This window comes from Aotus nancymaae, unplaced genomic scaffold (genome assembly GCF_030222135.1).
Source record: "Aotus nancymaae isolate 86718 unplaced genomic scaffold, 86718_ANA_hifiasm-v0.15.2.pri h1tg000029l, whole genome shotgun sequence".
NCBI lineage: Eukaryota > Metazoa > Chordata > Mammalia > Primates > Aotidae > Aotus > Aotus nancymaae.
The window spans coordinates 84,728,631-84,872,809 of NW_026988442.1; the positions used below are offsets into that span (position 1 = coordinate 84,728,631).

At 42.3% G+C, this 144,179-nt stretch overlaps 2 protein-coding genes across 7 annotated transcripts; one reads left to right on the forward strand and one right to left on the reverse strand.

Moving 5' to 3' along the window:
* Positions 1 to 11,111: 11,111 nt before the first annotated feature.
* On the reverse strand, positions 11,112 to 95,247 carry CUNH2orf76 (chromosome unknown C2orf76 homolog). Of its 5 annotated transcripts, XR_002478063.2 has the most exons (9): positions 94,904 to 94,947; positions 69,952 to 70,096; positions 50,603 to 50,653; positions 47,185 to 47,222; positions 40,934 to 41,015; positions 21,213 to 21,400; positions 12,362 to 12,504; positions 11,729 to 11,848; positions 11,112 to 11,509 (listed from the first exon to the last, which is right to left on the reverse strand). XR_002478063.2 is itself a non-coding variant. In XM_021667919.2 (6 exons), the coding sequence occupies exons 2-6, from the start codon at positions 70,082 to 70,084 to the stop codon at positions 21,366 to 21,368; spliced, it is 339 nt and encodes a 112-aa protein (XP_021523594.2). In that variant the 5' UTR covers positions 70,085 to 70,096; positions 94,904 to 94,947; the 3' UTR covers positions 17,870 to 21,365. The 5 variants fall into 5 exon arrangements, 4 of the variants coding, with proteins under 4 accessions (XP_021523594.2, XP_064238904.1, XP_012323813.2 ...); XM_021667919.2 differs by lacking the exons at positions 11,112 to 11,509; positions 11,729 to 11,848; positions 12,362 to 12,504 and having other exon boundaries at positions 17,870 to 21,400; XM_064382834.1 differs by lacking the exons at positions 11,112 to 11,509; positions 11,729 to 11,848; positions 12,362 to 12,504; positions 21,213 to 21,400; positions 94,904 to 94,947 and adding exons at positions 31,532 to 31,852; positions 95,228 to 95,247.
* Positions 95,042 to 100,616, forward strand: DBI (diazepam binding inhibitor, acyl-CoA binding protein). Of its 2 annotated transcripts, none has more exons than XM_012468392.2 (4): positions 95,042 to 95,174; positions 96,281 to 96,398; positions 98,820 to 98,882; positions 100,316 to 100,616. In XM_012468392.2, the coding sequence occupies exons 1-4, from the start codon at positions 95,166 to 95,168 to the stop codon at positions 100,387 to 100,389; spliced, it is 264 nt and encodes an 87-aa protein (XP_012323815.1). In that variant the 5' UTR covers positions 95,042 to 95,165; the 3' UTR covers positions 100,390 to 100,616. The 2 variants fall into 2 exon arrangements, with proteins under 2 accessions (XP_012323815.1, XP_012323814.1); XM_012468391.2 differs by having other exon boundaries at positions 95,162 to 95,566.
* Positions 100,617 to 144,179: the final 43,563 nt, after the last annotated feature.

The following is a 144,179-nucleotide window of genomic DNA, read 5'->3' on the forward strand; positions in this document are numbered from 1 at the left end:
AAAGCAATGATGGAAGATGAGAGATAGAGAGAATGATAGAGAATCACAAAGTCCTGGAGGACATGGGGAGAGATGGAGTACAGAGTACAGGAGCTTTTAGAGGAGGAGGAGGAGGAGCTTGTCCTTTACAACTAGGAGAGAAGGGGAAAAGAAGCAGCATAGTATTGAGGGGAGGGGCTTGTTGTGATGATGCAGCCTGTGACAGTTCCCTTCTGATGGTGTCTGTTCGTGAAAAAGCGATCAATGCCTTCTGCTGAGAATAACAGGGGAGGAGGAAGGTTTGGCTCTGAGGATTGAAGAGGGACAAAACGGTTAAAAATAATTGTTGGAGAAAATGAAAAGGGACTGGACCAGAAAAACTGATGGGGTTTAAAAAGCAAAAGCAAAATTTGATTATAACCATTTTTTGTCCAGGGTGAACTATACCAAATTGTGTTTCCTGGGAAGTGTGTGAAGTAGATTTTTGTTTAGTTAAATTCTGTTTTCTCCCACCAGTTTGTTTAATAATTCTAGATATTTTGTCTTAGTTCGGTGTCATCTCTAATAGTTACTCAGAAATGCCTTGGCTTCATTTTGTTTTCTCTGTTCAGAAATGAACAGTCACAAATGGAACTGCACTAGTCAACCAAAAACCTCCACTGCCAATCCTCCCATCGAGTGAATAATCACCACTCTTGCTTACTGAGTGCTGATTTCATTTATTGGACCAGAAACCTAGCTTATTTCTATAATTTTCATATATGTAAAGTTTAGTCTTGAAAATCTAATTTTAGCCAACATTTAAAACTTTCTCAACTAGAGAATTCCTTTGGGCTTTTAACTTCCTCAAGGATCTTCCTGCTTAAAGCACAATTAGTTTCTAAACAAAAGACATATTTTTTAAGGCAATACTAAATTTGCAGGAAGTAAGGGAAACCACCAGGACAGAAAATAAACGGGAACACACACACAAATAAAAAATAAAATAAAATAAAATAAAAAGTTCTCCTGGGCTCCTGGCAGAAGCAAATTCAAGTCCTTTCCGAAGAAAAACAACCTCAGTTCAGACCAACCAAATAAGAAGCTTAATATTTACGATTAATAAACCATAGGTCAGAATCAGTGGAAACAAAACCTGGAGACTCTGAAGAACAGAATTGTCAAATATAGGATACTGATATATTAAATGTCTAAAGAATTAAAAAATAGATTTGCAAAAAGTAAATTACGCAGTAAGATACTATAAAGACACAGGCATGGTGAAAAATAGAACTTTCAGAAATTAAAAAATTGTCAGAAACAAACCTAATTTGGTGAGTTTAACAGCAGATTGGAGAAAATTATTGAATTCTAAAAGAAGCTATGAAAATTACCTAGAATGCAAAAAAAGAGACAAATGGATAGAAAACATAAAAGAATGGTTAACAGAGCTAAAGGTTAAAATGAACAACTCTAACATACAAATAATTGAAGTTCCAAAAGGAAAGAACAGTGAAGAGGCGAATTTTAAAGAGATCAAGGATTTTCTAAAACTAGTGAAATACTGGAATCCCAAAACACTGAAAGTGCAATGTATACCATCAGGCAGGAAAGCAAATTTGAAGGTAAAACTACAGTTAGCAACACTAAGCAGCTCCTAAAAGCAGTCAGAGAAAAATTATAGATGATCTACAATTGTGGAATTATAACAGACTTCTTAATATCTATGGAGATTAGAAAATAGTAGTCTAATATCTAGAAAGTGCAGGGGGGAAATAATTGCCAACTTAAAATTTCAAATCCAGCAAAACTGATTTTCAAGACTGAATGCAAAATAGTAATGTTTCAGATTACAGAAATTGAAAGCTTACCAACAGTTCTTTTCTGAAGAACTTCTAAAAAGTGTATGTCAGATAGAAAGAGAATGATCCCAAACGGGAATCTGAAAACAAGAACAAGCAGTGAGTAAGTGGTGACTATCAAGATAAATCTAGGCCGGGCGCAGTGGCTCACGCCTGTAATCCCAGCACTTTGGGAGGCCGAGGGGGGTGGATCACGAGGTCAAGAGATTGAGACCATCCTGGTCAACATGATGAAACCCCATCTCTACTAAAAATACAAAAAATCAGCTGGACACAGTGGCACGTGCCTGTAATCCCAGCTACTCAGGAGGCTGAGGCAGGAGAATTGCCTGAACCCAGGAGGTGGAGGTTGTGGTGAGCCGAGATTGCACCATTGCACTCCAGCCTGGGTAACAAGAGTGAAACTCCGTCTCAAAAAAAAAAAGATAAATCTAAACAAACCTTTTCTCTATAAAAGAATAATATCTATTTACGTGTTTGTTTTAAAAGAACATACTAACTGGCTAAAAATGATGATATGTAAATAAAGGACTCAGTTAAAATGTTCTGAGGCTCATATTTGTTTAGGGGTTGGGAAACTTAAGGGCTAATTTATATCTTGTTAAGTACGTCTAGAAAAATGTCAAGGGTAACCACTAAAAAGCTAAAAATATAATGCCAAAATCCCTAGGAAGGAAAAAAAATTTAATTGGATTTTTGAGAAACAAGAAAAATAGCATAGATAAAGCAAGACACAGAAAACAAAACATAGATATTAGAAAAATCCACATATATTCATAACTGTGAAGCAGAACACCATGCACTGTTATCAGTCCTTATGAGGGGGACACCATACACTGGTTACCAGGGAAGAACTCTAAACACCTTGCCAATTTTTGTGAAGATTCTTGTATCTGGTGGGTGCTAGGTCTGGCAGGAGTCTTTACACAAACCCAGCTTCTAAAGGTTTTGCACAAACCCAGCTGCCAGAGTCTGAGTCTGGTATGACAGAACACCTGCACAAGTCAGGCAAAGCTGACTTATTACTTACAGATAGGTAGCAAAGATAGACAGAAGCCTAGAATCCTTAGTGAGCTGGTCCCTCAGAACTCAAGAAAGCTGCCCAGGGCAGATGGAATCTCACCTGCATATCCCCAACTTCACACCACTGCTGAGGGACCCTGAAAGCAGTCCACTCTGGGTTTTATACCCTACAGGTACTTAAATCACTGAGCTTAAGCACTGCAGAGCATCTTGCTCTGGGAAGAACAAGGACCAAGCCCAGGCTGTTCTGGATGGTTCTTCCTTATCTCAGGATTTCCCATTCTCAGTACATGCTGCCCAAGAATTGTAAGAAAGAGCAGGGAGAGCTGAGTCAGCCAAGGCCATTCAAGGACTTGTCTTCCCGCAATAATCACAATAAATACAAATGGATTAAACACTTCAGTTGAAAGATAGAGATTGTCAGACTGGATTTCAGTTATATTTGTAAGTGGCATACCTAAAGACTAAAGGTAAAGATATGGAAAAAAGTATGCTAGGCTAAAATAAACTAAGTTAAATTTGGAGTGGCTAGATTATTATTATGTAAAGCATATTTTATGACAAAAGACATTAGAAATAGAGAGATTACATAATAATAAAATAAAGATTTAACTTTTCTTTTAATAATATAGCCTCAAAACATGTAAAGCAAAAAAAAAAAGAAATGTGAACAAATCCATCATTATACTAGGAGATTATAACAAACAGAAAATTAGATACATGTGTGCACATGCGTGTGTGTGTATAACAACACAAGTTGGACATAATAGGAAATAGAAAAATTATATTTTTCTCAAGAAAACAAATTGAAAACATATTATACCATAAAGCAAATTTCAATAAATTTCAAATAATAAGTATCGGCATTCTCTCAAGTGAATGCAAGAAAGTTACAAATCAAGAACAAAATGCTATATGTATGTGTATATATATATATTTATATTTTAGAGACAGGGTCTCACTTTGTCACCCTGGCTGGAGTACAGTGACATGACGATCACAGCTCATTGCAGCCTCAAACTCCTGGGCTTAAGCAATCCTCCCGCCTCAGCCTCCTGAGTAGCTAGGACTACAGGCATGCACCACTGTGCTCAGCTGATGTTTAATATTTATTTATTTAGAGATAAGATCTTGCTATGTTGCCCAGGCTAGGCTCAAACTCCTGGCCTCAAGCAGTCCCTCTGCCTTGGCCTTCCAAAGTGGTGGGATTACAAGCATGAGCCACTACATGCCTGGCCTAAAATGCTATATTTTAAATGTCTATACATTTTAAAACTTTGAATATACAGTTCTAAACATCATTAATCAAAGAAAAAATTATAATGAAAATTCTTCAGAATTTTTTAACTGAATGATGATGATGATTATTAAATTTGCTGCATCTCTAAATCAACTATTTAGAGATGCAGCAAAAATATTACTTAGGAGGAAATCAAAAACCTTGATGAAAATTAATACAAAAAGAATCCAACCCACAGAAACTAAAAGATAGATATACACAGAAAGATATACTGAATGTAAGAGAAGAAACTGGTGAACTAGGAAACAAAAATATAATAGAGAGGTTTGACAATGCCAAAGGTTGGTTTTTGGATAAAACTAATCAAACAGATGAATCTCTGATAAGGCTGATCCTGAAAACAATAAAATGCTCAAATAATTTTAGGCATAACAAGGAGATAAAACTATAAATGAGACAGAAATTTTAAAAATAATGAGAATATTATACATGAGATTATGCAAATATATTTGAAACTTAGAATGAAAAATATAGCTTACCAAAACTGATTCAAGAAAACAAAATGTGAGCATATAGACCAGGTGCAGTGGCTGATACCTGTAATCCCCAGCACTCTGAGAGTCCAAGGCAGGAGGATCACTTGAGCCAGGAATTCAAGACCAGCCTGGGCAACATAGCAAGACCCCATCTTCACAAAAAAAATAGAAATTTTAAAAAATTAGTCACGTGCAGTGGCACATGCCTGTAGTTTCAGTTACCCAGGAGGCTGGAGTGGGAGCATCACCTGAGCCCAGATGGTGGAGGCTGCAGTTAGCCATGGCTGTACCACTGCACTCAGCCTGGGTGACAGAGCGAGACCCTGTCACTTGAAAGAAAAGAGAGAGAGAACAAATGAATGAACTATATATCTGTGGTGATGGGCATACAGTGTATAATGATATAATAAATTCTGACTTATCAGTAATTACATTAAATGTGAAAGAATTTAACACTCCAAGAAAAGGCAAAGATTGGCAGAACAAATAAGTTTTTTTAATGACCTATCCAGGCACAAGGGCATGTGTTTGTAGTTTCAGTTACTCAGGAGGCTGAGGTAGGAGGATTACTAGAGCCTATGAGTATAAGTCCAGCTTGGGCAACATAGTAAAACCTCATCTCTAGACGAAACAAAACAAAAGCAAAAAAAAACCCCAAAGATTAGAAAGTAAAAGGATGGAAAAAAGATAGGCAAACAATAATCAAAAGAGAACTGGATGAGTATATAATAAAGAACATTTTATAATAATAAAAGTGTCAATCAATTAAGACTATATAAATTATAAATATATATGCAACTAATAACAGTCTCAAAATATATGAAGTAGCTGTCAGAATTGAAGGGAAAATAAACTACTGAACAATGATAGTTGGAGACTTCCATACCTTATTTTCAGTAATGGGTAGAACAACCAGACAGAAGATTACCAAGGAAAGAGAAGATTTGAACAACCCTGTACACAGCTATACTTAACACACACCCATAGAACGCTCTACTCAACAACAGCAGAGTATGCATTCTTTTATTTTTTATTTATTTATTTTGAGATAGAGTCTTGCCCTGTTGCCCAGGCTGGCATACAGTGGCACGATCACAGCTCACTGCAGCTTCTACCTCTTGGGCTCAAGTGATCCTCCCACCTCAGCTTCCCAAGTAGCTGAGATCACAGGTGTGCACCACCACACTCAGCTAATTTTTTAATTTTTGTAGAGACAGGTTCTTGCTATGTTGTCCAGGCTGGTTTTGAACTCCTGACTTCAAGTGATCCTCCTGCCTCAGCCTCCCAAAGTGCTAGGATTACAGGCATGAGCCACCATACCCAGCAAATAATACACATTCTTTTTTTTTTTGAGATGGAGTCTTGAACTGTCACCCAGGCTGGAGTACAATGGTGCAATCTCAGCTCACTGCAACCTCCACCTCCTGGGTTGAAGCGATTCTCCTGCCTCAGCCTCCTGAGTAGCTGGGATTACAGGTACACACCACCACACCTGGCTAATTTTTTGTATTATTTAGTAGAGACAGGGTTTCACTATGTTGGCCAGACTGGTCTCGAACACCTGACCTTGTGATCCACCCTCTTCAGCCTCCCAAAGTGCTGGGATTACAGGTGTAAACCACTGCGCCCAGACAGAATATACATTCTTAAGTACATCTGGAATATTCTCCAGACTAGATCATCCATTAGACCACAAAATAAGTCCCAATAAATTTTAAAATATTGGAATTATAAAAAGTATATTCTCTATAGAATAAAATAAGAAAAATAATAATAATTAATTTGGGAAATTAAAAAATATGTGGAAATTAAAAGACACTCTTCTTAACTAATAAGTCAAAGAATAAAGAAGAGAAATTAGAAAAAAAAAATTGAGATGAAGGAAAAAAAATAGCATACCAAAGTTTCTGGGGCACAGCTAAAGTGGTAGGTACTTGGAGGGAAATTTACAGCTGTAAATACCTGTATTCAAAGAGAAGAAAAATCTCAAGTTAACTACCTAAACCTTCATCTTAAGAAACTAGAAAAGCAAGAGAAACCAGAAGGAAGGTAGCAACACAAATTGATACAGAAACTTGAGAAAACAATTTAGCATTATAACATTGAAACTTTACATACCCTAACGCCTGCAATTTCTCCCCAAATTATATTTAGAAAAATTATTGTAGGTGGGCAACAGCGAAGGTATATAAAAATATTCAGTGTAGGCTGGGTGCAGCGGCTCACGCCTGTAATCCCAGCACTTTGGGAGGCCGAGGCTGGATCACCTGAGGTCAGGAGTTTGACATTGTGAAACCCCATCTCTACGAAAAATACAAAAATTTGCCAGGCATGGTGGCACACACCAGTGATCCCAGCTACTTGGGAGGCTGAGGTGGGAGAATTGCTTGAATCCGGGAGGCAGAGGTTGCAGTGAGCCGAGATCGTGCCATTGCACTCCAGCCTGGTGACAGAGCAAGACTCCATCTCAAAAAAAAAAAAAAAAAATCAGTGTATATGAAAATAATATGAAGATTCTGAGGAGGTGTCGGCCTTGATGGTATAATTATTTAATCTCTCCAAATCCCCCATCCATAAAGATACTCAAAGCAGCCAGGCTTGCAAAACTAAAAACCCATGGACAATCCCTATAACAAACCAGATGACACGGAATCCCTGCCAACCCTAAAACACAAATGGGTAGAGACGTACCTACAAGATCTGCATGGTATCAGCGGCTGTGTCGGAGGAAGCAGAAGGAAGCAACAGAACATCTGGCAGGCCTTAGGACTGTGGGGTCTTAACAGGGGAAAAGAAGTCAGGCTGGCAGGAGCAGGGAAAGCAAAAAGCAGATAAGCTCTAAGGGTTTTTAGAAGGCCCAAAACACATAACCCTCCTGCACAAATAACTCGCAGTCTTCCTGTGCCCAACTGTCACCAACCCTCAACGAATAAAATAATGCAAGTTAGCTCACTGCCAACTTGGCATTACTAGTACTGCAAAAAGCCTCTTCAACACACAGCACGGGCGCCATCCTATAAAATCCACGGCGAGCCTTCGTTTCCTTGCAGTCAGTTCCTCTGTTGCTCACCTGCCTATTGCATCTTTGCAACATATTTGCCTACTTTCTCTAATAAATCTGCCTTTTTTTTTAAACCTTGGTAAATTCTTCTTACCGCCCATGCTACGGGCCCAGATACTCACCGATCACCTGCAACAAGAACTTCAAAGTTATCAAGAAACAACCATTGTAAAGCCAGCAGGCAGCTGGAGGACAGCACCTGACCCGGGGACGTATTTGTATCCTTTAGTGAAAACACGTGAGTTCCAAAGGTAATGTCAGAAGAGGCCAGGGAACACTGGGCCTAATAAACATCCCAGACTAACCAGCCCAAGACCTATCCAGAACAGAACCCCAGCTGGGAAAAGACTCCAAATGGAGCAAGTCAGAAAAATAGAGAAAAGCAAAAAAAGAGAACTCAGACCACGGTAGGGGAGAACAAAATGGAAGCTCTCAGGAAGTGAGATGCCCTATTTTTAAAATCCTGAATAAAAACAACAGAAGTGAGTGCTCTACCATTATGAAAGGAGAAAAACCCTTAAATGTATGCTTCCTTTCAAAAAATTCAGGAAATATAATATTATGTAAACATAAGTAGCAGAGAAGGATTGAAGTCAAATCCCACACGGTTATTCAAAGAGAAAAAAAGTAGAATAACATCCCTGCAGACGATACAAGCATGCCAGAAAAACACACAGGTGAAAACCACAGCCTAGTATTTGACATAAAAGAGAAGGGAAGGGAGGGGAGCGGAAGGGAGAGGAAGGGAGAAAGACGTAGCTCCTCTGTAGCATTCGGGAATGGGTAGCACAACTGCAAAGAGAAGAGGTGATTAGCACAAAAGCCAGACTGGTGTTTACTCTTGGAGGACGGGCGGGGCACTGCGTTTGGGAAAGAGAGCCTGGCAGACTAATGGGGTCAGAGTCAGTTCCCTTTACTTGGGGATGTTGAAATGTGTTTATCTTTGAATTTGGTTAACCTCTCATTTTGTCTTAAGCTATATAAACACGAATGTGTATAATGGATTTTTTTTTTTGGCAGGGGGGTTGGTTTTTGGTTTGCTTTGACACCGACTCTCACTCTATTGCCCAGGCTGGAGTGCAGTGGCACAATCTCGGCTCACTGCAACCTCCACCTCCTGGGTTCAAGCAATTCTCCTTGCCTCAGCCTTCTGAGTAGCTGGGACTACAGGCGCCTGCCACCACACTGGGCTAATTTTTGTATTTTTAGTAGAGACAGGGTTTTACCAAGTCAGCAAGACTGGTCTCGAACTCCTGACCTCAAGTGATCCGCCTGCCTCAGCCTCCCAAAGTGCTAGGATTACAGGCGTGAGCCACTGGTTTTGTTTAGCAACTAAATTTGTTTAAAAGAGTGTTCATCTCAGTATTGTTCATAAATGCCCCATTGACAGGAGTGCATGAATAAATTGTGCTCTTCAGACGATGGCCTGTTATTCAGCAATGAAAATAAATGACCTATTCCTCCAGTGAAACTTAGAGACATGATTATGGAGTGGGGGAAAAAAAAACAAGCATGAAAAACCTACATGTTATATGATATCATTTTTATAAACCTTAGAAACCGAGCAAAAATGAAACAGCACATTATTTAGGAATACACACACCTGTGATTTTTAAAACCATGTTTTAAGGAAGCAAAGCTGGCAAACACAAAATTTAGGATAGATTGTATACCATATGATGATAACATTTTCATAATGCTCAGAAATCAGCAAAAACTAAACAATATTGTTAGGAAAAAATACACAAGTGGTTTTTAAAACTATACTTTAAAAAAGCAGGGGAATGATAAACCCAAAATTCAAGCCAGTTTTTATTTCTAGGGAAGCAAAGAGGATGGGATAGGGGAGCTAGGTGCAAATTTTCTCCCTAGGCCGTGTGGTGGGTTCACAGCATACTTTTTATTATCATGTTTCACAAATGTGTTTTATATGAAGAGTTCATCAGATCTGCACACCAAGAATAAAAATTAAATATCAAATTCTCTCCTTCATCAGCCATTCATTCATTCAGTCATTCAGTCATGCAACAAATAGGCATTGTGTGCCCACCCTATGCCAGGCCCTGTGCTGGGTCCTAGGACAGGGCAGTGAGCAGACACCATGGCTGTCCTCTCAAAGTTCACAGCCTCCCAGGACTTTCTACACTGCTAGTGATGGGGCCGAGTGGGAAGTGGCTTTTTAAAAATCTGCAGAGAGCACTATTTACAATAGCAAAGACTTGGAACCACCCCAAATGCCCATCAATGATAGATTGGATAAAGAAAATGTAGCACACGTACACCATGGAATACTATGCAGCCATAAAAAAGAATGAGTTCATGTCCTTTGCAGGAACATGGATGAAGCTGGAAGCCATCATTCTCAGCAAACTAACATAGGAACAGAAAACCAAACATTGCATGTTCTCACTCATAAGTGGGAGTTGAATAATGAGAACACATGGACACAGGGAGGGGAACATCACACACTGGGGTCTGTCAGGGGGTGGGTTGCAAGGGGAGGGAGAGTATTAGGATGAATACCTAATGCATGCGGGGCTTAAAACCTAGGTGACGGCTTGATGGGTGCAGCAAACCACCGTGGCACACGTATACCTATATAACAAACCTGCACGTTTTGCACATGTATCCCAGAACTTAAGTAAAAAAGAAAAAAAAATCTGCAGAGAGTAAGAGCCAGGATAATCCATAATCACGACCTTCCATTTCAGGATAACTACGAAATACCTTCTTGGTATGACTTGAAGGAGGTAATTTTTAAATTAAGATACTCAAGGCAGCCAACAGGAGACAGCAGACAGCAGACAGGCACTCCACGTCGGTGGTTACCAACACTGCCAGTGTCGTTCCCCAAAGAATGTCCCATCTGTCTTAAGCAATGTGACACCCACATTCATGCAAACATGCACACAGGCACGAGTTGTTCAGAGTTTATTTCCTCCCTATGTTTCTGTGTTAGGATCTCATTTCATTTATGTATTGATAGGAGGTCAAGGCTGCAGTGAGCCATGATTGCACCACAGCACTCCAGCCTGGCAGAGCAACACAGTATCTCTAAAACAAAAAAACAGTAAAAAAAAGAACAAAAAATCTGGAGCCACACTGCCAGGGTTTCAGCACCACTTCTAATACTTCATAACCTGATTTAACCTCCTCCTGCCTCAGTTTCCCCATCTATAAAATGAGGGTGATTATAGTTCTTACCACATAGGTTTGTTATTAGGTTATGAGAAAAGTTAAGAGTTTCTCTCTTTTTTTTAAATTTCATTTTTAACTTTTATTTTAGGTTTGGAGGTACATGAGAAAGTTTGTTGCACAGGAAAACTAATGTCACAGGGGTTTGTTGTACAGATTATTTGATCATCCAGTTTATATATATATACACAGACACACACATATATATACACATATATATACACACATATGTACATATATACACACATATATACATATATACACATCTATACATATATATACATATATACACATATATACATTTTTTTTATTGTACTTTAGGTTCTGGGATACACGCGCAGATCATCATCCAGGTTTTAAGCCTAGTACCCAATAGTTATTTTTTCTGCTCCTCTCCCTCCTCCCAACTTCCACCCTCAAGTAGGCCTCAGCGTGTGTTGTTCCCCTCGTTGTGTCCATGTGTTCTCATCATTTAGCTCCCACTTGTAAGTGAGAATATGCGGTATTTGGTTGTCTGTTCCAGGAGTTTCTCTTAGGCTGAGGTGGGAGGATCGCCTGAGCCAGGGTGGTCGCGGCCACAGTGAGCCACAATCATGCCACTGCACTCAGTCTGGGGTGATAGAGTGAGACCCTACTACAAGGAAAAAAAGAGAGAGAGAGAAAAAAAAAGCAGTTTCTCTTTTTAAAGAATTTAAAACAGATCTTCCACAGAGTAAGTGCTATATAAGCATTTGCTAAATAAACATCTCTAACATAACAGAAAACTGTTATTACTTGCTATAAGACCTTAAAGTAATTAGAACTTCAAAATAAATAAAAAGAATATGATTAAATTCTAGCTGGATTTTTTTACCTGCTAAAATGCTTGGTGGAGACTCACTCTCCCTTTAAAAAAACAGAGAGAGGGAGGCAAGTGAAGTCTTAAGGACATGCCATCACCAGCTGAAACCTCCTCTTCACTCAACCAGAAGACCTGAAAGAAAACTGAAATAATAGTAACTGCCTTACTGCGTTACCCACCCTCAATCATCCCCAAGCCCACTAGGAGTATGTTGTACATGTTCTGGAAAGTTCTGGAAAGACCATTAAGATATAAAAAGTTGGTAGCCGGGCGTGGTGGCAGGCACCTGTTATCCCAGCTACTGGGGAGGCCGAGGCAGGAGAATAGCTTGAACCTGGAAGGCAGAGGTTGCAGTGAGCCAAGATGGTGCCATTGCACTCCAGCCTGAGTGATAGAGCCAGACTCCATCTCAAAGAAAAAAAGAGATATAAAAGCTGGGAAAGTGAGAGGTGGGTGTCCCGAGTAGCCCATACACATGAAAAACGAAACCAGGCCATCCTATGTGGATCTATTTATCACAAACACCCCTGGGCTTCGAGTGAAATATTTTGCACTGATAGGTCAGCTCTGATGCAGGGAGTCTGTTTTCACTTTGAATTGAAGCTCTGCTGTCCATGGCACTGCCAGGGTGGGACGGTTACTCACCAAGCCTCCTTCCTGTCCTTGGTCTCCGGTGATTGGCGCTTCCCAGTAGGTGACTCCAGGTGACAGCCAACAGTCAGCTTGCTCCTGTTCTCTTTCGCAGACAGAATTGGCTCTTAATTTTCATGCAGTTATTCTTTAGCCACCTGAGGTGCCAAGATGAGTAAGAGATTTGGCATCTTGGTGCCTCCATGCCTCCCGTCCGGCATGGTCCAGGTTACAAACACCTGTAAAGCGTCAGTCTCCGCCGGCCCTGACTGAGAGAGTGAGCACCCCGGTGCATCCTCCCTCCTAAGAGGATTAAGGGGGGTATTTGGAAAACAGAGCTGCATCCCTGGAAGGAAGGTGCCACAGAGATATCAACACACGGTTCTGCATAATCAGCTCAACAGCAGAACAACAAAAGGGGGAAGAGACGATTAAAAAATCATCCAAATTTCATAGTACTGAGGAGTGTGATGAAATGGGCAATCAGCTGGAAGCATTAAACCCAGAAGCACTAACCACCCCCGCTTCGCTCTTCGAAACTCAAGGCTGCAGTGGGAAACAACATGCTGGTCCTTGGGAGAGCTCCTCTAAGTCCCTCCTGAAAGACTGAGGTTCTGCCTTTAAGGATGGGCGCAGGGGAAGCTGTGGCAGTCCAGCCACCTGCAGGGGTGTCATGAATAATTAGCTGGGCCTTTCACAGTGGAGGGCAGCCCTAGTTAGTCCCTCTCCCTCTTCCTTGGTGGAAAGGAAGTCCAGGTCCTTGAGAGACGCTGGTGGCCATCTCCCTGGAGGCTGTACAGCTCAGGGCAGGGCTGTAGGCACTTAGCACTCGGCAAGCTCTGTGGGCCCCCTCCCTGCCTCCTATGCTTTGTCATGAGCTTGGCAGCGGAAGCTTCCAGCCCACCTCTCAGTGCTACACCCCCTCTGCCCACACTCCTGGGCGTCCGGCCCAGGGCCTGCCTTGGTGCCAGCTCTGCCCTTCCTGCCTCCTCCTTCCTGCTCTGCCTTCTCCCCCTCTCTCTTCCCCACATCCATTTCTATTTTACAATTTTTTTTTTGAAAGGGAGTCTGGCTCTGTTGCATAGGCTGGAGTGCAGTGGCACCATCTTGGCTCACTCACACCTGTGCCTCCTGAGTTCAAGCAATTCTCCTGCCTCGGCCTCCCAGGTAGCTGGGATTACAGGCATCCGCCAACATACTTGGCTAATTTTTGTATTTTTAATAGAGACAGAGTTTCACCATGTTGGCCAGGCTGGTCTTGATCTCCTGACCTTAAATGATCCAACTGCCTCAGCCTCCCAAAGTGCTGGGATTACAGGTGTGAGCCACCATTCCCGGCCCTATTTTACAATGTTTAATGACCCAAACTTGAAGATTTTTCCACTTCTTTATACCATATAATCAAATCAAAAATCAGATCTTGGGGTTTGACAATGGGACTGAATCTTGAAAACTGCAAAGTCCAGTCTCAGGATGTCCTGGAAAGTCCAGCACACAAGCAAACCCCATGCAACTGCATGACGAAACGGCCCCACACATCCAAGAACACAGCTAAGGTGTCCCATGTCACATTCCTGGTAGAATCTGGCTTTTCAATTTGCTCACTCATGAGAGGAAAGCAGTTTCAGACACCAGGCTCACTCCTCTCCTAAGCCACCTCGTTTCCCCTAAGGTTCCCAGCTGAGGAACTAAGCCTGAGACACGGAGGTTTCCAGCTGCCTCCATGATTTGCCAGCACCCAGCTTCAGTTTCACGTCCTCCCAGTCGTCATAGCCAGGAAAGCATGCCTCACTGACCATGAGGGAATGTCACGTCCCGCCCGGCTAAGCCATGCCGTGGACAGCCTCCGAGCCAAGCACTTGCCTGACACCCCAGTATTCAATGCTGACACCCCAAGAAAGCATAAGTAGCCTAATTTTGCGGATGATGAAAGTGAACTCAAACTAAATTGCTTGAAGTTGTAGGGCTTATTAAGGGCAGAAAACTTCTCCATAGCAGGTCTCTGGCAACCCAGAGCCCCTCCCTGCACTCCTACATCTCTGTCACTGCGCCCGTAGAACCCCCAAGAGGCTTCAGTGGATCACTGGGGCTTGTATAATTTTTATCTGGGTATATATCACCAAATTACCTCCACCCCAAAAACACTGTTCCAGTTTTCCTGTTACTATGTGGGAACACTGATGTACATCAGCCTGTTTATTTCGTATACTATCCATGTAGGGGGTGGGTTGTTTTGGCGATTTTTTTTTTTTTTTTTGCAATCTAAAAGCTAAAATATTTTTCATGTTTATTTAACACTGAAAGACATGTGCATGGACAGAACATTTTTTAAAATAAATATATCATCGATATTTGCCAACAGAATCTTATAGTTGATAATTCTGTAAACGATTTAACCCATCATTTCATGTGAATGCATTTAGATTTGAGTATCTACAGGTAGCAGAAGGTGAAAAACCTCTAAAATTTGAACCCATATTCTGGGATGGGAGACCGCAGGCAAATTAACCTGTCTGAGCTTCGGTTTTTCTCATTTGTGAGAAGGGGAGGTAGTATCTGTGTACCAGGATCGTGGAGGAGATCAGAGGAGGTCATCTACAGAAAGCCCCCACCATCCTCACAAAATGCCATCACTCTCATCATTTCATTCTTAGGTTGACTTAAATAGGGGATGCAAGTGTATTTACATATTCTTATTAAATTCTTAAAAAACAGATAATTGTGTCAAATCCAAATCACATATAAATAATAAAATTATCTACTGTGCATAAAACCATTAGAAAAGAATGACTCAATAACTATCACCTGACATTTTATTTAACATGATATAGTGCTACAGTCTCGGCACAAAGTGACCTTAACTGCTTCCAAATTCCTCCCTTATTTTTCCTGTAACAAATCATGCGGTGAAGGAAGACCTTCATCAGGGTCACGCAACTTGGAGGAGCTTCTTGGGGAAGCACACGGGCATCTCTGCAGGCTATGGAGGGAAGGCTCCAGAATTGGCTTTAATGGGGCTTTTTCCCAATTAAAGGATCTGTCCCGTCTCCCTTTTCATGTGTCAGGTCCTCAGTAGCTGGGACCACATTTTCTCTGTCTGTCCTATCCCACCCCCAACACCTGCCACCTCAAATCAGCACATACATTTGAAACAGGTCATGTATATCCAACAGTGAGTCAGGGCATGGGGAGAATGAAAAAGAAACAGAAATTGTGGTCCTAGCGCTGAGACAAACATAATCTCACCAAGCAATTTGGGCAGAGGCTGCGCTACCTGGATATTACTGCTGGTATCCGAATTTCTTAATATGAGTTCCAGAAAGCCTGGTAACTTTTAGACGAGTATATGACACAGCAAGGAAAGGGAATCCTTTCATTCATACATAAATAACAGACCCATGCATTTATTAACTCCCACTGTGTGCAGGCCATGGAGATGCAACAGTAAGACCTGATCTTCAACCTCAGGGAGAGCCGCATTTTTTGAGAAGGTCAGTATATAAAAAGGCAAGACCACAGTGTGTGATCAGTGCTGCAGGGGACTGTCTAGGACATGGCAGGACAAGAAGGAGAGCAGGGTTGAGTCTCCTGGCTGTGAAGTGCTGGGAAGGTGGGACGGAAGGAACCTTAGGGGCGAGATGGTCCTTGACTGTGCCGCCCAAGATGAATGCTAGGCTGGTGGAGCATCCAGGGACCAGAGAGGGAAGTCTGAGGAAGTGGCAGCATGGTGTACCCAGAGAGAACGAGGGGAAGGGAAAGGGGAGAGCCGGGGAGATGGGGTGGGGGTGCTAAATTCCATAAGCTGGAGGAGAGGCTGGAGATGTAGCCAGAGAGCAAACCAAGGAAGCCCCACTACGCCATGCCAGAGTGTGCACGCGATGTGGAAGGAAGCAAGGACCCGTTCCATGGTTCTGAAGAGGGAGGGATGCAGCACTCAGACTTGCATTTTTGAAAGATCACTCTGGCAGCGGCATGAAAGATGGACTCGGTGGATGAAAGTCTGCAGGGAAGGACACTAGACGGGAGAGTGTCTCCTCGGTCAGGATGAGAAATGATGAGGCCCAAAGCAGGGCAGTGGCAGTGGGAAGGGAAGGGGAGGGCGTTCTCATGAGATGTTCATTCCAGCAATTCTGAGCTGACTCCTGTTGAGGAGGTATCACCAAGTAGTGAAAGGCAATGAAGGGTATCACTTGCTCCAGCTACAACTAGGAATTTCTTCCTAGTACCCCCAGTGAGCGTAAGAACCTCCCTTCACCCGGGAAGTCCCTTCTGATGGTTGGTTCTGGCAGCTCCACCACTTATTAGCTGGGAAACCTTGGGCAGGTCACTTTACCTTCAAGCGCCCCTTCCCCATCAGTGAGATGCAGATAACTGGTACCTACCTCTCAGGGGTCGCAGGCAGTAGTGAGTAAATACCTGCAAAGTGCTTTACTGAGGCCTGGCAGGGCAAGCACGTGATAAATACTGGCTGTTCCACGCCTGGCTCAGTCTCACTTTTGATGGCTCGTCCTGCAGAGCTTGCTGGACCTTGCTGGAAAAACACTTGAAATTTTGAAATATGGCTTCTGTCACTCATGCAACATCTAAATAATGGAAGTGACCACCAGCCAGAAACCAGGCAACTATCACACTTCAGGCCTCACAAGTCACCACCACAGGTTCCCAGGCACATACATGCGCACAGCCCAAGCCCTACTCCCACAGCCCCACCGCAAGGGCCTCTGCCCACAACTACATGACTTCGGAGGGTTATTTGAAAGGAGCGCTAATGATACGTTTTGTGGTAAGATACCACACATACATTTTTAAGATGGGAAGCCTCCGTTTTTGCTGAGAACAAAGGGGAGTATGACAGTGAAGATCTGTGAAGAGACATGATGTTTGCTCAAAAGCACTGAGGATCTTTCTTGATTACTTGAGTTTTTTTTTTTTCATGGAAGAAGTTTTTAACTGACATGAAGTTCTTCTGGTTATGAAGGAAATTCTAGAAGACAACACAACTTCTGTCCTTACTCCTGAAGGAAGAGGTTAGATTTGGACACAACTGTGTGTGTTTTAAATAAAATGGCATTGTTCTTACTTAAATTCCAATCTCTTATAATATTAGAGTTGGTCTGCATTTAGTTAGTTGTGTTGGGAGACTGATTCGGACCATATACATTACCCTCAAAAATTCAAAAATGAAAGCCCGAATTCACCTGTGGTGACAGAAATCACAGCAGTGGTGGCTGATGACAGAGGGGCAGAGAGGGAACTGCAATGACACAGAGGAGGTTCCGGGGGTGGGTGTGTTCTCCATTTGACTTAGATGTGGGTCGTGCATTTGTCAAAACCCAAAGAGCTGCATGTCCAAGATCTTTGCATTTCACCATCTGTAAACGATACTTCAATTTTAAAAAAGAAAGGGAGAGAGCACGCAAGCAGATTTCCAAACTTAAACATGATAGGGGGCCGGGCGCAGTGGCTCACACCTGTAATCCCAGCACTTTGGGAGGCCAAGGAGGGTGGATCACGAGGTCAAGAGATCGAGACCATCCTGGTCAACATGGTGAAACCCCGTCTCTACTAAAAGTACAAAAAATTAGCTGGGCATGGTAGCGCGTGCATGTAATCCCAGCTACTCAGGAGGCGGAGGCAGGAGAATTGCCTGAACCCAGGAGGCGGAGGTTGCGGTGAGCCGAGATTGCGCCATTGCACTCCAGCCTGGGTAACAAGAGCGAAACTCCGTCTCAAAAGAAAAAAAAAAAAGATAGGCTGATCTATTCATTTACATCATCTCCTCTGAAAACCCTGCTAAGACAGGAGTAAGGGGATAATACAAACATAAACCCATGAAGACAAAGAGACGCAAAGAGAAGACGCTGGGGACAAGAGAGTTGATCCAAGTTTTAAAGGTGAGAAGTGGATGGAGGGGTGGAATTGTCAGAGCAGAGAAAGCTCCAACTCTGACACCAGCAGAAAGAACCATCCTCCAGAAGCTGGGTGCTCACCCTCAGAACCTGGGAGCTGCTGGCCTTGCTCGGGCCAGAGACTGGAGAGGAAGCACTCACCTGCTGAAGGTCAGCTATTCCTCTCTAAGGACAAGTCATCTCCCCACAACCAGACACCTGGCAATGGCAGAACCCGCAAGCTCTGTCCCCCCAGCCTTAGTGAGTCACTCCAGCCCCAGCCTCCTCTCCCTTCCCTATACCTCAAGCCTAGTTCTAGCAAAATTTCCCTGACTCCCGAAGGCTTTCAGAGAAGACCGAAGTAATCTGTCTTCAAGTTGCTCTGCTTTCAACTGTACAAGCAACCCTGGGCCAAGACACTGAAAAACCCAACGCTTGGAAAGAAAGGAAGAGAGAATGCAGAGAGAATTGCTGGCTCCAGAAACTACTCTGTCCCTTTGATTTGGAGCCCGAGGAAGGCCAGTTATCAGGACCTTTGCAGGGCCCGACGCATTTCTAGCAAACACGGGGGCCTTAAGGCTGCAGAATGAGCGCCAGGTCAGGCAGTCTCACACAGCCAAGAGGTGTGGACATACTGTACTCTGCCTCAAATCAGCCTTCTTACGATTCTCCTCTTCTGTGTTCAGCTCCTGCATTCCATCTCACAATTAACCAAGTCTCCTTGGCATCTTAGTCTGGAAGCATCTACCAGCTACGGTGTCTGCATTAAAGTGTAGGGTGACTTTGACAGGACTGGGGACTGGAATTAGACACCAAGGAGATCCACAGCGCTACAAAAAGACCCCGCCACTTCAGACCTTGTCTCAGGCCCCACTTGTTAGCCCCGACTCAGCCCTCTGCCAGTAAGAGTTCTCTGCTGTCAGCCACACCCAGCTAAGCAGGAAGAGAGCCCACGAGGCACAGCTCTGCAGCGGGACAGATTGGCCTTTATTCTGTCTGCTGCCTTAAAGTGAGATATCTTCATTTTTAAACTAACCTCGAAACAAACGTAGGGTTTTGTACACTATCCAAAGAGTTACTGGCATTGCCTAATCATGTGTGAGAACATTCAGTTTTCAGAAGGGAAGAGGGACAACCCCCTCTATAAAGTAATTCCTGCGTCCGTGCCCCTGCACGGGAGTCACCCTTTGACCCCAAAGCTCTGGGCACTGCTTACAGGCTCACATTTGCACAAGCTAAAGGACAGCACCCACGCCCCTCCACCAAGCAGAAGAGGGTCTCCCTGCAATCGGTTTGGGAAGGAACTTTTTAAGCACCTCACCTGGGCCAAATGGAGGAGGCTGCCTATAAATTGTTGCCCTAGGAAGCCTTTATTAAAGGAGCTACAGAAACCTGCTCACCACCTTTCAACCCTCAGCTTTAAGGAATCCTCGACAAATAAACAGGGACATTTTCCAAAGCGTTGACATAGTATTGGTATTCTTTTTAGAAATGGCCCGTGATCAAACAGACTGGTATAAAAGAAAAAGAGGGAATTAAGACTATAGAGGTAAAACAGACTAAAGTTAGGTATTGGCTTTGAAATAATTAAGCTTTGACTTTTAAAAGAAAAATAACATTTTAGGCTGGGCATGGTGGCTCACACTTGTAATCCCAGCACTTTGGGAGGCCGAGGCGGGCAGATCACCTGAGGTCAGGAGTTCAAGACCAACCCGGCCAACATGGCAAAACCCCATCTAAAAACCCCATACTAAAAACACAAAAATTAGCCTGATGTGGTGGGGCGTGTCTGTAATCCTAGCTACTCTGGAGGCTGAGACAAGAGAATTGCTTGAACCTGGGAGACAGAGGTTGTGGTGAGCTGAGATCCCGCCACTGCACTTCAGCCTGGGCATCAGAGTGCGACTCCGCTCAAAAAAAAGAATAACAATAAAGAAAATAAAATTTTAGGCAGTAGCAATTGCATGGTCGCTTTGGGGCACTAGTACCACATGCCACCCCATCTATAAGCTGATGGCTTTGACTTTCAGCTACCAGAAGCCAAGGCTGACTTACAGGGGGACAAACCTACTGAACACGGTCCTTAACAAATGACTGGCAGCGGCTCGGCCTCATCAGTTCCCAGGCCCAGACAGACTCTGCTGCCACCTGGTGGCTGAGGGAAGGCAAAGGCAGACAAGTGTAGAGCCAATTTTAGCAGATTCTCATTACACAGAGAAGTCCAGGACAAGGCAGCCTGACTCTGTGTAATGAGAATCTGCTAAAACAGCAGGAAAGGTGTCCTACCAGAGGAGGAGCTGCTCGGCAAGATATAAAGATGAACGGCTAGGTGTTAACCGGCTGGTTCCTTTCAGGTATCTAGAAAATTCAAACTACAAAACTTGCCTTTGCAAGATTTTTCTTCCCTGAGATACTTCCTTGGACAACCTCTGTATCCATTCATTCTACCATCCCACTCCATCCCATCCCACTTTAAGCAAGTTACAGCCAGAGAATAGGGAAAGGGACGGCTTTATTCTTACAGAAAGGAAATTTAAATTGCTGGCTATTGTTAATGAGCCCATTAGTCCTAACTGGGGGACATTCCAATGAGAAGGGGACACGTAAAGGAAACGTGACAGGTAATGTGCTCAGGGCTAGCTGAATCCAAGGGAAAGGCTCCTTGGGAAAGGAAATGGGAAGAGAAGGGTTCCTGGAAAATGAAAAACGAGTCCTTCCCTGGGTCCAAGAACACCACTGGGCGAGTGTGGTCGCAGCTGACAGGTGGGGGAGAACTGGTGGCAGCTGGACACCCCTGCCTTGTAGGAAGAGGCCTGGCTCCGCTGCCCAGCGCTCATGGGGACAACCTCCTATTCAGTGTCTAAATGTTCTCTCTTCGAGATGGGATTAATAGTCTTTCTCTGTAAAATAGCAGTGTGGCATAAATTATTCCCCAAAACAGAATATGTTTATGCAGGCACTGAGCTAGGTCACCTTACCAAAGCCACAGAGAAATTCTGGAAGGTCAGTGTTATCATCCCCATTTAACAGAGCCAGAAACTGAGACCTGGAAGGGTCGAGCAGCTGGCCCAAGGTCACACCTCCAAGCAAGCAACAATGCCTGTGTTCTTCCGGCTCAGGGCTGCCTGACATCAAAGCTGAGCTCTCTTCTCCGCCTCACGCTTGCCTAGAGCAAACACAGAAAGACAAATAATTCCAATACATGCAAAAGTGCACCATTTGCCTTTTCCAATTTGTATAATTTTAGATGTCACCACAAGTTCACTTCTAGGTGACTTTTAAAACAAGCAACTTTGCTTTAAGGCAAGTGAGGAAAAACATTCTGCCTTAATTTGCACAGTTGTACAATCCACTGTTCAGTCTTCTCAGTCTTCCAGGGAACAGTTCAAACGAAACAAGTGACAGTCTAGAGCACTTACCTTGCTTATTATGACTAACCACCACAGCGTCTGGGTTTTGTGTTTTTTTTCCCCTCTAGCTGGTAAAAAAGCCCTCACAGGAGGCTCAGGACCGCCTGCGGGCATACGCGGCAGCCGCGTGGCAGAAAAGAACTGTCAGCAGCATGAAAATGCAAGTGTAGCAGTGACCGGAATCAGACCTACAAAAACGAACTAACTTTCAACACAGGCTTTCCTCTCATTTCCTCAACTCCATTTGAAACACACATGCACTCGGGACTGCCGACCAATTATTCCGGAGCATTTGCTGTTTTATATAGGATAAGCAGAGAAGGCTGCTTTGATGGCATTTGAGCAGACATCTACACCACTTTACACATCTGGATGACTAATTTCGACCAAAGAAACACCTAGAGAGTGTACTCAATCTACACAGAACTATTACTACATTGCTATGAGCTGAGCTTCAACAATCTGTAAAGTTTTGCTTTAAAATTCAAATACAATCTTAGGCCAGGCGTGGTGGCTCATGTCTGTAATTCCAGCACTTTGGGAGGCCAAGGTAGGCAGATCACCTGAAGTCAGGAGTTCAAGACCAGCCTGGCCCACATGGTGAAACTCCGCCTCTACTAAAAAATACAAAACTTAGCCAGGTGTGGTGGCACGTGCTTGTAGTCCCAGCTACTTGGGAGGCTAAGGCAGGAGAATTGCTTGAACCCAGGAGGTAGAGGTTGCAGTGGGCTGAGATTGTGCTACTTAACTCCAGCCTGGGTGACAGAGTGAGACTCTGGCTCAAAACAAAGCAAAACAAACAAACAAAAAACAAATACAATCTTCAAGTCATTCACTCATCCCAGAAACATCCATGCTGGCCTATGAACTACCAGCCACTGTTCTATATATACACTGGGGACATCCTAATAACAGAAGACAGAACAGAAAAGGATTTTTTTTTTTTTTAAGTAAAACAGAATCAGACAAATGAGTTTTGCAAGGGCAAGCATTTGCTATTTTACATAGGATAAGCAGAGAAGGTCTCTTTCATGGTATTTGGGCAGACATCTGACAGAAAGGAAGAGAACCATGCAAATAAATGTAGAAAAGTCATTGCAAGCAGAGGAAAGAGCATGTGCAAAGGCCCTGGGGCATGCAGATGTTTACCAGCTGGCCCTGGGGTGTGCATATGTTTAGTGTGCACCGAGAAGAGGCCCAGGGCCAAGGCTCTTTCTCTGAGTAAGGGTTCCAAGCTAAGGCATGACAAGATCTGTCCCATGTTCTAGAAGAATCACTGTGATGGCTGGGTAGAGAATTGCAGTGGGGCTGGAATCAGAGCAGGAAGAACCGCAGTGGGGTAGGAGTGAGAGCAAGAAGCTCGGTTAGAAAGGTGACGGCAGTAACCCAGGTCAGTGGCGGTGCCTTGGACCCAGTGGTAGAAGTGAAAAAGGTGACAGGAGCCTGGCCCCTTCATCTACTCTGAAGGTGGAGCAAACGGAGCTGGCTGATGGCCTGGGTGTGGTGGTAAAATAAAGAAGAGATATGTCTCCAAGTTTTCTGGCCTGAACATATGGAGGACTGGAGTTCATGTCCCTCAGTGGAGAAGACTGAAATGGCCCAAGCTCAGGAAGAAAGCTCAGAGGCTCAGCTGGGGTGTGTTAGCGTCTGAGGCCTCTATCAGAGGACGCCTATCAGCCACCTCACCAGCGATGGGGAGCATGCAGCGGGGACTCCAGTGGGGAGCTGGGCTGTGGACTGAGATCTGGAGTCTGCAGCATTTGGTTGTTATTTAAAGCTGGAAGCACGCACGAGGTCAGCTAGGGAGAAGATATAATTAGAGAAGTCAGAGGACTGAGCCCTGGGGCCTTCCACATTGAAAAGGTTAAGGGATGAGGAAGAACCAGCAAATAAGATGGGGAGGAGTGGCCAGCAAAGCCAAGAGAAGCAACTGTTGGCAAGAAGGGTGTCCATTGATTCTGTGTGTCCAAAGCTGCTGAGAGGCGAAGCAATTCCAAGACAGAATCCTATTCCTGTGGCAATGGGGACCTTGGGTGTCCTTGGCAAGAGCTGTCTCAGCAGAGTGCTGGACGGAAGCCCTAACGGAGGAAAAAGGGTGTGCTGCAGGAATTTGGCTGTGAAGGGAAGATGGGTGGTTCTTGTGGGAGGGTGGATGGGAGAGCTGCCCCATGCTGGTGGGTATGGAACTTGATGGCGTGGAAGAGAGAGGACAATGCTGAAGTGTGCTCATCTGTGTGCCACAGGTGGGGGCCGGGGCTTACGGGAGGACAGACTTAGAATCGAGCACTACTCACTCGCCCACCCACACAGGAAGGCAGGTGGGGAGCATGGCCAGGAGCAGGACCATGTTGTCTAGGACGGCCTGAAGTGAGGACAACTGCTGGGAGTGAGAAGAGGGGTCTCAGGGTCGAGGGCCTAAAGGAACCTGGAGAGCGAGGGGAACTGCAGGGCAGCGTGAGGACCTGACTGCAGCTTGGCAGCCATGACCGACAGTGTGGCCAGTCAGCACGTGCTCTCTACCCCACCATCCGCAGTGCAGCTGCTCAGGTGCAGGTGGAGAAGGTGGAGCACAGCAGGGTTGGGCCTGGGCCAGAGGGGTCAGGGAAGCAAGGGTCTAGGCGGAGGAATGATGAGAAGGCACAGAGGATCTCAAGCCAGGGGGTGGGACAGTGAGAAGACAGCAGGATTGATGAAGTGTAGTTCAGGTGGGGGCTGAAGAACCTTGGAGCGGGCACCAGAGGCAGAGAAATGGAAAGACAGGAGACAGGGGTCAGAGAACAGGAGGTATATATTGAGATGGCGTTGTGGACTCGGGTGCAGTTTTAATGACTACGGCTAAGGTGTGCCACTACGAGTAGGTGGCTGAGACAGAGAAGACAAGAAGGTTGCAGTGAGTTCATCAATGACCTAAGAGGCCCCTGGGGTACCGGAAGGCTTGTCTATGTCTATCCTGAATTATGAGAGACAGCAGCAGTGAGCCAGGAGCTAAACCATCAAATAATAAGGGAGAATGGCACAGGGCCTGCAGGTGTCTGCAACAGGGCTGGGGGACAGCGATCACGTATAGTCCGATGGCATAAGCCTCAAAGTCACAGGACGGAGGGAGGAGGAAGGGGCAGTGATCAGGAAATTAAATGAGGTTGTTGTGCTTTGCTAAACAGAATTAACACTGAGTGGATTGAAGATGACAGCTCCCGATCCTACCGCTCTCATTCCCCACCAAGTCAGAGATGAGGAGGGGAAGCCCTCGCCACCCTCCCTCCCTACCACTTGCCTTAGCCCAGTGAAGGAGCCACAGACTTAAGAGTGCTCTGGTCACTGCTTTGATTGACCAGATTTGATTGATCACAAGAATATCATTATGAATGGCAGTTTTTTTCTCATGTATTGGACATAATAGAAATGAAGTTAAAACCTAAAGCTTGAGTCTCTAAGGCAGCATTCCCAAAACAGTCTGCCCTGACTTATTTCCAAAGAGTCACATGACTTCATCTGGGACCTGAAATGGATTTTCTCCATCTTAAATCTCGCTGCCTGCAAATGACATTATTTACTGAACACTCATCCGAAGTGGCAGCAGCACGAAAGAGAGGAGGGTCACTGCTCCCTAACAAACCACATCGCCGAGCAGGGTGACACACATCCTGCGTGTTTCCTTTAAGTCATTACAACTACATGACCCTCTCGCTGGCTAATGACCAAAAAATGAGTCTCCGAAGACCATTATCAAAATTCTTATGTTCATGTTCTAGCTCAAAATGCACATTTAGGGATGGGGAAAGTAGTCTCAGGTCTGATTCACTGAATAAATGTATCTTCTTTGATGGAAAAAAATGACAAATGCCATGCCTTCCTCTTCCACTGGTATAAATGCTGGAGGTGCAGTGAAAGGAACAGAGTGGCCATGGGATGCACGCTGTGGCTCCACGTGAGATGGGTTCTTTCCAGGCCTGCAGACAGCAAGGCCCGCTGTCTTGATGGTGGAGTTCAAAATATTAACCTCAGACCAATTAAGTCAATATTCCACTTCAATTGCCTTTGCTACTCTGAGCAATCATGAGAGCTTCTGAAAGTAAAATGCGGTGAAACTGCCCAGAAACAATACTCAGAGCCCTCCTCCCAACACACAAGCCTTTGTACACGTACACACATATACAGGTACAGTGAGAAAAGGATGGTAAGATTGCCGGGCCACTTCTCTAGTGGGCAGAGGGGTCCAAGTACGGATCCTTGGACACTCGGGCCCACGATGCCCCCTTCTGCATCAGCAGAAATGGGGAAGCCCCGCTCTTCCCTCTTGTTCGTAGCAGTCAGCAGCAGGTTTCCAAAGGGGCCCAGGTCAGGCCAGTTCTCTGGGTATCCAAATAGGCAGGAACATCACCATCTCTCCTGCCTGTGTCTGGAGCAGGTAGAAGAAGAAGGAAAAGAAAACCCGTTCGCTGTGGCAAAGAAGTTCCTCAAAGTCACATGAAACCTGGCCCAACTCGTGGGGCCACGGCCTATGTGTTCCTTTGGCACCGGCACATTCTCTTCAACTTGAGAAACAGAAAAATCCATGTAAAGGGGCGTCAACAACGCAGATGGGGAACTGTCCCTTGGCCGTGGTGACCACCTTTCTACCACGTTTCTCCAATGCCTGACTCCCTCTGTTTTCAAAGAGTGGCAGAAGGTAGGATTTGAAGCCAGAAGAGACTTGCTCTTTGACTTATCAGATTTTAGGCCTTGGGCAAGTGGCTTACTCCCCGAGGGTGAGGATTTCTTGCTCAAATGAAGCTGCTGCTGCTGCTGCACTCACTGTAAGCACCCCAAGACATGTAATGAGCGCTCACTTCCTGCCAGGCTCTGTCCGTAAGTGCCTCGTAGGCAATGTCCCACTTGATCACAAAAGTCTGCAAAGTGGCCCTTATTTTCTCCTCCATCTCACAGATGGAGAAACCAGGACTCATCAGAGCTCTATCACAGTCGACTGTGCGGATTAAATGAGATACTATAAAATACATACAGTGTCTGACACATGGTGACTGAAAAAAAAAAAAGATTTCTCAACCTTGAGAGTGATCATGCTTTGAAATGCATACGATGACAATGCCTTTAAAATACATCCTATATGTTTAAATAACATATGCGAAAAATAAATATCTGGAAGTATGCTCACCAAGCTGTGCAAAGGAGTGACCTTGCAAGAAGGGGATTTTTACTTTGTTTAACCTTCAGGACTTTTTGTTGGTGGTGTTGTTTTGAGACAAGGTCTGGCTCTATCGCCCAGGCTGGAGTGCAGTTGTGTGAACTCAGCTCACTGCAACCTCTGCCTCGGCTCAAACCATCCTCCCACCTCATCCTCCTAAGTAGCTGGGACTACAGGAATGCAATACCATGCCCAGCTAAGTTGTGTAGAGATGGGGTTTCACCACGTTGCCCAGGCTGGACTCAAACTTGTGAGCTCAAGTGATCCACTGGCCTTGGCCTCCTAAAGTGCTGGGATTACAGGCGTGAGCCACCATACCTGGACTAGAATTGGTTGTTTAAACAAGCAAATGTGACTTAAATCACATAAAAAAGATCAGAAATACTAAAAAAATACGTAGAAAAAATAACCTAGATAGAATATGTCAAAATGTTCATGGCAATTGCCTGATGGGTTTTTTTTCTGCTTTTGATTTCTATACATGTTTTGGCTTTGTTTTTACTAATTCGTTTTTTTAAAGAGACAGGGTCTCACCATGTTGCCCAGGCTGGTGTCAAACTCCAAGGCTCAAACAATCCCCCCGCCTCAGCCTCCCGAGTAGCTGGGACTACAGGCATGCATCACCACACCCGGCTTGCTTTCAGTCATTCTTAACGCACTTACATTCTCCTTAGAAAATTATGGCATATGCCTTTTGTGTTTTAAGAAGGCCTTCTCTACCCCAAGGTCACAAATATAATCCATTTTTTCTTCTAATAAACTCATTATCTTGTTTTTCATGTTTAGTTATTTAATCCATCTGAAATTTTAGTGAATGGTATGAAGTAGGACCCTTAACCGTTTTTTTTAAAATACCTGGCCACATGCTAAATAATCTTTCTTTTCCTCATAATTACAAATACGACCTTCATTAGATATTGTTTCCATGTAAATTTTATCAGTTTCTATATTCTATTCCATTGATCATTTTGTCTATTTCTGTATCATTACCAGCTTGTTTTGATCACTAAATGTATTTTGACATCTGGTAAGCAACCACCCTTCCCTCTACCCTGTCTTTGGTTTTTCCAAATTGATCTTGGCTATTCTTGAACATTTATTCTTCCAAATGAATTTAAAAATCAATTTGTCAAGTTCCATGATAAATCCTTTGGGATTTTGATTGAGATTGCATTTCCTTATAGATTAGGTAGGTATCTTCCAGCTATAAACATGTAATTTATCTCTGTTTAGGTCTTTTATACTTATCTAATAACAGTATTTTACAGCTTTTGTGAACAAGACATTATAGGTTCAGCACTCAAGTCTCTTAGTTCAAAAAACTTAATTCTCCTGCAATCATATAGTCTACAAATGAATGTTTTGTCTATTTCTTTCCAATATCTGAGACTCATTACTTCTCCTACTGTGTTGGCTACAATAAGACTTGTAGAAATATACTGAACAATAATGGCAATAGTGTTCATTCTTGCCTAATTCATTTTTGTGCTGGAGTGCAGTGGTGCGATCACAGCTCACTGCAGCCTTGACCTCCTAGATCCCAGGGATCCTCCCACCTCTGCCTCTGAGTAACTGGAACTCCAGGTACAAGTTACCACTCCCGGCTAATTTTTTGTATTTTTTTGTAGAGACAGGGTTTCGTCCTATTGCCCAGGCTGGTCTTGAACTCCTGAGCTCAAGCAGTCTGCCTGCCTCTGCCTCCCAAAGTGCTGAGATTACAGGCCTGAGCCACCACACCCAGCCGCAGCCTCTTATTCATTTAGATTTGCTGAAACACTTCTCCATTAAGTAGGTTTTCTATGAGCAACCTTCATCAAATTAAGGGTATTTCTTTCCCTTGCTAATTTTTATATATGCATGGACAAGAATATCATCAAATGCCTTTTGGCATCTATTAAGCATAATTTTTTTTCTCCTTTATAGATTTTGAAAATTATATTGATAGGTTTTCTAATTTTGAATCAATCTTGCATTCCTGCTAATAGTCCTTTTTAGTCACACAATATATTTGTATTTATTGTAAAAACAACAGAAATGTATTTTCTCATATTCTGGAGGCAACAAGTCTGAAATCCAGGTGTCAGCAGGGCCCTGCTCCCTCTGCAGACTTTAGGGAACAATCCTTCTTTGCCTCTTCTAGTTTCTGGTGGTTGCTGTCTATAGGTTTATTTTTGATTTTTACAACTGTGTGTGTAAGTGAAAATAGCCTATATGTACCTTTTATAATAAGGAAAATACACACCAAAAAAGGGAGTACACATACGTATTTCTGCATTATCTACTTAAAAATGCACAAGTAAAGACATGCTTAATTTTATATTTTGAAAAAGCCTGGTATGCAAACTGAATGTGTGCAAAGTAAACAAATGGAATAGTTTTAACCTCTACTCATCGAGTTCCCTGTTTGAGTTACTGCTGCCATCGTCAATCCCGCCACTCAACCCCAGTAAGAATCACTGAAGGCTCCATTCCTCCCTCCCCACACTGTCCCCGTCCAGGCATTCACCAGGTCCCAAACATTCTAAGGTCATTCTACTCAGGTCTCTGCTGGGAGGCTGCAGGATGGAATGGGGGAAGTCAGGATTTTAAGACAGACTTGGTTCCAATCCCATTGCACATTACTGAATTCTCCCGAGCAAATAACTTTACCTCTCTGGGCCCCAATTCCCTCATCTGTAAACATACATGCTCCCATTGAAGAACTGTGGTAAAAGTGAAATGAGATAACATACGCAAATTAACTACCATACCATATTTGTCACAGAATGCATGAGCAAATGGTAACACCAAGAACCTTTCCACTCCTTCTTCCCCTCTGCCCCTGCCCTGGGCCAGGCCTCTTCCAAACTTCACCTGCTCAATGATGTCTACTAGTCTTTCTGCCATCTGGACATTGATGACAAAGCTCACTTTCTAAAATGCAAATGGAATCAAATACCTGTTTAAATCATGCTACTGGCTCCCATCTACCTACTAGATACAGCTCCACCTCCTTAGCATGACTTGTAAGGGCTACATCAACCTACCTTTCTGGCCTTATCTTCCTCTGCTCTGTTCCGTGTACTTCACAGTCCTGTACAGATGCTCCTCAACTTACAGTGGGGTCAGTCCCAATAAACTCATTGTGGGTTGAAAATATTGTAAGTCAAAAATGCATTTAATACACCTAACTTACCAAACATCGCAGCTTAATCTACCTTACATATGCTCAGAACATTTACATAGGCTAGAGTTAGTTGGGCAAAATCATCTATGACAAAGCCTATTATAAAGTATTAAGCATTTCATGTGATTTATTGAATACTGCACTCAAAGTGGAAAGCATAATGGCTGTATGAGTACTCAATGTACAGTTTCTACTGAATGCATATTGCTTTGTACCACTGTAAGGTCGAAAAATCATTAAGTTGCACCAGCTATGAAAGTCTTGTGCTTTCTCCTGAAACCTCAAGCTCATACACAGTGCTTTGCCTTTGTGTATGCTATTCCCTCTTCCAGAAAGCCTTTCCCCTCTTTTCTTCTAAGCAAAAATTCCTATTCAATCTTCTAAGACACAGCTTAACTGGTACTTCATAAAAAACAAAAACAAAACAAAAAACAACAACAACAACAAAAACAGAACTAATTTGTGTCAACAATGCTCCCACGGCAGCTTTTTCTGCTATTCTTAAAATCACCTGCTTATACTTGTGTCTCTCCCCATTCACAAAAGCAAAAACTGGGTCTTACCTTCTTCTTTATTGACTCCCCAAAGAGCTACGTCACCTGTGTATTAACACTTTGTTCATCAATGAAACAATCATTAAAACAGAATTTCTGTTTTAAAGACTCTATTAACGTTTTCAACAAAGCAAAGCGGCTTCTAATCATGTTAATCAGACTTTCAAAGTTGATTTTTTAATAAATAATAGGTTTAATTAAGTTAGATGTGACCATAATGAAACCAATTTGCCCTTCTGGCAACTCTGAGGACTAAAGGAGTAATGGCAGAGTCGGCTAAGCTCTCTAGAACCCACGGAGCATTCGCAGGGCCGGCTAAGCTCTCTAGAACTCACGGAGCATTCGCAGGGCCGGCTAAGCTCTCTAGAACCCACGCAGCATTCGCAGGGCCGGCTAAGCCCTCCAGGACTCAGGGCGCAATGGTGGGACCGGGTAAGCTCTCTGGGAGTTCTGATTAAAAGCAGGCTGACTGAGAGACGGTTGAAACAATGACTCCTCAGGTGCTGGTGGTCAGACATGATCAGGAACCACAAGTATTATACTATTTAGAAGGAATGTATCTTCCAGGACATTTCTTCCAGAAAATGTTCTATGATAGTTTGCTCCTGAAGATGGAAAACACAGCTCAAGAACGAAAAGAAAAAAAATCAGCAACATTATATGTATGGGCTGCAATCCTTTTTTTAAAAAAAAAAAACCTTCTACATCATAAAACCTCTCTAAAACATACATGATTCAATTCCACATATGGTGATATGTATCACACATCCTAAGCTAAAAGGAAGCCATGAGGGTCCTAAGAAACTCAGAATTTCTGGTAGCCACAGACAGTAACAGTTGCTCTAATTAGAAACTACAGAAAAAATACAAAATAAACAGTAGGACTAGTCATACAATCTTTTTAAGGAACCCAACATGCAAGTCACCAAAATGATTTATAATTTTAGAAAACAAACTATGATTTAAGAATAAATATTCCACGTAAATTTTTAATAACAATTTATTTCACTTTCAGAAAATCTAATGTTTTTCTCATATCATTTTACAACAAGAAAGAAAAAGAAAGAGAGAAGGTAAGAAAGACCTGGAGAGAAAGAAATCACAGATTTTAGCTCAGAGAGTAGAGCCTGGGATTAATTTTTTAAGATCTGTTTGTCAATTTCAAAACTCAGCAGTGGAATAAGAGCTTAATACAGGTATGCAAAAAGGAAGCCCCCGAGACGTTTTCACCAGGATGAAATGGGATTAGCTTTGTAGTTCTTATAATCTTCTTCACAGAAAAATGCAATTTCAGTTTCACTGGCTGAAAAAAACAAAATGGAAAAAAGATTTTAATGTAAATCTGAATTTTAAACAAGTATGGAAATCCATATTACTTTGATTCGGTGTCTTAGAATAGCTTCAGATGCCTGAAGTGAAAAAGATGAGTTATGTGTTGGGTTGCACAATGCATTTTACCAAATCAACAAGAAGTTTCAGGTGAAGTTTTAAGAATCAAAGACTCAAACAATTTAAAAATAAATTTTAAAAACCCAAAAATTGAAATCAAGAGTTAACATAAGAATCTGGTTTGCAGAAAATCATAAAACTGCTCATTTATAGTACTCTTTACAGTGCTAGGAAAGAGCAAACCTTGATTTTTTTTTTTTTTTTTCAGATATGCTACTCAGGTACTGAAGGAGGGGGAGGGAAAACTCTCTTTCCCCCCTGAAATTAGCCTGTAGGTATAATAATTTAATACTTAGAGGATCAGTAGAATATTTTACAGATCACTTTACATTCTCCCTCATGACCCATCAAAATATGTGTCTGAAGAAGTTAATTTTTTGCCCTCCTTATGATTAATTCATGTGGCTTCAACAATATGCAAAGTGAAAGACACAAATTGGCTTCTACCTCAATACCTTCAAACACCTCTAATTATTCACAGGGGAGATGGCACAGCTAAAGGACCCACGAAGGTTCAGACCAGTCACAATTCTTTCAACCTAGCAGGTCAAGGACTGCGTCTTCTAAAACAATAAGTCAGCAACATTATTAATTCAGGCTGGAGACAAATCTGATGGAAAGCCTTCCAATTATTAAACATGCAATTCTTTAAGGTGTTGTGCCAACAAGTCCACATTCGTTTTTTAAATTAAACCAGAAGTTAATACAGTCTGCTTGGCTTTTACAGAAAGAGCAAAAGGGCCTTCACAATCTCCACAAGAAAACAGACAAGATTATTCGTAATGAATACTGAGCACTCAATTAACATACTCTCTAAAAACAGACAAGTAAAACTCTCCAAGTCAAATAAATAGGATAATAAGAAAGGGTGCCAAGGATTACCACTGGTCTCTTAGTTTACAACCCTCATCTCATCATTAGACTTTATCACAAAAGAATGAAATTAATGAGATTAGCATGCCATTTCATTAAAAATGTTTTTGCTGTTTTTAAGAATATCAAATGTAATGTTTGTTCATCATAAGCTACCCACGCTTATTACAGAAAATAAACAAGTGTCAAAAGAAGAAAATAAAGCCACCCGTAGTCACAGATCCTCATTCCAAGATTAAATTTAATCTGAGTAGATGAAAATCAGATTGCAACCTCGAATCACAAGGAGCTTGTGAGGAATACAGCAGAGAGAAAATGGAGATCAATAAGGAAGGGCTGTAAAAAGATGCACCCCGTGCAGACGGTAAGCTAAGGTACAGCTAAATTTTACAAGCAAGTGGCATCTAAAAGAATGGGTAAAAGACTCCACACTTGGCATCAGCGGGAAAAAGACAATCAAGAAAGGAAGCTTCAAAAACTTCCATATTCAAAGATATTTGGAAATCTATCCTTTATACAAAAAGCTCCTGGGGTTTCCCTCTTTGAAGGGAAGCATGCCCAGAGGTAGACTTATATAATTTGCAAGTGATTCTAATCAACCTTCTAATGGAGAATGAGCAAAAGAAACCCTGTTCTTAATAATCACAGAGCAAGATCTTATCCGAGATGTGCTATTTACATACAGAACTTTACACAGGGCTTTGCCCACACAGCACTTCGCTCAATCCACGCTAACTGTAATTACAATTTTCGCTTACTGCAGTTGACATTTATCTGAACTCCTTTTGAGAAACTAATATGTTGTACACTTCTTCAGCACAGCAATAGTAGGTTCAGAGAAGCTGATGGAAAGCAAGGACTGTTTAAGGACTGAATAAGCAGTTCTGTTTTGACACACAGGTTCTCTTGGGTCCAGTTAACTTAAACATCAATCCATTATTTAAGTAAGGCATTTGTGCTAGCTCTCATAATATAGACTCAAAATAAGAGTCTGCAGTGTAAAGATTTTATTTTCAGATGATGGCACTTTTTTTTTTAAAGAAATCTAGGTAAACAAATGGGTTAAAGTATAATACCTCAGGTTGATTTAAAAATTTTGTCACCCTTAACAAATTGGAAAGCACACAAATTACAAGTTACTGTGAACACTCAAAAGTAAAACATTAAATGGATTTTAAATTTTAGTAATGTGGTCCTTAAACAGAAGTAGACTATAATGTTTTTTGAAATCTGTAAAACTCTGCTGAAAATGTTTGAGAGAATGATTTCAAGGACTTTTGCTGCAAATTTATTTGCCAATTTACATGAAAACCAATTATAAATGATTTTTAAGACCTCCACATAGTCCCTCTTTCCACCATTATCCTTTAAATTCCTGCTTCCAAATACTATTTAAAATGGCTCCTTTAAAACTGGCTGGGGATGAACCCTCAGGAAGTCTACCTTGTGCTGGTCCCCCAGGGCACCTGATTTTAAATTAAATGTGCTGCAGGCGGCAGTGCAGTCAGGTGCAGAGTGCCTTGGCATGGGAATCTGAAATGAATGTGCAATCTAAAATCCAATAAATACACTGCCACTTCATCCCTTCGTCTTACTATCAAATGAAACCGAGAACACTCCAAATACATTTGTAAGATCATTTTAATACTGATGTTCAAGTTTAATGAAATAAACACAAGCCAGGGCTTTCAAACTTTAGATATAAAATTAATAACTTTATAATGCTTCCAGACAGACACACAGACACACACACACACACACACAACTTTAATAGAAAAATAATAATGACTTTAAATGAAAGAATACAAGAACAATCGATTTTAAGTATAAAATCTCAAGAAAAAATAAATGCAATGTACTTAAACTCTTCAACTAATTTATCTCAATAAACTCATCAATCAACAAGGATTCATCCAAACGTTCTGAGTCCCTAGCCTCCTGCTAGTCGGCACCAAGCAGTATGAGGCGCAGCCCCTGTTGTCTGGAAAAAGGAGCCTGAGACACACGCACTGACTTTGTGATACAAAAAAAATCCACGATCAGGGAGGCTGCCATGTGACAGTAACTGCAAACTGTTGACAAAAAAATACATGAAGGGCGAGGTGTGGCTTCTGTGGCAATCCGAGACCAAACGGACAAAGTTTCACCCTCTCTCCCACTCTGGGAGTACAGCCTATCCTCCCAAATTTCACAAAATCCTAATCTACAAATCATTCGAAGCTGTGCTCGCAGCTGAGTTATCTCTAAGTTTTTTTACCACCAACAGAAGTCCCAAGTGCTGTGCCTTTTATTTTATGACTTGCTTCCGATGTTTGTTTTGGATCTGCTAGAAGAGATTTCAAACTACAGTCTGAAGAAAACGACTAGCAAAAAAAAAAAAAAAATCTGGTCTTTGATAGACTGGGCACATGCCTGTAATTTCCACCATGGTGTGGGGAGGTAAAGAGGGAAACCCTCTACGGAGGTGCACTCTGCATCCCCCAGTTCCCTGGGTCCGACACCCACATTACCGAGTAACCAGACGATCACTGTTTCTATGTAAAGGTGAAGAATGACCACCGTAAGGTACTGTTGAAGGAAGAAAACATGCATGAGCTAAGACACTGCTACCCAGAAACAAAAAGGGAAAGGGGCCCACGCCTTAAGGAAACACAAATCAAACATGGACCCTGAAAGGGAAGGGGAAGCTGCAGAATCCCACAGTATTAGCTGAATGGACGAGATCACCCAAAGGGGTGAGGCATGAAGACAGGGTTCTGGTCGGAGGCAGATGACAGAAGGGGCACGCAAAATGAAAACAAACCACAAGGGAGTTTTGGAATTATTACAGGGCCTGGCTTGCCGAGAACGCTTTCCTCAGATAAGCACTTACGGTTTGGCCACTGTGTCTTGTTTTAAAATGTTTCCAATGAAACACAACTGGCTCTGGAAGAATTACTCAGCCACAGTTTCTCTCTTAAACCTAGATTTAAGACATTAAATTAAATTCTCTCTTAAACCTAGATTTAAGATTTCTCCTTAAAGCTAGATTGGAAAGACAACAGTAATAGAACGTAGCAAAATGAAAGAGAGAAAATAACACTTAAAAAAAAAAAAGCTTACATGTAAATTTATTACTTAGGGGAATCAGTCCATAAAACTATAATTGCTGATAACAAGGTAAAAACAATCTTTAAATTATAAGTAACATTTCTAGGTAAAAGTCTCCTTTTGCTTCCACCTAGCAAATCTTTTTAAAGTACGTATTTTCATACTGAGTCCACAAGCAAAATCTTCCACTGACGTCAGGTGTAAAATGTTCCATTGGGATCTGCAGTGCAGATAAAAAGCCAAAGAATGAACTAGAGGATTTCTCCATGAGAAAAGAAATATTCGAACATGTTTTTTCCCCTAATTTCCCCACTCTCAGCCTTTCTTTTCCTTTCACAACTCCAGCAAAAAAAAGTCCTAATGATAAATTTGATACCCTGGCGTTATTCCCATGGCAACTCACTGTGATAGCAGAGTGACAGCTCTACAGCAAGATCAAGTGGTGAAAAGGGAGACAGGGAAGGCTTCGAATTTTTCTCTTAAACCTCTTAAAAATCTAACCAGACACGGCACTGAGGGAGGGAAAATTCCCTAGAAAAATCACATATTTCAGGCCGGGTGCAGTGGCTCATGCCTGTAATCCCAGCACTTTGAGAAGATGAGGCAGGCGAGTCACTTGAGGTCAGAAGCTCGAGACCAGCCTGGCCAACATGGTGAAACCCTGTCTCTACTAAAAATACAAAAATTAGCCAGGCATGGTGGCGCAAACCTGTAGTACCACTTACTCGGAGGCTGAGGCAGGAGAATCACTTGAACCCGGGAGGCAGAGGTTGCAGTGAGCCAAGATCTCGCCACAGCACTCTAGCCTGGGTGACAGAGCAAGACTCCATCAAAAAAAAAAAAAAAAAATCACACATTTCAAGTATCATTTTCACAAGTCAACTCTCACTTTGAATTTTTTGTTGCTCTCCGGGTACCCTCATCTCCTTCCCCAGGTATAACCTCAGCTTGTCCCCAAGAGCATAGCAACACCACTTTAGATAACAAAGAGAAAATTGCTCCCTGCAGGGACCCAAGTCACCCTGAGCCCAAAGCTGCTGGCTTGCGAGAGTCAGGAGGGCAGTTTGGAGTCCTCATACCACCCTAAAATGAGTGTAGAATCTGGGAAAAGAATCTGACTGATCCAGGACCAATATCCTTAAAGTAAGAGGACAAAAAGAAGGATTTGCGTCTCACCTTTACAGATGGTTCATTACATAAGTCAGTTTGAAATTAATCACAATAAGACCAACAACTCAATATTTTAGTAAAGTCAAAATATTTGCCAATTGCCTTCTCCAGGACAATTTCCAGACAAAGCAGTTGTTCCTGAGGGCCTTTTACACACATCCCTCCCGATGCCCTCATTGTTTTACACAGCTTCATGACATCCTTCTACAATAGCTTTCATTATTCCTATTTTTACAGAAAACAAAATACAATTTCAGAGAGGATAAGTGGTTCAGAGAGGTTAAGTGGCCTACAGAAGGCCAGAAGGCAAGCAAAATGCACAGCCTTCATTCTAACCAATTTTCCCCCAATTTGATGGGTTTATACTTACAAAAAAAAGTCCTTTAATTACAAGGAATACATGTAAACTGTAGAAAATTTTTTAAATCACCAGAAGAGCACTTAGATAATACAGAAAAGAAAAGAAAATATCAATTACTGGCAATGCCACCACCTGAAGAAACCTTTCTATAATTTTGGCATATGATCTTTTCTCCATATACACACAAACAATAATCTTATATGTTTATTTTAAACATTTTAAAACAATAATGAGGACCAGCACAGTGGCTCACGCCTGTAGGGAGGCCAAGGCAGGTGGATCACCTGAGGTCTGGAGTTCAAGACCAGCCTGGCCAACATGGTGAAACCCCACTCCACTAAAAAACACAGAATTAGCTGGGCATGGTGACACACACCTGTAATCCCAGCTACTTGGGAGACTGAGGCAGGAGCATAGCTTGAACCCGGGAAGTGGAGGTTGCAGTGAGCCAAGATTGCGCCACTGCACTCCAGTCTGAGTGACAGAGCAAGACTCCAGTCTCAAAACAAAAACAAAAACAAAAAGCCCAAACAATAACAGAATCACACAATATATTCTATTTCTATTCAATAAATCAAGCTCCACTTCAGTGATTGACATAAAGGGAAGGTCAGGACTAACCCTACCACCCCTCTGAAAGACCTATCATAACCTCACAGCTTGTCCCTGTTGACTTAGAAAAAAGTATCACTGAAATTCAAACTTGAAAAAGTCTTATTGGTCAAACTGACCTACAGAAAATCAGAGGTCGTATTCATTCCCAATAGTGGTATAAGAGTATCCATTTCCTACACCACGCACTCCCTTGTGCAATGCCACTTTTTTCATATCTGCTAATCTTAAAACAATTCCTGCTTGTCCAAGGTCACCCAGACAGTAAGAGACAGAATCAGGTTTTGGACTCAAGCACTCTGGCTCTAGACTCTAAATTTTTATTTTTATAGCGATGAGGTCTCACTATGTTGTGCAGGCTAATCTGGAACTCCTGGCCGCAAGTGATCCACTAGCCCTGGCGTCCCAAACTGCTAGGATAAGAGGCGTGAGCCACTGCACCTGGCCCCAGACTAGAGTCTTAACACTAGACTCCACTATATAAACAGTGTCTATGTACTCATTTCTAATAAGTACTCATTCTCTCCTAATAAGGTGGAACTATTTTTCATATGTGAGTTATTTCTTCTATCAGTAGAATTTTTCTTTTTCATAGTAATTACGAGGAGGGCTCTTTATAAAGTTAATAACTTCTTTTCCTTTTTCTTTTTTTGAGACAGTCTCACTCTGTTGCCCAGGCTGGAGTGTAGTAGTGTGATCTCAGCTCACTGACACCGCTACCTTCCGGTTTAAGTCATTCTCGTGCCTCAGCATCCCGAGTAGCTGGGATTACAGGCATGTCACCATGCCTGGCTAAATTTTGTATTTTTAGAGGAGATGAGGTTTCAGTGTTGGCCAGCGTGGTCTCAAATTCCCGACCTCAAGTGACCGTCCCACCTTGGCCTCCCAAAGTGCTGGGATTACAGGCGTGAGCCACTACACCCGACCCTAGGCTAATAACTTTTCATCTGTTGTATATGCTGCAAATATTTTTCAATGTTTGTTGCTTCTTCTTTAACTCTGTTTAGAGTTTTTAGTTTTTATGTAGTCAAATCTATCACTTCTTCCCCTTTATGGCTTCTCTCTTTGAGGTCATTCTTAAAAAGCTCTTCTCTTTCTAAAGATTATGAAATTATTGAACTACATTTTCTTTAAAAAAATTTTTTTTTACATTATAACATTTAGCCCATCTAGAATTTATCTTGTAATAAAAAAAAAGAGAGATGAGATAAGGGTTTGAATTGTATTTTCCTGAATGCTTTGGTAATGGGCTTGACATAATTTTTTGGCTAAATCATTCTTTCTTTATTTGAAATGTCAACTTTATCATCCTGTGAAATATTACCCTTTTTTTTAGTTTTTGGATTTTCCAGTGTTTTCCATGGAGTTGTCTGTCAATTCCCCCATCAGTATCAGTCAGTCTGTAATATTCATTGTGCCATATGCTTTAACAACAAGTAGGGCTACCTTCTGGGTACCACATGCCCCAATCACAAAGGTGTCACCTGCTACAACAATAAAATAGCACTTGAAGAAACAAATGCCAAATTTCAAATCATTCTTCAAAATAACAACTTTATATATTCCTAACATGGAAAGACATGAATATTCTAGCAAATATTGTAGACATCAACACAGAAATCGAGTCTAAGATTTCACAACATGCTATTTAAGATCCTATTTAAATTGGAAGATCTCTGTCAGGAATTCATGCTAGTCACCTAAGTCAATCAGAAGTAAGTTCCTGATATATGTGATTAAAGTAACTCAAAGAACACTCGTCAAGAAAATTTCAGGCTTCCCAGTGTGCACCTCACTTATTGTGTTCCTTAACCAGTGCATATAAATAATTATGAACAACGTGAGGCCCAGGCAGGCAGATCGTCTGAGGTTAGAAATCCGAGACCAGTCTGGCCTGTATAGTGAAATCCCATCTCTACTAAAATAATATAAAAATTAGCCAAGCAAGTGGTGTACACCTGTGGTCCCAGCTACTCAGGAGGCTGAGGCAGGAGAAGCACTTGAACCTGGGAGGCAGAGGTTGCAGTGAGCTGAGATTGCACCACTGCACTCCAGCCTGGGTAACAGAGCGAGACTCTGTCTCAAAAAATAATTAATTAACAAATAATTAAGCAGCATGGCTTGTGACACTGCATCAGTCACCGACTGCAGAGGTGTGTCAGGAGCACACTGCCTTCAGCCATTCAGACCTACCTGACAATCTCCACTCCCTCTTCTGCCAGATCAGCTTTAGGTCTACATATGAGTAGAATAACAGTGACATCTAATGGTCACAAAACATGTCAGATAACATTTCTTTATAATAAAACCACAGCACATTCTAGGCTGGAAGGCCCAATCGGGTACTTTCCAGCTGCACACACCAGGCTCCCATTTTCAATTCCATGCCTTGGTGAGCTGTGAGTGACTCAGAAGACTATCAAAAACCACACTGCATTTGATACAAACGATGACATGTTTCATTATTCCTCATTAGTTCTACTATGTCCATTTCTCTCCAACCATCGGCTCAAGTGACAATAGTAAGAATAATTAGACATGGTACTAACAACCCATCACTTAAAATGACCCTCAGAGGAGTTCTGACCATACCTTCTGAAAAGAGCCATTTGCATTCTGCACACTTGGAGAGCAGACACCTACTGCCCTCAGTGAAGAGATCAGAATGCACATCATTCTCGTCCTCCTCCTTTGAACAGTTACGGGCAGTGTCAAGGGGGCCAAGGGCAGCATTTACTTTCCAGTGAGTTATCCAAATACCATCAGCCAGGCCTCAGCATAGGCCGGGAGAGTGTTTCCCCTCCAGCAACACAAGGCCCCCTTCCTCACCGATTCCAGCTGCTTTCAGAGTGCTGCCTTCTTTCAGCAGGAGTCTGTCGTCATCTTCCAAACTCAACACAAGTTCATTTGTCTAAAAAACAAAAAAGAAAGAAAATCTGCATTTCATCAGTATGTAATGGGCTTATTTGGTGAGACTTCTCAAAGACACAGAGTTGTAACTTTCAGCACAGCAACAGTCTAAGTAGATTCCACTCTCCTGGCCGTAATGAGGGCAGTGATCAGAGGCACAGTGAGGACCTGCCGAGTGCACGCACCACGTAAAGCACTGGGGAAAGTTCTGTGGCGTGGGTGTGAATGCAGATCAGGATGCAAATCCAGACTCCACCAGCACCCAGCTGTGTGTTCTCAACAAGCTACATGACCTCTCTAGGACTCGATTTCCTCATCGGTAGAAAAGGGGAGGAGAGGGCCCCTTCCTCATCACCTTGTGGTAAGGGTGACACGATGGAGCATAGAAACCCTCAGCAGTGCTGCTCGCAGGGTGAGCACACTCTGTTAGCTGTCACTGTTCTGTTCTTGCACCATCATCATCTTTTCCTGTCATCCTAAACTGGTCAGCAGCAGAGCTGAGCTTTCAGCTCTGGTCAGTCTGACTTCTGAGAGAATCAAGTGTGCTTCCTTTTTTTGTTTTGTTTTTTTCAGACAGGATCTCAATCTGTCACCTAGGCTGGAGTGCAGTGGTGTGATCATGGCTCATGGCTCACTACAGCCTCAATCTCCAAGGCTCAAGCAATCCTCCCATCCCAGCCTCCTGAGTAGCTGGGACTACATGCATGTGCCACCAAGACCAGCTAATTTTTTTTTTTTTTAGTAGAGATGGGGATCTCACTATATTGCCCAGGCTTGTCTTGAACTCCTGAGGTCAAGTGATCCTCCCACTTTGGCCTCCCAAAATACAGGGATTATAGGCATGAGCCACCATGCCTGGCCACAAGGATACTTCAAATGGCCAAAAGTCCACATATCTAAAAACCTTGCTCAAGCTAAATAACATTTGATTCCATGTCACATTAAATGGAATATTTCTCTATGTGATTTGGGGTGGAGGTAAACGAGAGTGCTCTCCAGCGATATTTACAAATCCAGTGAGACTCCATAAATACAAGTGAAAATTTAAAGTTGCTATCTGCCCCTACATAGCACAAAGAGGTGACCACTGGTTGGGCACACAGCACCACTTGCCAACCAGAACACACCTGTTTAGCAACATATTCTATTTCTAGAATACAGCTGAGACAAAGAGTCAACAGAAAGGTCTCTTAGCAGCCAAATCAGAAGCCCAAGGCATGCAGGATTTATGGACCTCATTCACTACAGAGCACAGGGGCTTAAATTCCAGAGCATACAGATTAAAAGAAAAAATACTTCACTCAATCATTTTAGAATAGGGAATACAGTCTGTAATCCCAGCACTTTGGGAGGACAAGGCAGTAGGACTGTTTGAACCCAGGAGTTTGAGACCAGCCTGAACAAGATGGCAAGACCCCATTGCTACAAAAAAAAAAAAAAAAGTTGGGTGTGGTGGCACACACCTGTAGTCCCAGCTATGCAGGAGGCTGAAGCAGGAGGATATCTTGAATCTGGGAGGCAAAGGTTTCAGTGAGCTGTGTTCATGCCACTGCACTCCAGCCTGAGCAATAGAGTGAGACTCTGTCTCAAAAAAAAAAAAAAGTAGTATCTACTCATTAGACAAAGTTCTCCAAGCACATATGAATAGAAAGTGAAGTCAGTCTCCTCCCAATCCCCATCCACCAGCTATCTAGTTCTCCAGGGAGGATGGGACCACAGAGAGGACCTGTTTCTCACACTCTCCCAACACAGTGTGTTAGCAAAACCTTCTGATTCTTGCCAATCTGACAGCTGTGGGTTAAGTATGGAGTTGCAGACTAATTTATCCAATAGAGTTGCAGAATATCTTCATAGGCAAAGGAAATTCAGCCTCTTCTATAAGTTAGAAAATTTCCCCCCAGTTTTCATTTGTTCATTGCTTTCTCTCTCTCTCTCTCTCTCTGTGTGTGTGTGTGTGTGTGTGTGTGTGTGTGTGTGTGTGTGTGTTTGGAGAGGGACTCTCACTCTGTCGCCAGGTTGGAGTGCAGTAGCACAATCTCAGCTCACTGTAATCTCCACCTCCTGCGTTCAAGCGATTCTCCTGCCTCAGCCTCCAGAGTAGCTGGGACTACAGGTGCGCGTCACCAAGCCCAGCTAATTTTTATATTTTTAGTAGAGACAGGGTTTCACCATGTTGGCCAGGATGGTCTCCATCTCTTGACCTTGTGATCTGCCTACCTTGGCCTCCCAAAGTGCTGGGATTACAGGCATTAGCCACCACGTCCGGCCATTCTCAGTGTTTTTTTTTGTTTGTTTTTTTTTTTACATAGAAGGTGTTAAACGAATTCTGGTGGAATAAGTTAGTGAATGAAGTAAAACGTACCAGTCTCATATTGTTTCTCAATTTTCTGTCATACTTAGAAAAACTTTCCTCACTCCAATATTTTTTAAATTCCCTGTTCTCTTCAAATGTTTTCATGAATTTCATTTTTTGAATTTTTCATCATGGAGAATGTCAAATATAATTATATACAGATAATAAGCCCCCTGCCCTGTACCCATGACCCAACTTGAACAAATTATCGAATCATGTTTCATTTGTTTCATCTCTATCCTCATCTATGGATTTAATTTTTTAATCCAAGGGGTATTTATTTTGGCATAAAGAAAAATACATGGATTTAACTTAGCTGTTTTTTTAGATGTTTACCCAGTTATTCAAATACCATTTATTAAAGCCTCCATCTTTTCTTTACAGACTTGAAATGCCATATTTACTATACATTCCATTTCCATATTTTAAAATACTGGGGTCTATTTTTGAACTTTTAATTCTGTGCCATTAAATAACCAGGTCATGTGACAGTGCCATACTGTTCTAGTTACTATAGTTTTATAATATGTCTTAAATGTTAGAGCTAATTACTCTCATTTCTCTTTTTCAGAATTCTTCTGATTATTCTTATTTTTTATATACTGATTAAAAAATCAGCTTCTTCAGTTTACATATATACACAAGTATTGTATTTTATTGGGGCAGCATTAAATATGTAAATTAAGAGAGAATTGATTTTATGTTGTTGCATCTTCCTATCTAAAATATCCTAAGCATTTCTATTTAAGTCTTATTTTGGAATGCTCATAGCAGGTTTTGTTTTGCTAAGTTGAAGTACAGTTTCACACAATGAAATGCACAGATCTTGAGAGGAGTTCACTTTAATGGGTCTGAAAAATTAATCCCAGAGTTTAGATTTATATTTTCAAGTATATGTGTGGTGAGGGGTGAGAAAGGACAGCCTCATTTTAAGTTTTTAATTTTTTTTTTAAAGACATTGCACATTTGTTATAAAGTTTATTCCAGGGTACGATGTCCACACATAAGATGGAAATTAAAGTTGTTATTTCAATCTTTTAATAGAAATTATTGCGACTTTATAAACCAAACACTGGTTATCATCCATAACACACACACACACACACACACACACACACACAGAGAGAGAGAGGAGGCTCTGGTGGGAAGGTATGCAGTCAGTCTTTTTATTGTGGGAATGGGAAGAAATTTCTGAGGATATCTAGTAATTACAATCAGGAACGCCTCTAAGCCTAGAAAATTAGGAAAATGGGGAAAATGCCTTTTATGAATGAGTTCATTAAGACTAGGAATTATTTAGAAGTCTCTCCTTTTGGCTGATGAAGGAGACTAAAGTTACAGCTGAGTTGGAACACTGACAGGGCAGGCCAGCAATGCCACAGACCCTGCAGACGGGGAACAGAAAAGGAAAGGACAACCATCACTTGGCAATGAGAAAAATGACTGTGCGCTGGATAAGGCACAGATGAGGACATGTGGATGAAGTTTCTCTGAAGTTTTAAAACTATATTTGTAAAAATATATTGAACTCTTTCCTTAGAAAAGTTGAAGAAGAAACTTGCAGAACCATCCCCAGGGCATAACACAGTCTGTACTTAACTAGCATCATTATGGTTTGGATGAAAGTTTATAAAGCCAGATTCCAGAAGCACTCTAAGTGACTTAATTGTTTTGGGAATCTCCAAAACAATTAAAAAACAATTTTTTTTAAATGTTAGTTTCTGGAATTTTATTATTTTTAATATATACATTTCACAAACAGAAACCCTCTAAAACCACATACAAATCCACAACCAAATGTTTCAACTTTATCAACATTCTTTAACTATTTACACTGTCTTTCCTCAACAAAAGTGCAATCCAAGACATCCTGACAAGAAATCTTTACTGACAGGAATAATTTTTGAGCTGGTTTTAATGGAGCCCATCCATTATATTTACTTTCAATTACCTGGAATATTCAGTCAACAGGACATGGAGATGAACTGGGTTGGGCAGCATCCTATTATAGGAAATAAACACTAAACAAGAACACTTTCTCCTCACTTCCTCCCCAACCTCCAGTGAAAGTTACTCAACAGCTACAAATACATTGTTCAACTGGAAAAACAAGCCCTAATTTTAAAACTAGAACTTGCGGTGTGAAACGTATGTCTTAAATATAAGTAACAATTCTAAGACTTTTTTTCTGTCTTCCAATGACAGAATTCCCAGATTTTTAAAAATGTTATAATACTGATAATCTGAACATGATGAACTATGTCTTCCCTACGATAAAGGAATAATTTACTACTTACTCCTGTTCAGAAACACGAGCATATGAAAAGCCAAACAATGTAAATCATCCAGCAATGAATGGAGAATGGGGACACAATTCGCTCAACAACCTTTCCAAAGAGCAGACTGTTTTAACTTTATTTTATATTTATATTTGTATTTTAGATATATATAATATATAAAAATATACAATAGGACATCTCCTATTCTCTACATTTTAGGAACGAGGTTGAAAACATTCCTGTCCCAAAGAAGAAAAATTGGATGAAGTCCAAATACAGTGGCCATACATTCTAGTACCAATCAAAAGGGCAGATTCCATAGCACAGTCCCAGACACGTGTGAGCATGACATTTTGAGGCATTTCACAATAGATATTGTAAAATTGGCATATACAATCCTTGGTATAAAAAATGAAGTTACTAGAAGGAACCAATCCTACTAAACCCTTGACTTTTGTTCAGTAAAACTGATTTTACTGAGGACTTCTGACCTCCAGAATTGGAGGAGAATAAATGTGTGTTGTTTTAAGTCACAAAAAAAAATTTAAATAAAATAAATTTTAAAACAGTTACTAATCAATAGTCAACAGGCATGCCCTCACGCCATTTTCCTGTGATCTGTGATACTCATTTATTTGAAAGGTGATTGAGTGTATGGAGTACATCTGCAACTAGAGAAAACAATGAAATGAAATGAATTCATAAATACTCCATTCAAAAATTGTTATGGAAAAACTCCGATGAGTCAGGCATTGTGCCAGGTATTGGGATATGATGAATAGTAACTTGTTCCTGAGTAGTTTATATAATACGGTAAGATTACTGCTTCAGTGAACAGCCAGGTCCTACCCTGCTTAGCTTCTGGATGGAGGCCAAAAGGACTTTAATAAGGACTCTATAGAAGGCCTCTGTGATTAAAGAAAAAAGATCACTCTGCTCTGTGTGTATGATAAACAAATATTTGATTGTGGCTTCATAAAAACAGAAATATAAACACACAATAAACCCATAAACAAACAGCTCTCTTTGGGAAAGGCAACTTCAGGACTGTAGGCCATGACCTTGGTGGAGCTAAAAGGTGTGCTCCCAGAGCCACAGTTCTGTGCCTTCTCTTATACACAGCAAGGATCAAATCAGAACAAGTGAATTATCTGCATCTGCTTCTGGCCCTTTTGTTCTGGTACAGAATTAAGAAAATCCAAGAGACTGGATTGAGAAGTAATAGGTAGTTTATCTGTAAAATGAATTCACTTTTCCAAGTTTTATGCTTATTTTATGTTAAATATGTGCTTCATAAACAAAATATGGTATACTTTTTTTTTGATTAACACTTTTTAAAAAAGGACCTACTACTAACAGGAAACAGCTTATTTTTTCTTCAGTGAAAATGCTAAGGTGGTAGAAAGGGTACCTACAAAATAGAAAGCGCTATTATAATGGGAAATATTTCAGATGCACATGTATTCATTCATTTATTCACAAATTCAACCAACCTTGATTACTTGCTATCTGCCAGATACTGTACCTGCGGAACATACCTTTGATTTATGGGCTTGATGAACAATCTTCAGTGTATCTGAAAGAAAAAAGCGAGTTATCTTTTTACACAGTTTATTCTAAACTTCTTTTCAAATTATTAAAATGAGTAGAGGAGAGGGTGGCTATGAAATTGAGAAGTGTAAGTTCTTGTTTTATAACCAGACTCAGAAGTATACCATACAGTAAAAGAAAAATTAATTTTGTAGATAATTAAAATCGAAGTAAAAGATCTTTCTTTGTCTTTTAAAGCCTTGGTCTTTGACACACAGCAGTGTATGTCAGAATTTTACGTCAGCTCAGCACATTTTTTCTTAGAATGGAAGACAAGAGAATCACAGTACTGTATCTTGTTTTTTGGAGTCACTACAGATCAGGATTAGCAAATAATGTCAAAAGAAAAAAAGTCTTAAAATAGACATTAACAAATGCAGTTCAAAAAAATCTACTCAGATGAGATACAATGACAAGAGCAAATGATGATACAGGTGTTACCATCTCAGAATTCAAACACTGTATCGAGGACCACCAGTAATCTGAGCAAGGCTGCTAATGCCCCAAGAATATTAATATCTGTCTCACGGTTTGTAAATACTGCACGGGCTCACACCATTTAATCTGCTCTATTCAAACCCAACTTCACTCTTTAATCTGTTTATCTTAAAGTCGGGCTACACTGTGCATTTCCAGTAAGTAATTTCTCCTTACTTGGGTAAAATTCTAATTCAGCGACAATCAATCAGCCCTTAATTATATAATTTATGCAGCCATTCAACAGGTTGAAATTCAAAAAGTTTCCAATTCTTTACTCATTTTTATTTAACCATTTAATGAATGCATTATGATTATAATGTATTATTGACTAAACTCCCAACCTTAATCTAAAACTCATTCCTATCAATCACATTGTAACAAGGAATTCCAACAGTGACATGAAATGAAAGAATCTATTTTTTTTTAATTTCTTTTTTTGTATTTTAGGTTTTGAATAGGAAAGAATCTATTTTAAAAACAGGCCTTATTTAACTATGTTCTCATAATACAGAATAAGGTGGTTATCGAGGTAAGAACTAGCACCCTGAATTTGATCATTATTTTAAATAGTCAACTTCCAGTTATCTATTGCAATTTTTCTTGCAAGGTCAACATAATCCTTAGACTCTGTATTCCTAAGAAATAAAAATAAATATAACCTAAGTAAAATATGCATATTAGGGATGTAAAGAAACCATAGTTGCTAAAAGTAAGCTTACAATGTGTGTAAGAAAATAAAGTTGACTTTCAGCTTATCTAGTATTCTGACTTATCTATCATGCTCTTTATCTTACTATAGATATGTTTATTATTTGAGACAAGTGAAGAAGTCAATAGTAATTTTTTAAATAACAGGAGTTTAGTCTATTACAATCAACCTGCAAAACTGTAGTCTGATCTTACTAAATATTAATCATGTTCTATATATTTTGCTAATGAGCCTTTAAACTAGAAATCCTGCTGTTCTAATAGGTTTGGCCAACACACAATTAAATGGCTATATATTTTAGCAGAAAAAGAAATGTTTTGAACAGAAGTTTTTGCCAGATTTTTCTCTCCAACAGAAAGGGGTGTGGCATGAGGAGTGGGTAAGAAAGAAGAAATGACAAACCAGCAAAGAGATGTATTAATGTCCCTTTCTGTGCTGAATAAGCTATTTCCCTTGTTCTTGAATCTTTAAAATAATCCTTGTAATTATCACAAACAACACCTGTGGGCATTGTTTCCTTCATACAAATTCCTTGAGGAAAGCAACCTCATCAACATAGCATCTTATATTTGTGGAGCATCACGCACAGCTTTATGAAATAGATAGGGATGAGCAGTCCACACTTTACAACAACCACATTTTTGTGTGCCCTACTGTCTAGACAATAGGGATTTAAAGATGAGTAGCATACGTGGTCAGTCAATAGATGTGGATGCCAATTAAATAGGAGGAGGGCTCTGAGAAATCTCAGGCTCTTGGTGGCAGAGAGAACCAGCGCTTTGCCCTAGGGGAGGGAGATAGTAACTGGCAAAACTGAAATCTGACTCCACACTCTTTCCACTCCCTAACAGCCAACAAAGTGCTCTGTCCCACAGACCATGAGGTGGCAATCCTGGATGACAATGACAGGTGAAAATAATACTACAGCCTTTCTTGTTCAACACAAAGCAGAAGATTGTTAAAGAGCCAAACTCAGACAAAGCCACTTGAAGTCTATCAAAACTCAAGTGGTTCTATAATTTCTTCATAGATAAATGTATTCATTTTTTCTGACAATTCATGTGAATAGTATAGAAATTCTAGGACAGAAGGATGCTAATAAGGTAGAATAGCCTAAAAGGTACATTATCTACCACAATAATGCTTAGCAACTTGGATATTCTAATGCTTTTATTACATAAAATTTCTTTCAAAAGAACTTACATGGAACACAGCTTTGCATACACGTACACAAAACACACACCATGAAAAAGGAAACCATATGTAACTATTCTAATTTAAAATGGCATCTGTAAGTTGATTCAAGTTTAAGCCTATATTTCAAGACATTATACTTTGAAAGCCTTGAAAGCCACAATTGAGAAGTTTCATATTTGCCTTAATCATGCTTTTTATTCCTTTATCTTATTCAATATTGAGTATGTAAATTCTTTAAGCCCAATAAATCAAAGTGCTTTCCACTCAGTGCCTTCAACTTCTGCTTGACTACCCCTTATAACCTCACAATTAGTTTCTGGATATTAAAATGCATACACACGGTGAAGACTGTGATTTCAAAGGATTTTAGGTCATAAGTTGTTCTATCAAATGAGAACAGAATGAAAAGCCACTCCAAAAAAAATAATCTAAGGTAATAAAAAATTGATACTTTAAAATGTCTGCATCAATTAACAGAAATATTTATTAAGTGCATCATACCTTTCAAATGAAGTCTCAAATTCAAAGTTTTGTGAGTGTCACTCTGCTGAAGGTTAATAACTGTGCCACCTTTACAACAAATAATGAATGACATCTAGCTTCTTGCCTTATTACTCCACTTTTAAATCATCAATTGTACCATATAAAACACACTATATAATATGCTCAAATTATTGGCATTTAAAATGTTAAATCCCTTCTTTTAATTCTTAATCTTCGATCGTTTTTCCTTTTCTAATTACCTGGCAGAGAAATGCATTTTAAACACAGTTTTGCCAAACATGCTTTCCTTGCAAATATTCCACTTCCTATTGCAATGGACTTGAGCAATATAATAGGATTCCTGTATTTCTAAATAAACTTCCAAATTGGTTTTTATTTACAGATAGTCAATCATTTTTGAAAACAAAACTTAAGTTTGTAACAAACTAATGCAAAATTGTATTCATATATATTTTAAAAAATAAAAAATTGGTTACCATATTTATAATTTCTGAATGGTGGTGGCAGACTGGTCCTTAAAGGGACATCTACAAGAGAAAGATTATTTTTATTACACAATAAGTAAACAGGCACTCATAGAACATGCATAGTCTGTTGATTCTATTCTTCTCTATCTACAGACTAAGTTACTTTGAAAAAACTGATAGAACATAGAATGAATACACCACTGAAATCCAAGGGCCATCTATATTAGTTCATTTTCATACTACTATAAATAAATATCCAAGACTAGGTAATCTATTTTTTAAAAAAAAGATATTTAATGGGCTGGGGAGGCCTCACAATCATGATGGAAAGTGAAGGAGGAGCAAAGGCATGTCTTACATGGCACCAGGCAAGAGGGTCTGTGCATGGGAGCTGCCCTTTATAAAACCATCAGATCTTATGACACTCACTATCGTTAAGAACAGCATGGGAAAAACCCACCTCCATGATTCAATACCTCCCACCAGGTCCTTCCCATGACAGGTGGGGATTATGGGAGTTACAATGCAAAATGAGATTTGGGTAGGGACACAGCCAAACCATATCGCCATCTAAAATATTAGAACCATTGACAAGATGTTGAGCTGTTACTATCTGAACTAAGACTTCAGTAACACTATTAAAATAATTTTTAATTTCATTAAAGACAACAGTATCTATGTATAGCTAAAATATATACTAATACACTTGTGTGAGACATACATATATATATATATGGAAGACATATGTGTGTGTGTGTGTGTGTGTATATATATATATATATATATGGCTGATGTTTGTTTAGCATATGAATCTGAGAACCCCTTATGAGTCTTTGGCCATTAGTGGAAACCAATGATCTAGAACAATCTTACTACTCTTACCAAAATTCATATAACCAACAAAATAACTCCTCTAACTCCACAAAGACAACAAAACAAAACACAGTAAATATTCTTTTAAAAACATATTCCAAATGCCAGTACTAATTTTAATTAATAAGATCTACTGGTACAACACCCAACAGAGAAATGTATAACATATATCAAAATCACATATGTGTATAGTCCTTGACCTAGCCATTCCACTTCAGGATGAATGAGTGAATGAATGAATTTATTGATTAATTGATTGAGACAGGGTCTCACTTTGTTGCCCAGGCTGGTCTTAAACTCCTGAATTTAAACAATCTGCCCGCCTTGGCCTCCCAAAGTGCCGGGATTACAGGTGTGAGCTACCGTACCCAGCCAGAAATTTATTATCATAGAGCTATACTATGCACACGTGTGATTATAAAATGACATACAGAGAAGGGTATTAACTGCAGCATTTCTCACAGCAGAAATATAAGGAAAAATACAAATATCTTTCAATTAGGTACTTGTTAAGTAAATCATAATATGTCCAAACAATGAAAAATACTTTTCAACTGTTAAAAAAAAAAAAAAAGAAAAGGAAGCTCTCTACTAACACAATAACATCTTCAAGATATGTCAAGCCTAAAGAGAGAACATTATTTTTAGGAAGCCACCTTTAGGGTAAAAAGGGGGTAAAATGAGAATATATGGTTGGATTTGCTTGTACTTGCTGACTGGGGGGTAGGGAGGGCACAGGGTTAGTGCACTGGTCAGACAGGGACCAGAAGGGGAAATGAGACTTTTCACTATATTCCTTTTTCCATTTTGATCTTAAAACCACATAAATGTATTACCTACTAAAGACAACTAAAAACAAACAAAAAAATCCACGTATCTAAATTAAGAAATGTAGAGGTTTTTTGAGACAGGGTCTTGCTTTGTTGCCCAGGCTGGAGTGCAGGGATGTGATTATGCTCACAGTAGCCTTGACCTCCTGGGCTCAAGCAATCCTCCCACCTCAGCCTCCCAAGTAGCTGGGACTACAGGCACTCACCATCATGCCCATAGTCCTGGCATTTTGTGTGTGTCTGTGTGTGTGAGACGGGTTTCACTAGGTTGCCCAGGCTGATCTAATACTCCTGGGCTCAAGCAGTCCTCCCACCTCACCCCCAAAGTGCTGGGATTACAGGCGTGAGCAACTGCACCTAGTCAGGAAATGTGGGTTTTTAAAAAATGCTTTTCCAAGGTCAAATACATATCAAATTAAAATATAATTTATTCATTTATGTTACAAGTATTTAAAGCACCTACTACTAGGTATCCTAGGAACAGAGTAAAAGAGGAGCCACCCACTCCCGACAGCGTGTGCTCCAGTGGCGAATGCTGTAACAAAAGTGCATTTACAGCCAGTGCTACAGTCCTAGGAGTGTGGTCCTCACCCTGGCTGCACATCAGAATCACCCAGCCCGGCACAAGTGGATCCAACTCAAAGCCGGCTGGTACCAGGCACAGATATTTAAACACAAAACAAAAAAATTCCCCTGAGATGATTCGTAGTCAAACAAATTCACACGGGGGCCAGACAGGTGACAACAGGTGAGTGAAGCAGGTCAAACAAGGAGAAGCAGTGAGATCTGAGAGCACACGCCATCAAAGGGGGCTCTGCCAGTCAGTACTGACTGATCACAGGGCTGTAGGAACATGAGCCTGGAGTGGCCACACCTAAAGATTTAAATGGCAATGCCACAAGTCTAAGGTTTTAGGTGAAATTTCTTAACTTTTAAAATACTATAGGCCAAGAGAAACCCATTTGGATTCAGGATTTGCCTGCTAGACACCAATTTATGAAAGCTCTGGCTTAGGCTTACCAGAGGATATACACTTCATTTTATTCTTCTTGTGCCTCAATCGTTTGTGAATTATGGGCCAAAGAAGTATTCATTAAACATCAGAAAGGAGAATTAATTCCATTTAATGTATTGCCATTTATATATCCTGAATTAGACAATGAAACTCCCTGAAGAAAGCGGTGAGGTGAAGAACAGATGGCCCCATGAAGCTATTATCATTTAGAGATGTCTACAACTGAAGAAATCAAATCAGTCTTATGTTCAGTCCAGACTTCTGAGAGAAGAGACAACGACCAGGACACAGCGAGCACCCTTTCTCTTCCTGCCTTTAAATCTTAACGAAGTGCCGCCTCTTCTGACAACCCTGCCTAAAGCAGGGTCTCCTCTGATATTGTTTCCTTCGTAACATGTTTTACATTTATAGTTTCGTCTTTTAACTTATTTTTGTCTCCATTTCCTATGAATACATAAATTCCTCGAGATAAAAACGTGGGCTGTCGGCCAAGCACAGTTCGTGCCTGTAATCCCAGGACTTTGGGAGGCCGAGGCAGGTGGATCACCTGAGGTCAGAAGTTCAAGACCAGCCTGACCAACATGGAAAAACCCCATCTCTACTAAAAATACAAAATTAGCCAGGCATAGTGTGTCTGCCTTTAATCCCAGCTACTTGGGAGGTTGAGGCAGGAGAATCACTTGAACCCAGGAGACAGAGGTTGCAGTGAGCCGAGATCGCACCCTTGCACTCCAGCCTGGGCAAGAAGAACAAAACTCTGTCTCAAAAAAAAAGAAAAAACAAAACATGGGCTGTCCTCTCAAAACCCAGGACCATATCCAGCACATAACAAATTAACACAAACTGGTTCCATGAGGGCAGGGACCACAGCCTGTTTTCTTCATTGTGTTGTCAGGACCTAAAATCGTGCCTGGTACACAGCATGTGCTCAAAAATATCCACGAAAGAATACATATAATTTAACGCCTACAATTGCCAGAGGAGAACACTGAAGTCTCAAGAACTGCCTGGTCAGCCCAAGGTGTCAAGAGCAGGGACCAGAATCCAGCCCCCTCGTCTCCCCTCCTGCAGCACTGAGAAGGGTGGGAACTAAAGCCGTTATCTTCCACAGTGGCAGAAAGACAGATTAGACATTAGACACATTCCAGTGAGATAAGAGCTTTGGCAAAAATACATATAAAGATGCCTGCAAAGGAAGTGGAAAAAAGCAAACACGTTCCTTATGCTAAAAGAGCATAATTGTGCTAGTAGTATAATACTGCTATCTTGCACTATTACAAATAAAGCTGGGAACATTCACATGGAGACAATTACTTTCAGTTTTCACAGGCACATACTTTCATTCCACCTAGAAGTGGAAAGGCTGGATCATATAGTAGGTATATGTTTAGCTTTCTAAGAAATTGCTGGCCGAGTGCAGTGGCTCAAACCTGGAATCCTAGCACTTTGAAAGACCAACACGGGAGGATCACTTAAGTCCAGGAGTACAAGACCAGTCTGTACAATGTACCGAGACCCTGTCTCTACAAAAATAAAAGTTAAACAAAGACACAGCTGTAATCTCAGCTCTTTGGGAGTCCAGGGCAGGTGGCTCACCTGAGGTCAGGAGTTGGAGACCAGCCTGACCAACATGGTAAAACCCCATCTCTGCTAAAAATATAAAAATTAGCTGGGCATGGTGGCGGGCACCTGTAATCCCAGCTACTCAGGAGACTGAGGCAGAAGACTCACTTGAACCCAGGAACCAGAGGTTGCAGTGAGACGCGATCATGTCATTGCACTCCAGCCTGGGTGACAGAGTGAGACTCCATCACCCAAAAAAAAAAAAAACACATGGTGGTTGGTGTCTGTAGTCCCAGCTACTCAGGAGGCTGAGGCAGGAGAATCACTTGAACCCAGGAGTTAAGGCTGTAGTGAGCTATGATTGCACCACTGTACTCCAGCCTAGGCGAGACAGAGCAGTAGCTGTTTCTTTTAATATACCCACTAGTGGTATGTGAGAGTTCCAGTTCTTCCACATCCTAGCCAAAACTTGCCTCAGTTACTCCTTTTAATTGCAGTCAATCTTGTGGATGTGTTGTATAATATCATTGTGGTTTTAATCTCCATTTCACCAAAGACTAATGATGAGCATTAATATGCTTTTCTGCCATACATGTCTTCTTTAGTGAAGTGTCTTCAAATCTTTTGCCCACTTTTAATTGCGCTGTGTGTCTTCTTATTGAGTTTTATTGAGTTATAAGAGGTTTTAGTTTTGGTTTTAATTATTATTATTCTAAATAATAGTTCCTTGTTGGACATGTTTTATAAATATTTTCTCCACATCTGTGGTTTGGTTTTTCATTTTCTTAGTATATTTTGAAAAGGAAAAGTTTTTAATTTTGCTAAAGCCCGACTGATTTTTTCTTTTACAGTTTGTGTTTATTGTGCTGTATTTAAGAAATTTTGATGAAAATCAAAGTCCCTACGGTTTGTTGCTGTTTTCTTACAGATATTTTATAGTTTTACCTTTTACATTTAGGTCTTGGCCAGTTTTGAGTTATTTTTGTACATGGTAGGAGGTAAGCACTGAGGTTCATTTATTTGCATATGGCTTTCAAATTGTTCTAATACCTTGTTTGGGAAAATTAAACTCTCCTCAAAAATACCTTGAGCAAAAATTAATGTAACACATCTGTGTGCCTGTCTTTAGACTCTGCTTCCCATCAATGTATATGTTTATCTACACACCAACACCACACATGCAGTACTGATTACTATAACTTCATAGCAGTAAGTCATGAAATCAGGTAGTGTAATTTCTTCAACTTTTTTCTTTTCTTTTTGTGAGTTATGACTATTTTAGGTCTTTTGCCTTTCCTTATAAATTTTAGAATAAGCTTGGTATTATCTGAAAGGGAAAAAAAGCCTGCTGAAACTTTGATTAGGACTGGAATCAATACCACAGTTTGAGACATGGCATCTTCACAGTTTTGAGTTTTCTGATCCACAGTATATGTCTCCATTTACTTAGGTCTCTTTAAATCTCTCTCCGTAATATTTAAAGTTTTTAGAGTAAAAGTCTTACGCTTCTATCAAATGTATCTAAGTATTTCATGTTTTTTGATGTTTTATTATTTTTTTCAGTTTCCCACTGTATACTGCTTGTAACTATAAGTACAATTAATTATTGTATACTGATGTTATATCTTATAACCTTGCTAGGCTCAGTTTGTAAGTTCTGGTAGTATTTGTATAGATTTTGTAGGATTTTCTGCATAATCATATTGCCTGTGAATAATGACAGTTTCACACCCTCCTTTCAAACACGGTTGCCTTTTACTTCATTTTCTTGCCTTAATGAACTGGCTAGAACTGCCGTACAATGTTGAATAGCAGTGATGATGAGCAGACATTGCTACCTTAGGAGAGAAGCACTCCGTCTTTCACTATTAAGTATGATGTTAGGCAACAGTTTTTCATTTCATAAATACCCTTCATCAGGTAGAGGAAGTTCTCTTCTATTTCTAGTTTGAAAAGAGTTTCTAGCAGAAATGGATTTTGGATTCTGTCTTCAATTAAAATAATCTTACAGTTTTCTTTTCTTCACTATTAATATGATGAATTACATGATTTTTTTTCCCTGTGGACCCAGCATTGCATTCTTAGGATCAACCCCTACATGGTCATTGATATAGTTTGGATGTTTTGTCACCTCCAAATCTCATGTTGCCATGTAACTCCAATGTTGGAGATGGGCCTAGTGAGAAGTGTTTGGATTGGTGCTCTCCATGATATAATGGATGAGTTCCTCCTCTATTACTCACGTAGGATCTAGTTGTTTATGGATCACAAGGTCAAGAGATAGACACCATCCTGGCCAACGTGATGAAACCCCATCTCTACTTAAAAAATACAAAAATTAGCTGGGTGTGGTGACACACGCCTGTAGTCCCAGCTACTTGGGAGGCTGAGGCAGGAGAATTGCTTGAACCCAGGAGGTGGAGATTACAGTGAGCCGAGATTGTGCCACTGCACTCCAGCCTGGCGCCTGGCAACACAGCAAGACTCTGTCTCAAAAAAAAAAAAAAAGGGGCCTATCTTCTCCCTCTCTCTTGCTTCCTCTCTCATGTGACATGCTATGTGGCATGCTGACTTCCCTTTGCCTTCCACCATGATAGTAAGCTTCCTGAGGGCCTCACTGGAAGCACATACCAGCACTAGGCTTTGTGTACAGCTTGCAGAACTGAGAGCTAAATAAACCTCTTTTCTTTATAAATTACACAGCTTTGGATATTCCTTTATAGCAATGCAAACAGACTAACACACTCATGATGTATTATCCTTTTTAAATATTGTTGGATTTGATTTACTAAAGTTTGAGTAAGAATTTTTACATCTCCATTCATGACAGATATTGGCTGGTAGCTTTAGTTTCTTCTAACAGCTTTCTCTAGTTTCATATCAGGGTAAGAACGGCCTCAGAGAATGAGTCGAAAAATATCCCCCCTGCCATTTTTTTTTCTTAAGAGACAGTATCTCCCTATGTTGCTTGGGCTGGTCTCAAACTTCTGGCCTCAAGAGATCCTCCTGCGTCAGCCTCCCGAATAGCTGGGATTATAGGGAAGAACTACCGTGCCTGGCTCCCATCCTTCTTCTGGAAGAATCTCTATAGAATTGAAATTATTTCTTTCTTAAAAATATGGTAGAATATACCAGTGAAACCATCTGGGCCTGGAGCTTTCTTTGCGGAAGTGTTTTTTTAACCATAATTCCTTTTAAAATACAGAGTTGTTCAGGCTATCTGTTTCTTTTTGAGTGAGCTTTGATAGTTTGGGTCTTTCGAACAACTTGCCCACTTTATCTAGGATAATGCATTTATTAGCATTAAATTGTTAAGAATATTCCCTTATTATTCTTTTAATATCGGTAGAAAGTCTGCAGTGATATGACAACTCTCACTCCTGATACTGATAACTTGTATCTTCTCTCTCTCTTTTATTTCCTGATCAGTCTGCCTAGAGCTTTCTCAATTTTATTGATCTCGAAGAACCAACTTTGACTGTTATTGATTTACTCTATGGTTTTTCTATTTTCTGCTGTGATAATTATTATTTCTTTTATTCTGATTATTTTAGGTTTGATTTGCTTTTCCGTTTCTAGTTTCTTAAGAAACTAGACTGAAATCATTGATTTAAACCCTTTTTTAAAATTTAGGTGTTTGAGTACTATAGACTTTCTTTTAAGTACTGTTTTACATGCAACCCCCAAAATTTGAAAAGTTGTATATTCATTTCCATTCAGTTCAAATACCTTCCCTTTTGATCTCTGATTTGACCCGTAGGCTATTTGGAAGTGTGTTATTTGGTTTCCACACATTTGGAGATTTTTCCAAAGATCTTTCCGTTACTGATTTCTAATCTAATTCCATTGTGGCCAGAAAACAGACACTGTCTAATCTGAATCCTTTAAAATCTATTAAGACTATTTTATAGCATGAAGTCTGAACTATTGATAAAGGTTCCATGTGCATTTGAAAGAAATGTGTAAATTCTGTTATTGTTGAATGCAAGATTCTATAAATGTCAATTCAGTTGACTGGGTTGCTAGTGTTTTTAAGTTCTCTGGATCCTTACTGGTTTTCTGATTGTCTATTTACTCAATTCATCTATTTCTCCCTGCAGTTCCATGAATTTTTACTTCCTTTATTTTGGAATTCTGTTGTGTTAGGCACATCATTACGTCCTCTTAGTTGATGCCTTTATCATTATGAAGTGATAGTTTTATGCCTAGTAATATTTTGCTCTAAAATCTACTTCATCTGACATGAACACAGTCCCTCCACCTTTCTTTGGATTCATATTAGCATGGTATAACTTTCTCATCCTTCTATTCTTGATTTTTATCTTTAAAGTACATTTATTATAGACAATGTATAATTGGGACTTCCTATGATATGTCTGTCTTTTAATTGGGGTATTTAGACCATTTACTTTTAATGTATATTATTGATATGGTTAAAGTATTGTTATTCTTTTTAATTTGTCCATGTGTTCTCTAATTCCTTTTTTTTATCTTCTTTTGGATTGTCTATTTGACAATCTTTAATGATTCCATTTTAATTCTTTTGTTAGCTCATTAGCTGTAGCCCTTAGATTGTGGAATTAGGAGGCGGGAGTTGCTTTGAGGTTTACAGTAAACATCTTTATCAGTCTACCTCCAAATAATACCATAACACTTTGTAATAGCAAAAAATGTGGCACATATACACCATGGAATATTATGCAGCCATTAAAAATGAGGAGTTCGCGTCCTTTGTAGGGACATGGATGAACCTGGAAACCATCATTCTCAGCAAACTGACACAAGAACACAAAACCAAACACCACATGTTCTCACTCATAGGAGGGTGTTGAACAAGGAGAACACATGGACACAGGGAGGGGAGCACTATACACGGGGGTCTGTTGCGGGGGAGTGGGGGGGACAGCGGCGGGGGAGTGGGGGGGACAGCGGGGGGGGGGAGTTGGGGAGGGATAGCATGGGGAGAAATGCCAGATATGGGTGAGGGGGAGGGAGGCAGCAAATCACACTGCCATGAATGCACCTATGCAACAACTTTGCATGTTTTTCACATGTACCCCAAAACCTAAAATGCAATTAAAAAAAAAAAAAAAAAAGAGAAAAAAAAAAAAAAAAAGATTTTTCCATTTCTCCTCTGCTGGACTTCATGCTACTGCTGTCATAAATTTCCCACAAAACCCATAATACATTGTTATTGTGTTTCTTTAAATGCCCAAACATATTTTTAAATTATTTTTAAAATAAGAAAAAATATTTTATATTTATTCTATTTACCATTCCCAGTACTCTCTATTTCTCTGTGTACATCCAGATTTCCATCTGGTATCATTTTCCTTATGCCTGAAGAAGGTCTTCTAACACTTCTTACAGTACAGCTCTCCAAGTGATGAAAGCTTCCTGCTTTGGTATGTCTGAAAGCATCTTCATGTTGCCTTCATCCCTTAACTGCTTTAAAGAACTTACCCCAGTATCTTCTTTCCGGCATCCGTTGATTCTGATGAGAAGTCGGCTGATAAATTCATCTTTCTTCCTTTTTATGTAATGTGTTCTTTTTTCTCTTGCTGTTTTTAAGATTTTTTTCTTTATCATCACTTAAGCAATTAGATTATGGTATGCCTCAGTGTAGCTTTCTTCATGTTTCTTTTGCTTGGGATTTGTTGAACTGCTTGGAACTGTGAGTCTCTCAGTTTTCATCATAATTGTATCTTCTGTCTTATTTCTTCAAATGTATCTTCTGTCCCCTGTCCCTCTCTCCTTCACCATCTCCAATTACATGTATATTTGGCTACTAGAAGTTGTCCCATACCTCCCCACTGCTTTAGTTTTTCTAGTCTTTTTGTGTTTCATTTTAGATTGTTTTGTTGCTATGTTTTCAAGTTGACTAATCTTTTCTTCTGTAGCATCTAATCTGCAGACTAATCCTGCCCAGTGTATACCCATCTCAGACACTGCATTTTCAATTCAGGTATTTTAAATATCTTCCATTGCTAACATGCTCAATCCTTCCTCTATCTTCTTGAACATTTGCAATATAGTCATAATTATCTCCATTATCTTTGTTTACTAACTTTATCATCTGCAGTATTTTTGCATTGGTTTCAATTGATTGATTTTTTTTTCTGCTAATTATGGATCAAACATTTTTGCTTCTTTGCATACCTGGTAAGTTCTAGACACTGTATATTTTATCTTGTTGAGTGCTGGATATTTTTGTATTCCTATAAGCTTCCTTCTGGGACACAGTTAAATTATTTGGAAACAGTTTGATCCTTTCAAGTTGTGTTTCTGAACTTTGTTAGGTGGGACCAGAGCAGAATTTAGTCTACAGCTAATTTTGCCCAACTACTACAGCAACCTCCTTCTGGATACTCTGCCCAATAACCTGTGAATAACAAGGTTTCCACTCCAATGAGTAGAACAAAAACTTCCCAGCCCTGTATGAGCTCCAAGCATTTTTCATTCTACTACTTTTAGGTGGTTGTTTCCCAGACTTCCAGTGGTTTCTTTACATGCTTGCACTGATCCATACACAACTGAAGACTCACACTCTGCATATATTCAAAGATGCTCTGCAAATCTTCAGAGCTCCCCATCTCTCTGTACAGCTCTCTATGTTCCTGTACGCTGCCCTGTGAACTCTCCAGGTTCCTTTCCAGACTGCCAGCTCAGACTCCTAAACTCATGGAACCCCCCAGCTTTGCCTGAATTCCTTCTCCCTGCTCTGTGGCCTGGCAAGTGGCACAATCATAGGGGTCACCTTGTTTGTTTCTCCGATTCCAGGGAAATGATTGTTTTTATATATGACACACAGTTTTTTTAGTTGTTTCATGCAGAAGAGCAAGCCTGGTCCCCTGGCCTGACTCCATCTTGGCTGAAAGCAAAAGTCTATGACATAACCATTATATTCTGAAAATTATTTCCCAATTTGTATGGAGTTTTTCTTTCATTTTATGTTTTCCCACCTTTGAATTTAAGACTTCAGAATGTTGCAAAAACTGATTTAATATTTCATTAATAGAAAGGACGGTCACGAGAAGGTAACCATTAACTTTTCTCATACAATTAAGTCTCCATAAAAAACATCAGTGGAAAAATTCAGGCAACTTAACAAATATACCACTGGAAATTAGGATGCCCCAGGGGAGTCTGAAATGTTAAAACACACATCTCAATACAAGAATCAATAAAGTGTGGGAAACTATTGAAATATCAATAGGTAATAAAGTAATTATTTGCCTCACAGTAAAGGCTCTAAAAATAGAAGTGGTACAATTTGTAACTTATTATTGGATGCTGGATCTACATTAGAAGACCTTTGGGAAAGCATAAACAAAGGAAAAAAACAAAACTAAGCCAATGACTAATCTACATGGACAAAGAATACCAAACGCCTAATAATCAAAACAATACACCAACATTCTAACCTGATAAGGTATCCTTATCAGATATGATGGTAAGATTCCAAGGCTAAGCTATATTCACATGCTTTTGACTTTAATTATAAAATAATTTAAAGTACAGAAAAGCACATAGAACAAAAAATTCATTTAACCCACCAACCAGATTTTACAAATATTTACATGTAGTCACATTACTTTAGAACTTTTACTATTCTTTTTTTAACTAAGTAAAACAATCTGGATACAGCTGAAACCTTTCTAACTTTCCCCAGTCCCACTGTTACTCCCTCCCTAGAATAAACCACCTGCCATTCTTAGGTTAGCACACCCGCTCTGCTGTTATACTCTCATTCCAAAGGTTAATAGCCAGAGACGATAAAATATTATTTTGTTTTAGATGGGGGTTTTCTCTGTTGCCCAGGCTGAAGTGCAGTGGCACAATCATGGCTCACTGCAGCCTCGACCTCCCAGGCCTAAGCAATCCTCCCATCTCAGCCTCCCAAGTAGCACCATGCTCGGCCAATACTTTTAGTACAGATGAGAGTCTTGCTATGTTGCCCAGACAGATCTCGAACTCCTGAGCTCAAGCGATCCTCCCACTTTGGCTTCCCAAAGTACTGGGATTACAGGTGTGAGCCGCCAGGCCAAGTATTATTTTGTGTATTAAAATTATAGAGTTACTTACTAAAATGAAAGAATCTACAATACATCCTGTAGTAGAGTAGTTAAAACAAGAAAGGGCCAGGCATGGTGGCTCATGCCTGTAATCCCAGTACTTTGGGAGGCTGAGGAGGGTAGATCACAAGGTCAGGAGTTCGAGACCAGCCTGGCCAATATGGTGAAATCCCGTCTCCACTAAAAATACAAAAATTAGCAAGGCATGGTGGTGGGCACCTGTAATCCCAGCTACTCAGGAGGCTGAGGCAGGAGAATTGCTTGAACCCGAGAGGCAGACGTTGCGGTGAGCCTAGATTGTGCCACTGCACTCCAGCCCTGGGTGACAGAGCAAGTCTCCATTAAAAAAAAAAAAAAAAAAAACAAGAAAGCAATGCCTCAACAACGTGTTGAAGGAATTGCCCCATAAGGCAATAATATGTTATAACTGTGCTACAGCCAAATTATTGTATTCCTTTCAAAAAAAAAAAAAAAAGAGAGAGAGAGACTTCAAGGGAGTGTTTCTTTACAGAAGAATGCCAAGTAATATGTGTAGAGAGAATCACAGAATTAGAAAAACCACCATTTTTCAACTACCAATGATTCAGATAAGGATCATCAATAAATGCCAAACCATTAGAAAAAAGATACACAAATGGTCTCAATGATCATCACTCCAGAGACTATTGATAAATTAGAAAGGCACGTTTACACCAGGAAAATCCGGTGGATGGTACCTTTAGCCGAAGGCTTTAAACCTGTATCACCAAGGAAGGGATAAACTGACATTCGGTGCTTCCTGATGTGATATGATAAGAAGGAATCACCTACATCAAGGCCAGCAAACTATTTTGGTAAAGGCCAGTGAGTCAGTATTTCAGGCTTTGTGGGCCAGTCTCCGTCTCTGTCACAACCATTCAACTCTACCACTGAAGCACAAAAGTGGTACATATATGGGCCACAGGCTGTAGTTTGTTAACCCCTGATCTGCATGGTAAACTTGCTAAAACTGATCAACCTGAATCTAATCATGAGAAAACAATCTAAACAAATGTAAATTATGTAACATTCTATAAGACACTTGCCTAAATTTTTTTTTAAAATCAATATAATGAAAAACAAAAGAATGTGGGGAACTGTTCCAGATTAACGGAGATTAGAAAGACATGGCTTGTCGCAAAAAGACATGAAGTACCCTTCAATGCATACTCAATGCATTTTTTTTCCTTTTTTTTTTTATATACAGCTGGGGTCTTACTGTGTTGCCCAGTCTGGTCTCAAACTCCCAGGCTCAAGTGATCCTCCTACCTCCGCCTTCCAAACTGTTGGGATTACAGGTCTGAGCCACTGTGCCTGACACCTTTAATGTATATTTCTAAGTAAAAGAATCCATTCTGAAAAAGTTACATACTGTATGATTCCAATTCAATTAACATTCTGAAAAAGATACAGAGATAAGAAAAAAATCAGTAGTTGCCAAGGGTGCAGCATGGGGAGGGAGAGGGTAAAGAAGTGAAGCACAGTGGATATTTTAGGCAGTGAAACTATTCTGTATGGCACTGTAAGGGTGGCTACACGACATTACCCATTTGTCAAAACCCATAGAACTTTGTAGCACAAAGAGTGAACCTCAATGTATGCAAAGTAAAAAAAAAAGAAAGAGATGGTTGGGCACAGCGACTGACGCCCATAATTCCAGCACTTTGGGAGGCTGAGGCGGACAGATTGCCTGAGTCCAGGAGTTTTGAGACCAGCCTGGGAAACACAGCAAAACCCCGTCTCTACTAAAAATAAAAAAATAAAATAAAAGTCAGCCAGGCATGGTGGCATGCATCAGTAGTCCCAGCTGCTCAGGAGGCTGTGGTGGGAGAGTGACCTGAACCCAGGAGGTTGAGGCTGCAGTAAGCTGAAATGGCACCACTGCACTCCAGTCTGGGCAACCGGAATGAGACCCTGTATCAAAAAAAGAAGAAAAAGTTTATTTAAGAAGTCAGGGGATCCAAGGAAAGAATGCAGGTGGTGACAAGAGAATCTAATCTATCTGTACTACAAATGCTACAACAACCTTACTGAAGAGAGTAGAAGGGAGTGGAAGAAAAGGTGCTGACCTGAATAACTCTGGGAATGAACAGATTTTATAAGACTATAGTGCTTATGGTCAAACGGCACAAAAGGACTGTATCTAACTGGTATCAAGTTGCTTCCCATGGGGATACACTGCTATACCTGTATGCTAGAATTAAATAATTAAATAAAGGCGGAACCATGTTTCTCACTGTTGGTGTGGGAATTAACAGATAAACAAGGAAAGGAAGCTAGAATGAGCAACTGGGTAATGGATCAGAGATGGGAAGATCAGTAAGAATTCATGTTTAACATATTTACATCTAGATGGTTACATATTAAAATATTTGTAGATGTGTGCATATGCACAGGTTAATACAGACACATAAATTTATTTGCCCTATCAACTGAGACAGTCTAAAATAAAACCCCTTGGTCTTTAGATATCTACTATAGAAAAAAGAAAGAAAGAAATAACACTCTAGTAGTAATGAAAACATCTAGTACCTAGATCCTGGTTTCTAATAGCATTTTCCAGTGAAAAAGAACTGAGACTCCTTGGAAATAAAGCTGATTCTAGGAACAGGACATGTACAAGGTGAGCCTGGAGCATCCTGTAGTACCAGACAGTAAAAATACTGAACACATGCACCCATACACACTGGGGACGTATGTCAAAGGAGCTCAGGAGGCCACTAAAAGAGCTCCCAAAGCTAGAACAATCTGAGCAACAAAGTAAAGCCTGCCATGCAGAACTCCAAAGGATTTTTGTAACATTTTATTCTAAAGGAAGGAGAACATAACCCCCGAGTTTTTAACTGTGGATATGAATTCCTTCTGAAAAGCACAATTTGAAAAGGGAAGGAAAGAAGAGTACATTTATATTAGAGAAAACTGACGTGACTTCAACCACTTAATCACAGTCAACATCAATAATCACACATCATGTGGAAAGCGTACACCTCTCATACGATCTGATAAAAGTCACTCTGCCTCTGTGACCTTCCTCCCCAAAACCCATAAGCCCAGTCTAACCATAAGAAAAACATCAGACTGAAATGGACAGTTGGACAGAACTTCCACAGTGTTCTTTTTCATAGTTGAGATAACTTTACATTTCGAAACCAGATCTGAAGTATTAATAAGTATTAAAATGCTTCCAAATTAGGAATACTTAAAATAAATTTATGTTACCTAGATAACCGGTTTGTCTAGTATTCTGAATCTAAAAAATATAGTCATCTATAGATACCTCTATGATCATATTTGATTAATAGCTGTTTCCCAGGATGGGTGCAGTGACTCATGCCTATAACCTCAGCACTTTGGGAGGCTGAGACAGGCAGATTACTTGAGATCAGAAGTTTGAGACCAGCCTGGCCAACATGGTGAAACCCCATCTCTACTAAAAATACAAAATTAGCTGGACATAGTGGTGCACACCTATAATCCCAGCTACTCGGGAGGCTGAGGCAGGAGAATCGCTTCAACTCGGGAGGTGGAGGTTGTTAGCGGAGACCACGCCACTGCGCTCCAATCTGGGCAACAGAGCGAGACTCTGTCTCAAAACAAACAAAAAAAAATCAATTTCTCATACATCAGCAATAGGTTTATTATATTTATATGTAAATACACACGTTTATATTTATTATATTTATAAGACTTAAGGTTTTGATGACCTGATGCTCTAGGTCCATGATTCTCAACGGGGAATGAATAAAATCTAACCAAAACTTTTTGGCTGAGGAGAAAATACAAACAATGATGGCAGGTGACTAGGTTAACCTGTGGATGCCAAACATGACTACAAAAGAAAAGAACATTTAGAAAGGCTTGGGGAGGGAGGAAGATCGAAAAATAAAATTTAATTTAAAAAGAAAGGCAATAAAGTATGTTAAAAAAAACTTCAAGAGATCTTTCTTCACAATGACCATTTCTGTATCTGCACAAAATTCCCTATGCCACTATGTCAGACAATCTCTATAGCACTCAGTATTCAAAATGCTAGAGCAAGATGAACTAAATTCAAAGATCCTTTTGACACTGAGTCCATCCATCTATTTCAGAGATTCCCACCCAACCAAGTGAGACAGTAGAGAAGAATAAAGAATCAATTTTGTGCAGTGTTTAATAAGAGTACATGTTTGTTAGTTAACACACCTGGTTGATCTGCAGCTTTGCCTTTTATTACCCATGCAACATCAGTAAAGTTTTTTTTCTTAATTCATTTATTTTTTTTGAGACACAGTGTTGCCCTGTGGCCCATACTAGAGTGCAGTGGTGCAATCAAAGCTCAATGCAGCCTCAACCTCCTGGGCTCAAGCGATCTTCCCACCTCAGCCTCCTGAGTGCTGGCACTACAGATGCATGCCACCATGCCCAGTGAGTTTTTTTTTTTTTTTTTTTTTTTGGAGAGACAGGGTCTTGCTATGTTGTCCAGGCTGGTCTCGAGTTCCTGGGCTCAGGGGATCCTCCCGCGTTGACCTCCCAAAGTGCTGGGATTACAGATATGAACCACTGCACATGGCCAGGCAAGCTTCTTAACCTCTGTTCCTTAGTTTCTTCACCTGTAAAATGGTTCCTAATTTAGAGGGATGCTATGAGGATGAAATGAGATAATCTAGGTAAAATTCTTAGCATATTACCTGATACATAGTACTATTTGCTACCATTATTATTACATATTTCAAAAATCCCTCACTATCAAACCATCTGGTCTTTGTTACGTATAAAAGGCAAATATGTGACCCACCAACCTTTCAGAGTTCCACAGTATCTCAAATCAGATGACAAAAATACGCTTGGACACAGAGCCCACAACTCAAATAAGTCTGTACCCCAAAAGGTCACCTTTTAGTCAGTGGAACACATTTCCCTAAGTGCACAATTAAAAGAAGCAGTGGCTGTTATTCCCACTGCAGGTGAAAGGTGTGAGGAGGCAGGTCTGAGCATCTCACTGACCAGTACCACTGCTCTGCTGGGGAAGGCGTCTGTAGTACCTGAGAAGAAAAGAACACCATGATCCTGGAAAAATGACGTCTTCCAGTCATTGTAGCAGCTTGAAAATACATCTTATTCTCAAGGACTTCAAGAACTTAGTCTGCAGTGTACGAAGAACATCACAGCACTTGCTGTATTAAGAAACACTGCAGCCCATAATACGCAAAGATTACAAAATAAAAAACTAGGGATTTGTTTCTGTTTCAAACTCTGACTATGCTTTGGGTCACGACCTTTCAAAAGCAGGACACTTTCTAATTGACGCTGTCAGAGACCAGGAAGTGTCCCCCAAAATATGCCTCTTTAGCATAAGGACTGTTTTGAGATAAGGGCAATTAAACAGCAGCAGATGGAGGAAAGCTCTCAGCCCTCCCGCTGTTTACCTAAAATCAGGACAAATAATAGATTTACAAAGACAAAAGGTATCCTGCCCACCTCTCTACCAGGGAAAACAAAGGTTAACCACTGAAGACAACCTTAGACCCTTATAAGTCTGGAGATGGCACAAGAGAATCCACATTAACGAGCTTTACTCATTAGCCTCTATCTGTCAGTTGCTCACCTTCTCACAAGTTGTCACCCTTAGAAATTCAGAGTCCATTTCCTTTGTCTTGTCACTTCTCTAAAATTTTATTCTTTGTTGAGGATGCTACCTAATCTAGTGGGTGGGCAGAATGAGAGAGAAAGAAGAGAAGAGAGGGAAGAGAGTAAGCGGAATTGTTTCAAGGTGAGCAGATCTATGTGAACCCACTCCTAAAAGTCCGAGGAAGCTGACAGGCTGAAGAAAGTGGCTGACATATTCAGTTTCTTAGAAAGACACATTTAATGAGAACTTACAAACAGAAACCATGTTTCTGTCTCAGGCTTTGGCAGGACAAGACAATGGATCCACATGCCACTAACCCCCAGACCCAGGGCTTATATCATAGGGAAACGGTGATTCTGAAGGGATGTGTAGGACAAGCAACGTACAATAACTCCAAGGTTGTCTGACCTCAGGTCAGGATTTACAGTAAGTACCTGTTCTTACACAAGGAATACTATATAACCTGGAAATCTTACAGGCATCTCAAAACTGGGGCTAATGAGAAGTCAATATGGCAGATCAGCATCCAAGATGGAGTTGCTTTGGCCTCCACAGGAATAAAACAAATATAACAAAATGTTAACACAGGGAATCTGTGTGAAGAGCATCTAGGAATTCTTTGTCCTGTTCTTGCAACTTGTCTATGAGTTTGAAATCATGTCAAAGGAAAAAAATTACATTGGATATAAAGCAATACATTTGTCAAAACCAATGGAACTAGATATGAAATCTGAGATTGCACCATATATAAATAACACTTCAATTAAAATAATAAAACCTTATTTTAGATGTTTGATCAAATGTCGATGATTGGACAACTTCAATAATTAAAAACAGAGAAGATAAACCCATCGAGGATGTAACAGAATGAAGACTAACTTCATGCCTACTTTTAGTTTGAAACAATAAACGAGCACCGCCATTTCTGTGTCTGTGACAACAATTACCAGCAGCTCTCACGAGTTCCTCTGCACGGCCTCTGCTCCCCTCCCACCATGCTTCCCCATGTGACCACCCCACACCCTCTGTACTCATCTGGGTACCACAATTAGCTATATTACACTCCCTTGCTAATCAACCTCCAAACACTTAAGCCCATTAACAACAAACCTGGATATTACCTGTTTTTAATTAAAAAGTAAGAAGTCAAAAATGATGGTCACAATCCCTCATGAGGACACAGACTGTTCAGTGAGAACCCTTGAGGGAGGCCCTCCGCAGACGCCAGGGCCCAGAACAGGGGCTCCCCCAGCACCCGGCTTAGAACCCAAGTTAACCTTTCAAAGTACTTTAGGATTTATTAAAGATTACTATGTCATAATCAGCAATTTTTTTAAATACTAATAAAACAAAATGGCTTTCACATCTCATACCTTGCTTTAGAAACAGTATAAATTCCTTTACAGTTTGGTCCAAATTCACTCCATGATACACTACAGGTTTGAAATTGCGATGTTCAAAAGAACGGATGAGGCGAACTGTGACGGTCACTTCTTCAGGAGCCATGTGAAGAAATTCCTGTGGCAAGAGACAGAAGAACCGTCGAAATGAAGTCAGTTCACAGTTGTCTACTAGCTCCTAGCCTGCATCTCTATCATCAGCTCTGTGGCACCAGCCCCCTCTTCCCTGCTGCATGATCACTGACAGAGTTCCAGGGCCCCCAGAAGGGTCCTAGTGATTATGCCTAACTATCCACTGCAATCCTGGATGGCTCTGTCACAGTCACAGATGTTCTGACCAGCAGAAAACTGACAGGGTACAGAAGATGAACCGAAGTAACACAGGGGCACGTGTACGTGCGGAAGCAGAGAAGCAGGATGGCCGAACACAGACACACAGCAGACACACGCCTACGGTGGGTGCCCTATGTCAGTGCGCTCCTCAGCTGGCCCTGAGATGGAAGCACATTTATATTAGAATCAACTATCAACAGACAGCATTTCAATCTCATAAATGCTGCCAGATTTCAGGGCCCATTTAATTATATACGATGGTGTTACCTGTCTTTCACATTACTAAAGCTGAGTATGTATATTTCATCCTAAAACTAAGTACTAGGCACATGTGTCAGGTCTTAATGTTATCTCATTTAATTCATTTAATTCTCTCACCAAACCATGAAGCATTTCGCCTCATGGTTTGGTGAGAGAATTAAATGAGATAACATTTTAAAGATGAGAAGCCTGACTTGGAGAGATTGTTAGTAATAATGGAGTCAGGATTCAAGTATCAATTTTAATTCCAAAGTCCATGTTTTCTAGTGTGTGTGTGTGTGTGTGTGTGTGTGTGTGTGTCTGTGTGTCTGTGTGTGTTTGTCTGTATGTATGTGTGTATTCCACACAAATTGGAAAATTACCCCAAATTATTTCCTCCAAAAAGTTTCTGCAGAACTGCCAATGTTTTCTTCCATGCTTAAAAAATATTTTTGTTTTAAAATATTTTAAGCAAACAGTTAAAAAAAAAAACCAGAAACTGCTACACTATCCTGTCAAATCTTAACATTCTGATGCATCTGCATCAATTTTTAGAAAGAAAAAAAAAAACACATGGGAAGCCCTGTGTACCCTCCCCAATTCCATCAGCATTTCCTGCCCTGGGAAGACAGAGCAGTAACTCACACACACCATTCCAATACATCATTTCACACTCTAATTCATATCATTTGAATCTACAGAAAATAGACTATTATGCAAAGCAGTTACAACACTTTCTATATATATATATTTTTTTAACTTTGTTTTGTTTTGTTTGAGATAGGGTCTTACTCTATCACCCAGGCTTGTCTCTAACTCCTGGACTCAAGTGATCCTCCTGCCTTGGCCTCCAAAAGTGCTGGAATTATAGGTGTGAGCCACTGTGCCCAGCAACACTTTCTTTATATATCAACAATGCTTACATGCCAGATGCTATTCTAAGTGCTTAGCATTCACTGTATCATTGACTGCCCACTCACCTCCAATCACCCTGTGAGGTTGGTAAGATCATCTCATACAGAAAAAGTGAAACACAATCTGAAGTACTGTGCCCACAGATACACGGTATGGTTAACTTTACATACATGGTGTATTATATGTAGCTTCCGCAAGCTTCTCAGCATTGCTTTTCTTTTTTTTTTTTTTTTAGACGGAGTTTCACTCTTGTTACGCAGGCTGGAGTTCAATGGCGCAATCTCGGCTCATCGCAACCTCCGCCTCCTGGGTTCAGGCAATTCTCCTACCTCAGCCTCCTGAGTAGCTGGGATTACAGGCACGCGCCACCATGCCCAGCTAATTTTTTGTATTTTTAGTAGAGACAGGGTTTCACCATGTTGACCAGGATGGTCTCGATCTCTTGACCTCGTGATCCACCCGCCTCGGCCTCCCAAAGTGCTGGGATTACAGGCGTGAGCCACCACGCCCGGCTGCTTTTCATTTATCTGTGTTGACAGATGTAACTCTAACTCTCATATTCACTTTCTGAAGTATCAAAAACCCATTTGTTTTAAAGATACAAGCAGGGCATAGTTCCATCCAGTAGTAGCTACTTTGTGCTACTTACAACTTTGCATGTAACTTTCAACCATAATATACAATATGAGTATTAGAAAAAAATACCTGTAATGCTGATGAATGTGAAGAAAGATACACAACCTCACTAGTAGTCAGGGAAATTCAAAATAACTAGATATATCACTCATCTAACTGATAAATTAAAAAATCTAATGATACCTACTATTGGCAAGGGTAGAGAGCAATGAAAACCTCATAGTGATGGCAGGCACTTAAAGGAGTAGGACTTTTGGAGACAATTAGGCAATATTTAGTAAACTGAAGATACACACACCTTTTGATCCTACAATTTCATTCATGTGTAGGTACCCCAAGGAATCTCACATATATCCACAAGGAGGAACTGTAAAAGAACATTAATAGCGCACTGCAAAAACTGGAAACAACTGTCCATCAGCCGCAGAACAGATAAGTAAATGATGGAGTATTCATACAATGGAATATGACAAACAACAGACATGAATGGATTGGAACTACAAGCATCAACATGGATAAATCTCAAAAATATTACCATGAGTGGAAAAACAGCAAGTTGCAGAAGAATCAGAGCATCCCGTACTATCATTTGTACAAAGTTCATAAACATAGGCTTTATTTTGTTTGACAGAAGACAATAGGCCAGGCACAGTGGCTCACACCTGTAATCCCAGCACTTTGGGAGGCCGAGGCAGGAGGATCATTTAAGGTCTGGAGTTCGAGACCCGCCTGACCAATGTGGTGAGACCCAGTCTCTACTAAAAATACAAAAACGAGTCAGGTGTGGTGGCGGGCACCTGAAATCCTAGCTACTCAGGAGGTTGAGGCAAGAGAATCCCTTGAACCCGGAAGACAGAGGTTGCAGTGAGCCGAGATTGCACCACTGGACTCCAGCCTGGACAGCAAAGCAAGACACTGTCTCAAAGAAACAAACAAAAAAACAAGTTCCATGAATTTAAGAAATTAACATACATTAAACACAACAATTCCTCGCACATAGAAGGATCTCAATAAGTAGTGCTGCTTTTATCATTATTATTCTGTTTAGACTAAAATAGGTTTGGGTATAAAGATAGCTCATACAAGCAGCAGATAAACATAAATTCCTGGATGCAATGAAACAAAGGCTGGGCAGGCTGGCACTTGTGTTCCTCATGAAACTGTTTTTCACAATTACAGGGTTGTTATTTTCACTTAATAAAAAGCTGCTCATATACTGTACTTAAATAGTTAAATTTTTCCATTTAAAACCCCAAAATTTGTATTATATCTAATTTTGGACAAGTATTGCCATCTTTCTAAAAAATGTGCTTCAATTTATACTCGGTAACAAAACAATAGCTACCATCAGAAGGACCATTATCTAATTTGCCTTAAGGACAGTGGTACATATAGCTTGCTTGCCTAGAGAGGCTGATATACTGAAGAGGCAGCTTAGAAGACTGACCTTACAACTAATAAAATCTGACATTTTTCCCAGAAGGTTTGGTCTAGTTTTTAAAAAATGAATCTGATCAATTTTAAAAAGCATTCCTCAAACGAAAGGACAGAGAAGCCAACAAAAATAAACTTCGGAGTAAATTAATAAAAAATGTTCAAGGACATAAAAGATTTAAATAAATGAAATGATAGACAATGTCCTTAACTGCAAAGGTTCAAAGTAGTAAAGAAATCAAGTCTCCCTAAATCAACCTATGCATTTAATAGAATCCCAATCAGAATATAAAAGGGCTGTTTGGGAATCTTGAAACAAATAATTCCAAAATTCATCCAGAAGAATCTGTGAGCTTTGTCAGCAAAGTCATAAAACAACAAAAAAGAAAACAGACCAGTGACGTCAATTATTAAAACACATTATAAAGCAACCCTTATACAGGAACAAGTTTGTTTGGTTTTCATAATCTCACAAAATCCAGTAACAACCATTTTAATGCAAAATCAAGCTATAGTAACATAAACTGTGATATTGGAGCATAAACAGATGGACAAACCTGTGAAATCTAACAGAAAACTCAGACTTAAGATTATAGAAAATTTAGTATAAGATAAAAGTGGCATCTCAAATCAGTGGGGAAAAGATAATTTCCTTAATAAATGGCATTGAGAAAACTTGTCAGATATTTGGAGAAAAGTAATACTGGATTCGTATCTTTATGCCAGAGAAACAAAAACTTACATTGACACAAAAACCTGTATATGAATGTGCACAGCATATCCATGTGTAATATCCAAAAACTGGGCAACAATCCAAATGCCCTTTAACATATGAATGGTCAAACTGCAGTATATCCATATCATGAAATACTAGTCAGTAATAAAAATGAATAAACTACTGATACAGGGAACAATCAGGGTGAATCTCAAGGGAATTCAGCTGAATGAAAAAAGCTAGTCTCAAAAGGTTGCATACTATATAATTCCATTTTTATGTCATTCTTGTGATGACAAAATTACACAAATGGAGAATGCATTAGGGTGCTGCCAGGGGTTAGGGAAGGAGAGGGAAAGAAGTGTCTGTGGCTATAAAAGGGTAAAATGAGAGATCCTTGTAATGGAAATGTTCTGATTCTTGACTGTAGTGTTACCCATTCGTATCCACACATGTGATGTAACTGCACAGAACTAAATGCATATACACGCAGGCATATACATATATACACACACAAGTGCAGGTAAAACTAGTGAAATCTAAATGAGGTCCATTGCTTGTATCAATGTCAATTTCCTGGCTGTAAAATCGGACTATACTCAAGCAAGATGTGGATGAAGAGGAAATGGGATCCCTGTATTATTTCCTAAACCCACATGTGAATCTACAATTAACTCAAAATAAATACATTCTTAAAATTATCATTCTGAAAACCCTAATGAAATGAATGTAGATGATGATCATAAATCGGTGTCAAAATCATCAGATATAAGATTGATGGGGAACTTTAGCATGGGTACATCTGGGGCTGAAAACACCTGAACTTACTAATCATTATTAATGAATGAATCAAGCATCCAGATCTCACTCCCAGTTTATCAGGTGTGGAACTGATACAATAAGATGTGGAAGAACATGTTAAATGACACCACAATGAGGCCATCAGCCAAGTTCAGATGGTGGAAAATTCTACTGGAAAATGACTTGATTTCCTCAACAAATAGCATGAGAAATAGAAGAGAGAAAGGCTATATATTAAAAGAGATGATATCAACCAATGCAACATTTAGTCTTTGTATGGATCCTAATTTGTATAATATGAGATGATATTAGAAATTAATGTTAATTCTGTTTATATGATATTATGGTTATGTTTTTAAGTCCTTATCTTAAAAGGCTGAGGAATATACAGGCAAAATGAAATGATATCCTGTATTTGCTTTCAAATATCTTAGCAGAGGAAAAACAATTATAGAAGTGTAGATTAAATAAAGAATAGTAGAGACCAATCATGGTGGCCCACGCCTGTAATCCCAGCACTTAGGAGGCCAAGGTGGGAGGATCACTTAAGCACAGGAGAGTTTGAGACCAGCCTGGGCACCATATCAAGACCTCACCTCTACAGAAAAAATTTTTTTAATTAGCTGAGTGCAATGGCACACATCTATAATCCTAGCTACTTCGGAGGCTGAGGCAGAAGGATGGCTTGAGCTGAAAATTTGAGGCTGCAGTGAGCTATGTACTTGAGCTCAGGATAAGACTCTGTCTCGAAAAAAAAAAAGTAGACCATTGTTAACTATTGAAGCTGGGTATATATGAAACCTCATATACTATTCCATTTGTAAATGCTTGAAATTTTTCATAATAAAAACATTTTGTAAGAAGATTATAAGTGCACAAAGGTGTACACTTAAAATTTTTCTCTCATTGAAATGTTTCTAACAGTTAACAAAATTAGAATCCAATTAAATGGTCACCAGTAAAGAAATGGTTAAGTAAATTATGCCACACAATAAAATAAAATAACCTGCAGCCATTAAAGGGTGATATGGATGTATGGATATCAACTTTGAAAGATGGCTATGACATATTAGTAAAAAAACAAGTTAGTCGGGGCTCAGTGGCTCACGCTTGTAATCCCAACACTTTGGGAGGCCGAGGTGGGTGGGTCACCTGAGGTTAGGAGTTCGAGACCAGCCTGACCAACATGGTGAACCCCTATCTCTACTAAAAATACAAAATTATCCAGGTGTAGTGGTGCATGCCTGTAATCCCAGCTATTCAAGAGGCTGAGGCAGGAGACTCGCTTGAACCTGGGAGGCGGAGGTTGCAATGAGCTGACATTGGGCCACTGCACTCCCGCCTGGGTGACAAGAGTGGAACTCTATCTCAAAAATAAAAAAGAAAAGAAAAGAAAACAATTAAAGGGCTGGGCACTGTGGCTCACACTTGCAATGCCAGAACTTTGGGAGGCCGAGGTGGGTGGATTGTTTGTGTCCAGGAGATCAAGAGACCAGCCTGAGCAACATGGTGAAACCCAATCTTTACTAAAAATACAAAAATTAGCCAGGCTTGGTGGCATAAGCCTGTAGATCCAGTTACTTGGGGGGCTGAGGTGGGAGGATCACCTAAACCTGGGAGGAAGAAGTTGCTGTGAGCTGAAATTGCACCACTGCAGTCCGGCCTAGGAGACAAAGCCAGAACCTGTCTCAAAAAAAAAAAGTTAGAAAACTGCCTGTGTACAGTATCACTGCATGTTTGTAATGCAGGTGTATTACATGTGAACATAAGCATGGAGTGATGTCCAGAAAAGCCTTTACTAAAACATTAACAGTGGCTGTCTCTGGAGGGGCAGAAATCCAAGAGACTTGTTATATATACTTTCTAATATTGTTAGATATTTTACTAATGATCACGTTTTTAAATTAAGCTATTTCCAGTATATTTATATTTGCACTTTTCTGATGTATGCGTATGCATCAACAAAAAGTTATTTTAAAAACTCAGCTATTTCCATATCTTTTTAAGAAAGAAGGGATAACTGAACAAAGCCAACAATATCAAACTTACAGAGTACTGGAAAGGAAGTGAAGGGCTAAGAACTTAGTCATACTCCTGATATGTACTAAGAGACATCAAATAAATCCAAACAGCATTCAGAGGCACCAGAAGCAGGTCACACGCCCAGAGGAGTCTGAACTTGTTCAGGATGGCACAAGCCCCTTGATGCCTCTCCAGTGGTGTATGTCACCATCAAAGTCTGCTTTTCACATATCCCTCCAGCCACAATGACAGCTCACAGTTCCTCACACCCACCACGCTGTGGCCAAGCCTCTGCTACACCTCTCCAGCCCCGGCTTCTCTCCAAAATCTCTCCACCCCTCTCCCTCTTTGTTTTCCCAGAGGCTCCTTCAAGACTCAGCTCAGGGGCTATCTTTTGCAGGACACCTTTGAGCGGGGCTCCTCCTCTCCCCCAGGCTGAGCCATGGGCCCGTCTGTATGCTGTAGCACCTACCATTCCCTATTGATGTCATCTGTTTAAGAGGTCTGGCCCACAAGCTCCTTAAGGGAAAGAATGCCATATGGTTTGTTTATGTGGACCCAACAGTTTGTTTGGCATGAGGCACCTCAAAAGCCCCATAAATGTTCTTTTTAAAATTGTTACTTTTGTGTAGTGCTAGGGTCTTACTATGTTGCTCAGGCTGGTACTGAACGCCTATGCTCAAGCAATCCTGCTTTAGCTTCCCAAAGCACAGGATTACAGGTGTAAGCCACCAGGCCCAGCCCCCACAAATGTTTGTAGAACTAATGAGCAGTTAAAGGGGGCAGGGGAACCCGAATTCTTCCATTTCCTAAGGACACACTAACATAGCAATCTCACTAAAGACACAGGACCCAAGAAAACGTATGAGACATGGAAAAAAATCTTCTTTCTACAGAATATAAAATTAAAAAAAATAAAAATTAATATTAATTATATGTATAAAATGTAACATTTCAACAACAACTTGATTCTATTCATAATTATATATGTTAGATTTAATGTAGGATATGGGTATATTTCAACACATAAGACCCAGGTGGTGCTTTGACAAGTAAGAGTGCCTAGGGCTTAGGAAGGTCTTTAAACCTCTCTGCCTAAAACTCCTGTAGTTCTAGCTAGTACTTACCCAGCTGGTTTGGGGCAGTGAAGAAAAGCCCATATGCAAAGCAAAACAAAACTCTTACAAACAAACAAAGTAAACAGAAAACTTGCATAGGAACTGCCTTGTGTGGAGGTCCCTGTTCGCTGGCCAGTAACCACTGCATCAGAGCAGCCCAGCACCCTCTCCTCTACGGCTGCTTTTTTGGTCCAAGCTACAAGGATGATGAGGAGGGAAGCACAGCTTGGAAGCTTTGAGGCCCCATAAATGAGATGGGCCTTCACCCTTCAGTCCTGAAGCCTGTGGTGGAAATTCAGCAACCAAGGAAAGCTAAAACAAGCTAAATGCAAGGCTCCTTAACCCGCCCAGTGGCTCCCCTTCCCAAGCTGGCTGGTCTCCCCCAGGGCAGAGCTCTAAGCTGCAGAGCTATAAGTAAGCAGGGGAAGGCTTCTGGGTGAAAAACTAGGCAGCACACATGAAAGCTCAGAGCCAAGCATCAAGTTAAGCAAAAACACTCACAAGATACTTGATTGTTGACGTTATACTAATCTCTATCAACTCAAAAAAAAAAAAAACCACACGTCACTGCAGTTGATTCTGGTTGTTGGTAGTAGTTATGGTTTATAAAGTTGGCTGTGAACACTGAATTAGAAAATACTGAACCAATGCTCCTAGGGGAAATACAGGATAAGGAACTTGTGAGCCTGTCGTCACATTTTGGCAAATGATCAATACATAATCTTGTTTCACGCGTGTTTCTGTTGTAAGAGACATTATGTTTTGCCGATTCATCAGCACTGAACTCACAGCCAACAGCACTACAGAACCTGCCTGAACAAAGCTTACTAACACGATATTTTCTCCATAAGGCACATCACAGCCTTCCTGCACCTAGGAACACCTGACTGCATGTCTGCACTATGCTTGGGGGACATTTTAAATAGCAGAATCACCAACAGAAAAGCATTCAAATGAAAAAAATATGGCACTACATAGACCACAAACTGGTCACTTGTTTACAATATAAGAGCTAAAACAAGAAGACAGAGTGACTGAGCACAGTGGCTCATGCCTATAATCCCAGCACTTTGGGAGGCCCAGGCAGGAGGATCACTTGAGCCAAGAAGTTCAAGACCAGCCTGGGTAACATAGTGAGACCCCATCTCTACAAAAAAATTACCAAAATTAGGTGGGTATGGTAACGTAATCCCAGCTACTCAGGAGGCTGAGGTAGGAGGATCACCTGAGCCTGGGAGGTGGAGGTTGCAGTAAGCTGAGATTGCACCACTGAACTCCAGCCCCATCCTGGGCAACAAAGCAAGATCCTGTCTCAAAAAAAAAAGGCAGAGCGTTGTCTTGTTTGACCTCAGCTGAAAACATATTGAGTGATTCAAAATTTTCACTGCTCTGCCCACGTCTAAGAATGACCAACAAATGCCATGAGTATTGTTTTGGGGGTTACAAATAAATGTTAGCATATTGGTGAATTTGCTAATACAGAATCTGAAAATAATTAGGATTAACTGTACTACAAAAAAAGCACAGTATATATGCCTTATGGTATTTGAAGAAAGCATGTTTTTGACCTTTTTGTAAGAGAATGGAATCCCAAATGAGCTAACTATTAGAAGCTTTAAGGGTAGGAAAACCACTCTAAGCACTAAGGCAGTTAACATAGAGAAGACCTTATAACCACATGCCTACTGGCTGAACCTCCTTCATGCCATAGGCAGGTTTCCAATAAATTATGTTTATGACAAGAATTTTAACAGACTCCTACAGAGAATCATTTTGAAAAACTGAAATATTTTATAAAGCGTATCTACTCCCTAAGTACTATAAAATCACACTTGTCATATGTCAAGTTTACTTTAAAGTTTGTCTTATCCAAATGAAAAAGGTACAACTTTCAAAAAGGCAACGTTCGAACCCCTGTTCAATTAAATGTGGCCTAAAGCTGCCTCCACAGGTAATGAACTGCACCCTATCTTACTATGTAAACAAGCTGCAACCGAGCTTGCTAGTGTATTCTTATAATAAGTAACTGAGTCTCAGCCAATCACAGCAGCCAAACTTTCAGCCCATACAGGCTATAAACTGCCAAAACATGTCAAAATAAGGCAAAAGCCAAGCTGTAACCAATCAGACTACTTCAGTCTGTCACTTCTGTTTTCTGTCTATAAATACTGCCTGCTGAGTATTTATAGACAGAAAATACTATTGCTGCTTAGAGCTCTCCGAACCTTTACTGGTTCAGATGCTGCCTAATTCCTGCAGTTTCTTTACTCAAATAAACGCTGCTAAATTGAATTTGTCAAAAGTTTTCCTTTTAACACCATAGTATCTCTCTCTGAATATATATATATAGACAGAATATATATATGTGTGTGTAGTAATATTAGTGTGATTACACATATACATATCACACTAAATGTTTAATTCTCCTCTAGATTTAGGAACAGTATCACAGGGCACAGAGTCCATCACCTTACTTTTAAAACAACTAAAATCAATACAAAGAATATATTAAATACAGTTGTTACTGTTTTTTATGTGAGGAAACTAAATTGGTAAAGGTGACTAGGTATAAAAGGAGAAAGAGCAGGAAACTGCTAAGAAAAAAAATCACTGAATATGCAAATGATTTTGAAACTGCACCTTAATCATTCTGAAGTAAATAATCCTTAAGTACAACTAAATAGCATTCAAATATGTCATTTTACAAAAAAAAAAAAAATGTTATTTAAGGCCAGGGGTGATCTAGGGGAGCCTAAATTATTTCTATTACCCTTCTTAAAAAAACCAAACACCTAGCATACTGTTAGTAGAGATGAATGATATATGCTCACCATTTACAGAAAATTTAACCTTGGCAAATTAGTAACTTTACATTAAATTTCAGTTTAAAGTTTACAAGAATGACAAATTAAAATTAATTCACATGTAGGACTATGATTAAAAGTAAAATGTTAATTGCATTTTAATCTATCCTGGCCTACTTCAAAAGCATAATTTTAACTCTTAGATGGAGAACACAATTTTCTTCTAAAAAAAGATCTTGGTAACAATGAAATATCAAGAGCTGGACATTATAATAAAAAGAAAAAAGGTAACAAGAATTTTATTTTTTTATTTTTTTTGGAGAGTCTCGCTGTACTCTTGCTCTGTCACCCAGGCTGGAGTGCAGTGGCACAATCTCAGCTCACTGCAACCTCTGCCTCCTGCATTCAAGCAATTCTCCTGCTCAACCTCCTGAGTAGCTGGGACTACAGGCGTGTGCTGCCATGCCCGGCAATTATTTGTATTTTCAGTAGAGCTGAGTTTCATCATGTTGGCCAGGCTGGCCTTGAACTCCTGATCTCAGGTGATCAACCTGCCTTGACCTCCCAAAGTGCTAGGATTACAGGCATGAGCCATTGCGCCCAGCGCCAAAAATTTCCTTGTTACAACAGACTGGAGAAGGAGTGGAAGCAGGATTGGTAGATGCTGGTTGAAGGTACAGCTGAAATTAAATAGAAAGAATAAGTTCTGGTGTTCTATGGTTAACAGTACATTACAAAATGGCTAGAGGGAGTTTTTAAATGTCCTCACCACATGAGGCAATGGTCACACTAAGTACCCTGATTTGCTCATTCTACAACATATATATGAATTGAAACATCAAATTGTACTCCCAAAATATGTATAAATACGTGTCAAAGAATCTGCTTTACATTTTTTCAAAAGCACTTATTTTTTTAATATGAAACTCAGTATTTACAAACTACATTTATAGCAGGGCATGGTGGCTCACGCTTGTAATCCCAGCACCAAATTTGGGAGGCTGAGGCAGGTGGATAACTGATAGATCACTTGAGGTCAGAAGTTTGAGACAAGTCTGGCCAACATGATGAAACCCCGTTTCTATTAAAAATACAGAAAAAAACATTAGCTAGGTGTGGTGGCACACTGCTGTAATCCCAGCTACTCTAAGCGTTGAGACATGAGAATCATTTGAACCGAGAGCTGGAGGTTGCAGTGAGCCAAGATTGCACCACTGTACTCCAGCCTGGGAAACAGTGTGAGGCTCCATCTTGAAACATAAAAACTTAAGAAATATAAAAACCCTACATTTATAAACTAGGACTATATGAGCGGTAAATAACATTTGAAACCTTCTTGTCCTTTTCTTTGGGTTTAGCTGCATAATACAAACGAAAGCACCATTATTCCAGAAGAGTTGGTTAAATCATCTTTCACTGACAGAACTTTTGAGAAAGATATTTTCAACATATTCATTTATAAATGATTTCAAAGTCTTCAACCTTAACCATTGTTCAGATAGGTTAAAAAAATAAAATAAAATCTTCCACCTTCACCTCTAGGGGTTTAGGTAACACAGTAAGTGCAAGGTAAATTTTAGCTAATCTGCAAACTGGCACATGCTTCTCCATGCTGTAACTGCTTTACTGCATAATAACATTAGCAGCTGACATTCCCCGAGAAAGGGCCATAATCAGTTCCAAATAAATACATCCTTGATTACTGTTCACATCTACAATACACCACCCACTGACAAATCAACACCTACAATTCCTCAGACCTGCCATTATGACCTTCAATTTGGAGCAAATGCACAAAACCATAGTGTGTTTTCTCTGCTCAAGACATGCAAGGCTCTCCATAAACCATTCTGCACCGTTGAGTTTTCCAAAGGGTTGGAGACATAACCATTTGGAAAGAATATTTCACACACTTTCTTCCTTAAGCAAGCTATACTGAGTATAAATTCTATTTTTCTTGATTTGCAATCACCAGTGAGAATGTTAATCCTTGTACTGTGGGTTGGGAGACATTTCTCCATGGGTCTCTCACACTTTGGCATGTCTTATAAGCAGAGGAGCTGGCTGCTTTCATTCTGAACTATCTTTCAAGGATATGTGTATAGCAAACAGCTTAGAAAAACGGAGACAGTATCTCCCACCAGACTGTCCAGTAAAATGAAGACACCTCACTCCAGGGTAAGGCTGGGCAGGTTTGCTTGCAGCCCTTTATAAAGAATTTGATTTAACTAAACCTGGGGTTCTACAGCTGAGACACAAACCCACTGCACCTGCAGCAGCACCTAAGCTACTCTGATTCCCCCTGTGGGACCTAGAGGCAGGAGGAATGGAATAAACTCCTCCTCTCAGTGGTGGCATTAGATTCTCATAGGAGCGAACCCTATTGTGAACTGGGCATACACGAGATCTAGGTTATATGCTCCTTATGAAAATATAATGACTGATGATCTGAGGTGGGGCAGTTTCATCCCAAAGCCATCCCCCCTACCACCCCATCCATGAAAAAATTGTCTTCCATGAAACCAGTTCCAAAAAGGTTGAGGCCCGCTGCTCTACATCACCATCCACCCGACAGGATGTGACGGACATTTATAGAACACCCCACTAATGACTGCAAAATGCACATTCTTTTCAAGTATCCACAAAATATATGTCAAGACGTCCATATCCTGCACTACAAGAAAAAACCATGACAAGTTTAAAGAAGTGAAATTAAACAGTGTGTTCTCTGACCACAGTGGAATCAAATCAGGAAAGGCTTCAAACACTTGGAAACTAAGCAACAGACTACTGAACAAGCCCTGGACCAAAGAGGAAGTCTCAAAGGAAACTAAGGCCAGGTTCAGTGGCTCACCCTGTCATCCCAGCACTCTGGGAGGCTGAAGTAGGCGAATCACTTGACGTCAGGAGTTAGAGACCAGCCTAGCCAACACGGTGAAACCCCATCTCCACTAAAAATACAAAAATCAGCTGGGCGTGGTGGCAGCACTGTAATCCCAGCTACTCAGGAGGCTGAGGCAGGAGAATAACCCAGGAGGCAGAGGTTGCAGTGAACTGAGATTGCTGCATTCCAGCCTAAGTGACAGAGTGAGACTCTGTCTCAAAAAAAAAAAAAAAGGAACTAAAACTACACTGAACTGAATGAAAGTGGGACACAGTTAAAGCACTGTGAAGAGGAAAATGTATAGCATTAAATGAGAAAATGTCTCAAGTCAATAATCTAAGCTCCCACCTAAAGAACCTAGAAAATCAAAAGCAAAACAAACACAAAGCAAGCAGGAGGAAAGAAATAATAATGAAAGGAAATCATTAAAATTGAAAACAGAAAACCAATAGAAAGTCCATGAAAAAAAGAGCTGGTTCTTTGAAAAGATGTTTTCAACACAGACAAATCTTGAGCAAGACCAGCTAGGGAAAAAAAAAAAGAAAGAAAAGAAGGCACAAGTATCGGGAATGAAACAGAGGATATCATTATAGACTCTGCACATATCAAAAGATAATAAGGGAATACCATGAACTAATTACACACATACATTTCACAACACAGACAAAATGGACCAATTTCTTAAAAAACACAAACTACCACCACTCACCAATATGAAACAGACAATACAAATAGCCCTATAACCATTAAAGAAGTTAAATTCATAACTTAAGAACTCCCAAGAAAGTAATCTCCATGAGAACTTGATGGAGTTCCTGGAAAAAAGAAGGGAAGGAAGAGAGGAAGGAGAAAAGAAAATAAATCTCCAGGCCTAAAGGTTTCAATAGTGAACTCTACAAAACATTTAATGAAGAATTAACATCAATTGTACACAACCTCTTTCAGAAAACGGAAAAGGAAGGAACATTTCCTAATTCAGTTCTTGAAGCTAGTATTTTTCCACAATAATAAAGCCAGATGAAGTCATTACTAAAAAAAGACAATGGCAGACCAATATCCCTTATAAACATGAAAATCCTTAGTAAGACATTAACAAATAGAATTTGGCAATACATAAAAATATACACCATGACCAAGTGGAGGTTTTTCCAGAAAAGCAAGGTTAGTTTAATTTTTGAAAATCAATCAATGTAATCCACCATATTAACAAGTTAAAGAAGAAAAATCACATGATCATATCAAGGGATACAGAAAAGGTATCTAACAAAATTCAAAGGAGACTCAACATCCATTCCCAATAAGGACTCTCAGAAAAACAAGAATAGAGGGGAACATCTCAACTTGATTAAAAAAAAAAAAAAAAAAAAAAAACTAGAGCTAACATTAGACTTCGTGATTAAAGACTGAATGTTTCCCCCTAAGATCAGGAACAAGGAAAGATAGCCCTTCTCACCACTTTTATTCAACATGCTGCTGGAAGTTCTAGCCAGTGAAATAAGGCAAGAAAAGGAAATAAAAGGCAGAGTGATGAGAAGGAAAGAAAGAAAACTGTCCCTATTTGCAGATGACATAATTATCTACACAGAAAAATCCCAAGAGTTCTAAAAAAGAATCCAGAATTAATGAATTTGGCAAAGTCATAGGATACAAAATAAACATACAAAACCAACTATATTTCTATATAGTAGCAATGAACACATTTACACAATTAAAAATACAATAACAAGACCAGGGCAGGGGAATCGCAAGGTCAAGAGTTAGAGAAAACCTGGCCAACATGTTTAAACCCCCGTCTCTACTAAAAATGCAAAAATTAACTGGGTGTGGTGGCACGGACCTGTAATCCCAGCTACTCAGGAGGCTGAGGCAGGAGAATCACTTGAACCCAGGAAGTGGCAGCTGCAGTGAGCTGAGATCACACCATTGCACTCCAGCCTAGCAACAGAGCAAGACTCTGTCAAAAAAAAAAAAAGAAGAAGAAAAATACAATAACATTTGCAGTCACTCAAAAACAAGTATTTAGGTGTAAATCTAACAAAACACGCACAACAATATTGAAAATAGGCCAATTAATAACACTGCAAAGGCCTCTAAGTGTTCAAGGGACAGAAAGAGTTGTTAGTCACAGGAATAGTTGTTAGTCTCTCATTTTAAATCAAAAGTTAGAAATGATTAAGCTTAGTTAGGAAGGCATGTCAAAAGCCAAGACAGGTTGAATGAAAAAAAAAAAAAAAAGATAGGTTGAATGCTAGGTTGAATGCTAAGCCCCTTGCACCAGTTAGCCAAGTTGTGAATACAAAGGCAAAGTTCTTGAGGAAATTAAAATGTTATTATAATGAATACACAAATGATTAAAATTAGGCAGGAGTCATGGCACGCACTTGTAATCCCAGCTACTTGGGAGGCTGAGGCAGGAGAATCACTTGAGCCCAGGAGGTGGAGGTTGCAGTGAGCTGAGACTGCGCCACTGCACTCCAGCCTGAATGAAGAGCAAGACTGTCTCAAAAAAAAAAAAAAAGGCAAAACAGCCTGTAACTAACATCGAGAAAGTCTGAGTGCTCTGGATAGAAAAACAAACCACCCATATTTCCTTAAGCCAAAGCCTTTCCAGAGAAAGGCCCTAACACTCTTCAATTCTTTGAAGGCTAAGAGAGGTGAGAAAGCCATGGAAGAAAAGCGAAGCTAGCAGAGGTTGGTTCATGATGTTTAAGGAAAGAAGCAGTCTCCATAACAAAAAGTGCAAAATGAAGCCTCAAGTGCTGATGTTGCAGCTGCAGCAAGTTATCCTGAAGATCTAGCTTAGACTGACGAAGCTGGTAGATTTTCAATGCAGACAAAACAGCCTTATATTGGAAGATGATGCCATCTAGGATCTGCAGAGTAGGGAGAAGTTGATGCCTGGTTTTAAAGCTTCAAAGGACAGGCTGACTGTTGTTAAGGGTTAATGCAGCTGGTGACTTTCAGTTGAAGCCAATGCTCAAGGATCATTCCGACAATCTTAGGGCCCTTAAGAATTATGTTAAATCTACTCTGCCTGTGCTGTAAAAATGGAAAACAAAGCCTGCATGACAGTGCATCTGTTTATAGCATCATTTATTAAGTATCTTAAGCCCACTGTTGAGACCTAATGCTCAGAAAAAAAAAAAAAAAGAATCCTTTCAAAATATTACTGCTCATTGACGATGCACCTGGCCACCCAGGCATTCTGATGGACATGTACAAGGAAATTCATGTTTTCATGCCTGCTACCACAATATGCATTCTGAAGCCTACGGATCAAGAAGTAATTTCAACTTTCATGTCTTATTATTTAAGAAATACATTGTGTAAGACTATAGCTATCATAGATAGTGATTCCTCAGATGGAGATGGGCAAAATAACGCAAAAACCTTCTGGAAAGGATCCACCATTCTAGAGGCTGTTAAGAATATTCATGATTTATGGGAGGAGGTCAAAATAGTTAACAGGACTTTGGAAGAACTTGACTACAACGCTCATGGTTGACTTTGAGGAGTTCAAGACTTCAGTGGAGGAAATAACAGCAGATGTGGTGGAAACAGCAAGACAAGTAGAATTAGAAGTGAAGCCTTAAGATAGGACTGAATTGCTGCAATCTCATGATGAAATACCAGCAGATTAGGAGTTGCTTCTAATCGACAAGCAAAGAAAGCAGTTTCTTGAGACACAATCTACTCCTGATGAAAATGCTCTCCCTGTCGCCTAGGCTGGAGTGCAGTGTTGAAATGACAACAAAGGATCTAGAATATTGCAAAAACTTGTAAAGCAGCAGCAGGGTTTGAGAGAGCTGACTCCAAAGTTGAAAGTTCTTCCGTGGATAAAATGCTATCAAACAGCATTCATGTAACAGAGAAGTCTTTCTTGAAAGGAAGAGTCAGTCAATACAACAAACGTCACTGTTGGCTTATTTTAAGAAATTGCTACAGCCACTCCAGCCTTCAGCAACCACCACACTGAAGTCAGCAGCCATCAACGTTGAGGCAAGACCCTCAACCAGCAAAAGGATCATGACTCACTGAAGCCAGATGATAGTTAGCATTTTTTTAGCCATCAAGTATTTTTCATTAAGATATGTACATTTGAGGCCAGGTGCAGTAGTTCACATCTGTAATCCCAGCACTTTGGGAGGCCGAGGCAGGTGAATCACCTGAGGTCAGGAGTTCAAGACCAGCCTGGCCAACATGGTGAAACTCCTTCTCTACTAAAAATTTAAAATTAGCCAGGTGTGGTGGCACATTCCTGTAATCCCAGCTACTTTGGAGGCTGAGACAGGAGAATCGCTTGAACCTGGGAGGCAGAGGTTGCAGTGAGCTGAGATTGTGCCATTCCACTCCAGCCTGAGCAACGAGAGCAAAACTCTGTCTCAAAAAAAAAAAAAGATATATACATTTGTTTGACATAATGCTATTGCACCCTTTATAACGGACTATATGTATAGTGTAAACATAATTTTTATATACAGTGGAAAACCAAAAAATTGTGACCAAGCCTGCAATATCTCTGAGGTCTGCCTGTAGACAAGTGATTGGCAGCAGCTTTATTCATAATAGCCAAAAAGTGGAAACAATAGAGATATCCTTCATAGCGTGAATGGTTAAACTCTTTGATCCATATGATGGAATAGTACTCAGCCATAAAACAGAACAAAACTATCATTCACTCAACAACCTAGATGAATCACTAGAGAATTATTCTGAGTGAAAAAAAAATCCAAAAAGGCTATACACCACACGATTTGATGATATAACGTTTTTGAAATGATAAAATTATAGAAATAGAGAAGAAATGTGTGGTCGACAGGGGCTAAGGAGGAGGTAGGAAGGAAGTGGTTGTGGCCACAAGGCAATATGAGGAATCTCTGATGATGGAAATATTGTTATCTTACTTACATTTATCAATGTCAATGTATGGACTGTGTTATGTATTCTATATGGTTTTGCAAGATGTTGCCACTGAGAGAAACTAGATAAGGGGTACAAGAGGCCTCTCTGGACTACAGCAGTCCTCACTTGCAGTTCCACTTGAGATGGTTTGCCCAGGGTCAACCACTGTCCAAAAATACTAAATGAAAAATTCCAGAAGTAAACAATCAAATTTTAATACAATATATTGTGCTAATTGTTCAATTTTATTATTATTTTGTCACTCTCTTTTATTATAGATATGTATGTACAGTTAGCCCTACATATCTGTGGGTTCTGCCCTTGCAGATTCAACCAACCTCAGGTGAAAATGTCCAGGGAAGAAAACAATAGAAAAATACAAATACACTAAAAAAATACAAATCATAAAATACAGTATCATGACTATTTATACAGCATTTACATTGTATCTAGTATTATAAGTAACCTAGAGATGATTTAAAGTGTACAGGAGAAAGTGTGTAAGTTACATGCAAATATTACATCATTTTATATAAGGGACTTGAGCATCCATGGATTTGTGGCATCCACAGGAGGTCATCCACAGATATTGACAGACAACCATATAGAAAAAAGCATATATATAGGGTTCAGGCCTCCATTGAGGGGGGTCTTAGAACTTAGCCTCTGAGGATAAGGAGGGACTACTGTATTTTTTATAACTGCATGTCAATCTAGAGTTAGCTCAAATTAATGTTTTATTAAACAACGTTGCCCTTCAAAGGAATTATTAGCCAAAGCTTGTTACCAGATCTTTTTGCTTTAAGGCAGGTCTCTCCCTGTTGCCTAGGCTGGATTGTAGTGCAGGATTATACCTCACTCCAGCCTTGTCACCAGATTTTAATAGTGTCCTTTTGAACAACAGGGGTTCAACCTATATTTTTTTCCACCTCTGACATCCCTGAGGAAGATCAACCCCTTCCCTTCCTCCTCAGCCTACTCAATGTGAAAATGACACGTATGAAGACCTTTATGATGATCTACTTCCACCTAATGAACAGTAATTTTCTCTTCCTTGTGATTTTAGCAACATTCTTTTCTAGTTTACTTTTAAAAATACAGTATATCACATATAAAATATGTGCTAATCAACTATTTGTTACCAGTAAGACTTCTAGTCAACAGTCGGCTATTAATAGTTAAGTTTTAGGGTAGTCAAAAGTTACACACAGATTTTGGACTGTGTGGAGGGTCAGTGCCCCTAACCCCTGTGTTGTCCAAGGGTCAGCTGCATTTCTAATTTTCTTGTTGACAGGCAGAAAAGTTTACTAAGAAAATTGATCTCTAACAACCTAGTTTTGAAGCATTTTCTAGATGTTTGTCATGCATAGCTAGGAGCCAGAGAAATAGGCAAAAATGTAGAAGACAATATAGATTTAGAAAGGAATATATAATACTAACACATTTTTATTAAAGTATGAAGTTGTACAAGAACTCAGTACTAAACTCAATATATTTTCATTATTCCATAATGAATGCTTAATCATGAATGCTTCTAAACAGAGTGCAGGCAGCACCTGACCAGTGTACTATCAACTCATGGAGAAGCATTTCTAAAGGAAGCCCTCCCTTTCTTACTCCCAGCCAGCCTAGGACCCTTCCCTATCAGAATCTTCCACTCCCAAGCCTTCTCTGCATCTCACCTCAACCCTGACCAACCCCAGCCCAAGTTGGCCAGGCAGAAAGAAGAGGAGGAAGAAAATGGTACACATGTGAATGTGAGCATGCCCTAACCACCTCAGCCCTAACCACCTCAGCCCTAACCACCCCCAGTCCAAATCGGCCAGGCAGAAAGATGAGGAAGAAGAAAATGGTACACATGTGAACGTGAGCATGCTCTAACCATCTCAGCCCTAACCACCCCCAGTCCAAATCGGGAAGGCAGAAAGATGAGGAAGAAGAAAATGGTATACATGTGAACGTGAGCATGCCCTAACCATCTCAGCCCTAACCACCCCCAGTCCAAATCGGCCAGGCAGAAAGATGAGGAAGAAGAAAATGGTATACATGTGAACATGAGCATGCCCTAACCATCTCAGCCCTAACCACCCCCAGTCCAAATCGGGAAGGCAGAAAGATGAGGAAGAAGAAAATGGTACACATGTTAACATGTGCATGCTACACGTGTGTTCACTCTTCTCTCATGTCTACTTTGCTGCAATTCCTCTGAAGATGAACATCCAGAGGAAGGAGAGGATAAGAATGGCAAAGGGCTTGCTAACACCTCCAGCTGCCAGGCCTCCTCTCACCACAGTTATGAGGAAAGCCAGGCTTCATTCTTACCCTCCCCTGCAACACACACACACCCCAACTCTCACCTCCCTCAGCCTTCACAAAGCCCTCAACTCCACTCCACCCATACCTCCCCAATCCTATCCAGAAGCATTTCCGAAATGCCTTCTTCCCTTTAAAACTAGTCTCTTCCAGGTTTGCTGGAGCCCTGCCACAGGAGTCACATTCCAAGCAACTGGAAAGAAAATACAGAATAAATGTAATTTGTTATTTGTGGATGCCCTAACCCTTGCCTTCTAGTAACTCCAGTTACTAGAGCAACTAGGAAGCTCTCCTGTAATTGTAGTTCATTTTTTGGTGATTAGGTTACTTTTAGAAAATAGAGGTTTCATTTATATTAAGAAATTTAATATTAAAGTACTATTCTTACCCACTGAACAAGAACTGCTTTCACTTATTAATATATCTTGCCAGGGCCAGGCATAACTCCTCAGTTCTGTAATCCCAGCACTGTAGGAGGTTGAAGCAGGGGGATCACTTGAGCCCATGAGTTCAAGACCAACCTGGACAACATGCAAAAACCCACCTCCTCAAAAAATACAAAAAATTAGTGAGGCATAGTGGCATGCACCTGTAGTACCAGCTACTGGGGAGGCTGAGGTGGGAGGAATCAACTGAGCCCAGGAAATCAAGGCTGCAGTGGGCCATGATCGTGCCACTCCACTCCAGCCTGGGTAACAGAGTGAATCCTGTCTCAAAAAATAGATAGATCGGGCCGGCCATGGTGGCTCATGCCTGTAATCTCAGCACTATGGGAGGCCGAGGCGGGCGGATCGTGAGGTGAGGAGATAGAGACCATCCTGGCCAACATGGTGAAACCCCACTTCTACTAAAAATACAAAAAATTAGCCAGCCTTGGTGGTGCATGTCTCAAATGCCAGCTATCCAGGAGGCTGAGGCAGGAGAATTGCTTGAACCCAGGAAGCAGAGGTTGCAGTGAGCCAAGATCGTGCCACTGCAACACAGCAAGACACTCCGTCTCAAAAAAAATAGATAGATACATGATAGATAGATAGATAGACAGATAGATAGATAGGGAGGGAGGGAGAAAGAGAGGGAGGAGAGGGAGGGGAGAGAGAGAGGGAGAGAGGGTAGGAGAGAGAGGGAGAGGAGAGGGAGAGACAGGGGAGGGAGAGGGATGGAGAGGGGGAGAGAGAGAGAGAGATTGATCTTGGCCATCTGGCTTTATGCTGAGATCCAGCAAGTGAAGCCTGCGGCAAACAAGAGCGTTATCTATGAAAAAAAATAAGTAAATAAAAAATAAATAAAAAGTGGTATCCCCAGATGTGAATGCAAACTATAACAATGACAATGGCCTCTCTATTGATTGGCAGGGTCAATATGGCTGACAAGTTGGCTGGGCACGTTTCTCATCTCCAGGTGCTCTGCTTCTAAAGCTGGGAGTGGTACAAAGAGATTACATGGTTCTTGCACCACAGTTCATCTACTTTACTCAAGCCCATAATTTTACATTCAGTTCTAACAAATTTAGATGGTTTCCAAGTTCACAGTTAGATCAGAAGGGAATAAATCTTCATAGAGAGAAGAACACTTTATTCATTCAACAACTATTTGTTGAGTACCTAAGAAGTGCCAGGCACTTGGAAATACAGCAGTGACTGATACACAATGACCCCATCCTCCTGGCTTATGTGTGTTTGGTGGGAGGTAGGGGCAGGGGTTAGACAGTGGAAAAGTGAATTAAAATAACAGTAAATAAAATAATTTATAACACGTTATGGTTGCTAACCAGGACATAAACAGAGTAAGGATCTTGCACTCTCAGAATTATGAAAAGCAATACTTAAGCAAGGCCAGGCACAGTGGCTTACACCTGTACTCTCAGCACATTGGGAGGCCAAGGTGGAAGGATCACTTGAGCCCAGGAGATCAAGACCAACAACATAGCAAGACCCCATCTCTACAAAAAACAAAAATAAGAAAATTATCCAAGCATGGTGGTTGTGCCCATAGTTCCAGCTACGTGGGAGGCTGAGGTGGGAGGATCACTTGAGGCCTGGAGTTCAAGGCTGCAGAGAGCTGAGACTGTGCCACTAAACTCCAGCTTAGGTAAGAGTGAGACCTCATCACACACACAAAAAATTTTAAAACTAAAAACTAAGGTAAAGCAACTGATCTTTGAGAAGTGATAATTGCATTGTTAAGGTACATAACCTCAGCAATACCGTAACTTAAAACCTGCTGACTAGGAGATGTATTTGACGCAAATCTGGCCCACACAAGCAATAATCTGAGTTTCCATCAAGGAAGCTGTAAAGACCAAGTAGATCAAAATCAAATCCAGGACTCAAATGGAAAAAGCACCTCTGAACTGTGATTTTCAAAGAAACCTGCATTTCTTACACTTCAGTGTACTTTCCCCATATTTAACGCCACGATTTTTGTTAACTTGTTTGGTTTTCCTTTCCACAAACAAAATTATTCTTAGACTGAAAATTCTAGATTTGTTCCCTATTCCATCTTCATTTCTTCCCAAACATTCCATAAAACCTGACCTACATTAAGTTAGCAAGTCTGAAATCTTCTACCTTCCCTGTTGGGGGCGGGGAGGTGGGGGGAGGTATAGGGAGGGCAGAGATTTGTAGTCCAGCCCTCTTGCCACAAATTAGGAATTAGAGAGGTATGATTTTGCTTTTTTAATGATCTCCAGATAATTTTCCACAATTTCCCTCTCTTCACCCAACTCCTTTGTAATCACTGCCAGAGAAGTCTTCCTTTAGCTTAAGCATCGATCCTTAAACACTTCCATGCACCTGTGCTGCTTTCTGTTCCCATGTAGATTAGCCTCTGCAACAATCTTGCAAGACGTTCCCCTCAGTCTCCTCATCCTCTGATTAAACCCTCTTACGATTTCCCATCTCACTCAGAATGACAGTCAAAGTCCCTGTGATGGCCAACTTCTGCATCACCTAGCCAGCCTGCCACCTCCAGAACTATCCAGCCTCATCTTTCTACTCTTCCCCGGGTTCCCTGCAGACGCCTTTACACTTGTTCTCAGCTTGGAATCCTCCCTCCCCTCCTTGAGGAACTTTCTCAAATGTCACCTTCCCTCAATACTCCCCTTCCCCTATTTAAAACTATAAACTTCCAACTCTCTAAGCCCCTAAATAACTCTGTATTTAACTTACTGTATAAACTACTGTCCCTACTATTAAGTTGCAAGATTGCAGGGATCCATTGTTTTGTTCACTGCTGTCTCCCAGAGTCTTGAACAGTGCAAGATACCCAACAGTTCAATAAACAGCCATTCATTTAACAAATATTTGCTGAGCACCTGGTCCCATCCAAGTTTGTTACATCAAGACAAATAAGATACTGTCCCTGCCTTTAACGCACCAGATGGAGAAATGCACCACAAACATAAATGTGCAATACAGGATGATAACTAAGGCCACAGGCAAGTCAAAGAACGTGCCAAAAGTTCAGAGGAAGAGGCCTCGGCTTCGCCTTTCTGGAGACCAGTCCAGCTTTCCACCATCACGCAGCTCACCAGGGACCATCCCCGGGGGTCTCCTCTAGACCCCAAGAGAGGAGTGGGTCCCGCCTGCCATCCCCAGGTCTGAGTTTACTTTTCCAAAGATGTAACTTCCGGCCTCTTCCTGCCAAGCAAGAGATTTAAGGAAAGAAAAGAAATATAAGGATCTCTGCTCTTCGGTCTCCGTCCCCTCTCCTTCCCCCGCGTGCCGCCCCCACAGCGGCCCAGGCCTGTACATAACTCTCGACCAACTCTGGGCCTCTGGACTAAACGCCCTACTTCCGCGGTCCCCACCTGCTCCCGGCGTCCCCTTCGGCTCCTCTCAGCGCATGCGCGAGTAGGCCCACGTGGGTTCGGGCGGGGCTGGCGCCGCGGCGGGGGCTGGGCACGCCCCTAGCGCAGAGCTGGCTTCTGATTGGCTTCTCGGTCCTCGCCCGAGCAGAGTTGGGACGAGTAGACCGCGCCTCTGAAGGCGGTTGCCAGCTCAGTCTGAGCAATCGCTTCCTACTCCTCGCCTTTTCCGCGGGCTCCGTGGAGTTCTTGCAAGCCGGCCAGGATGTCTCAGGTACAGCGCGTGCACAGCCAGGCTCCGAAGGTGCAGCGGGCGGGGGGGCTCACCTGGCAGCCGGAGCTCTCGGGCTCTTTCTTTCTGTGCCCCACAGTTCCTCCTGGACCCATGCCTAGCTCTGATTCGTTGGACAGAACCTTGTGAGCGGGACTTTCCGTTTGGGGATTTCTAAATCTGCTGCCCACCCCGCCACTGCTGGAAAGTTGCCCATGGGGTGGACTTCGCGGTGTAGCGGAAGAGGGGTGGGAGTCGAGGGTGCTTGATGGAAAGATGAGGGAAGGGGTTGCACGCATTGGAGGAGCGAGGAGACTCAGTCCCCATCCCGAAGCACCAGGCAGGGCGTCGCGGCGGAGTAGGGGAGCGCGTAGGCCATGGCCGGGAGCTTGGAGGTCAGGGGAAGTACAGGGCCGGGTGCTCCGCGTGCGGGAAGAGTCGCGGCCCGGGGAGAGGTGACCCAGGGACCCCTCCCTTCCCTCCAGTGTAGACCCTTGTCTGGGACCAAGCTTTGTGGGGCGACCTCTGGCTCCTCCCGCCTGCCTTTCCCAATCCGGGCACTGAGACAGAGGTCGGTGTTGAACGCCCGGGCCCCAAGGGAGGGGAGGGGACCTGCGGGCTCCGGCGCTGACACCGCGGCACTCGTGCCCTGTCCCCTTTCGGCTGTTTCGAGCATGCTGTGCCACCTCTATCCCCAAGCCAGGGCTTCTCTGGAACCCCGACCACTCCCTAGTGCCTGGCCTGGTGGGCAGTTGGCCGCGCTGCTCCTCGCGCGGAGTGGACACCCACTGCGGGCAAAGGGTTAGCCCACTTTCTTTACCCCTGTATTTCCAGACCAGATGCCTGCGTTAGTGAGAGCGCTGGATATATGGTTTTCGATCGAATGAGTGAACTGGACGGGCTTCTCCTGCTTGTGTTGCTGAATCTTTCTAGCTGCCCTGTTGGGGCAGGGTGGGGCAGACACACTTCAGGGTCTGCACTGCAGGAAGGGTGCAGCCTTTCCCACCTCTCCATCCCTGAAGCTGAGCTCTGTTCAGGCCACAGCAGAACTCCTGCCCTCTCACACCTAGAGGAGGTCCTCAGTCCTCTCCTCTCTCGCTTCCATTTAGGCTGAGTTTGAGAAAGCTGCAGAAGAAGTTAGGAACCTTAAGACCAAGCCAGGAGATGATGAGATGCTTTTCATCTATGGCCACTACAAACAAGCGACTGTGGGCGACATAAATACAGGTATGTGGAGCAGGGATTGGAAGGGCCTCTGCTCATCAAAGCAGGCTCTGCTACAAGTACCTGGGAACTTCATTCTCAAACTGCCTGAGGCTCTGCTCTGCACGTGGGTATGGAAAGATGGTGGAAGGGGTTGCATGGATTGAAGGAGCGAAGAGACTCAATTCCCATCCCGAAGCACCGATGGTTCCTGGGGTGGAAAAGACCATGTTCAGGATTCTCAGTGTCTCCAGTAGCAGAATTCAAATCCTGGTTTTAGAAGGGTTTTACTGGTTATCGCCAGCAGCTCCTCTCTGCTAGGGAAGAAGCAAAGGCTGCAGCTTGGGAAAGACTTGCTCTAGGCTCTCAGCTCAGTGGTAGCATTGCTGAGCCATTCAGCTTCTACCCCAGATGGGCAGGATCAAAGTTGGAGTACTTGGCAGCCTGGCCAAGCCTGATGTCAGGAGCAGAGAAACACCTGGGCCAGGTCAGAGCATTTCACTGACAAGTCTGTGCCTTCCTGATGATACCTGTTCCCTGTCCCAAAATCTCGGCACAGAATTTGAGGCTGTGCTTTGGACTGTCACATCTGTAATAACATCATCTTTCCTGCCTTGGGCAGGTTTCATTCTGCCCATGAGTCCCTGAAACCAGTGGATACTGAGGCAACAGCACAGTGCATTCTGTGCAAGGACTCAGAGTTGTCATGGCAACACAGAAGCAGGGTCTCCACTGCCCCTGTTCAGGAGGAAGGTGAGCACAGTCCCCATTTCCACAGTAGCTGGGGTGGAAGATGGAGCAGGTGGACTGGCTGTTAGCCAGTTGGAAGCAAGAAATGGCACCCAGAGCGAAGGATCACAGGCAGTGCCAAATCAAACACTGGGGCTCACACGGAACACTTAGTTGAGGAAGGTCTTATGGCGAAGATGAGTTTTACAGTGAGTTTATAAACTCTCCTCCTAGGGAGGGGAAGGAAAGGTGAAGCAGAGGAGGCCAGAGGTGCTGAGATACTTTTGGGACAAACAGTATTTTCACAGAGACTGGCCTGTGCCCTTACTAGAGTTACCGGTTTTCACATGAGTCTAGGTTAACTGGCGTGGGAACCTATCACTTCCTGATCAAAGGGTATTATCAGCGCTCTCTAGGGCTTTACTGTACAGCCCTATTACACGATTATAAAACATGATAGTGCAAACATAGCAGTTTAGTATAATAGCCAGTAGCCACATTTGACTATATAAATTTTAACTGAGGCCGGGCTCAGTGACTCACACCTGTAATCCCAGCACTTTGGGAGGCCAAGGTGGGTGGATCACGAGGTCCCAAGTTTGAGACCAGCCTATGTTGATGGGGCCAACATAGTGAAACCCCGTCTCTACTAAAAATACAAAAATTAACCGGGCATGATGGCACGTGCCTGTAGTCCAAGCTACTCAGGAGGCTGAGGTAAAAGAATCCCTTCAACCCGGGAGGCAGAGGTTGTGGTGAGCCAAGATTGTGCCACTGCACTCCAGCCTGGGCAACAGAGCAAGACTCCATCTCAAAAAAAAATTAACTGAAAATAGAAATAGTTAAATAAAATCAAGTTTAGTCTTCATTCACAGGAGCCACATTTCAGGTGCTTAGTAGTCATTTGAGGTCCTCAGTGTGGCAAGTGGCTCCTGAATTGGACGTTGCAAATGTACATGCACATTTCCATTCCCAGGGCTGTGGAGAGAGTGTCCAGGGGTGCTGCTCTAGGATTCTGACCGCAAGTACAGTTTGTTTCAGATGTCCCTGGGAACACTTCCCTGAAAGCGCTCGGGGACATTTTCTCAGGCACAGTGCTCAGGCTGTGGACTCTGATTGTTCCCTTTGGCTCTGGAGCTGGGCATGGTAGTGAAATAGGACAACAAGGGAAGTGGTGAGTGTGTTTTCTGACTGCAGATGGTAACAGGTATATAAGAAACCTTACCCTCAGTGAAAATGCCCACAGATCAGTAAGAAGTAGACTAACAATTTGGTAGAAAAATGGGGCTAGAATATAAACAGATAGTTTATAGGAAAGGACCCCTGATAACGTTAATGATTAGGGAGAGACATTGGGCAGCTAACAGCAAGGAAAATTTATAGTATTTTTTCACTGTAGCTTTATGAATGTATGTTTTTTTAAAAAATTATAATTAAAGTATAATTTTTAAGAAGAGAAATTTTGGAGTCATTTCACTTATAAGACAGACTATCTTGTAATGAGAATAGTGTTCTTCCTATTTTCTCTAGATTTTAAGTTTGGATTGCCATACATCTGGTTTTCTTAAGGCAGAACCCACACTACTGGCCCCATTTAACCCCATGACAGAGTCTAGAAGGAACAGGTGTAATAGAAGATGGCATTCATGGCAAGGTCTATCAAGTTCTCCATTAGAATTTGAAGCAGATCTAATGTCTTTTCTTCTCTGGTTTAAGAACGGCCCGGGATGTTGGACTTCAAGGGCAAGGCCAAGTGGGATGCCTGGAATGAGCTGAAAGGTAATTGTTCTAATCAGTTTCCCTCATTTGTGAAACCCGGTAATGAAAGAGTCTTCATTATGACGTGTAAGGGAAGAGGAGAGAAAAGAAAGTCAACAGAGCACGTTCAGGAAACCAGTCTGACCTGTGCCAGAATGGGAAAAAACCGGGCCACCTACTTTTTCTCCTGACACTGTTTATGCCTTTTCTAAAAGCACCATCTCTGAGCAAGAGTATCATCTAGAGAGGAGGGGCTGGGGACCAGGCTGTTGAAAAATAGATTGGGAAGTGATGTAGTTGGCGTGGGCTCGGATGTGTTCAGAATAAGGGGTGGTTTCCTGTCTACAGCTCCCTCTCTCTCCCCCACAGGCTAGGTGATGACCCCCTATCTCCCGTGGCCCTCCGCAGTTCCCTCCCAGCCAGAAAGGTACATAAAAGAAGGGAATGAGCTAATGCATGGCAAGCTGCTGGCATCGTAGGCTCAGTGAATGGAGCCATTATATGCTAAGCACCAGCAGCCAAGAAGTATCCAAGCTCCTACTTAATCACGTGCCACCTGCAGCAGCAAGACCCAAGAGTTGGCATCAAAGCTCCTGGCAACATTAGTGTTCCCGCTGGCTAGTTTCTGAATAAGCCCTCTGTCTTTCTACAAATGAGAAACCCTTGAATTCAGAAAGGGCCACAATACAATAAACACACTCCTAGGATCTGCAAGTAACTGGGAAGGGAATGCCTGGCCATTTTCATGGGACATTTCCATACCATCCTCAGGCCCCATGTACTCTCCCATGCTTCAGAACAAGCTCTGAGTTTCAGGGGGTCTCTCTCCTTCACCATAGAATCCAGGAAACTATGTGTCACTGTCTCTGAGGATACATTCAGTGTCCTTTCTACTGCAGCAAGAAGACAAAGTTTTGTCTCATTCCCCTCCAAGAAGCAGCTATTTTTGCTCAGAGGTCCTGCAACTTTTCTCATAGCCCCTCTCTGGGGAGAAGGGGGTGCCTGGCTTTGCTTTTTCACTGCCAGCTTAACAGCCGTGGGAGATTGGAGCCCAAACACAGAGATACTGAAAAGGCCAAAGCCAATGCCAGCCACAAGAGTTAGCAGGACCAGTAAAGTCACCAGGAAACAGTGACAGTTTCCTGCCTGTCTGGAGGGTGGTGCCTTTCTCCTGAGGCTCACACTGGCCATTCCCCCAGGACAGGTGGAGGATGCAGGTGGCCAGCAGGTGAGCGACAGGACTTGGCCAGCCCCACCAGGCTTTCTGAGTACAGTGGCTTGTGGAGCATTCACTTTGAATACTGTCTCCTCCAACATGTAATTAGTAGAACCCCAACTTTCTAAGTGAGAAACTGGGCCTCGGAGAGTTCCAGCAGAGCTGCCTGGGGCTCCGGAGGCTGCTTGTTTCCTAGCATGCTGCCTCCCTGACAAATAATCCTGTTGATTCTTTACAGGGACTACCAAGGAAGATGCCATGAAGGCTTACATCAACAAAGTGGAAGAGCTAAAGAAAAAATACGGGATGTGAGGGACTGGATTTTGTTGCCAGGCCGTGTGTTTATCTTAAACTGAGACAATGCCTTGTTTTTTCTAATACCACGGATGGTGGGAATTCAGGAAAATAACCAGTTAACCCAGCTACTCAAGGCCGCTCACCATACGGCTCTAACAGATTAGGGACTAAAACAATTACTGACCTTCCTTGAGTAGTTTTTATCTGAGATCAATTAAAAGTGTATTTGTTAATTTAAAGAATTTTAGTGATCTGAGTTCTTGAGATAATTTACTCCGTCTGACCTCGGCCTTGTTTCCTTTTTCTAAAGGCCTCTTCTGGAAGTGCTTCAGCTGCGTATCTAGCAGAGTATGAGGCAGGCAGTCCTGCCCTGAGCGCTAGCCCGGGGTGTGCTGGCCCTTTGTGGGGAGGAAGAGGATGGTAGAAGCAGCCTTTCTCTCCTCCTTCCTGGTTCAGCCACACCGAGGAAGGTGAGGCAGGCTGGCCAAGACCTCAGTCTGCAGGTACTTCTGTCGGGGGCATTCCTGGCCAGGGCCCTATGTGTGGCAGGGTTTACAGTGTTTGAAGTTTGTCTGAGGTCCAGCCAGTCCCTGGTTCCAGAGTGCACAGGCCAGGTTGGAAGCCCCCATCAAGAATGGAGTGTGCACCTGACAGGAGGCGTTCCCTGAGTCCCAGGGGAAGCCACAGACAGCTTTGTGGGCAACAGTCAGTGGGCAAGGGGTGTCCTCTACAGATAGTGGAGAGCAGAACACTGGGAGCTTGCGGAGGAGAAAGGCTGGAGCTTGACTCTGGAGGACGTAGAACATAGGTTGTTGAAAGGTGATGATGAAAAAAAGGAGACAGCTGTCTAGACCCTTCTTGCCACGTGTTCCCCTCCAGCTCTTGAATTTACAATCCCATTGTCCTTTGCAATAGGGATTGTATCTCATTATTGTGTAATGGGTATTACTGTGCCCGTTATTTGAGTGAGGAAATTAAGGCTCAGAATTGATTTAACTGGATCCAAGTCCAGGGCTCACTGGCCAGGAAGGCCCTATTTGTCCCCCTCCATCATGTTCCCTCTCATGGCCCCTGGCTGCCACTTATTCTGCATCTCTGCTGTGTTGCAATGAGTGGCATCTGTCCCTCTGAGCTAGCATAAGGTGCTGGTGTGAAGTCTGTCCCTTGACTGTGCAGTTCATTTTGGAAGAGTGGCTTAGACAAGGAGGTCCCACTTCCAAAGCTGGAGTGAGGCACAGATGAGAGAGACTTTTTTAGCCACTCAGATGACTGGGTCATAGCCAGATCTGGGAGATGCCCTCCTCTCACTAGAAAGTAGTTGTACTGGTTTCTCAGAAAGTAGTGTTTGTGCAGTTCTGAGAGCACCAGTAGCCTAGGGCTACGCCTACTCCTGTGACTGTCACAGGAGCCCTTGTACTACCCAGGACTGGCTCACAGGGTGTCACTTGGAGACAAATGAGATTGGCAGTGGGGGTATCACCAGGCGTCACCTGCCTGAAGCGCCCACAGCACCTCTGGTCTGTCTTAGCTGGAATCTGGCTTTGCTGACACACTGATTTGTGAATCCTGCTTAAGTCTCTCAGTGCTGAATCATGTATCCTTTTGAGCCTCAGTTCCTTCATCTGGAAAATGGGTAGAATCTGCACCTCACAGTGCTGACAAAATGGGTCAGTGCTTAGTGCAGTGCCTACCAAACAGCAGCTGGTTCATGGCCCGAAGGTCTCCCCGGCAGGCCAGCCTGGCCTAGTGGCAGAGTGCTGCTCCTCATCTTAGCAGGGCTTCAGCAATGTAGTGGTCAACCATGCAAGTAAGGGTGGGTTATCTAAGGATGTCCTCCCCAAACGAATATTCCAAGATTCATAAGTCTGGAAACCAGGACTGAGGATCAGGAGCCAGACATAAGGGAACATGGAAAGGCCGCTGAATTACAAGTTGTGGGGCTTTCACTCAGTTGCTGCCCAAATTAAATAGGAATGTCATCTCTGTAAGCCTCTTATTCTTCAGCAATAAGCTGGCTTTGAGCAGAAGGTCATGTGTCCACTGAAAGCCACAGAAGGAGAAAGAGAAAGCCCCCAGGGCTGGCTGGCTTGATCAGAACCAGACTTGGGCTGGGAAGTGATGAGGGGGTAGTTGAAGTATCCACGTGATTAAGGGTGCTTAAAATTAAATTATAGGTATTTGAAGTTGAGAATGAGCCAAGAGACATCACCAGTGGGAGTGGCTTTTGCACAGTTGTGCCTTTGGGGTCTGGGTCAGGGCAAGGCAAGGCCTGTGCCCTTTGCACCTCCCATGGAAAGAGAAGTGCTGAGAGCAAATTCTGATGTGTGTGATGAAATATATTATATTGTTTGCTGATCGTGGCGGCAAGGCAAACCAAGCCCCCCAAAGCAGAAAAACTGCTCAAGGTGTTCTAAAACAGTAAACAATATGTATATGTCTCACACCAGAAGAACTAGTTCTTTAAACACAGGACATGTGACTCTGCTTCCATTGTTCCCTTGTAAAGAATGCTTTCTAGTTCATCTTTAACCTATAGTGAACGTACACTAACTGACTGGTTAGTTTACCTTTAACCAGTGAAAGAACATGGAGCATCTGCTTGTTAAACGGATCACTGGAATGTAAAGAATAAATATGTGGGTCAGAATCTACTCTAGGCTTTCAGCTGGGAAGGCTGTCAGCCCCCTGAGCCTACCTTTTGAATTCTGTCTCTGTATCTGTTTCTTAATTCCTTCAGCGCCACCTGGGTTAAGGTCTCCACAGCCAAGCCGGTCTTGGCAGAGAAGTTCAGAATGTGTTTTCTCCTGTTTATTTTGTGATCACACTCAATCTCTCTTTAAAAGGGACTTGGGATAGCTAAGAATAAACCCCAAAATAAAGGAAGTCCTGTGCTGGACCCTCGGGTTTAAAGATGATGAAGACTCATTCTTGCCCAAAAGCTGTAAACCACAGCACAACAGAAGTGCCACGGGAGGCCCCCTCCTCCCCTGCCATGCAGAGAATCTACCTGTTTATTGGCAGCAACCCACTGCCTCAGCTACAACTCAACCCTTGGAAGACTAGGAATCATTGGTCTATAATTTTCTTATTTTATGGTTTTCAGTAAGTATCCTTGCTAAGTAATAGTCTAAACTGTAAATATTTTCTTTTTTATGTAGTTGTTGATAACCAAAATGAGTGACTGAGGCAGGTGTCCCCATCAATCAAGGTTGATTAAGCCAGCTTTGAGGGCGTGCCTGGGAAAAACACACAAGCCACATAGACAGATCTGTGGTTGTTTCTTTTTCCAAAGAAGCTCTCAGGAGGTTTTATATAATTTCCCTAAAGGGGTTGGTGGGGGCTGGCAGTGAGGGGAATGGTTACATACTTGTGAGTCCTCAGACAGTGCCCACTAAGTCTATATTTTACTAAAATAAAATTTGAAGAAAAAGAGAATAGAGGAAGTAGATGTCTCAGGGAGGGGTGAAGGAACAATTAATTTCATTTTGTCTTTGTTTTGTACCTGGGAAGATAAGCTAGCAATCTACATTATCAGTGTGGAGTCTTTGGAAAGGGCTGCTTTCCGTTTAGCCCTTAGAGAAGATAGCCTAATGGTAGTTAGCCAGGGAGACTGTGTAATGAGGTGTGTCCAAACTCTCCTCCCATCATGCCCAGCAACTCAGCTTCCAAGGCTTCTCTAGGTTCCCCTTGGCCAAAAGGGGATCTTTTCATTTGGTTGGGGAGCTTGGATTTCATTACTGATATGGCTTGAATGTTTGTCCCCTGCAAATCTCATGTTGGACCATGAGTCCCAGTGTGGAAGAGGGGGCCTGGTGGGAGGTATTGGATCAGGGGAGCAGATCCCCCATGGATGGCTTAGCACCATCCCCCTTGGGGTTGAGTGAGCTCTCACTCAGTTAGTTCACTTGAGATCTAGTTGTTTAAAAGTCTGGGACCTCCCCCTCCTCACTCTCTTGCTCCTGCTCTCATATGTGACATGTACGCTGCCTTCCATCATTGGAAGCTTCCTGAGGCCTCACCAGGAGTGGATGCCAGCCCCATGCTTCCTGTACAGCCTACAGAGCCATGAGCCAATTAAACTTCTTTTATTTATAAATTACCCAGTCTCAGGTGTTTCTTTATAACAACACTAAGAAGTGCCTAACACAATTATTTCTCATTTTCCCCCTTTGGCTGGGATTTGCCAGAGGCAGCATAAATGGCCAAATTTTTGTTTTGTCCCATATTATTGCCGGGATGGTTTGGCTGGCTGCCCCATGCCCATTCTGTTCCTTGGTGGAACTCCTATTGCCAGGGAACTTACAGCCCAAAGACTTATGCCAATTAAATGTTCTAGGCCAAATGAGAATGGAGGTGGGCAGGCACTCATCAACCTTAAAACCAAGAGCCAAAAACCAAGCCAAAAGGCAAGGTTATAAAATTGGCTTATCTATAAGTTCTATTAAGTGAGCCACTGTAATCTTGGTTTTAGTTAAATATGTAGCAATGTAAAACTATTTGAGCTAAGGAATTTAGAGACCTTTGTTGTGCCAAAATGTTTTTTTGCAGTCTCCTTAGAAACTTGTTCTAAAGTAATCAATAAATTATATCATATCTCTAGTTTCATATATATGTGTGTGTGTGTGTGTGTGTGTGTGTGTGTGTGTGTGTATATATATATATATTTTTTTTTTTAAGATGGGGTTTCACCATGATGGTCAGGCTGGTTTTGAACTCCTGGCCTCAGGTGATCCACCCACCTCGGCCTCCCAAAGTGCTAGGATTACAGGCATGAGCCACCACGCCTGGCCCATATCTCTAGTTTCTTAAACCCCATAACGGGGAACAATTATACCCAGCAGGCTTCATTTTCAGGAGTCTTGATGTCCTTGGCAATTCTCTTTTAAGTCTATGAGAAACAGAAAATTATTTATGGTTGGGGTGGATGAAAAGGGGCCACATAATGGCCTAGGAAGCAAAGTCCCTAAGTTGGCCAGCTCTTTAAGCATCTGTGTGCCCATCCTTGATTTGGAGAGTAATTCTGTCCCTCGAAACTGGCCCTTATAGTCTCACATATTCACCTGCACCATGATCATCCCTGGGCCTAGAGGGAGGGTGCTTGAACAGTTTTAGCAACAGGTATTAGTAATGAAAAACAGATCAAGCCTTGTGGGTATGAACCCTGAAAATCTGAGACAGATCTCAGTTAATTTAGAAAGTTTATTTTGCCAAAGATGAGGATGCACACCCATGACACAGCCTCAGGAAGTCCTGACAACATGTGTCCAAGGTGGTCGGGGCATAGCTTGATTTTACACATTTTAGGGAGACATGAGATATCAATCAATATATGTAAGAAGTACATTGGTTCCATCTAGAAATGCAGGTATAAATGAATACGTCTGTGAAACAGAATAGAAAATTCATGAATAAATTATAAAATAAATGATAAGTAAAACACAGTAAGGCTGGTATTTCAACTTGTAAAAAATGAATTTTTGTTACTCTAGTTACCAAAGTAAATTCAGGTGGCTTAAAGATTTAAAATGTGAAAAAAAATAAAAATTACTAAAAAAAAAATCTAAGAATCTACACATTTAACATAGGAACAATCACCTTTCAAACTGAGACTGGAAAACCAGAGGCTTTAAAAGCACAGCACAGCAGATCAATTACAAATTTATGAACATGAGATACTGTATATTAAGTCAATAGACATAAAATAGATTTTGGGAAATACTTGCTATGCAGTGGATAGACAGACTTAAATCCATGTGTAAAGTGTTTGTGCAAATTGATAAGAATTAGACAATTAGAGGAAAAATAAGCAAAGAAATGGGAAGACAGTTCATAGAAGAGCAGATTTAAATGACCAACAAACATAAAATATACCTAAATTCTGAAGGAGTCAGGGGGGTGTAAATTAATCTTACAATGAGAATTCACTTTATACCTATTAAGTATGCAAAAATGAAAAGACTGAGACTACTGCATGCTTGAATGGAGAAATCTTAATTATTATAACCATTCTGGGAAAATTATCTGGCAACCTCTATTAATATTAGGATATTAAATTTAAGAGTACTCTCATTTCTCAGAATTTATTCCATAGAAATAAAAGCACAACATATAAGAATATACATGCGGCTTTTCTGGGCAAGATAGATGAATAGGAACAGCTCTGGTCTGCAGCTCCCAGCAAGATCAACAGAGAAGGCAGGTGATTCCTGTATTTCCAACTGAGGTACCCAGTTCATCTCACTGGGACTGGTTGGAAACTGGATGCAGCCCAGGGAGGACAAGCCGAAGCAGGGTGGGGCGTCACCTCATCCAGGAAGCACAGGGGTCGGGGGATTTCCCCTTCCTAGCCAAGGGAAGCTGCAAGAGACTGTACCAGGAGAAATAGTGCATTCAGGCCCAGATACTGCAATTTTCCTATGGTCTTTGCAACCACCAGACCAGGAGATTCTCTCCAGCGCCTTGCTCATAAGATCCCACCCCCACAGAGCCCAGGAAGCTAAAATCCACTGGTTTGAAATGCTCACTGCTAGCACAGCAGTCTGAGATCAACCTGGGATGCTCAGGCTTGGTAGAGGGAGAGGCATCCACCATACCTGAGGCCTGAGTAGGTGATTTCACCCTCACAGTGTAAACAAAGCTGCCAGGAAGTTCCAACTGGGCAGAGCTCACCACAGCTCCATGGGACAGAGCACCTAGGGGAAGGGGCCATTTCTGAGCACAGCTTTAGCAGACTTAAGCATCACTGCCTGACAGCTCTGAAGAGAGTAGTGATTCTCCCAGCACAGTGTTCAAGCTCTGATACGGGACAGACTGCTTCCTCAAGCAGGTCCCTGACCCCCTGTATATTCAGACTGGGAGACATCTCCCAGTAGGGGCCAACAGACACCTCATGCAGGAGGGCTCTGGCTGGCATCTGGTGGGTGCCCCTCTGAGACGAAGCTTCCAGAGGTAGGAACAGGTAGCAATCTTTGTTGTTCTGCAGCCTCCACTGGTGATACCCAGGCAAACAGGGTCTGGAGGTCTGGAGTGGACCTCCAGCAAACTCCAGCAAACCTGTAGCAGATGGCCCTGACTGTTAGAAGGCAAACTAACAAACAGAAAGGAATAGTATCAACATCACCAACATCAAAGACCAAAGGTAGATAAATCCATGAAGATGGGGAGAAACCAGGGCAAAAAGCTGAAAATTCCAAAAACCGGAACACCTCTTCTCCTCCAAAGGATCACAACTCCTCGTCAGCAAGGGAACAAAACAAGGCAGAGAATGAGTTTGAGGAATTGACAGAAGTAGGCTTCAGAAGGTGGGTAATAACAAACTCTTCCAAGCTAAAGAAGCATGTTCTTACACAATGCAAGGAAGCTAAGAATCTGGAAGAAAGGTTAGATGAATTGCTAACTAGAAAAACCAGCTTAGAGAAAAATATAAATGACCTGATGGAGCTGAAAAACACAGCACGAGAGCTTCATGAAGCATACACAAGTATCAATAGCCAAATCAATCAAGCAGAAGAAAGGATATCAGAGATTGAAGATCAACTCAATGAAATAAAGCAAGAAGACGAGATTAGAAAATAAAGAGTGAAAAGAAACAAAGCCTCCACGAAATATGGGAATATGTGAAAAGACCAAATCTACATATGATTGGTGTACATGAAAGTAACAGGGAGAATGGAACCAAGTTGGAAAACACTCTTCAGGATATTATCCAGGAGAACTTCCCCAACCTAGCAAGACAGACCAACATTCAAATTCAGGAAATACAGAGAACACCACAAAGATACTCCTCGAGAAGAGCAACCCCAAGACACATAATCATCAGATTCACCAATATTGAAATGAAGGAAAAAATGTTCAGAGCAGCCAGAGAGAAAGGTCAGGTTACCCACAAAGGGAAGCCCATCAGACTAACAGTGGATCTCTCTGTGGAAACCCTACAAGCCAGAACACAATGGGGACCAATATTCGACATTCTTAAAAAAAAAAAAAAGCATTTTCAACCCAGAATTTCATATCCAGCCAAACTAAGCTTCATAAGTGAAGGAGAAATAAAACCCTTTACAGACAAGCAAATGCTGAGAGATTTTATCACCACAAGGCCTGCCTTACAAGAGCTCCTGAAGAAAGCACTAAGTATGGAAAGGAGAAACTGGTACCAGCCGCTGCAAAAACATACCACATTGTAAAGGACATCGACGCTATGAAGAAACTGCATCAGCTAATTGGCAAAATAACCAGCCAGCATCATAATGACAGGATCAAATTCACACATAACAATATTAACTTCAAATGTAAATGGGCTAACTCCCCCAGTTAAAAGACACAGAATAGTAAATTGGACAAAGAGTCAAGACTCATCAGTGTGCTGTATTCAGGAGACCCATCTTACATGCAAAGACACACATAGGCTCAGAATAAAGAGATGGAAGAATATTAACAAGCAAAGGAAAGCAAAAAAAGCAGGGGTTGCAATCCTGGTCTCTGATAAAACAGACTTTAAACCAACAAAGATCAAAAGAGACAAAGAAGGACATTACATAATGGTAAAGGGATCAATGCAACAAGAAGAGCTAACTATCATAAATACATATGCACCCAATACAGGAGCACCCACATTCATAAAGCAAGTTCTTAGAGACCTACAAAGAGACTTAGACTCCCACACAATAATAGTGGGAGGCTTTAACAGCTCATTGTCAATATTAGACAGATCAATGAGACAGAAAATTCACAAGGATATTCAGGACTTAAACTCAGCTCTGGACCAAGCTGACCTAATAGACATCTACAGAACTCTCCATCCCAAAGCAACAGAATATACATTCTTCTCAACACCACATTGCACTTATTTTAAAATTGACCACATAGTTGGAAGTAAAACACCCCTTAGCAAATGCAAAAGAATGAAAACCGTAACAACCAGTATCTTCGACCACAGTGCAATCAAATTAGAACACAGGATTAAGAAACTCACGCCAAACCACACAACTATATGGAACTGAACAACCTGCTCCTGAATGACAACTGGGTAAATAACAAGATTAAGGCAGAAATCAAGAAGTCCTTTGAAAGTTACTGCCATTCTTTTGCTCTACAGTTATTATGAGTGTACAGGGACACAGAAGGGAACCTGTTTATATAATGGTACTCAGTATAAGGTGTGTAATCCAGGGGATGGACAACCCTATGTCTGCTATGACCCATCAGAGCCCCCTACACATACTATTTTTGAAATTAAACTCCTAACAGGGCAATGGAACAGCCCTACTAAGTTAATAGCTAAAACAGAGGAGAAGGGATATCCAAAGCAGGTCACCCTAAGGTTTGATGCCTGTGCAGCCATCAATGCCTATACTTCTGGTGGTGGGGGCAGGGGGTGGCTGTGGTTCCCTTGGATGGGAACAAAGTTATGCAAAAGAGCATAAGTATCTCTGCCAGAAAACCTACTGGTGCTATGACTGCCCTTATCAGTCGTGGGCCTGGCTCCGGTGTAAGAATTCCGATGGCACAGGCTTTTATTTCTGTTGTATAGAGAAAGAAGAGTTGAGAGGAGCTGAGGAGTGCTAAAGTAGGGGCAGTCTTGAAGGCCTTTTTTAGAGAACAGAAGGAAGAATGGGAGAAGGATTTTGGGTCTGTGGGGTCAGCTGAGTTTCCTTTTGTTAAGTTCCTAAAGTGGTTTGGTTAGATGGGCAAAACCTGGTATCCAGAGGTGAAAGTATCCTACAACGCCTAGGAAGGAGAGAAGCTGTTGTTTAGTGGATGGAGTTGGGGTTTGGGAAATTAACTGGATATGGCTGGCAGGGAGGGTGTATGCTGGCAAAGGATTATAATAGATGGGGAAGAAATTTGGGCTTTGGAAGGGGATACATGATACCGCTTTGAGTATAGATGCTGAAGAAGCAGGAGGGTGAATTAAAAGGCCATGTTGCAATAGATGGGTGATAACAGGCTTTAGGCCTTTAAAAGCCTGTTGTGGGATGGGGTACTGGCACTGGGCAGAGTAACGGTGGTTAGGTTTTAAGGAGATGAGGAGGGGTGAGTGACTTGTAGCAATGGATGGAAAGGTGCTGTCCCACACCCTAGGGTTAAGTTAGGGGGACATAAGGGGAGCTATTGAAGGAGGTACCGGTTTGAGGAAGAGGATGGCAATGAGGTGTGGCTGTAGCCCACGAATAGTTAAGGAGGCACACAATTTTGCTAGGATATCTTGGCCTAACAGGGGAAATGGACAAGTGGAGATAATTAGAAGACAATGTGGAAAGGAGTGCTGGCCTAATTTACAACAGACTTGGGGAGTTTTGAGAGGCCTGGAGGCCTTGCCATCAATTCCCACAAGTTATGGAGGCCAAGGAGACAGATTCTTGAAAAGAAGGCAGCGTGGAGTGTGTGGCCTCTGAGTTGATTAGCAAGGGGATGGTTACCCTACACTGTAAGAGTTACCGGAAGCTCGGCGTCCATGATGGTCCAGGGAGCCTCTGAGATGTTTAGGCAGCGTCAGTCTTCAGCCACCAAGCTGAGGAGCTCTGGGAAGGATTCGGTCTGGGAGCTTTGGGTTGGAGCTGCAGGAGCTCTGGGAACAACTACATGAGTCGGACAGTCCAACTTCCAGTGGGGTCCCACACAGATGGGGCAGTGCTTAGGAGGAATTCCAGGCTGCAGGCATTCCTTGGCCCAGTGGCCAGGTTTCCAACATGTGAAGCAAGGTCCGGAAGGGGTGACTAGATGCTGCAGTCTGGGTGCTTTGAAGTCTTTTTGCTGGTGGTGTGGCTGGGGTTTGTCTTATGGTGGAGGCAAGCCTCTGAGGTGTGCTGCCACTGCTGTTGAACACCTTGAAGGCAAGGTTGATTAACTCCTATTGTGGGGTTTCAGGGACAGATTTTAATTTCTGTGACTTTTTAATGTCAGGGACTGATTGGGTGATAAAATGCATAGTAAACGTTTTTTAGGGGTGAGAGTGGAAGTAAGGATGACGTTTAAGTCACTCCAGGTGAGATTATAGGACTGGGTTAAGTTGGAACTCTTGTATATATTTAGTAGGATCTAATGAGAAGGAGCCTAACCATTGGCTGATCTGGGAAAGGTTGGATAAAGAGAAAGGTGCATGCACTCCAACTATGACTTTGGCTCCAGCCACCTCTCGAAGGGGGCATTGTTGGGCAGGGGCACATGGGGTAGCCGCAGGACTAAACTGTAAGCTGGGTGGGGTGTGAGGTGGGGAGGTGACAGGAGGGGCATAAGGAGGTGGGTTGTGGGCAGAGGAAGAGGAGGGAGGCTCTGGGGGGCGGGGGTTAGGTCCTGGATTAGGGCCTAGTTTGGACAGGCAGGGAGAAGAAAGGTCGGAAGAGTTGGTGGACAAGGAGGATTCTTGGTTGCCGGCAGAGGCAGGAAGGGCAGGCAGAGGGAGAGAAGGAGCACAGATTAGGGAGGGATTGTAGTATAAAAAAATGCCTGGACATAAGGAATTTCAGACCATTTGCCCATTTTACGACAAAAGTTGTCTAGATCCTTCAGAATAGAAAAATCAAAGGTACTGTTTTCTGGCTATTTTGAGTCATTGTCCAATTTATATTGTGGACAAGCGGTATGGCAGAAGGAAATAAGACGCTTAGGTTTTAAGTCAGATGATAGCTGGAGAGTTTTGGGGTTTTTTAGAATGCAGACAAAGGGAGAGGAAGGAGAAGTAGAGGGCGGGAGGCTGCCCATAGTTTAAGAAGAGCGACAGATACTAGGAAAGTGAATGCGCGACCAAGCAGCTTAGCAGGTGTCTAAGGTGAATACGAGGCTATTTATTCACCCGCTGCTTCCAGAGCTCCTGGAGCTCCAACCCAAAGCTCCCAGACCGAATCCTTCCCAGATCTCCTCGGCTTGGTGACTGAAGATTGACTAAACCTTGGTCTGAACCCGGGTTGAATCAGTCAAAGGGGGCGTCCTCCGAGTTGATCTATCACCTATGAGTGCCAGTGAGTGAGCAGAGCAGACGTCTCCACAATGATCAGTCACCGAGGGAAGACTCTTCCCAGTTCCGTGACCTACACAGGATTTTTTCTGATCATGAACCTCATGGAAAGTCCTGTCTTTCTTGTCTCAGGTGAAAGGGAGAGGAAATGAAACTGAAAGGAGAAGGAGGTTGACAGGCATCCAGAGGGCTAAAGAAGAGAGTTGAGGCAAACAGGCAAACCGTTTACCTAATCTGAGGATGGTGAGTGGGTCTGCGGGCTGGTCTGATGAACTTAGGCCATAGGTAGGTCTCTTCATGGAGGGAGCACAAGGAGAACAGGGACAGTGGGTTTGGTCTCCCCTAGGAGTTCCCCCATCCTGGGTTTCTGGCACCAAATATTAAAACACATGCTCTGAATGAAGAGATCCCCAAACAGGCTTTGTGTGAGCAAGATGGCAGTTTATTCACCCAGGTGCAAGCGGACTGAGTCCAAAAATGGAGCCAGTGGAAAGTGGAGGGATAGGAGTTGGTTTTATAGATTTGGGGTAAATAGTGGAAAGTTACAGAAGTGACATTAGGGTGGTTTTTTGCAAGCTGGGAGGAGGTCGTAGGGTGTGGAGTCACGAGGTTGACCAAGGTCAGTTACAAAGTCCAACGGCCTTGTCAACTGAGGCCAGAATAAGAAACAACAGAAGAAAGTCTCAAGTTAGTTAGGCGCAGCTGGGGTTGATTGTTCTTCCTTCCAGCTACTTCAGGTTTTCTAATTCCGGAACGCACCCCTGAGGGGTATGTGCGGGTCACGGGGGTCACCATGCCGTCCACAGCATGGTCATACCTTACAGTTGTGTGATAAGAACCTGGTTTTATCTAAGCGATGGAGCAAAATGCTCCAACAACATGGCTGTAGCAGGAGCCAGAGAGTTGGGGGAGGTGCTACACACTTTTAAACAGCTAGATCTCATGGGAACTCACTCACTGTCTTGAGAACAGCACCAAGGCAATGGCGCTCAATCATTCATGTGAACCTGCCCCCTCATCCAGTCACTTCCCACCAGGCCTCACCTCCAACATTAGGGATTATATTTCAACGTGAGATTTGGGTGGGGACAGATCCAAACCATATCAAGCCTAAACCACGTTTTTCTTATCCAAATATGCAAAGAAACAGGCAGTCCCCTCTAGTAATAACCATTTACTATAAACAGCAGCCATCAGTCACCTGTAAAACTGTGTCTCCTGCCCAGTCATTATGCAAACTATAAGCAAGTTTTCTCAAAATACCAAGTAATTTCTGCTACCCACAATAGCCAAGGAGATCAGGTAATACAGTGAGAAAAAGAGAAAAGCTTTAGCCTTTAGAAGAATCTGCCCATGACTGTTGAAAGTCCACAAGAAAAACAAACAAAACAAAAACAAAAACAGACAAACAAAAACCGTGGCGGTTGAGTTCCTTAAAGGTTTTGAGTCATTAGAACTCTTCTCTAGATTTGTCCACGTGGTATTGAAGGTGACAAAGAGAAAGAAAGGAGAAGTGAAAGTAAATGGGAGAACAATTATTAAGAAACGAAGTTAACAAAAAAACCAAACACCTATTTATTTATTTATTTATTTTGAAACAGAGTCTCACTCTGTTGCCAGGCTGGAGGGCAGTGGCCCAATCTTGACTCACTGCAACCTCCACCTCCTGGGTACAAGTGATTCTCCTGCCTCAGCCTCCCGAGTAGTTGGGATTACAGGCACCCATCACCACACCTGGCTAAATTTTTTTGTATTTTTAGTAAAGATGGAGTTTCATCATATTGGCCAGGCTGGTCTGAAACTCCTGACCTCAGGTGATCCACCCACCTCACCTCAAAAAGTGCAGGGCTTACAGGCATAAGCCACTGTGCCCAGTCACACATAATTTTTAAAAGTTTTCAGTTGACTGAAAAAAAATTCCTAAAAACAGTATCCAAAAAGAGAAAAATCACCACAAAGGCCTTTTAAATATATGTATCGAGCTTGGATATCAGCTATCGATCAAGCTGACTTGTAACCAAAGGGCTCTTTTTAAAAAATCCTTTCAAGACCATTATTCTAAGGGAAGTAACTCAGGAATGGAAAACCGAATATTGTATGTTCTCATTTATAAGTGGGAGCTATGCTGTGAGGATGCACAGGCTTAAGAATGATATAATGGACTTTGGAGACTTTGAGGGGAAGGGTGGAAGGGGGTGAGGGATAAAAGACTACATATTGGGTGCAGTGTACATGCTCAGGTGATGAGTACACTAAAGAACTTATCCCCCATGTAATTAAAAAAACACCTGTACCACAACTACTGAAATAAAAATAATTTTTCAACAAGATTTTAAAAATTAAAAAATCCAGCAGGGCACAGTGGCTCACGCCCGTAATCCCAGCACTTTGGGAGTCTGAGGCCATTGGATCACCTGAAGTCAAGAGTTTAAGACCAGCCTGGCCAACATGGTGAAACCCCATTTCTACTAAAAATATAAAAACTAACTGAGTGTGATGGTGCACACCTGTAGTCTCAGCTACTCAGGAGGCTGAGGCAGGATAATTGCTTGAACCTAAGAGGCAGAGGTTGCGGTGAGACAAGATCGTGCCACTGCACTCCAGCCTGGGTGATGGAGTGAGACTCCATCTCAAGGGAAAACAAAAAACAAAAAAAATTAAAAATCTTTTCTAATCTCTTATTAGATTTTATATGAAACAAAAATAGTTAACATTCCAATATTTCAAAAGTCACATAAATATCAAAACAAAAGGGACTGATTCTCAATGAAGAAGGGAAACCAGGCCATAACGGGAATTTTAACTACAAAGCTGTAAATTGGAGCAGTCTCCACTGTTAACCTTGCATGGAATCCAAAGCAGACAGGTGAAATTTAGTCAGGAAAATGTTAAGGCCAGCTATGACACCATTATGTGTCCTTTAAATTTGATCTTCCCATCCTTTGTTTGGAATAAGAAGTCTAACTCCTTTATTTTTACATTTAGAAGTCTGATTTTAAAGGATCAATATTTTGGCCGTAATGTTCAATGATGTATTTAATTCCAATAGTGGTCCAATTGAATAGCCTCTTCAGAAAAGAAGCAAGTCCAAAGATCCCTCTATTTTCCCAGAAATAAGCTTAGATAGCAAAAGACTCTTGTTGCCACAGTTAACCAGGAAACAAACGGTGACATGACAAAAGCTCCTTGTGGACGGGACTTCTCATGGCAAAACTTCCCAAGAGCTTAGCACATTCAGAACAAAAACAATCTCGGTTTCCAGGCATTTTCAGGCTGGCAACCTGACATGACCCAAAAAATTACACACACATACACACACACACGCAGAAGCTGGAGACAGAAAGAGGTCCCATTTAGTCACCAGTCAAGCTCTCAAGGCCATAAAACAAGACAAGCGGGAATGTTATCCAACACTCCTCTTTATGAACAACACAGAAACATAAAGCAAAAACCTGTTTCTGGGAGTAAAGGGGTAAAACAGTATGAATAATCATATCAAAATGTACCAAAATTATACCAGAGTTGCTATACCCAGGAATAGTCCCATGGATCCTTTTTTTTTTTCATTCGAAGGATTTGCAGAATCCTTGCAGAAGAGACAAACAGTGATTTTCACCATGCGCTCCACAAGACTGCACCGAGAGAGAGGCCAGGAGCCTGACTGCTAAGAAGTTCTTACCCTCTTGCCAGCTTGTCAGGTTCCTGGGTTCTCTTCACTGCAGCTTCCAGAAGAACAGAGCAGCTTTGGTGATCCCGCTCCCTGTGCCATAACGGTGGGGCCAAGGGAGACCTTTCCTCTTAGCCTTCTGAAATTTCACTGAATAGTCAACTCTCAAAAGGTAGATTAATGGAAGAAAAGGCATACAGATTGATTTGACGTGTATATACAGGAAGCTTCAGAAAGGAGACTCTGTTAATCTTTCTTAGATCCTGAATGGGGAAGATCTGGCAGGGCCACTTTAAAATGTGTCAAAAGCCAGGGAGGATGGCTCACACCTGTAATCCTAGCACTTTGGGAGACCAAGGCAGGAGGATTGCTTGAGTCCAGGAGTTTGAGACCATCCTGGGGAACACAGTGAGACCTTGTCTCTATGAAACAAAATTAGTTGGGCATGGTAGCATGTGCCTGTAGTCCTAGCTACTCAGGAGGCTGAGATGGGAGGATCGCTTGAGCCCAGGAGGTCAAGGCTGCAGCGAGCCAAGATTGTACCACTGCACTACATTCTGGGCAACAGAGTGAGACCCTGTCTTAAAAAAAAAAATGTGTCAAAGAGGGCCAGGCTTGATGGCTTATGCTTGTCATCTCAGTAACTTGGGAGACTGAGCCAGGAGGATCATTTGATGCAAGGAGTTTGAAAACAGTCTGGAAAACAGGAGACCCCATTTCTATTTATTATAAAAATAAAATAGCTGCTGACTCTCACCATCTTTGGTTTGGAAACTCTGGACCCTGTGGCTTTCCCCAGCTGCTCTGAAGTTCTGGGGTTGGATTCTGCTGATGTGTAGATTATTCTGAGCACGAGAAACTAAGACCAGGGTATGCCGGCTCTCTCACAACTCTGCTGCATTCACCTCTCTCAGCTACCCTGCCAGATTCCTCTGTCTATTTCCAAAAGCAAGAAAAGGTGAATAAATCTCTGGGGTTGATATCTTTGGAAGACATGATTTTGAACTTCGCCTGGGAGGAATGGTAGAACCCAGGTGATGCTCAGAGGACCATGGACAGGGATGTGATGCCAGAGACCTCCAGCAGCCTCGAACTTTGGGGATATTGCATTATGAAACCTGAAGTAAGCTTTAAGTGGAACAAGGAGCAGAGCCGTGGTTGGTAGAAGGACCCCTAAAACAGAACCTCCCAGATGTCTGCATAGTGGATGATCTAATTGAAAGGAGCCAAGAAAGTCACCGTTGACACTCGTGGCAAGTTGCATTCACCAACAGCAATGCATCAACGAAGGAAAGAGTTGAATTGGGAAAAACGTAATTTTCAACAAACTGTATCTTAAACCTAAATTTAAATAATGGAAACCATTCAGCAATGAGGCCTGAGGTGTTTAATACACGTCAGAACATGTTTGTCCCTAGTGCTCCTAATGAGATGAAGTCTGGAAAGAATCTAGATGCCCATAATTTAACTGATAAATCACATCATGAGCATTTTAGGCAGCAACACAAGATTCAAACTGGGCAGCAATATTTTAAATAGAGTGGACAAGAAAGGCATTTAACACAGAGGCAATATTATCATTAGTAGTAGTAGTAGCAGTATTGGGACGGTGTCTCACTCTGTTACCCAGGCTGGAGTGTAATGGCACAGTTGTAGCTCACTGCAGCCTTGGCCTCCTGGGCTCAAGCGATGCTCTGGGAGACAACTATTATTGACACATAAGCCTGTTCATATATGGGAGAGATTCTTTGTAAAAGTGAAGAATATGAAAAATCCTGTGATAAGTGAGCTCTCATTGCCCATGAGATAACACAGATAGGTATGAAAGTTTCTGAATGTAATATATATGGGGAAACTTTTCAGGAGAAGTCAAGCCTCAACTCATTTCAGAGAACTCACAGTGGGGAAAACCCTATGTATGTAAGGAATGTGGAAAAACCTTTTACCTCAAGTCACTCTCACTATATTCCCAAAGCTGGTCTTGAACACCTGGCCACAGGTGATGCTTCCACCTCAGCCTCCCAAAGTGCTAGGATTACAGATATGAGCCCCGGCATTCAGCCGAGGGCAGGGCTGTTCACTCTGCCTACTCTAGCAGGAGACGCTACAGAGTTTCATTGCAAAGGTCATGGATATATAATTCCATTATAGGGAGGAAGATAAAATTGGGGGAACAATAATCGGAAAAGCAGCATGGGAGCTGGAAACCTTGATAGAATCATGGACCCACCACTAATGCCTTTGCTCAGAGGACATCCTCCTTGGTCTACAAAGTTCATCTTCTGCAACCAAGTGTCTCATTTCAGAAAGAATACACATGGAGTGATGAAAGAAGAAAAGAACACACAAGCAGATATGCTAGATGGAGATCCTGCAGACATACAGAGCCATGAGGAGGACTTGAGTATGGAAACAGAAAAACAGATGGATCTTGATTCCTGATAACTCTGAAGAAGTGTTGAATTATCCCTAGGCTGCTTACCTGAGAATTAATTTCTGTAAGAGAACAGATCCTTATTTGTTGAAACCACCCCTTTCAGGAGACTGTTACACACAGACAAATGCAATTCCTAGGTAATAAAAGTACTGTCATTAGTCAGGACTGTGCCCAGATTAGATAGTGTGGTAAAATCCTAGTGTATGGGACCCAGGATTCTGGAACAAAAGTTCTGTGAGAGTCTCAAAACTTTGGTGCTCCAGAAGTAGAAAATGAAAAGGATACAAATTTAAGGGGCTCTTTTGAGTACAAAAAAAGTATTTCTTAAATTTGGGTTGTGAGCATGTATTCCATATTTGTTATATTAGTCTCTATACTTTTCAATATTTTTTAAAATAGTGGGCATGGGATGTGGGGGGAAGAAAATCACTGTAGCACTCCTCCAGATCAAGGGAGATCCCTACAAAACGTCCTCACTGATGAGGGAAGTGGATTGGCTTAGCTCACTGTAGTAAATTGAATGGTTGTTCCCAGCCCCTTGCACCCTCTGTGTAAAGGATTATCTGTCTGTGCCCTTCACTGAAGAGTGCCCACTAGAAGTGAACTGCTGGTCCCCTCCCATTCATTTGAGCTTGGTCATAGGACTTGCTTTGGCCAATGGCATGTGATCAGACATGATGCAAGAAAGAGCTTTATATGAGCTTGCTTGGCTTGGCTGGCCCTCTTGAACTTCTGCCATCTGCCATGAGAAGAAGATGCCAAGGAGCAATTGTTGCCAGGCAGATGAGAGATAAGCAGGGCCTAACTGAACCAAACCACAGCCTCGAACAAGTCCAACTGATCCCAGACAAGCCTGGCAGAGCCACCATCAACTGAAGGGCTGTGAGCTAGAAATTAACAAATAAATGTTGTAAGCCACTGAGTCTTAGGGGTTGTTGATCATGCAGCATTATCACAGCAGATGTTTATAGTGAACATCTGAAGTTTTTGTCTGTTTGGCATCCTTCTCTCAGCCTACTAATAACAGTTCCTCTTTCTTTGGAGCAAATGCCAAAAGGTGCTTCTGGCAGGCTGTCAGCCACAGCACCTCATCCCAAAAGTGGACATATCAGGAATCCATTCAAGGTAGCAGGAAGGGAGAAGAAAAGATAAAAGGGTACCCTTCTTTTTTAAAGATTTATGGTTAGCAGAATAGTGATCTACCCAGAGAGGTTTGTGTCTGAATCCCCAGAACCTGTGAATGCATTAGGCTGCATAGAAAGGGAAACTAACTAAGGTTCCAGATGGAAGTAAGGTTGCTAATCTGCTGATTTTAAGATGGGGAGATGCCTGGATTATCCAGATGGACACGGTGTAATCACACAGGTCCTTAAGTGTGGAAGAGGCAGGCAGAACAGGCAATGTCAGCGTGGTGTGACATAAGAACGACTCAACCAGCCATCACTGACTTTGAAGATGGAAGAAGATACTAACCAAGGCACGTGGCAGCCTCTAGAAACTAGAAAAGGTGAGGAAACACATTCTCCCCTACAGCCTCCTGAAGGAACAGCCCGCCAACACCTTGATTTTAGCCTGATGAGACCCATGTCAAACTTCTGACCTCCAGAACTGTAAGACAACAAATTTGTGTTGTTTTAAGCTACTACTAAATTTGTGGTGATCTGTTACAATAATAGGAGCTGATACAGGATCTTTCTGTAAAGGACCACATACCTCTCACTGGCCAAAATGTAACCATGTAGCCATGCCTAGCTACAAGAGAGACAGGCACATTGCCAACCTGAATAAAATCAGGAGAATTTATGTCATTACCAGGGGAAGGAGAAAATGTATGTTGGAGTGAACAAATGGCAGCCTCAGTCACAGAATCCTGTTCCTCTGGCTACAGTGACGTTCCAAAGACGGGCATATGACTCAACACACTAGCTCTCCCCTGAGATTTTATTTGGACATTAGAAGAAACCTCTCTTTCCGATGGAAATATTAGTGTGATTGACACAAGCCTGGAGCTTCCTTAGCCACTCCCTCCACCCTGCCACCCACCAGGAGACAATGAATTCAACAACAAAGAGAGGAAGAGCTAAGAGACGGAGTTGGTTCTAGTTCTCTATTTTTGTGTAACAAGTCACCTCAGAAATTAGTGGCTTAAAATAACAACAGTCACTTTATTATTGTTTTCATGGCTCTGGGGTTAATTGGCTCAGCTGGGTGGGTCTTGTTCGGGATGTCTCCAGAGGCCGCAGCTGATGGTGGAGGCTGGAGTCCCACAGAGCTTCCCCACTCATGTGTCTGGTGGATGATTGATGCTGGCTATTGGCCAGATGCCTACACCTGGCTCTCCATGTGGCTTGGGCTTCCTCACAGCATGATGGCTGAGTTCCCAAAGTGAGTATCTCCAGAGAGTGGGCAGAATCTGTGTCACCGTATATAACCTAACTTCATAAATCACACAGCATCCCTTCTGCCATAGTCATAAGCCTACCCAAATTCAAGAAAAAGGAACACAGATCCCATCTCTTCATGGAAGGAAGGTCAAAGTCACATTGTAGGAAAGGCCCATGGGATGGGAGATTGTTGCAGCCATTTTTGGAAAATATCAGCTGCCAGAGATTCATATTATCACATGAAGCTTCAATCAAAGTATCCTTTCCAGATAACTAAACCAATGTAACTCTTTTTTTGTGTATGCTAGTGTGAGAGAGGTTTCTGTCACTTTCTGGCTACAACAATATTATACACACATCGCATGAGACTCCATAAGTGGTATCTCCCTTTCCCGTGTTCCTTCTTTTCCAGTGACCCTTCACTTTCCCTGTGGATGGTGGAAATTTGTCACTAAAACTGTCTGTGTTGCAAGAGAGTAGTAGCAGCAACCTTTGCCACTATGGACAGTTATGAAACTTTTTCAACATACATAAAAGTTTAAAGAATTTTACAGCAAACACTTATGTGTTCACCACATAGATTTTCTTTACTTTAGCTGCAGTATCTTTTTTAAGAAAAACATTTTGGGCCGGGCACAGTGGCTCAGGCCTGTAATCCCAGCACTTTGGGAGGCCGAGATGGGCGGATCACGAGGTCAGGAGTTCGTGTCCAGCCTGGCCAACATGGTGAAACCCCTATCTCTACTAAAAATACAAAAATTAGCTGGGCATGGTGGCACACACCTGTAGTCCCAGCTACTCAGGAAGCTGAGGCAGAAGAATGGCTTGAACCCAGGAGGCAGAGGCGGCAGTGAGCCGAGATCGTGCTACTGCATTCCAGCCTGGGCGACAGAGCAAGACTCCGTCTCAAAGAAAAAGAAAAGCACCATTTTGTGGAGATGGGGTTTTGCTGTTTTGCCCAGACAGTTCATAGTTCTGCCTTGCAACGACATTCTCGGGAAGTTTTATAATGCATCTCCCCAGCCCAGTGCAGGCAGAGCTCTGCTCTTTAGCAGTATGCTTTGTTCCTCCTACCCACAGAAACAACGTTTCCATCAGTACGAGTCTAAACTTGCACTGTCTTTACAGTATAAGCAAAACATTTGCAAATTTTGCCTGTGTTCTCGGACAGACTGAAAACAAGATTTTAAAAAAAGGAAAGAAAGATTTGCAAATTGATTTTTCATTTTTTCTTTCTTTTTAATTTTAATATAACAAGCTCATCCTTAAACAAATTGATTTTTAAGAGACATTTAAAAAGCCTTGGCAGTAGTTTCTCTAAATACGTCACCATCTCAACCCCTAGAAAGAAATCTTCACATCCCATCTCCAAACTCTCCAAACTGCTGCATTTTAAGAAATATTTTTCCTAGTATGAAAAAGAATATGCTCGCACTGCAGAAAACTTAGAAAATACTGAAAATTATATAAAAAAAAAGAACAACTTATCTCATAATCATTTAGCACATAATGGGAGTCATATTGTGCATAAAGTTCTATAACCTGATTTTTCTCCCATAAAAGTATATCATGAAAAATGTCTGTATAGTCTTCACATCAAATTGTTAAACTATGATTTAATTCGTGCCCTATAGGCAATATCTCATTTATCCTGTTATAATAATTTGTTAAATATCTTTATGCATGGATTTTGAAAATACTTTGATTTTTTGCCCCTAGAATAGATATACCCTTGGATATAACTTATTGATAAAAAAAGTATGACCTTTTATACATAATGCTAAATTTTTTTTAAAAAAAAAACCTCTTACTAGTAATGTATAAAAGTGCCCTCTCAGCTGGGCACGATGGCTCACGCCTATAATCCCACCACTTTGGGAGGCTGACATGGGCGGATCATGAGGTCAGGAGTTCAAGACCAGCTAGTTCAAGACCAGACTGGCCAATATGGTGAAACCCCATCTCTACCAAAAATACAAAAATTTAGCCGAGCACGGTGGCAGGTGTCTGTCATTCCAGCTACTCGGGAGGCTGAGGCAGGAGCATTTCTTGAACCCGGGAGGTGGAGGTTGCAGTGAGCCAAGATCACGCCACTGCACTCCAGCCTGGGTGACAGAGTGAGAGACTCCATCTCAGATTTGAAAAAATAAAATAAAATAAAATAAATAAGTAAATTAATTAATTAAATAAAAATTTTAAAAAGTGCCCGCTCAGCAACTCTTTGCTAGCATTGAATATTATCATTTTAAAAATTGTTGTTTTTATAATTCAGCTGATAAATGGTATCTTGCAGTTTCAGTCTCTCTTGAAAGTGAAAAGGGTTTGGTGGCTGCCTTCTCCATGATTCTCTTTAGTGGCCTCTCTTGCTTCAGAGACAGTCTCTCTCTCTTTCTGTCTCTATCTTTCTCTCCCTCGAGGCCGTCTTGCATAATTTCTGGGTTCTTCCTTCCTGTTGTATTTTGGAGTTCTTCTCACACATTTTCTTTTTCAGTCCCAACTCTACCTTCAAAGTCTACTTCTGCCAGGGTGCAGCAGGTGAGATGTTTTCCATTAACTAAGGTAGTGCATGTTAAATGGTTAACCCGGAACCCTCTGGAGCCAGCAGAGGTGTTGAGCTGCGCCTGCCAGGAAAAGCCCCATCATCCCTGTTTCTGCCCAGTGGGCAGAGCAGCACTTCCCGCTTGGCAGAGCAAGCCTGATGTAGTGCTCAGGGGGAGCCAAGCCAGTGCTGGCATTGCTGCCAATTGCTACTGAGGAAGCAATCTTCTTAACGATGCACGTGATCAAGACTCAAAAGCTTAAAAGGGAACCTGTAGATCTTGCATGGGCAGAGATCATGAGTCAGCTAGAAATGGTGTTTGGGGCTCTGAGCAGAAGACGCCATTTCCAGCAGAGAGAGCCACAGGACAGACAGAAGGACACAGCGGGGCAGGGATCTGCAGAAGCCGCAGGATGGAGCGATAAGACCACCTGGCCTGGGCCAGGACACAGACCGTTCTTTTTGCCACACCAAACTTTAAAGGACTTTCCATTTGTTGTTTCTCGCCATTCTATTATGAAAATTTTCCAACATACCCAAAAATTGAAGAATTTTACAGCAAACACCCATGTGTCCACTACATAGATTTTCTCACAGCATTTTACATGAATTGCGTTATCTTTTCTTTTTAATCATTTTGTAGAGATGAGGTTTTGCTATTTTGTCCAGGTTGGTCTCAAATCCCGGGCCTCAGGCAATCTTCCTGCCTTGACCTCCTAAATTGCTGGTATTACAAGTGTGAGTCACTGCATGGGGCTGCGTTATCATATATTAACCCACCTATCCACCATCCCTCTATCTCTCCAGCAATCTAAATTATTTTTCTGTGAATTTCAAAGTTGCAGATGTCAGTATGCTTCCCCCCAAAAACTGAAGCCTGTGTATTATTAACCAAAGTTCAATATTTATTTATAACCTTAGTATTTCTTTAGAGAAAGATTTATATACCACAAAATGCACACAAAAAGGTGTACCGTATGATGTTTTAACAACTGTGTATACTTGTACAAGCCAGATCCCTATCAAAATATAGAACATTACTATCAATCCAGAAAGTTCCTTCATGCTCCTTCCCAGTCAATATCTGTCATCGCTGTCCTAGAGGCAAATTCTGCTCTGACTTTTTCTACCACTGATTAGTTTTGCTGGTTCTACAACTTCATATAGATGAAATTGTATACTCGTATTTTTCTGGGTGAGGCTTCTTTTACTCCATGTAATGACATTTTACTATATAGGGGGAAACTGGCAAACTATAGGGCCTGCCAAGATCCTGTTTTTTGTTTTTTGGTTTTTTTGAGACGAGTCTTGCTCTGTTGCCCAGGCTGGAGTGCAATGACGCAATCTCGGCTCACCGCCACCTCCACCTCCGGTGTTCAAGCGATTCTCCCACCTCAGCCTCCCAAGTAGTTGGGATTACAGGCGCCCACCACCACGCCTGGCTTATTTTTGTATTTTTAGTAGAGATGGGGTTTTGCCATGTTGGTCAGGCTGGTCTCGAACTCCTGACCTCAGGTGATCTGCCCACCTCGACCTCTCAAAGTGGTGGGATTACAGGCATGAGTCACCTCGCCTTGTTTAGGAACAGAAAAAAACATTTTTCCTAAGTCAAATATTAAATGACAGTGAGAAACATCATGAAGAGGGCGCAAAGGCTTCCTATCTCATTCTATGAGGCCAGCACTGCCCTAACACTGAAACCAAACAAAGACATTGCAAGAAAAGAAAACTGCAAACCAGTATCTTTCATGAACAAAGATGCAAAATCTTCAACAAAATATTAGCAAATTGAATCCAACAGTTTGACAGAAAACTGTAACTGACTTTGGAAGACCGAGGGGAAGATCGCTTGAGCTCAGGAGTTTGAGATCAGTCTGGGGAAGATGGCAAAACCCCATCTATGCTAAAAAAAAAATACAAAAATTAGCCGGTATGGTGGTACACACCTCTAATCTCAGCTACCGGGGAGGCTAAGGTGGAGGGATGGCTTGAGCCTAGGGAGGTTAAGCCTGCAGTGAACCGAGATCATGCCATTGCACTCCTGCCTGGGCAACACAGCAAGACACTATAGAAAGAAAGAAAGAGAGAAAGAGAGAGCGAGAGAGAGGAATGAAGGAAGGAAGGAAGGAAGGAATAACTGCCAAACAGGTTCTCCTTGCCCACTGCCTAGAGACAGCCAATTTATCAAGACAGGGAAATTGCAATAGTTTAATTCACACAGAGCCAGCTGTGCAACTGCAGTTTTATTATTATTCAAATCAGTTCCTGGAAAACTAGGGGATCAGGGTTTTTACAGATAATTTGGTGGTTAGGGGATCGGGAGGTGGGGAGGGCTGATTAGTCGAGTCAAAGATGAAATCACAGGGAGTCAAAGCTGTCTTCTTGTGTTGAGTCAGTTCTTGGGTGGGGGCCACAAGACCAGATGAGCCAGTTTCTCAATCCGAGTGGTGTCAGCTGATCCATCCAGTGCAGGATCTGTAAAATATCTCAAGTACTGATCTTAGGTTTTGCAATAGCGATGTTATCCCCAGGCGCAATTTGGGAGGTTTAGAATCTTGGAACCTCTAGCAGCAGGACTCCTAAACCATAATTTCTAATCTTGTGGCTAATTTGTTAGTCCTGCAAAGGCAGTCTCATCCCCAGGCAGGAAAGGGATTTATTTTGGGAGGGGGCTGTTATCATTTTTTGTTTCAAAGTTAAACTATAAACTAACTTCCTTCCAAAATCAGTTTGGCCTACACCCAGGAATGAACAAGAACAATTTGGAGGTTAGAAGAAAGATGGAATCGTTTAGGTCAGATCTCTTCCACTGTAATAATTTTCTGTTATAATTTTTGCAGAGGCGATTTCAAAAGAATTATACACCAAAACCAAGTGGTATTTGTCCCAGGAATACAAGGCTGATTTAATATTAAAAAATCAATTAATGTGACCCATCATATCAACATGTTAAAAGAGAAAATCGCATGATCTGACTAATAGATGCAGGAAAAGCATTTGACAAAATTCATCACTCATTTATGATTTAAAAAAAAAAAGAAACCTTCAGTAAACTAGGAATAGAGAGGGAACTTCCTCAACTGGGTGAAGAATACCTACAAAATATCAATAGCTAACATCTTACCTAACAATGAGAAACTCAAAGCTCTCTCACTAAGGAAGCAAGAATCGAAGCAAAGATGCCCTCTCTCTTCACTCCTTTTCAACATTGTACTGGAAGTTATAGCTAATCCAATGAGATGAGAAAAGGAAATAAAAAGAATACAAATTAGAAAGGAAGAAATAAAATTACCTTTATTTGCAGATGATATGGTCTTCTATGTAGAAAATCAGAGTCAATGAAAAACTTCTGGAACTAATAAGCAGTTATAGCAAGATTCCAGGATACAAGGTTAATATACAAAAGTCAATTACTTTTTTTTTTTAATCTTTCACTCTTTCATTTTTATTTTTAACTTTAGACACAAAATGTTTCTTTTTCTTGAAGTACACACTTAAGCTCCTACTGATAACCAAATTAATGTTTTTCTTTGGAAAATACTTTAATTTACCCTTTTTTCTTGAAGATATTGCAGGTAAGTATCCATTTCCACCTTTAATGATAATTTCCCTCAGTTCCATTTATATTTATTTCTCTGCTTTCGGGCACCACTGCACTCTAGCCTGGGCGACAGAGCAAGACTCCATCTCAAAAAAAAAAAAAAAAAGATTATTCACAAAAATGGAAGTAAAATTTCCACAAAAGTCTATTACTTTTCTATATGCCAAGTGGAATTTGAAATTAAAAACACAATACCATTTCCATTAACACCCCCCAAAATGAATTCCTTAATTATAAATCTAACGAACTATGTCCAAATTTTTTATGAGGAAAAGTTCAAAACTCTGATGAAAGAAATCAAAGAACTAAGTAAATGGAGGCATATTACATGTTTATGGAGAGATACTCAATGTTGTCAAGATGTCAGTTCTTCTTCAACTTGATGTAGTTTAATGCAGCCCAATCAAAATGTTGTCAAGTTATTTTGTGGATATTGGTAAACTAATTCTGAAGTTTATATGCAGAGGCAAAAGATCTAGAATAGTGAACATAATATTGAAGAAGAAATACAAAGTTGGAGGACTCACAGACCTGATATCAAGACTTACTATCAAGCTACAATAAGACAGTGCGGTATTGATGAAAGAATTGCCAAATAGATCAATGGAACAGAAGAGAGAGCCCAGATAGATATAATTAAGTGATCTTTGACAAAGGAGCAAAGGCCATACATTGAAGAAAAGATAATCTTCAATAAATGGTGCTAGAACAACTGAACATCCACATGCAAAACAAATGAATCTATGCACAGGCTTTCCACCTTTCACAAAACTAACTCAAAATGGATCACAGATCCAAAAGTAAAATGCCAAACTATAAAGCTTCTAGAAGACAACATAGGAGAAAACCTAGATGACCTTGGTTATGGTGATAGATATACACCAAAGGCATGATCCACAAAAGAAACGTGTGTGTGTGTGTGTGTGTGTGTGTGTGTGTGTGTGTGTATTTTTGTAGACAGAGTCTTACTTTGTTGCCCAGGCTGGTCTCAAACTCCTGGGCTTAAGTGATCCTCCTGCCTCCCATAGTGGTGGGAATACAGGTGTGAGCCACTGCAACTGACTGACACAAAAGAAATAATTGGTAAGTTGAACTTTTTAAAAATTAAATAATATGAAATATTCACACCATGGACTAATATACAGTAACAAATGGAAAACTACAACCACATGCAACAATATCCTACAAGGCTGTCAGAGGGACATGGCAGCATGCTCCCGTGGAATGGGCCCAGGTCTAGAGGAAGGAGGCCTTGAGGCTGATGAGCAAAGTGTGAGGTCCCCAGAGAGGGAGCTCTGGGACAAAGTACATAACGCATGGGATTTACTTCAGTGCCGGCAGGCCTGGGTTCAAATCCTGGCTCTGCCACTTACCACTAACCTCTCTAAACTCCATTTACTCATCTCTAAAGGGGATTATTATGGTGATTGAATGAAATCAAATGTGTTCAGATGTAATAAGTGCCTGGCAGTCAGTACCTGCTCAATACATGGAGTGAATTTTATTGTGTGGAGGGAACAAGGGCTTCATGTACAGATTCCAAAAGGCAAAGAAATCCTTACCTATTATGGACATGTAGCTGACCCCTCCTCTGAGTTCTTGCGGTATCCTAGGCGTAGATCTCTAATGGACTAACAAAGGGCGTGGAATCTAAATAATAGGTTTGTGTGTCTATTGCTCCCACTGCCTACTGGACAGTGGAATAGGGCCTGCACCTGGCACACCGTAGCCATTCAGTATGTGCACTGGAAGAATGGACCTGTAGAGAAAGCATTGGAGCTCCCTCTCAAAGGAAGATCTATGACTGAACCAACCATCATTTTAGGGGGGCCTCACAAGCTTACTCAAGTCCTGTTGCCTGGCTGACTGTGCAGCCTCTTCTTTTGGTGGCCAGAATTGACACTGCAGGTACAGATTTATACCAAACCCTGATCTGTTTATGCAGAGCCCAGTCCTGGACCGCACCACCTGCCTCTTGCCACCTGCCTGGTGGGATCTGGGGGGAACTGCTTCTCTGAATCACCTCCTGGTATGCCTCCCCACCCCAACTGCCCCCTGCCCAACTGGCCCCAGGTTATAGCACCCTTGTATACCCTTGAAAAAGCTGTTCCCTCCTCTCCTGCAACTAATAACACCCTCCTCTATCCCACCCACCCACAGGGACACATTTCGATCACAGAACTCTAGATGCTTTATTTTTTGTTTGTTTGAGATGGAGTCTCACTGAGTTGCCCAGGCTGGATTGCAGTGGTGCGATCTTGGCTCACTGCAACCTCTGCCTCCTGGGTTCAAGTGATTCTCCCACCTCAGCCTCCTGAGTAACTGGGATTATACAGGTGTGCACCATCACGCCTGGCTACTTTTTGTATTTTTGGTAGAGACAGGGTTTCACCATGTTGGCAAGGCTGATCTCAAACTCCTGACCTCAAGTGATCCACCCACCTCGGCCTCCCAAAGTGCTGTGATTACAGTCGTGAGCCAGTGCGCCCAGATAAATGGCTTGTTACAATTATTTGTTAGCACAACTGCCTGCTTCCTCCTGGGCAAGGTCCTTGAAGACAGAGACTGTATCTTCCCTTTCTCAGACATTAGCCACATAAATCCTCAATAAACACACAGGAGTACAGATGGATGTCAATATTTCATCTCCTTCTTGTCTTCCTCAGTTCTATTCCATTCAAAGTATTCCAGAATAAATTCTATTAGTAAATCCCCACTGCTAGCAATCATTGCCACAGTTAAGATACAGGAGTCCCCTTATCCACGGTGTCCTTTCCAAGTTCTCAGTCTCCTGCAGTCAACCACAGTCCAAAAATATTACATATAATAAGATGTTTTGATAAGAGAGATAATTCACATAACTTTTATTACACTATACTGTTATATTTTCTCTATTTTATTATTAGTTATTGTTAATCCCTCCCTGTGCCTAATTTATACATTAAACTTTATCATAGGCATGTTTATAGGAGAGAAACATGTATATAATGGAATTTTATTGCTCAGTCACGGGAAGCACAAAATAGAGTTTCTGCCGAGTGGACGGCTCCTTCCAGGTTCTGCCTCTGCCCTCCTTTACAGCCGCGGGGGCTCTGAGCTCAACCTGAGGACTGGGAGGGACAATGGAGGTTTTTATAGCTAGGTCTTGAATTGGTGCAAATCACTTTTGCTGATATTCCATTGGCTAGAATTCAGGCACAGGGCACCCAAACTGTAAGAAAGGCTGAGAAACGTAGTCCAGCTGTGTGTGCCCAGAGAGAAGAGGAAATGGGTTTGCTTAGTAGCCGGCTAGTCTCTGCCGCACCACCTTAATGGGAATTATTTTACCGGTTCAAAGAGTTGAGAATTTAGATTCAGCTCTGTCGTTAACATTAGTAGATTATTTTAATATTAGAAGGGCTTTTGTGTGGTAATTAAAAATACTGCCTTTATTAAACAGAACACAGTTTTAATAAACACATTTAGAGAACGATTTTTCTTTAACGTTTGGACACTGATTACAGACATAATTCAATACATTTCCTAAAAGACTTAAACTACATTGTAGTTTTATCATGGTAGATTATCTCTAACTTCAAATATTCTACTCCGGGAGTCAGCAAACAGAGGCTCACTGCATGATTTGACAAATAAAGTTTTATTAGCTCGTAGCCACACCATCATTTCCATACAGTGCATAGCTGCTTTCTCTCTACAAAAACAGAGTTGAGTGGTTGCAACAGTAACCACATTGCCTGTAAAAAGCCAAAAACATTTACCTCCTGGCCTTTGAAGAAAAAGATCTAGACTAAAACAAAATATCCACAATATATAAGACAAAGGACCATATTTACATTTAAATTGGTTTTAGAATACTAGCTATGAGAGTTCTCTCCTTTATTTTCTTCTTCTTCTTTTTTTTCTTTTTCTTTTTGAGACGGAGTCTCACTCTGTCTCCCAGACTGGAGTTCAGTGGCTCGATCTCAGCTCACTGCAACTTCTGCCTCCCAGGTTCAAACAATTCTCATGCCTCTGCCTCCTGAGTAGGTGGGATTACAGGTGTGCCACTATGCCCAGCAAATTTTTGTATTTTTCACCATGTTGGCCAGGCTGGTCTTGAACTCCTGACCTCAAGTGATTCACCTGCCTCGGGCCTCCCAAAGTGCTGGGATCAAGAGGCCTCCTACAGGCATGAGCCACCACACCCCGCCAGGAGGCCTCTTCTAATCACCACCCTTACACTTGTTCTTTTACCTTTTTAGAGATAGAACTCGTATATTGATACCTTTAAGGGATACAGCAAACATATTCTGAAAAACAAGGAGCAGAAATTAAGGAGAAGAAGAAAGAGAAGGAGGAAAAGGAAGAGGAGAAAGAGTGACAGGAGGAATCATGCTTGTTTTATTAGGATGCTTTTTTTCGTAGGTTATTGGAGAATGGGTAGCGTGTTCGGTTACATAAATTCTTTAGTGATGATTTGTGAGATTTTGGTGCACCGATCACCCGAGATTAGGATGCACTTTGATTAATTAGGACAACTAGAGATCTCATGCCCCGGAAATCACGAATGCAGTCTGGGCAGGTGGTCTCTCTTGGAGACTTGCCTGGTCCATCACTGTGCGGCCCTCTCGAGTCTCTTTCTAGAATTGGGCCTTGTGTGACCGACAACACTGGCCATCTCTCACTTGCTCACACGTCCGTGTTTATTCTTTACCACTTACAAATGGAGAACACGTCTTACACAGCCTTAGAAGCAGACGTATCCACCTGTGATGCACTTTGACCTCTCCTCACTACTGCAATTTATTTGAATACTATCTTTGTACACTTTATATAAACATTTCTTTCTCAGGTATCATTACATTCTCATTTATTTTCTCATAACTTATTCTTAATAATACAAGTATCCCATTTTGACGCTCAGATTATGATAAATTATTGCCAGTTGTTACAGTTTGGCCAAGCAGTTTCTCTGGTGTCACATTTTTGAAACCTTCTATTGTTTGGGGCCAGCAGCAGGATATTCTAGGGCCATCCTGATCTTTCTCAACTCCCAGGACCCAGACAGGCCATCAGTTACCTGCTACCAGAATCATGATTCCTTTGGTGTAGAATTATATTAGAGTACAAAATCTGGTCTCTTAGAATTAAGCAAAATTCTCTGCTGAGTCCTTTTTTTTTAAAAAGACAAAGTCTTGTTCCGTTGCCTGGGCTAGAATGCGATGGTGCAATTACAGCTGACTACAGCCTCCAACCCTTAGGCTCTGGCTATCCTCCCACTTCAGCCTCCCAAGTAGTTAGGACAACAGGCATGTTCCACCACACCCATTTAATTTTTAAATTTTTGTAGAGACTGAGTCTCACCATGTCCAGGCTAATCTAAAACTGCTGTCCTCAAGCAATCCTTCCACCTCAGCCTCCCAAAGCTTTGGGATTACAAGCAGGAGCCACCGTGCCTGGCCTACTGAATCATCTTGAAGCTACAGACCTGGAAAAGAGATGTCTTTTGAACATGTCATTGCTCCTCTGTCTTTTTTTCTTTCTTTCTTTCTTTCTTTTTTTCTTTTTTTTGTCAAGATGGAGTCTCACTCTGTTGCCAGGCTAGAATGCAGTGCCGCAATCTTGGCTCACTGCAACCTCCGCCTCCCGGGTTCAAGCAATTCTCCTGCCTCAGCCTCCCAAGTAGCTGAGACTACAGGCACACGCCACCACACCCGGCTAAGTTTTGTATTTTTAGTAGAGATGGGGTTTCACCATGTTGGCCAGGATGGTCTTAATCTCTTGACCTCATGATCCACCTGCCTCAGCCTCCCAAAGTACTAGGATTACAGGTGTGAGCCACTGCGCCTGGCCCTTCCCTTCCAAATTAATTTTTAATTAAATCCTAGAAAGACAAGAATGTTTAAAATTTGACTTTATGAAGAAAGAAAAGGTTTTCTGACTTCCAAAAGCTCCCTATCACTTATCAAAAGTAAAGCTTCGAGGGCTGAGACTAGACCATTAATATAAACTACAGTATCAAGAAGATACAGAAGGACCACGCTGTGGCATTTCATGGGACAGAGGAGGGCCTCTCAGGAGGCCTGAGGGAGCACAGCTGGCAGGGAGGGAGCGAAGGGCCGGAGGTGAGCCCACAGTGTCCTCCCCATCTCCCTGGGCTGATATGGAGGAAGGAGACTAAGTCCTACAAGAACAAAATACTCAGGTGGTTTGGGGGTGGGAGGTTGGATCCAACAGATGGCTCCGCCCCCACTTGTGGGAACTCTGCAGGGTCTTGGGAAGGCTGAGGCCCCCTGCCTAGGAGAACGGGGCCCCAGGGCTGAGTGCCAGGCCCAGAGAGCTCCAGCTTCCAGAGATGCCCACAGGCCCCAAAGATAACAGGACTGGCTCCCTCTGAGGAGGAGAGCCTGAGGAGGAGGAACAAGCAGCACTTTGAGGTCAGGGCTTGAAAAAGAGTGACATCCCGGCATCAAGGATGGCAGCCCCAGCAAGTGCAGAGGCAAGGGCAGGCCAGCGCAGGGACTTGGGGAGAAGGCCTGACAATGCCTTGAGGTCCCTAAGCCACTCACACCTCAGTAAGGGATCCAGTGGGGACCCCATGACAGTTCCAGGCCAGGGGCCATCCTCCTGCCCCAACCTCCTTGAGAAGGAGGGGCGAGAGTGGAGACCCCTTCAGAGAGGAGAACTGATGGGAAGTCTCAACTCTGAAGGGGCTAAGTCTTTGAAAAAAAAGTCTCTTTTAAATCAGAAAAGACGGAGGTACTTTGACTCAGCAAGTCACCCACCTCTCATCACTCCATAGCCATCCTCAGTGGACTGGAAGTAGATCAAGGTGAGGCCGGGCCAGGGATGGAAAACAAAGACAGGTGCACATCTGGCTGGACCACTCCCAGTCTCCCGACCAGGCAAGAGGAGCAGGGGTATGGGGTGGCTCCGCCCGCGATGAACTTTGAGCCTTGCCTCCAGAGGGTGGGTGGACGCCTCCACCCACGCAGCGTTTTCACAGCCTCCTGGAGTCAGGGTCACCCTTGGTCCCGCAGAAGCAGGGGTACCTGTTCTTCAAAGCCCTTCACAGCTTCACCAATCAACGCTTTCTCTTTGCAGGCTGTGTTGCAACGCCATAGGGTTTTTTTTCCTTTTCCAAATAGGAGTTCTTTTTTTTTTTTTTTTGAGACAGAGTCTTGTTCTGTTGCCTAGGCTGGAGTGCAGTGGCACTATCTCGGCTGACTGCAACCTCTGCTTCCTGGGTTCAAGCAATTCTCCTGCTTCAGCCTCCCAAGTAACTGGAATTACAGGAGCCCACCACCACACCAAGCTAGTTTTTGTAGTTTTAGTAGAGACAAGGTTTTACTATGTTGGCCAGGGTGGTCTCAAACCCCTGACCTCAAGTAATCAGCCCGCCTCAGCCTCCCAAAGTCCTGGGATTACAGGCATGAAACACCGTGCCCAGCCCAAATGAGTTATTTTAATTTGAATGTCTTTTTCTGATACACACGCCCCATTCCAAACTGAAGATTTTCATCTCTTTCTCTTTACACACACACACACACACACACACACACACACACACACTCCCTTTAAGAACGGCCCTGGAAGGCCTGTCTTCCACATGGTCATTATCAGGAACATCCTGGGACAGTCCCATTCATTTCAGGAGCTACACCTCAGAGCTTCTCACCTGTGAGCTGTTCCCCAAGGATGGAGGAGAACCACCCTTCACAGACACCCGCTTCCAATTCTCCATTTCCAGCACTTTTCCCTTCCTTTCAGTCCCACCCCTAGGAATGCTTAGGATTTAATGCTGTCTGGGAATACTTGCTTTCCAAAAGGAGAAATAAGAAACAACGCAATGCTCAATGCTCATACCTGAGAGATGACTCATCTGCGGTGCATGCTCAGGCATCAGAGAGCAAGGGAAGCCACACTGAGGGGAGGCTGCCTTCCCCAGGGCTTCTCCTGCCTCCCCCAGGGGGACACTCCCTTCGCCACCTGCATCACTTGAGAGGCCCCAGTGTGCTCCCCTGGATGTCCAGGCAGGCAAGATAGCGAATCATGAGAAGAATAACCAGCAGCAGCATTTTGGAGCTGTGCACCAGAAAGTCTATTTATTCTAAGCTATCACATGGACTAGCCACTAACTCATTCTTCCATCATAGAGTAAGAAGCTGAGACACAGAGAGGTTTAGTAAATTGTGCAAGATGCATAGTTGGTAAGCGGCAGGGCAGGGTTGCGAATGCAGGCATCTGGCCCCAGAGCCCGCACCCTAACACTCCATGTGGCCTCCTCTTCGGCTTTTTATAGAGAGAAGGAAATGACGACTCTCCACTTCCTCCTGCTCCCATCTCTGTCCATCCTGGGGACAGGGAGAGCCTGGGAAAGAACGGCCCTGGAGCTGACTCAACCACTATGCCAGGTCTGGGGTGGATCCAGAGTAAGGAAGAGACCCTGGACAGAGAGGGAGCATCACATTGACCAGGAGAAGGGATTGAAGTCACCCACACCCGGTGCTGGGCCCAGGGACCTAAAGCAAATGGAGTCCAGGTTCTCACCTTTGCAGAGGCCGCTGCTGAGATTCCTGGTCTTTGGGCTCACAGGTTCATAGACTCTGCCACACTGCAGGCCTGCCTGCGTTAGGCCCCGGGGATACACAAATAAGTAAGATGGTTCCAGTCATCCAGGAACCATGTGATGGAACCACTGCACCAACTCTGGGTCTTCTTGCCAAATAATCTAACCCCAATCTGATCAAAACCCCAGATCTAACTATCAGCTTTCGGGAAATACAGGGGGCAGGGGAAGAACATGTCAAACTACTCCATGGGGATGCAATCAGCAAAATCTGTGTGGCACAACAAACAATCCAGGTTTGTCCAAATAAAATACATGCTACAGGGAAGTAAAGAGAGATGGAGAGCTTTTGAGAGACAAATCTACATCGCAGAGCATGGAACCTCGTTGGATCCAGACTAAAACAAAGTAACTTTTTTTTTCTTTTGAGATGGAGTCTCATTCTGTCACCCAGGCTGGAGTACAATGATGCAATCTCTGCTCACTGCAACCTCCGCCTCCCAGGTTCAAGTGCTTCTCTTGCCTCAGACTCCTGAGTAGCTGGGACTACAGGCACATGCCACCACACCTGGGTACTTTTTGTATTTTTAGTAGAGATGGGTCTCGAACTCCTGACCTCAAATGATCCGCCCACCTCGACCTCCCAAAGTGCTGGGATTACAGACATGAGCCACTGCCAGCCAAAGTAACTCTAAAAAAGTGATGAGACAATTAGAAAGTTTGAATACTGATGGGGCATTTGATGATATTAAGGAATTACTATTTATTGGGGGATAGGATAATTTTATTTGTTTACATTTTAAAGTAAGTCTTATATTTATATCTTAGCGATACATACAAAAGTATTTACGGATGCAAATGATGTATTTGCTTAGAAACATTGAGTGAGGAGTCAGGGCATGGGTGGTGGCACATACCTAAAGCAAGCTTGGCCATGAGTTCATCATTGAAGTGGGTGGTGGTCACGTGGGACATAGGCCTAGAAATAACCAATGGCCCTATCTGCAGCCAGGTCCTCAGGCCTGAATCTCCATATCTGGATCCAGCCTTTCCTGCCATCCGCAGCTGAGCTTTCCCTAAATTCCTGTTGCTCCTCAGGAAAGTCATGGGGCTTGAGTTTTCTAATGCCCTAGGCTGGCTCCCCAACTCCCTGAGTACCCAGAATTGCCCAAGTAAACCATCTCTCCTTAGCCACAGAGAGCACTGATGCTCCCATCACTTCACAGAAGCCAGACTCTGGGATCATCGTCCCAGTTACTAACAGCGAACCCTTCGTAAGAGTCCACTGTCTACCCAGCTCTGTGCTCTTTTAGTGTGTCAGCACATGGGCACATCAAGCACACTGTGAGGATGTAAGTTGCCTGCATAGGGCGACCCACTTATCTGGTTTACTCAGGACTGACTTGGTGTTAGCACTGAAGATCCCTTGTCTGGGAAATCCCTTCGTCCTGGGCAACCCTGGACAATTGGTCACCCTGAGCCCAACAGTCCATGTTCCTTCAACCATGAAACATGGCTTTTCCAAGTTAATGTGTAGAATGGTCTCAATTTCAAGTGGATTTCCCATCAATTTTCCTTAGTAGCAACAGATTTTTTTAAATAATGAGAAAATGAATATTGATGAAAACTGAGAAAACAATGTTGATTGTTAGTTTCACAGCCTGTTTTTCTATTTGGGGCTCATTCATATATTTATGTCAGAAAACTAGATTTTCTACTATTCTTCCTTTCTGTTTCACATAAGGGAATTAATGTATTGTCGTTTCGTGGTGCTTGGCAAAGAGCATCGTGGTTCTCAGGGAATTCCTACCTGGGCAGCCTCGTGATCCCTGGGGCTGACCAGGCACTCCTTCCTTCCTCCCGTGCACTGTCTGCCCACTGGCTACCCCCCGCCCCAGCTTAACTGGTGTCTGCTCAGATAGGGAAGAGACAGTGTTGTTCAGCTTACATCTGATCACTAGCACCGGAAGGGAGGGCAAACAGGCTTCAACTTGAATGTCGAGTCCAATTGATGGATTGGTAGTGGCCTCCTGGAGTACCGTGTTGAGAAGGATTCTGAAGCCACATCCAGAACTTGTCAAGGAAGCTCTGATTAACTAGTAACATCTGCCCTGGGACAGTTGATGAAAGTTTGCACATGTGCCATATACCTACTCTACCAGGCTTAGAAAACGCTCATTTTCTAGATAATAATTGCTAATATTTATTGAGCACTCTGAGCAGATACAGAAAACAAAACAACAACATAACTAAAAGCGCTTTTCCTAGTCCCTTACTCAGTGGTCCACACGGAACACTTCTGTGACCCCTGGTCACCAAAATGTATGGGGATATTTTTCCCGCCAACCAACTTGTTCTGCAGCAGACACCACCTGTGTGTCCTATAATTTAACTCAGTTCTGGTACTGTCTACCTGGAGGCAGCATGAGGTGACAACTCAGTCCCACAAGACTGTCCCTGCTTCAGATGCCAACGGCAAGCACAGGGGAGATCTTGTGTTTCTAACCAAAGGGCTGCTCTCAGGGTTCCCATGACTTCCTCTTGGGACTCGATCACTTTGCTGAAGCAGCTCACAGAACTCACAGAAACACACGTTTACCAGTTTATTATAAAGGATATTACAATGAGGAAAGAAAACAACTTTTTTTTTTTTTTTTTTTAGATGAAGTTTTGCTCTTGTTGCCCAGGCCAGAGTGCAGTGGTACCATCTTGGCTCATTGCAATCTCCGCCTCCCGGGTTCAAGTGATTCTCCTGCTTCAGCCTCCCAAGTAGCTGGGATTATAGGCACCTGCCACCATGCCTGGCTAATTTTTTGTATTTTTAGTAGAGACGGGGTTTCACCATGTTGGCCAGGCTAGTCTCGAACTTATGACCTCAAGTGATCCACTTGCCTCGACCTCCCAAAGTGCTAGGATTACAAGCATGATCCACCACACCCAGTGCAGAAAATAACTCTTATCTGAGGAATGGGAGCCCTTTCAAATTATTAGGCCTAGAGAGGAGGCATTGAAATGAGACTGTGATCACATCCTCTTCCCTGCTTTGAGCTATGTTGCATCTGTTGAAACTGCTTGCCATTGTCACAAGTAGCTATGGATTAACCCACTAATGCCTCACCCCTCATATAACCACAACCTGTAGTGTAACAGTGTATAGCCAATTGTTAATCAATGTCATTTCTGCAAACCAGCGAGAATTCCTGACAGAACTTTGTATCAGCCACTCCCCGTTTCACTTTTGTTTCCTTTAAAAACCTGCCTACGACAAAGGCCACGTGAAACTCATATCCAGGATTACTTGGGTCTGAGTTTTGGGGGCAGCTGTCCTCATTTTCACTCATGTAAACTATGTTCTCATTTTTTTTAATTTTTGAGACAGAGTTGTACTCTGTCACCCAGGCTGGAGTGCAGTGGTGCAATCACAGCTCACTGCAGCCTCAACCTCCTAGGCTCAAGTGAACTTCTCATCTCAGCTTCCCAAGTAGCTGGGGCTACAGGTGTGTACCACCAAGCCTGGCTAATTTTTGTATTTTTTGTTAAGAGAGGATCTCTATGTTGCCCAGGCTGATCTCTAACTCCTGGGCTCAAGTGATCCTCCTGCCTTGGCCTCCCAGAGTGCTGGGATTACAGGTATAAACCACCACATCCAGCTCAAGTAAATTCTTTAAATCATGTTTCATAGGTTGACCCAGAGGACGAAGATGAGCATCCTATGGAAGAGGTGTGTGGGGCAAGGCACAGGAGAGTCGCCAAGCTTCCATGCTGTCTCTGGACACGCCACCCTCTAGGAACCTCCATGTGTTCTGCTGTCCAGAAACAACTGAACCAAGTCCTTTTGGGTTTTTATGGAGGAGTCATTTCATAGGCATAATTGATGCAATCATTGGCCATTGGTGACCAACTCAACCTTTAGCCCCTCTGCCCTCTCTGAAAGCTAGGAGTGGGCGTGAAAGTCCCAATCCTCTTGGCCAGCCAACAGTTAATTCATCAGCACACAACATGACACATCTATTTAGAGACTCCAGGGGTTTTAGCAGTTGTATACCAGGAAATAGGAATGAAGGCCAAACATATATCTTGGCCAAGCGTGTGGCTCACACATCACTTTGGGAGGCCAAGGTGGAAAAATCATTTGAGTTCAGGAGTTTGAGATCAGCCTGAGCAACATATCCAGATGTCATCACTACTAAAAATAATTTTTTTTAAAAAAATAGCTGGCTCATGCCTGTAGTCCCACCTACTCAGGAGGCTGAGGTGGGAGGATCGCTTCAGCCCAAAAGATGGAGACTGCAGTGAACCACCATCACACCACTTGCACTCCAGCCTAGGCAACTGAGCAAGACCCTGTCTCAAAACAAAACAAAAACATAGCCGGGTACGGTGGCTCACGCCTGTAATCCCAGCACTTTGGGAAGCTGAGTTGGGCAGATCACCTGAGGTCGGGAGTTCAAGACCAGCCTGACCAACATGGAGAAACCCCATCTCTAAAAAATAAAAATTTTTAAAATTTTAAAAAACCAAAAACATTATTATATCTTATTATGAGTCACATTACTGTGTCGGAGGCATTTACTATAGGCCAGTGACTTTGGCACATGCTTAACACATACTATCGCATCTAATTTTCACAATAACTCTTGAGTTAGGGAGGGACTTTACAGCAGAGCGCCGGTCTCCAGTAGCCTCAGCATCACATGGGAACTTAATAGAAGAAAATTCCTGGGCCCCACCCTAACCCACAGCATCAGAGGCTCTGGGGATGGGCCCCAGCCATCTGGGTTTCAGCAGCCCTCCTGGTAATTGACTCACACTGAAGTTTGAGAAGCACTGCCTGCTTTTGGCCTCATCCTGCAGCAACCGCCCAGCGGAAAGAAACCATGTGAGCTTGGAGCTGAAACACCCCAGTTACAAGGCCAAACAGGGCAGAAGCAATAAGGTGGTGCTTTCCTTTTTTTTTTTGAGACGGAGTTTCGCTCTTATTACCCAGGCTGGAGTGCAATGGCGCGATCTCGGCTCACCGCAACCTCTGCCTCCTGGGTTCAGGCAATTCTCCTGCCTCAGCCTCCTGAGTAGCTGGGATTACAGGCGCGCGCCACCATGCCCAGCTAATTTTTTTTTGTATTTTTAGTAGAGATGGGGTTTCACCATGTTGACCAGGATGGTCTCGATCTCTTGACCTCGTGATCCACCCGCCTCGGCCTCCCAAAGTGCTGGGATTACAGGCGTGAGCCACCGCACCCGGCCAGGCTGTCACAATGTCCCTGAAGTTTAGAAAGCACCCACGGTGCAGGGCCAAAGATTTCCGGTTTATGATCCTTCAGCTACACTGCCCTCTCTATACAGGTCTCAAGGAAATTTCTGCTCAGCATTTCAAAAACAGACCCTAACAGAAACAGAGCCTGAAGGTGTTACCCACAAACACGGGGGTTCATTTACCTGGCGAGTAACAAATGACTCCCCACAAGAACGCAGGTTTTGATAAATAACCGTTTTATTTCTTGACACAAGTAAGGAGCACACTGGGTGTATTCTCCAAAGCAGTGTCTCCCTGAGGGAAGTGACAGGAGGGTTTTATCAGGTGATGCAGAGAGCGAAGGGTTCCTAGTGGCCCAGGCAGAGCAAGCTGTCATGCCAGCGCATGGGTTGCATGTCACAGTCATAGAGCTACAGCTCCTCCCAGGGTGAATACTTTAGCATGGTCATCAGGAAAGTTCACTGAGGCTCATCTATAAGTTGCTGGGATCTGTCAGGAGCTGGTTCCAGCCAACTAGGTGATCACATTCCACAAAGGGCTTGGGAAAACCAGACTGCAGGGAAGAAGGCTGTAAAAGACGCTGATTGCTGGAGTGGATGACATTCCTGTAGTCCCTGGAGACCCTCCCTGTCTGCTGACATTGTTGGTAAGTTCTCCCTCCTTCCAGGCATTGTTCCCATTCCTCTTCCTTCTTTTCTTTCCTTCCTTCCCTTCCTTCTTTCCTTCCTTCCCTTCCTCCCTTCCCTTCCTTCTTTCTTTCCTTCCTTCCCTCTTTCTTTCTTTTTTTCTTTTTTTTTGAAATAGCTGAGACAGAGTCTCACTCTGTCACCCAGGCTGGAGTGCAGTGGCACAATCTCAGCTCCACCTCCCAAGTTCAAGTGATTCTCCTGCCTCAGGCACCCAGATAGCTGGGATTGCAGGCATGTGCCATTACACCTGGCTAATTTTTGTATTTTTAGTAGAGACAAGGTTTCGCCATGTGGCCAGGCTGGTCTTGAATTCCTGACCTCAGGTGATCCACCAGCCTCGGCCTCCCAAAGTGCTGGGATTACAGACATGAGCCAGTGCACCTGGTGTTCTCATTCTCCTTTCATTCACTGAGTCACTCATCAAACGTTTGTGAGCACTGCCGTGTGCCACCCACTGTGTCCAGGGCTGAGAATGCAGCTGGCGATGAAATGGGACAGCTTTTAGTACACCTCAGTAAATGGAAACTTCCTCCACTCCTCCATGGCATCACTCCTCCAGCCCCATTCTTGAGGAGTCCCCAACCTCCAGCCACGAAGGGTTAAGGCCACTTCAGGAAGGAGCCTCCAGGGCTCCCCACCTGTTGTGCTAATTGTTGGATGTGAGGTAGGGAGCATGGACAGGCAAGTGGACCTCACAGCACAGGGAGAGGCGAGCCCATGGAGGGGGCCACCACCCAGACAGAGAGCCCAAAAGTCCCCCCAGTGCTCTGGGTCCAGCAGCCCTGGCTGTGGATGCTGCGGCTCATCCCCAGGGGCAGGGACCGAGCAAGGGGAACTAACACTTACTAAATGCTTACAGGGTATGGCTGGCTCTTTCCACTCCAGGGAGTCCTCACAACAGTCCTGGGTGTTATCCCTGGTTTTCCAGTGAGAACACAGGAAAGCTGAGAGTCTTGTCCAACATCCCACAGCTGGGAATCAGATTTTAGACCATTTGATGACATTCCGGGCTGTCCCCATAGCTCTGTGCTGCCTCTGCGGAGGGTGGCCACTGGACCTTTCCCTCCACGATATTCCCAGGAGCTGCTTTACCTCAAGGAGTTTGGTGTAGAAATACAGAGCCCTGATCTCACCTCTAACCAGCTGTGTGGACCCCTTAGGTCTCTCCTCCCTGGAGACCTTTATTTCCTCACCTGTAGACTAACGGGGTGAGAAGGCCCAGGTCTCTGTCCTCTCTCGCTCCACACATCTGACCTCTGGTCCCATCTGCCCTTGAATCAGTATCTCCTACACTCCCAGGCAGGACTCACAATGAAAATGCAGGGTCCCTGGCCCAAAAACTATTCAGAATGTCAAAATGGTGACAGCAGAGCTTAAAGCAAACACGGGTCCTTCTCAAACAGGGACCTGTGTGGGGGTCACACACTCATGAAGCTGGCCCTGGTTCGATAGAATCGGGCAGAATTTGGTGGCCCTAACGAGGAGCCAGGTGCCATCCATTGTGTGTTCTTAGTGAGGGGCTCCTGTACCTCATGTCCTAAGGAGTGCCTGGAAGACAGGAAGCTGCCAGCAGGGGCCTGTGGCTGACACAAAGAGCAGCCAAGCCAGGAGCCATTCTTCCCTCCACACCTGCTAGCAGGTGGCTGGGTCCAGACTCACACCTGGTGTATGCCAATCATGACACTTCCGTCCCCACTCTCCTCGAGTGAGATGGGCCATGCCTTCTGCTGGGATTTCTGGGAAAGATTTCACCTTTTCTGATCCTTATAACCCCTCTTTACACGGATTTGGGTCTCTGTGGTGCCTTCTGCTTAGCCCCATGTGTGGGTCTGGGTGGCCTCTCCATTCTCCAAACTGGCACTGGTCTTGAGTGGGCAACAAAACTTACGATGTGAAGAAAGGTATAAAGTAGAAAAGGGCAAGCTTAAAACTGTTGTTAGAAAAACTACCACGCATTTCTGCATTGCTCGCTAGAATGCTCACTCTTGACGCCTTCACCTCCCAGGGCTGACTTTCCAGAGGCTGCCATGCTGAGAGGAGGCCCAAGCTCCCCCACATGGATAGACTCCATGGAGAAGCCCTGAGAGAAGCGTCAGCTCATGGCTGACCCAGTCACCTGACTGCACCCACTTGAGCATCCCCCAGCTGGAAACACCACAGAACAAAGCAAGACTGGATGTTAGACATCACACTTCCTTAAGTCAGGCTAGGCCCACCCTAGGGCTCCCCTCCTGGCCAGACGGATGCAAATTCTGTGGCCTTATACAATTTGGTGGAGTCTCTTTAAAGCAGAAGATGTAAAATTATTTATCTCGTATTAGGTTTGAAAGCTAATATTTATTTAGAAGAGATCCATTCACGAGTGAGGTCTTGAAGCTTGAGCCACGCACCTCCCCGGCTCCAAGCCAGCTGCTGTGGAACTACAGTCTTCTGTCTTAGTCCATTTGTGCTTCTAGAACAAAATGCCTGAGACCAGGTAATTTATTTATTTATTTATTTTGAGACAGATTCTCACTCTGTCTCCAGGCTGGAGTGTAGTGGCACAATCTTGGCTCACTGCAATCTCCACCTCCCGTGTTCAAGAGATTCTCCTGCCTCAGCCTCCCAAGTGGCTGGGACTACAGGTACGCAACACCACACCCAGCTAATTTATGTATTTTTTAGTAGAGGTGGGGTTTCACCATGTTGGTCAGGATGATCTCGATCTCGTGACCTCGTGATCCGCCCACCTCG

Bases quoted from the DNA above. Each gene is read 5' to 3' on its own strand.
- CUNH2orf76 (XM_064382834.1), bottom strand. From the start codon at position 70,084: ATGGCTCCTGAAGAAGTGACCGTCACAGTTCGCCTCATCCGTTCTTTT. The intron at 47,223-50,602 runs GTAACCAATTTT...TTTTTCTTTCAG, and splicing joins ATTCAGAAATTATAAATATG to ATACACTGAAGATTGTTCAT. The intron at 41,016-47,184 runs GTATGTTCCGCA...TTTGTTTTTTAG, and splicing joins ATCAAGCCCATAAATCAAAG to ACAAATGAACTTGTGTTGAG.
- DBI (XM_012468391.2), top strand. The intron at 96,399-98,819 runs GTATGTGGAGCA...CTCTGGTTTAAG, and splicing joins TGTGGGCGACATAAATACAG to AACGGCCCGGGATGTTGGAC. The intron at 98,883-100,315 runs GTAATTGTTCTA...GATTCTTTACAG, and splicing joins TGCCTGGAATGAGCTGAAAG to GGACTACCAAGGAAGATGCC.